This window comes from Phyllobates terribilis, unplaced genomic scaffold (genome assembly GCF_046119375.1).
Source record: "Phyllobates terribilis strain yellow unplaced genomic scaffold, ASM4611937v1 Scaffold_7__3_contigs__length_470593459, whole genome shotgun sequence".
Taxonomy (NCBI): Eukaryota; Metazoa; Chordata; class Amphibia; order Anura; family Dendrobatidae; genus Phyllobates; species Phyllobates terribilis.
In genome coordinates this window covers 301,808,966-301,953,144 of record NW_027362767.1, presented here as the reverse complement: position 1 = coordinate 301,953,144, position 144,179 = coordinate 301,808,966, and the positions used below count along the sequence as shown (strand labels likewise).

At 46.0% G+C, this 144,179-nt stretch overlaps 2 protein-coding genes across 3 annotated transcripts; one reads left to right on the top strand and one right to left on the bottom strand.

Annotated features, from left to right (window-relative positions):
• The first annotated feature begins 47,427 nt into the window (after positions 1–47,427).
• Positions 47,428–66,581, top strand: ZBTB33 (zinc finger and BTB domain containing 33). 2 transcript variants are annotated; one of them, XM_073641081.1, is made up of 2 exons: positions 47,428–47,771; positions 59,659–66,581. In XM_073641081.1, the coding sequence occupies exon 2, from the start codon at positions 59,661–59,663 to the stop codon at positions 61,623–61,625; it is 1,965 nt and encodes a 654-aa protein (XP_073497182.1). In that variant the 5' UTR covers positions 47,428–47,771; positions 59,659–59,660; the 3' UTR covers positions 61,626–66,581. The 2 variants fall into 2 exon arrangements, with proteins under 2 accessions (XP_073497182.1, XP_073497181.1); XM_073641080.1 differs by lacking the exon at positions 47,428–47,771 and adding an exon at positions 47,819–48,311.
• A 4,149-nt stretch (positions 66,582–70,730) lies between these two features.
• Positions 70,731–138,852, bottom strand: TMEM255A (transmembrane protein 255A). The gene is made up of 9 exons (XM_073641079.1): positions 138,557–138,852; positions 91,782–91,924; positions 88,837–88,899; positions 85,879–85,968; positions 85,350–85,427; positions 85,167–85,255; positions 77,563–77,722; positions 77,117–77,260; positions 70,731–75,194 (listed from the first exon to the last, which is right to left on the bottom strand). The coding sequence occupies exons 1-9, from the start codon at positions 138,606–138,608 to the stop codon at positions 75,033–75,035; spliced, it is 981 nt and encodes a 326-aa protein (XP_073497180.1). The 5' UTR covers positions 138,609–138,852; the 3' UTR covers positions 70,731–75,032.
• Positions 138,853–144,179: the final 5,327 nt, after the last annotated feature.

The following is a 144,179-nucleotide window of genomic DNA, read 5'->3' as shown; positions in this document are numbered from 1 at the left end:
GGATTAGAGGGAAACACTGGGTGGCAATGGATTTTAGTGGAGATTAAAGGGAAACATTGGGTATCAGGGGCTCTAGGTGGGAATTACGGGAAGATGCTGGGTGGCAGGGGATTTGGGTATTAGTGGGAGACAATGTGTTGCAGTTGATCTTTGTGGGTATTAGAAGGAAACACCAGGTGGCATGGGATTTAAGTGGAGATTAAAGGGAAATGTAGCACCCCGAGGGCTCGGTTGCTACAGAGGTATTGCATCTCACCTAGAGGTGTGATATCTCACTTCCAGGTAAGGATGGAGTGTGGATCAGTACCCCGACAGCTGCATGCACTACACCACATTTCCGGGGGGCAGGGCGACCGATATGCCCCTAAGTTGGGCACGACAGTCCCTGTCCCTGGCTGGAGTGGGGGGAGGGAACACCTAGGAAGGGGGAACCCTGTAGTGCAGGAGCAGAGAGGAAGCAGTTGCTGGATGCACAGAGAGAGAGATATAAAAGGTGGGAGCCATCTTAGAGCAGTGGCCAGTCAGAGGAGGAAAAGAGCAGGAGCAGGGCTCTGTGGAGCTCTGCTCCAGGAGGCGGGCCTAGCCTGAGAGGCCCAAGACAGAGAGAAGACAGGTAGCAGGGCTGCTGCATGGGCTCTGCTCCACAGGCAGGCTCTGTCAGGAGGACTGGGCCTGAAGGAAGAGGGAAGAAGGAAGGGGAGCGGAGGAGGATCCAGGAACACAGAGGAAAAAAGGGATCCCAGGGGTGTGGACCGGCTGGTAGCCACCATACGCCCGTATCTACCTGCGTAGAGGGGTCAGGCCAAGGGGGGAGACCGGTCCCCGAAACTAGTGGAGGCGGGGAACTACCTTCAGCTAGAAACCGGAGGCTGCGACATTTCAAGTGGCGCAGCCCCTCGCTACACCCGCTAGGAAGGCACCATATAGGGTCCAGGGAAACGGAATGCACGTTTGCCCGCCAAGGCCCGAGGCAGCTGGACAGAAGCGTGGTTACTGGTGGGGTACGACAGGCCAGAGGAAGGACACATAAAGGGGGTCCTGTGAAACACTCCGGAGATACCTGGGAGTCGGCCGAGCCCCTCACCTGGTGAGCACAGTGCGACATGGGCAGCCGTTACCTGCAGAAGTGGTCTGGATAATAAGAACTGTGAGTAAAGACCATGGACTGCATCACTGACTCTGTGTTGTCACTGCTACTCCTGAACCATCACCCCCATCCTCCGCATACACTGCCCTGAGGTTACACTCCTCCCGTGGGGAGCTGTACTACACTCTGTTGCACCCACAACACCAGCCTCAGCGGTCCGCCCTGCAGCGGCGGTTCATCCTGACCGCAATCCACGGGTGGCGTAGTCGGACATTTAAAATACAACAAACAGACTGCCATTCGGTTTGTCCACCCTGAGCCACGGACCAGGTCACCGCCACGCAAGGACTACAATCCCCAGCATCTACAAAAAGGTCCGGTTCCGGGTTCCCCACGCGGCCCAGGGGGCGCGTCAGAAACATTGGGTAGCAGGGGCTCTTGATAGAAATTTTGGGAAGATGCTGGCTGGGTGGCAGAATATCTTGGCGGGCTTTAGAGAAAGATGCTGGGTGGCAGGGAAATTGGTGGGATTATAGGGACACAATATGTCACAGGTGATCTTTGTGGGTATTCGAAGGAAACACTGGGTGGCAGGGGCTCTTGCTGGGAATCACGGGAAGATGCTGGCTGGCAGGGGATCTTGGTGAGGATAAGAGATGGAGGATGGGTAGTAGGAGATCTTGGTGAAGATAACAGGTAGACACCACTGTGTGACAGGGGCTCTTGGTGGGAATTAGAAGGAGACACTGGGAGGCAGGGGCTCTTGGTGTGGATTAGAAGGTGCTTTTGAGTGTGAGAGGGGGTAACTGAAAAACTGATTTCACTGAAGTATCTACTTGTGCAGAGCAGAGGGAGGATCTTCTAGAGCTCCATGACCTCCCTTTAAACTTACTAAGCAAACAAAAATCTGACCTGTGCAGCAGTTTAGTCCTGCAGATGAGTCCATTAATATTGGCAGATGAATAATCTCACTACAGATCCCTGCTTCTGTGTTATAACATATAATGCCTCATATACTGTGGGTGTCTGGCCACTTTCTTTTCACAACATAATTTTTCATAAGGCAACCAACTCCATAGGTGGTATGGCAGTGATTGTACCACAGCAACTTGACCCGGTGGGAAATGGTTGACACACAAGCTAACAACTAGGAGCATACACATGGTGCACAGAATGGAGAGAGGTTAGCATTATGGGGGGGACAGTGTTCAAATATAGAGCGTTTAAGGGAAAACAGTGGAGCGGGGACAACCATGGTATAGGCAGTTGTTCATAATGGTAGACGGTGTGGCAGTCATAGTCAGCGTGGGACTGGAGTACATTGGGCCCACCGGAGAAAATCATTCTTGGGGCCCACTATGTAGCTACATAGAAATAAATACAAGACCACCAATTATGGATCACGTCAGTGGAAAAGGTGCAACACAATAATATCTGCACAATATCTGTGTGGACATTACTGCTGTTAATTTGCTGTGGGATTTCCATTGTAGAAATTAAGCAGCAAATACATTGTGAATGTACCCTCTAATAGTGGTGGGGCCCTAAATCATCGATGTATGACATTGGAGTGATATTAAAAGAGCTTTCCCTCACATCACCCATACACTTTTTATGGAAATCTCTCTGCCACATTTAAGGCCATAACTTTTTATGAAGGGCCTCACTTTGTTAGTAGTGTGTAAAAAAATTTTTTTAATCAGACAGGGGTGATACATGGAGAGGGGTCGCAGTGAGGGGTGATACAGGGAGAGGGGGCTCAGTGAGGGGTGATACAGGGAGAGGGAGCTCAGTGAGGGGTGATACAGGGAGAGGGGGTCAGTGAGGGGTGGCACAGGGAGAGGGGGTTCAGTGTGAAGTGATACAGGGAGAGGGGGCTCAGTGAGGGGTGATACAGGGAGAGGGGGCTCAGTGAGGGGTGATACAGTGAGAGGGGGCTCAGTGAGGGGTAATACAGGGAAAGGGGGCTCAGTGAGGGGTGATACAGGGAGAGGGGGTCAGTGAGGGGTGATACAGGGAGACGGGGCTCAGTGAGGGGTGATAAAGGGAGAGGAGGCTCAGTGAGGGGTGATAAAGGGAGAGGAGGCTCAGTGAGGGGTGATACAGGGAGAGGGGGTGCAGTGAGGGGTGATACGGGGAAAGGGGGCGCAGTGAGGGATGATACAAGGAGAGGGGGTGCAGTGAGGGGTGATATAGGGAGAGGGGGCACAGTGAGGGGTGATACAGGAAGAGGCGGCTCAGTGAGGGGTGATACAAAGAGAGGGATGAGGGAATAAGGCCCTCATTCATCCCTAAGTAAATTAGCCCCCTCCCACTCTATCACCCCTGACTAAAGGCCCCCTATTGCACTTACTATTAGGCTCTCAGTGGGGCCTCCTTCAATCATTGCAGCTGTATCAGGGAGTCGTCTATCTCCCTCTGCTGCTGACACTGTGGGGGAGGTGAGCAGGCACTGTGTGAATCACAGGCTGTGATGTACAGCCGGGGAGGACACAAACAAAGCTAACACTGATTAGCTGCGCTGCAGCCAATCAGTGTTTGTCTTATCAAGAGCTGCACTGCTCTCTCTGCTTGTTCAAGGCAAGGAAGCGGTGACATAAGAAGCTATAAGGGTGCATCAACAGTCTGTTACTTACTACGAGCAGTCTGCAACAGGGGAGTGTGTTCTCAGTGTTCAGTGATGCGTTCTGTGCTCTTCTCTCCAGCCCGGGTTGTGTAACTCTGGAAAGAGCTGCGAGGAGTAATGACGTCCTGCTGGCGGCTCCTCCCAGAGTACTGTCATTAAGGCAGACAGTATGGAGGCCATATACCATAGGAAGCTTATTTAGTGTGCACTATGGACAGATATTCTTATCCAGAGGACATTTTAATAACAGTCTTATTTTTAAGGGCACCATGTTGAGATGTGCTGCAGAAGACCAGAGAAGAGGGAAGTATACAGAGACGAGCTGTGGATGTGAAAAGTCATCAAGGAGTCTGGACAAGATGGAGACAAAAAAAAGAGAACATCCTTGTTGTGTCTCATCAGTAATGTGGTTCCTGTATGGTCCGCAGTTTGAAGATGGCTGTTAACAACAACTCCCACTATCTCCTTACCATTGTTAAGGACATACTAGGAGTTGTATGTTCATGCAATACAAATGTTTCTGGGGCTGACTTGACATTACAAATTATTGTTTTACTAAGCTTGGTTCTTGTATTCAAATACTTATGGTGCTTTTGGTTATGTATTTGACGCGCCCAGGGGATGGGGACGACTCAGCGCCCTGGCCTTGCTGTTAGTTTTGGGGGGATGTCACGGTGGCCGGCTCCCGGGCCCGTACCCTGGGGTCACTCTTAAAAAGGGAAAAATGGGGGAAAGGTGTATGGAAAAAGGGGAAATTGTTCATGACGCCACCTGTGGTGTCTGGTGAGGATCACCAGCGCTGCGACAGTCCTCTGAGGCCGGTGTTCAGGCAGCTTAGTTGGTACAGGAGGAGCGGGGCCTCAGGGCAGCGTAGGAGAAGGGATGCAGGACAGAGGGGACCCAGCCGGGTCAGAGGAAGAATAGGCACACTCACAACAGTTCACTTCAGTACCTTTACTGGTGGTGTTTCAGGCACGATCCAGGGCACTGTAGGGTGAAAGGTGCATATCAGGACTCTCCCCAGTGAGCGGGTGTGGAGCCTCCTGTTTCTTGCCTTTTTCTGATAAGTTTATGACCTGCCTGGAGCTAGGCCTAACTTGTTCTCTGTCTTGCACCTGCTGACCTGGTGGTAGGGCCTTCTGTTGGAGATCACACTCCCCGGTCTCTTGGGCCTCCGTGACTCCTGACCCTGGTATAACAGTCAGCTTTTGGTGTTTCTGGGACATATAGTTCGCCAGGGGTTCCGGTTGTTTCTGCTGGTGGTAGAGATCCCTGCAGACACGGACCCGGTTTCTGGTATATGGTCTTGGGGTGAGCTGGCTAAGCTCCTCTGCCCACTATGTAGCTCGCTTACTCCACTTGCCTTCAGCCGCACTCGGGGCCCTCGCTAGGCTTCACACTGGCAGTAGGCCTCACTACTCTTCACCGCTCTTACGGCGTCGGCACATCTTAGGCTCACTTACTGAGCTCTCTGAGTCTGTACTGGCCTGTCAACCTCTCTGGCTGCAGCAGACTGTAGACTGACTGCCTAGCTCCACCTTCCCTTTTTATATCCCTATCCGGGCTCCCTCTGCTGGTCTGAGGTGGAAGGTGGAGGTGTGTGAATGTTACAAGGGCTTCTTGTGGAGGAATCCGTCCATGCACCCCTCTGGGATCTGTGGCACCAATGCACAGCAGGGCGCCACATTCCCCCCTAGCAAAGCTCAGTACTCCCGGACAGAAGTACTTTTTATAACAACAATAGCAATAACTCTTCTCTTTATGCGAGGCACTTTGTTTAAACGTTACATATAAAACATTATAAATAATAAATAGATATGTACAATTCAATAAGCAACCTGTAGTGCCGGCGTCCCTGCCCTCTGCTAGGCAGGGACGCTGCTCCCCTCACCGCTCTGCTCCGTGCCCGGCATCTTCCCCCCGCTCTGCTGTCAGCGCGCGCTCCGTCCCGGCGTCCTCCTCCTGCTCTGCTCTCAGCGCGCGCTCCTTCCCGGCCCCTGTGCTTAGGGCGCGCGCGCTCCCCTCCTCTTAAAGGGGCCGCGCGCGCCGCCTTAAAGAGTCCCCGGCCAATGGCCGGAGGACTTCATCATATATAAGGCACCTCCTCCAAAATGGAGGTGCCCGAGCAATGTTGTTTGCACCTGTGTCTCACCTGTGCTTCAGCCCTCAGGTCCCGTTGCCAGTTTCCTGCCAGTTTCCTGCCAGTTTCCTGCTAGTTACCTGCCAGTTACCTGCCTGATTCCTGCCTGAATACTTGTTACCTGTCTGCCAGTCTGAGGTCCGACGGTCTGCCTTACTACTCCTGTCAGTCTGTCTAAAGGACCAGCCTGCCCGCTCACCTGGGAGCGCATATCAGCTACCTGCCTGCTTGCCTGAGGTCCGACGGTCTGCCTTACTACTCCGGTCAGTCTGTCTATGGACCAGCTTGCCCGCTCACCTGGGAGCGCTTCTCCGTTATCTGCCTGCTTGCCAGCCCGGAGGCTCCGTTGTCACGTGCTGTGACCACCAGCTATCTCAGAGACTCTTGCCCGCTCACCTGGGAGCGCATCTCCGTTACCTGCCTGCTTGCCAGCCCGGAGGTCCCGTTGTCACGTGCGGTGACCACCAGCTATCTCAGAGACTCTTGCCCGCTCACCTGGGAGCGCATCTCCGTTACCTGCCTGCTTGCCAGCCCGGAGGTCCCGTTGTCACGTGCGGTGACCACCAGCTATTCCAGAGACTCTTGCCCGCTCACCTGGGAGCGCTTCTGCGTTACCTACCTGCCTGCCAGCCCAGAGGTTCCGCCGTCACGTGCCGTGACCACCTGCTATTCCAGAGACTCTCGCTTGCTCACCTGGGAGCACACATCTACCATCTGCCTGCTAGCCTACCCGGAGGCTCTGCCATCACAGGTCGTACCTACCCCTTACCCAGAGACTGCCCTGATCACTTGCCGTAACTCCCTGTCCGTTCACCCAGAGACTGCCACCCGCTCCCTTACAAGGGCCGCCCCCTTGTATAGTAGCTCAGAGGTTCCGCCTCCCGGACCCGTTACAGTCCGCCTCCCGGACCCGTTACACAACCCCAGAATTCAAATCTCTTCCGGTGAGGTTCCCCGACAGGATGTCCATCTCACAGGTTAGAGTACTTGGTAGCTTGAGGGACCTGTCCAAAGCAAACCCTCCATGTAGGCCCTGGGGTGGCTGCAGGGCATGGTGATCCTGAGTTGGACCTCCGTTTGTGCCACACCAGACAGGTTTTTCTTCTGAGGTCACCTAAAGAGGCACTCCAGGGAGTGCAATTATTTACAAGAAGCAGTTTTTGGGCTGTACATTGTCCTCAGCCACAAAGTTCTTTATGTACCCTTACGGGTAACTAGAGATAACAAGCGAAGTGTCCATATCACTTAGATTGTCCATTATTAGGCAAAACACAAGTTAATAAATACATACATGAAAATACACAATATAATACCCCAGGGGCAACTATTTACACTGTCAGAGTTTCCTTCTTTACTCTCTGTATCTGACAGGGGTCTGACCTCGTGTGCTATGTGTCGACCTACGTGGTACTGGGATGCGTGAGGCACTAGTATTTGCATTACCTCCCATTCTGTCAGTTCTAAGTGTTTCGGGAACTGCAGGGTTGCCTTAACCACTCTACGGGACTGGCAAGTATACCATTGGCTGGGCCTTCTTGCTCCGCTCCAACCGGGGATCCTTCTTCCGGGGATTCTTCTTGAGCAGGCTCTTCTGAAGCACTTACAGGCTCTACTTGCTGTGGAGGGTCTTCTGGCTGTTGAAAGAAGTGGATCACAGGTATTATTACTGCTCCTCCTAGTTGAGGCCAATCTGCTGGGAAATCTCCTAAGTAAGTATGGAGTACTGCTTCTTTAGGCTCCTCCGGTACGATGAGAGGCACTTCTTCTTGGGGCTTTAGAAGGTCTGGACACAACTTCAGATGGTCTCTAGATACCGTTGCAATCGTTATTCCTCCGTCTTTGCTAATCAAACAGGTCTTCTTGTTATCAAATCTTGAATTTAACACAGTGTAGGGTTCTCTCTCCCACTGGTCATCAAGTTTGTGGTTTCTCCTTTTCCTCTTTAACACCACTTCTCCTGGTGTGAAGGGTTCTGTGGGCGCACTTTTATTGTAGTGGGCTGCCAGCTTGTCCCTTACCCGAGTAAGACTGTCTTCGACACAGGCCTGTACTCTTCTGTACTGCTCCTGTCTGGTCGTGTCCCAGTCCTCAGTGGACATATCTGCTTCTGGTTCTACTACACCAAGCTCCAGGTCCATGGGCAACTTCCCAGGTCTTGCTCGCATGAGATATGCTGGAGTACAATTGGTGGAACTCACAGGTATGTGGTTTTACAGATCTACCAGGTCAGGTAGTAGGTCTGGCCACTGATTTCTCTCCTCTAGTGGTAAGGTCTTCAGCAGGTCGATGACGATGTTATTCATCTTTTCACAGAGACCGTTGGTTTGGGGGTGGTACAGTTTAGTCCGGATCTTTTTACACCCGTACAGATGGCAGAACTCCTTAAACAATTCGGCTTCAAAGGCTGAGCTTTGATCTGTCAGCACCTGCTCCGGGTATCCATGGGGCCTGCAGAAGTATGCCTGAAACATCTTCGCCGCAGTTTCTGCCATCAGATCCTTGACGGGGGCGACCACCAGGAAGCGGGAGTAGTGATCCACCATGGTCAGGGCATAGGAATATCCTGACCTGCTGGGTGACAGCTTGACATGATCCAGGGCCACGATCTCCAAGGGACGAGTCGTCTTGATGGGTTGCAGGGATGCCTTCTGGCTGCTGTAGTCTTTTCTTCTGAGGCTACAGGGTCCACAATTTCGGCACCACCTCTCAATGGAACTGCGCATTCCTACCCAGTAAAACCGACACTTCAGCAGGGTTTCTAGCTTCTTCCAGCCAAAGTGCCCCGCCTGATCGTGGTAGGCTTCCAACACCATCTGGATGTCTGTCTTGGGCACCACTATCTGCCATGCCATCTCATGGGTTTTGGGGTTGACGTACCTCCGGCACAGCTTCTCTCTATAGATGAACAGCCGGCTCTTCTCATTCCACAGCTGCTTGGCTTGTAGAGACGCGTCCTTCTCCAGGGAGGAACCTTCCTGGGTTATCAGTTCTTTGATACGGCTGACAACCGGGTTGCTGTCCTGGGTCTCCTTCCAGCTGTGGTGAGGCACGGGGTTTAACATCTTACCGCGATGCCTCCTGGAGGCTCGTTGCTCGTGGACCATTCCATTCCGATGAAAGGCAGGTAGTTCAATCTCCTCCAGGTCATCCACTTCTTCTTCAGTGTCCGACTGGTGAGGCATCCTGGACAGGGCATCGGCGTTGGCGTTCTTGCGGCCCGCCCGGTACTTAATAGTGAATTGGTAGTTTGACAGCTGAGCCATCCATCGTTGTTCCATGGCTCCTAGCTTGGCTGTTTCCAGATGAGTCAAGGGGTTGTTATCAGTGAAGGCAGTGAACTTACTGGAGGCTATGTAGTGCTTGAACCGCTCGGTGATGGCCAAGACCAGGGCCAGGAACTGCAACTTGAAGCTGCTATTGTTCTCTGGGTTCCTCTCGGTCGGGCGGAGCTTCCTGCTTGCATAGGCGATCACCTTTTCTACGCCATTCTGCTTCTGACTCAGTACAGCTCCTAATCCTTCGTTGCTGGCATCAGTGTACAGCAGGAATGGTTGGCTGTAGTCAGGGTAGGCTAGGATCTCTTCGCCAGTCAGGATCTCCTTCATCACCTTAAAGGATTCAGCTTGCTCCTTACCCCACTGGAACGGGGGATTTCTGCCTCTGGGGGACTTTCCTACCAGGAGGTCTTGCAGAGGCGCCGCTTTCTTGGTATAGTCCTTCACAAACCTCCGGTTATACCCGACTAGTCCCAGGAACTGACGTACCTCCTTGAGGCTCTTCGGCTCCGGCCATTTCTGGATGGCAATGACCTTCTCCGGGTCTGGTGCTACTCCCTCTGGACTAACGATGCGCCCCAGGTACTGTACCTTTTGCTTGAGCAGGTGGCACTTTGAGGGCTTCAGCTTCATCCCATACCGGGACAGCAACTCAAATACCTCCGCCAGGTGCTTCAAGTGGTCCTCATACGTTTTGGAGTACACTATCACGTCGTCCAGGTATAGTAGTACAGTCTCGAAGTTGCAGTGTCCCAGGCAGCACTCCATCAATCTCTGGAACGTTCCAGGGGCATTGCAGAGTCCAAACGGCATACTATTGAACTCGCAGACTCCCATCGGGGTGATCGTCTTCTCCCGATCCTCCTCAGCAACAGCTACTTGCCAGTACCCACTAGTGAGGTCAAGGGTGGAGAAGTAATTTGCAGACTTTAAGGCAGCCAGGGATTCCTCTATACGTGGTAAAGGGTATGCATCTTTATGTGTAATGCGATTTACTTGTCTGTAATCTATACACATTCTCATGCTTCCGTCCTTTTTCCTGACTAGAACTAGGGGAGCTGCCCAGGGACTACAACTATCCCTTACTACCCCTGCCTTCTTCATGTCGTGCAACATCTCCTTCGGCTTCTGGTAGTGTGCTGGTGGTATAGGCCTGTAACGTTCTTTGATGGGTGGATGGTCACCTGTGGGGATATGGCGTTGAACCCCCTTAATCCTCCCAAAGTCAAGTGGGTGTTTACTGAATACCTGCTCGTATTCCTGAACACCCTGCTTCTGATGGGCAGGAGTGGTGTCTGTCCCAACATGGAGCTGTTGACACCAATCCTCCACCTGGGTTGCCGGGTCATTATCCTCCACTTCGTCTGGTGAGGTTAAGGACTCCGCCGTGTGTATGGAGTTGTTATTTACTGTGTACAGTTTGGCAACAGTGGCGTAGCGTGGTAATCTAACCTCGTCCTCCCCATAGTTTAGGAGGCGTACGGGCACCCTCCCATTGCGTACATCCACTACCCCTCGGGCAGTCAAGAGTGTAGGCCTATGTTCCGAGCTAAGGGGCTCTACTACCGCCTGGTAGCTCCGTCCTTTGAGACCTATTGCTGCTCTACACCAAATCAGCATTTCACTCATCGGGGGAATCACAATGGGTATCGGGTCTGTCACCCGTACATTACCAATTTCACCGCCGGTTAACTTTACCTGTTGCTGGTACATAAGGGCTTGGATCTCTTTCTGGAGCGCCCTCCTCTGCCCTGGTCTGGCAGTGTCAGCTATCTGTTGGAGCAAGAACAACACTTCTCCCAAATAGTTACTAACAATATTACTGCCAAGTACCATATACAAGACTCTATCATCAGGATTAGTCTCTACTACAATTAGTCCCTGGTCCTTCAGTTCCACTCTTCCCACCTTTACTGCCACATCCTTAACCCCGACTAGGTTAAGGGGGAGGCCGTTTGAGGCATACACGGAAAGATTTGGATCTGGTGGGTGAAGTTCGTCTAGGGACCAGAACCGTTTGTAGAGGACATCAGGCATGATGGTTACCTGAGATCCTGTGTCCAGCAGAGCGGGTGTCGCAATGCCGTCCAGCACGATGGACAGGAAAGGTCTTCCTCCCACGAACCTGCGGTACCAGTTTGATGGGCCTGAGGGGTCTACTCCTGGGTGTCGGCCCTCGGCCCCAGGGTTTGCTCGTTTAAAGGACAGCTCTGGACGGCGTGACCTGTCTTGTGGCAGCGGTGGCAGATAGGGTCCCTCGGTGTGTGGCGTTGGTCGCTGGTCCTCCCAGGGGGTGGCGTTGTCCTCCTCTTCCTTCTCATTCAGGGGACATCCTCAGGGCTGTCGGCTAGCAGGATCCTCCCTTCCTCCTCGGGCTCCGTCCGCAGCTGCAGGGCACTCAGTACAATGGTCAGGGTTTTGCTCAACTGACGCACTTCAGAGCGCAGGCTGTCCAGTTCACTAGGGGACGTTGCTTGCACCTTGGCTTCAGCAGCCACCAGGGAAAAGGTGGACGCCGCAGGCACTGGGGTGGCCCCACCCTGGTAACATTGGATAGCAGTTGTTTCCAGGGGCTGCAGTCCTTTTATAGCCATGTCCTTAAGGGTGTCAAAGGTAGCATCTGGATGATCCAGGGACCACCAACGCACAGTCCTGCTCTCCTCTTGAGACCTCAGTCCCCGGATAAACTGTTCCTTCAGCATTTTATTTTCATTATCGATGCTGGTTGGACTAACCTGTTTCAGAGCTCGCAGGGCCCCTTGTAAACGCCAGGCATAGTCCCGAACACTGTCCTCCGGTTGCTGAGAGCAGTTGTAGAACCTCATTCGGAGGTCTGTCTCAGTACGATTCTCAAAGACAGTCTGTAACTTTTTAAAGATTGCGGACACTGACTCCTGGTCTGCGGCCGACCAGGTTTCTACTTCTCGCTCCGCAGCACCAGTCAATTGTCCCAATACAACAGTGGCTCTTTGCTTGCCTGTCATAGAGTACATGTCCAGCATACCGCATATTTTCCTTTTGAATCCAGACAGGGTATCTGGTTTGCCGTTGTACTGGGGGAGCCACTTCGCTCCAGGGATGTAGGTAGGGCCATGGGTATGACAGGGGTTACAAGCCCTGCTGGTGGAGCGGCTGCTTCGACCTGCTCGGCGCCGAGCGCGGGTTGAACATCAGAGCGGTTAACCGGTACTCCGGTGTTGTGCTGTTCTTCGGACATTCTGGCGCCCCCCTAGCGAATCGTGGCCTACCTTCTTTTCTTTTCTTCCGGTAGGCCGCAGCTCCGCAGATGACAGTCTTCTTCAGGACCTTGCGTCGCTTGCATCCTACGTCAGAGCGCTCACCGGGGCTCCTTCCAGGACCTGGCACTTGCTGGTTTGACATCGAGGCGTGGGGCGTGTCCGGGGCTTCGCGCACTTTAGTAGGTACGCCTCTCAGTTTTCCGCGGTTACGCCCTTCTTCCCGCTCGGCGGCACAACAATGGCGGCAATCTTCGCCACAGTTAAATACACAGTTCTGATTAAAGGCGCACAGTAGCCGGTGGCAACGGGCACAACACTCCGTCGTTGCAGCGGGCACGGAATCCTGTTTGTGACGCCAGAAAAGAGATGACGCGCCCAGGGGATGGGGACGACTCGGCGCCCGGGCCTTGCTGTTAGTTTTGGGGGGATGTCATGGTGGCCGGCTCCCGGGCCTGTACCCTGGGGTCATTCTTAAAAAGGGAAAAATGGGGGAAAGGTGTATGGAAAAAGGGGAAATTGTTCGTGACGCCACCTGTGGTGTCTGGTGAGGATCACCAGCGCTGCGACAGTCCTCTGAGGCCAGTGTTCAGGCAGCTTAGTTGGTACAGCTCCCCACAGGTAGCGTAGGAGAAGGGATGCAGGACAGAGGGGACCCAGCCGGGTCAGAGGAAGAATAGGCACACTCACAACAGTTCACTTCAGTACCTTTACTGGTGGTGTTTCAGGCACGATCCAGGGCACTGTAGGGTGAAGGGTGAATATCAGGACTCTCCCCAGTGAGCGGGTGTGGGGCCTCCTGTTTCTTGCCTTTTCCTGATAAGTTTATGACCTGCCTGGAGCTAGGCCTAACTTGTTCTCTGTCTTGCACCTGCTGACCTGGTGGTAGGGCCTTCTGTTGGAGATCACACTCCCTGGTCTCTTGGGCCTCTGTGACTCCTGACCCTGGTATAACAGTCAGCTTTTGGTGTTCCTGGGACATATAGTTCGCCAGGGGTTCCGGTTGTTTCTGCTGGTCGTAGAGATCCCTGCAGACATAAACCCGGTGTCCGGTATATGGTCTTGGGGTGAGCTGGCTATGCTCCTCTGCCCCCCTATGTAGCTCGCTTACTCCACTTGCCTTCAGCCGCGCTCGGAGTCCTCGCTAGGCTTCACACTGGCAGTAGGCCTCGCTACTCTTCACCGCTCTTACGGCGTCGGCATGCCTTAGGCTCACTTACTGAGCTCTCTGAGTCTGTACTGGCCTGTCAACCTCTCTGGCTGCAGCAGACTGTAGACTGACTGCCTAGCTCCACCTTCCCTTTTTATATCCCTATCCGGGCTCCCTCTGCTGGTCTGAGGTGGAAGGTGGAGGTGTGTGAATGTTAGGATGGCCTCTTATGGAGGAATCCGTCCATGCACCCCTCTGGGATCTGTGGCACCAATGCACAGCAGGGCGCCACATATTCATCACCAGAGCCACAATCAGTACATGAATACATCACCATAACCACCATCAGTACATGAATACAGCACCAGAACCACCATCAGTAGAAGAACACGGCACCAGAACCACCATCAGCTTTGTTGCAAGCTGTATTTGTCGCATGACAGACTCAAAAACCATAAGATATATCACTATTTATAATTGGGTCTGTTTAGTTTCTGTTAGGCTATCTATCAAACACTGGAGACCTTAACTGAAACCAAACGACCTCCATTATAGTTAAGCTATATTAGTTTCCATGACTGTCCTTGGGTCTGACATTTAAAATATAGGATGTCTGGGATGAATATTGTTATTTGTCCCTAGTATTGTCTAAATGGTCCTCAAACAAAGGATGATTATATATCTAACTTTGAAATTGCACTCCCTGTTAAGTCTCACCCTTAAAAAATGCCACTTTTTTACTTTTGCTGGTATTTTTTGGTGAAAAAATAACAATACTTGTGAAAGTGGTCATCAGAATTTGTTACCTGACCCATTAGAGGTTGGGGGGAGGGTGTTAGAGGTAGTGTTACCTTAGTATCTTACCCATGCCTTTACTTGGTGGGGAGTCGCCATTGGCTTCATCTGCCTAGGTCATTAAAATATTTTGTCCCGGCCCTGATTGGGAGACTTCCCAAAGTTCCTGGGGACATTTGAACTTCCCATGATAGTTTTCCCAATTGGCCGACACCAAGCTATGTATGTCCCCTGCCTACTAGAAAGCAGTGGCAACCGGCTTAATCAAGACCACCAAGGCATAGTAAAGGAACATCAGCAGCAGCCACCTATAAATCATTGCCCTGACAAATAGGCAAACTAGGCTTTGTTGGTTTGAGATGTTTCTGACATGATGCTCATTATTACTTTCACAGATTATTACCTAAGTTAAAGATCTTTGAGTGTTTTATAAAACAGTCAGATAGACTTCTGGTTCCGGTGCTGGCTGCAGATGAGTGAGGTGTGAAAGCCCTGGCAGATTTCGCCCCCTCAGGAAAGCAAATAACGGGCAGAAACACCAGGAAGAGGAGCAGAGAGCAGAGGAAAGCATTCCTACAAGTTGATGGACCATAGTAACTCAAGAGAAAACAAGGAGTATTACAGACTCAAAAAATAAAATCTAAATTTTATTGAAGTAGAATTAAAAGTTATGTTGTACAAAAAAACACGCAAAATACAAAAAGACTGGAGACAGTGCATGGCCACAAAATATCCATATTTTTAGTATAATATGAGGCTGTCAGACATGTAAGTTGCCATCAGTCTGAATGTAGGTTACAGAAAAAGGGGGGGGAAACATGGATACCATATCCAAATGGACGCCTGGGAAAAAATTACAATGTATACAGATCCCCTCAAAATTGTATATCACATAGGTACCCAGATGTCCTAACTAGTACACGGCAGGCACCATGCTCCCTCAGATATTAGGCAAATAGCCATATTGGAGATTTAAGGGTCCTGCCAGCTATGTTACACATATCCCCCATGATGAAGCGGTGAACACAACACAGCGAAACGCGCATAGGGGTCTTTGGGGAGGATTCTTCTTCTGCTGCTGGCCACCTTTTCCTTTTTGAGTTCTGTTTATTTTCCTTTCGATATGGCTATTTGCCTAATATCTGAGGGAGCATGTTGCCTGCCGTGTACTAGTTAGGACATCTGGGTACCTATGTGATATACAATTTTGAGGGGATCTGTATACATTGTAATTTTTTCCCAGGCGTCCATTTGGATATGGTATCCATGTTTCCCCCCCTCTTTTCTGTAACCTACATTCAGACTGATGGCAACTTACATGTCTGACAGCCTCATATTATACTAAAAATATGGATATTTTGTGGCCATGCACTATGTCACTTTATATGTCTCCTGTCTTTTTGTATTTTGTGTGCTTTTTTGTACAACATAACTTTTAATTCTACTTCAATAAAATTTAGATTTTATTTTTTTAGTCTGTAATACTCCTTGTTTTCTCTTGAGTTACTATGATTGCATATGGAGTTTGACTATGGGTTCGCTAGGGGTAACTTTGCCTCTTGGTTTCCCTATTATATATAATTTGCCAGATCTGGGGTTATATTCATTAAGTTGATGGACCAGTACGCCCTCTGCAGCTGTAGTAAAATCCCGGCAGGTAGCGTGTCACGCTGAGCACAGGGAGAACCTAAGATGGCCGCCGCTGAAGATCTTCAGTGTGCCTCACAGCAGTTGGCAGGTGATCCTGGGAGGGAAGAGGTGCCTGCAAATGCTGCACAGGAGGAGAGAGTGCTGAAAGGAGAAGCTAGACAGCATGGAAGAGAGGCACAGGAAGCTGGCATAACAGATCCCAGCAATGTGCCTATAAAGAACTGGCACAGGAAGTAGCCAGAAATCTTGCCCGATATAACTGCTTCCCTAGCAAACATAGTGCAACAAGACGAGTCTTAAAGAGGACATTTTGAGGCATTAAATAAGAATTGAAGAAGCAGAATGCAGACTAAGGAAGCTGGAAGAAAAAATGAACAGTCAAATGGTCATAAATGGTTGCACATCCAGTTGGAAGAATGTCTCAAGTGGGGTACCACAAGGCTCTGACCTGGGCCCTGTGTTGTTCAACATCTTTATCAACGATTTAGATGAAGGAATTGAGGGTAAATTGATTATATTTGCTGATGACACAAAGCTAAGAGGGATAGCTAATACTAGAGAAGAGAGAGGATTCAAAAAGATCTAAACAAACTGGAACTGTGGGCAGCAACTAACAGAATAGCTCACAGACTGAACATGAGTCAACAGTGTGTTGCAGCAGAAGCCAATTCTGGGTTGCATTAACAGAAGCATACAGTCTAGATCACATGAAGTAATTATCCCCCTGTCCAGTTTTGGGCACCACATCTTAAAAAAGACATGAAGAAACTGGAGCAAGTTCAGAGAAGAGCGACCAAATGGTCTGCAAACAATGTCCTATGAGGAACAGTTAGAGGATGACACAAAGCTAAGAGGGATAGCTAATACTAGAGAAGAGAGAGGATTCAAAAAGATCTAAACAAACTGGAACTGTGGGCAGCAACTAACAGAATAGCTCACAAACTGAACATGAGTCAACAGTGTGTTGCAGCAGAAGCCAATTCTGGGTTGCATTAACAGAAGCATACAGTCTAGATCACATGAAGTAATTATCCCCCTGTCCAGTTTTGGGCACCACATCTTAAAAAAGACATGAAGAAACTGGAGCAAGTTCAGAGAAGAGCGACCAAATGGTCTGCAAACAATGTCCTATGAGGAACAGTTAGAGGATTTGGGAAGGTTTAGCTTGCAACATAATGGATAATCTATTATTTGACAGAGCAGGCACCCAAAATACTGTTTATCCACATTATAAACAGATCTAAAAATGTATCTGTGGGAATAAGGATATGACACAAATATTTAGAGCTTGGGCGAGGCAAATAGAGGGAGAGGAAGTTAGGGAAAAAATATGGGCATTGGAAATATCGTATAACATTCCCTACCATTCCTTTTCCATTTTTGGAAGGGAAGTGGAGATATACAACAGAAAAGAAAGGGAGCATTAACTCCATTGTTCCATTCAGCTTGACTAATAGCAAAAAGAAGCATATCAAAGCTTTGGTTAAGTGAATCCATTCCAAATCGGAAAGTTATAATAAGTCAAATAAAAGATTTGCTTAATTTAGAATGGTTGGAAGCAGAGCGTAGCAAAGAGAAGAGTAACTCACTTATGTTAAAATAGAAATGCTTTTTACTTAAACACTATACAAATGAAGAGCTTCATAGAATTATGAAACCATTCGAACAGACTAGTTAATACATAATGGAGGACATATGGGGAACATTGGGAAAATTGAAAATAATTGACCACAATGTGGATGAAAAAGGTGGGAGGGACACAGGATAAGAAATATTATAAGCTTTGGACATCAAATCAATATTCGTTACCAGCTGAGGGGTAAAGTAGGGATAATAAAAGAAAAGATAGAAAGGCGCACAAAAATATAAAGGTATTTCCTGCATGTCTGAGAAGGGGGAGTGTAGTTGGAAGTTGAATTATTATGTACTTGGTAATACAGTGACGAAGAAAAAGGTAACAATGTTTTGAACTTTAGACCTTCAGGCTCCATATCTCACCATCCACCACCGCTTTGAACGTGAGACTACCATCATTTTATAGACAATCATTTTATAGACAATCATCTTGGCTATCTCATACATAAATTTGACTTAAAAATATTTAGCATATGATTAATTATTATTATTATGCAGATTCTTGCCATGTCACTGCATTATTACTGTTTTGTTCCTAAATATCCAAATTTACATTTTTATTATTTTGTTAGTATTTATTACATCAACCTTTGGCTTTCAACACTGCCTTCTGAGCATGCTCTCGAACAGATTCAAACATGTCTCAACTGACATCTGATCCCAGGTCTCTTTTACATGTTCCCAAAGTTGCCGCATACTGTTCGACTCATTTGGGTATGTATACAGTTTTTTTTCAACTCTACCCGCAAGTGTTCAATTCGTTGGAGGTCTGGGGACTGCGGGGGCCAATCCAGCACCTCTACTTCATTGTCATTGAACCATTTCTTCGCCAATCTCGACATATGCTCTGGGTCGTTGTCCTGTTGGAACACTATGCGGTCCTTATCATACCCATAGTACTCAAGTGTACAAAGTAATTTGTCTTACACACCCTCGCAGAAATCTCAAACACCTTGACCTACACTCACTCTCTGAATCCCTTCTCCCTTTTACAGACATAAGTTCCTTACACGATGCAGACGTTCCTGCTGCTTTATAACACAACAACAGCTGCAGCTCTCAATTCGGTCGCCCCTCTCACACAAACCAAAGCTTACACAATCAATAGGCAACCCTGGCACACCAACCTGACTAAAGAACTGCGACAGGCCTCCAGGGTTGCTAAGCAGAGATGGAAAAGGTCCCGCTCCAACCAGCACTTCATCGCATTCAAACAATACCTCACTATTTTCAAGTCCACACTCACTGCAGCAAAACAAACATACTTCTTATATCTCATATCCTCCCTGTCTCACAACCCCAAACAGCTATTCAACACTTTCAATTCTCTCCTCCGTTCCCCAGCACCTCCTCCCTCTCCTCTCATCTCAGCGGAAGACTTTACCTCATTCTTCAAGCAGAAGACTGACAGCATCAGACAAAGCTTTTGCCTTAAGTCCCCACAGCCCCTCCTCATATCTATCCAACCTTCCTTCAAAACCAGCTTCTCCACCATTACAGAAGATCAAGTTTCCTCTATACTCTCCAAATCACACCTCACCACCTGTTAACTCGACCCAATCCTGTCTTACCTAATCCCTAACCTTACCACAGTCTTCATCCCAACCCTAACCCACCTCTTCAACCTGTCACTAACAACTGGCTTCTTCCCCTCATGTTTCAAACATGCCTCAATCACACCCATCCTCAAAAAGCCCTCCCTCGACCCATTCCTCTGTCTAGCTATCACTCCATATCACTCCTCCCCTATGCCTCAAAACTACTGGAACAACACATCCACCTTGAACTGTCCTCCCACCTCTCCTCCTGCTCCCTCTTCGACCGCTTACAATCAGGCTTCCGTCCGCACCACTCCACTGAAACTGCCCTGACTAAAGTCACAAATGACCTACTAACTGCCAAATCCAAGCGCCACTATTCTGTCCTCTTCCACCTGGACCTGTCATCTGCCTTTGACACAGTGGACCATTCCCTCTTACTGCAGACTCTCTCTTCTCTTGGCATCACAGACTTGGCCCTATATTGTAGCTCTTCATACCTAATAGACCGGACATTCAGCGTCTCCCACTCACACACCACCTCATCTCGCCCCCTATCTGTCAGTGTCCCCCATGGTTCAGTCCTAGGGCCCCTGCTCTTCTCCATATACACCTTTGGCCTGGGACAGCTCATAGAGTCTCATGGCTTTCAGTATCACCTCTATGCTGATGACACACAGATCTACCTCTCTGGACCCGATATCTCCTCCTTACTAACCAGAATCCCACAATGTCTGTCTGCTATTTCATCCTTCTTCTCTGCCAGATTTCTAAAGCTTAACATGGATAAAACTGAATTCATCCTCTTTCTCCCACCTCACTCAACTCCCCCATCTGACCTATCCATCAAAGTTAATGACTGCCCACTCTCCCCAGTAACACAAGTTTGCTACCTCGGTGTAACCCTGGACTCTGATCTCTCCTTCAAACCACAAATCCAAGCCCTCTCCAGTTCCTGCTGACTCCAACTCAGAAATATTTCCCACATCCGCACATTCCTCAGCAAACACTCTGCAAAAACACTAGTGCATGCCCTCATCATCTCCCACCTTGACTACTGCAACCTCCTGCTCTGTGGCCTCCCTCCTAACACTCTCGCACCCCTCCAATCTATCCTAAACTCTGCTGCCCGACTAATCCACCTGTCCCCCCCGCTCTCCCTGGCCTCCCCCCTCTGTCAATCCCTTTACTGGCTCCCCATTACCCAGAGACTCAAGTTCAAGACGCCAACCTTGGCATACAAAGCTATCCACAACCTGTCTCCTCCATACATCTGTGAGCCAGTCTCCCAGTACTTACCTGCGCGCAACCTCTGATCCTCACAAGATCTCCTTCTCAACTCCCCTCTTATCTCCCCCTCCCACAATCGTATACAAGATTTCTCCCGTGCACCCACCCTACTCTGGAACTCTGTACCCCAACATATCAGACTCTCGCCTACCGTGGAAACCTTCAAAAGAAACCTGAAAATCCACCTCTTCTGACAAGCCTACAACCTGCAGTAACCACTGCTCCACCATACCGCTGCACAACCAGTTCTACCCCCACCTACTGTATCCTCACCCCTCCCTTGTAGATTGTGAGCCCTCGCGGGCAGGGTCCTCTCTCCTCCTGTACCAGTCGCTGGCTCGTTTTGTTCAAGATTATTGTAAGTGTATTTGCTACTTATACCCCTTTTTCACATGTAAAGCGCCATGGAATAAATGGCGCTGTAATAATAATATTAGGATACTCACATATAGCTCAGCATTGAGACCACCATTAATCCTGGTCAAGTATCTAATGCCTTTGGTTGTGAAACAACCCCATATCATCAGATTTCCTTCACCAAAGGAAGCTAATCTCCCTGGACGTGGACGGCAGAGAAAAATTGATGAAAGGTTGCAACGCAGGATAGTCCAGATGGTGGATAAGCAGCCTCAATCAAGTTGCAAAAAAACTCAAGCTGTCCTGCAGGCTCAGGGTGCATCAGTGTCAGTGCCAACTATTGGTCAACATTTAAATGAAATGAAACGTTATGACAGGAGACCCAGGAAGATCCCACTGCTGACACAGAGACATAAAAAAGCTAGACTGCAGTTTGCCAAAATGTACGTGAGTAAGCCAAAATCCTTCTGGGAAAGCGTCTTGTGGACAGATGAGACCAAGATAGGGCTTTTTTGTAAAGCACATCATTCTACTGTTCACCAAAAATGTAATGAGGCCTACAAAGAAAAGAACACAGTATCTAAAGTCAATTATTGTGGAGGTTCACAGATGTTTTGGGGTTGTTTTACTGCCTCTGGCACTGGGTGCCTTGACTGTGTGCAAGGGATTATGAAATCTGAAGATTACCAAAGGATTTTCGGTCGCAATGTAGTGCCCAGTGTTAGAAAGCTGGGTTTGCGTCCTAGGTCATGGTTCTTCCAGTAGGACAATGACCCCAAACATACTTCAAGAAGCAAGCAGAAATGGATGGATGTGCCTTTTCCGGCACAAAAAGATATAACAGAGCCAATCTCAAAATAACAAGTCCATATATCGCACAGCCTCAGCCGTTTAAATGAAGTGCTTTTCCTGCACTTCAGCAGGTCTGAGCAGCCCATGCAAGGCCTGCTCACCTTGCAAAACACACACAGACAGACTGAGACATTCGCAGCTGTCTTAAATCAGGCCTTTCAAGACCTGGGCCCATTAAACGCCTCTCAGCACTACTTGTGCTTGAGCCTGCTTTTCCGAGTCCTACATCACCAAGGCTTTGCACCTTGGGGACTGTAAGGCAGCGCTAGTCATCATATTGGGGGATACTCGCTGCACCGGGTCAATTAAAGCACACATGCAATGTCTTTCCGGTTTTTCACAATGCAGCAGTTTATTATTTATCATAAACCGCTTATCACACATATAATGTCCACGAGCCTTTCCAGTGGCAGCTATGCCCACTTGGCTCCAGTTACAGCCTTCAGCAAAGTAACTATAACAATGGCCATATAACGTACCACTTTTACCTTTTGCCGGGTCTTAACGGTTTCGTTCGGCCACCACTGCGGCTTTTAGGCTTTCCAGGTGGGGATCTCCAGCCCTCGTACCTTCGAAGGCTACTGGTATGTCTTCACACTTAACATCCAGCCTCTGCCTTTCAGGACTCTTGTCTTTCACGCCTCTGCCCTCCAAGGCCACTGGCATCGCTTATACCTAAGGATCCAGCCTCGAACCTTTCAGGCTTCACCAGGCTTCACACTAACAGTGTCCCACACGGGAACAGGCCTCACGCCTTACACACCCTGTCTAAAGACTACAGGGGTTTATATATCCTGTAGTATACACACACAGGACCTGTGCTGATGTCACAGTCATGTGATAAGACATTCTGTGTGCACAGGACCTGTGCTATGTCACAGTCATGTGACCAGTCACCTGAGGGGGGGAGTTACATGGTCGGCCAAAACACACCCTGGACCATTTCAGTGATGCCAAGCAAGCCACTGCATTACATATCCCCCCCACCTGTGCAAACTTGTGGGGTTGAACACATAATATACACAATTACCTCATAACCCACAGTTCACACCGAGACCATGTACCTTACAATTGCGCTGTTCAGCGCCTGGAACATTAGTCAACGACATTAGCCCATTCCTTAGGGACCTACCATTTGTCATTGTCACTGACTTCGTCAAGTCACATTTCCGGGTCGTAACTTTGTCAGACCTCCCCCGCTCCCAGCGGTCAGTCGTAATCTTGTCAAACCTCCCCCGCTCCCAGCAGTCAGTCGTAACCTTGTCAGACTTCCCCCGCTTCCAGCGGTCAATACAGCAGTGTGACTCACATGCCCTGGTATCTAAGGTCCGCTTTGACTCCGTACTGTCCAGTCCTCTATTGGGTCGTTTGTATAGGCCACTCAGACCTGAGTTACTGGAGGTCTCACTACCTCTAAACCCACGCCCACTACTCTCTGGACATCTTGAAAGGTCCCTAACTTTGGCTGTAGCTGTTCTGTTATTTAGGGGGCCCTTTCTCTGTCTGGTTTCACAATTTCTAGACGGCTGCCATCTGCTGCTGCTCACATGATGCTGTCTATCCACTCGCAGTCTAGCGAGATTCAACTGTTCTACCTCTCGCAGGTAGATCACTCGGTACTCCATCAGCATGCATATATATGCAAGACTTTCTTCCGTTCCTACAGCGGAGAATGACACCATGCCGTCTTCATCTGGTATCCAGTCCTGTCGATCACATGGACTGCTTACTCTCATCACACCAGACTTCTTTACCATCATCTGCATGGCTCGGCCATTTCTCCCAATGAGCTTTCTCACCAGAACATGAGGCACCCGGATGACCTCTTCCCGCAGACTGTGGGCTTTTTTCATAAGCTCCAGTTGTCTAATCGCTTGTTCCGTCTTCAACCGGAGAAACCGCTTTGTGCGAATACATCGCCAGTGTATGTCACTTAGGATCGCCACCCTCTTCACTGTGACTTCGGTCGTGGACAGGACCACCAGCTGTTTAGCTTCGGAGGTCGAGTACACCTTACAGGCTCCCACGGCCTTCTTAAACTCTTCATGCACGGACTCACTGGTGCATTCTTCTCTCAAATCCTCGGGTACATCTATGAGGCACTTGTACTGAGAGATTTGTGTCTCACCAGTGGTCTCCAAACGATCAACCAGCTCAGGTTTCAGGGACAACTGACTTTCAGCTTCTTCACCCTGTATGCTTCCCCTGAGCTGACTCACAGCTACAACTCCAAGAATTTTCATCTTGACCACTTCCATCTCATATTTATCTTATGTTAACACTCTTAGCTCTCCTCAGGTCCACCTACTTATGGTATAAGGGAGTGAGTGCAACTTGTTTGCCCTTTTCCTTCTCCAAGGAGGCCTCGTTCACTGAGTGATACTTTGCCAGGTGACTTTTGAGCTTGAAAACTTCTTCCTCTAGCTCAGTGACTCGCCTCTCAGCAGCCCATCTCTGAAGCTCTTCCTGCTTCAGCAGCTCCTTTAACAGTAGAGTTCTCTCAGATCTCTCTGTCTCCAATGCGCCCACTCGGCTCTCAACAGCCAGTCTCTCAAGCTTCTCTTGCTTCAAATGGGCTTGTAGCGACTCCTTGAGCTCCTTGATCTCGGCTCCTACATCCGCCGAATCACTCGAGCTCGTATTATCCGAGGAGGCATCTGTTTCATACCTCCCATCTCCAGTGACCAACTCCTGGCCCTGGTCTGTGGCTTCTCCGATAGACTCCTCCATCTTTTTCCGCTCAGCTTCCATCTTGCTGATTCTTTCCTTAAGGCACGACTCTGCCCTTTGGAGATTATCACAGAACGTCTGCAGCTCCTTCACCTGAGCTTCCAGACCTAGGGTCTTTCTGCGGAGATCACCATTTTCATCACGGGTGCCCTGCAGAGTGGTCTCAACCACTTGGCGCATGTGCTCTGCATCAGTTTTATCATCCTCTAGTTTTTCCTTAACCTCGAGGAGATCCTCATAGTCTCTCTTGATTTTTTGCAGTTCCCCACTGTGTTCACCATATTCCTTCTTGGATTCACACAGCTCCCGGTTGAACTGTTCGTGCAGTCGTTATAGGTTTTGTTCACGCCCAGAAACTTCATCCTGCAGCGCCTTTTTGAGGGCAGACAGCTCTAACTGTACCAGGGAGAAGAGATCTTTCACCTCGCATAACTCATCTTCACACTCCGCTTTGTCAATCTCTAATTGAAAAACCTCCTCCTTGATTTTGTGGCGGTCCTCCTCTATTTCGTAGAACGCTTCCTTCCATTGGTTAACCTCCTCATCGCTTCCCTCCAGGTCTCGCTGCCAGTTCCTCACAACCTGGTATATTTTCTGCTGTTCAGACTCCAGGTTCAGCTGGTCTGAGGACTCGTTCCCCAGGTTTTCCCTTAGTTGCTGCACGTCGCTCTGATACTGCTGCCTGATAGGCTCCAGCTCTTGGTCAGGACTGGCCGCCTCCTCTTTCAGGGCTGTCAGATCCTTCTGACTCAGTACTGTACCGGAGGTTGCTATTGGCAACGTCACCTCCTCTTCTGCTTCTAAAGGAGGATCCACACTTGGAATAAAGGCACATAACATTGCATTTTCTTTATTTCCGCTTTCAGCCAAGACTACAGGAGCAACCTTTTTGTGGCCCTTGAGCCGTCGACGACGAGAGTGGGACTCTATCCCCTCGTCTAGCCCCTCCTGACTGACCTCTCTTTCTACTTTCATAGTGTCACCGTCAGCTACGGGGTCTGTGTCACTCCCCATGGTTTTGTGGACTAACAGGTCACCTCCCACTTTGCGTCAACCCCTTCTACTGGAGCTACCCCGTTATCAACGGTCAAATCGTCATTTTTAGGCGGTACCAACCCACAATCAGTAACAAATTTTGGTTTTCTATACTCCACGCTCTTGTGAAAATCCGCCCCCTTTTGAGACTCCGCCCCCTTTTGGACACCCACACCTGTAGGGGAATTTTTACAAAAAAAATCAGCAATAGTCTTAGGACTCAGTTCACAACATCTCTTCCCACCTCCTCGGGCACTCTGGGACATTACTGGCGGCCCCGGAGAGTTCACAGAGTGGTCCACTGCCGCCACTCTATACGGTGCCCACAGCTCCTGCGGTTCCTGCACCATGTCCAGTAGAAGTTTCCCAAATACCTGCTGCGGTGCCAACCGCCACTTTAATCGCTCAATAGCTTCATTTACTTTTGCTGCTCCGTTCACAGCTATCGCGGTACACTATTCACACTAGACACTTCACCGCTTTCCCCGGAAAAATTTTCATGGCCCCGCCGAGCCACAGCAAGCCAGATTTGAGTGCGAGGACAATTTTCATAACCCCGCCGAGTTACAGCAAACCAGGTTTGAGTGCGAGGACAATTTTCATAACCCCACTGAGTTACAGCAAGATGCTTTAATTTTCGTGACCCCGCCGAGTCACAGCAAGATGCTTGTATCCACACTCGTCGTCCTGTGCCGTTGCCGCTAGCAACCGGGCTGCAGTTGCCCCTAGCAACCGGGCTGCAGTTGCTCGCATTCTCCAACCATATGTAAGGCAGCGCTAGTCATCATATTGGGGGATACTCGCTGCACCGGGTCAATTAAAGCACACATGCAATGTCTTTCCGGTTTTTCACAATGCAGCAGTTTATTATTTATCATAAACCGCTTATCACACATATAATGTCCACGAGCCTTTCCAGTGGCAGCTATGCCCACTTGGCTCCAGTTACAGCCTTCAGCAAAGTAACTATAACAATGTCCATATAATGTACCGCTTTTACCTTTTTCCGGGTCTTAACGGTTTCGTTCGGCCACCGCTGTGGCTTTTAGGCTTCCAAGGTGGGGGTCTCCAGCCCTCGTACCTTCGAGGTATGTCTTCACACTTAACATCCAGCCTCTGCCTTTCAGGACTCTTGTCTTTCAAGCCTCTGCCCTCCAAGGCCACTGGCATCGCTTATACCTAAGGATCCAGCCTCGACCTTTCAGGCTTCACCAGGCTTCACACTAACGGTGTCCCACACGGGAACAGGCCTCACGCCTTACACACCCTGTCTAAAGACTACCAGGGTTTATATATCCTGTAGTATACACACACAGGACCTGTGCTGATGTCACAGTCATGTGATCAGACATTCTGTGTGCACAGGACCTGTGCTATGTCACAGTCATGTGACCAGTCACCTGAGGGGGGGAGGTACATGGTCGGCCAAAACACACCCTGGACCATTACAGTAATGCCAAGCAAGCCGCTGCATTACAGGACACACACCTCCCATCCACGACCTGTCAGGCTGCAATCTTACAAACCACCCCTCCCATCTGCCCAAAGCCGGGGGGCTTGGCACCTTCTGCCAACATACAATAGACCCTTGACAAGGCATCAGCATTCGTATGTTGTTTTCCAGGCCTATGCTCCACCTGGAAACTAAAATATTGTAGGGCTAGGAACCACCTAGTTACCCGGCAAACATGGGGCTCATTGAGTACCTCATGCTCTATGACCTGAGTGAGTCCTGGCAACTCCAAAAACAGGTCTTTATTTCGCTGTAGCAACTCTTTGCACTGTTACTTTTGGGCACGTGACAGCGATCCTGCTACCTTGATCTCTTTCACAACGGTATCAACCTCAGCCACTAAACACGGAGCTTCCACGGGCTCCCTATCTCGCCAAGGCTTAATCAAGTTGACGTGGTACACCTGGTAGGGCTTCCTTCTCCCTGGCTGGTTGACTTTATAGTTGACTTCGCCAACCTTTTCAACTATTTCGTAGGGGCCCTGCCACTTTGCCAGGAATTTGCTCTCCACTGTAGGTACCAGCACCAGTACCCGATCCCCAAGGTTGAAGTGTCTCACTCTACCCAATCTATTGTACACCCTAGATTGTGCCTCTTGTACTTTGAGGAGGTGCTTTTTCACGATGGGTTACCCTGGCAATTCTCTCTTGCATTTGGCCACGTGTTCGATTACACTCCGGTAGGGTGTAGACTCCGCCTCCCAGGTCTCCTTTGCCACATCCAGGAGTCCTCGTGAGTGTCGGCCATACAACAGTTCAAAAGGGGAGAATCCAGTAGAGGACTGTGGTACCTCTCTGATGGAGAAAAGAAGGTAAGGCAGTAGGCAGTCCTAGTCTCGGCCGTCCTTCTCTACGACCTTCTTTAACATGGCCTTTAAAGTTTTGTTGGACATTTCCACCAAGCCATCCGTTTGTGGATGGCAGACTGAGGTCCGTAGTTGTATGATTTGCAGAGTTTTGCACAACTTTCTCATCACCTTTGACATAAATGGAGTCCCTTGATCTGTTAGGATCTCCTTAGGTAACCCTGTCCCAGAAAAAATATGTACCAACTCCCAGGCTATACACTTGGAGGAGTTACGTAGCGGCACAGTCTCCAGATACCATGTCGCATAGTCGAGTACCACTAGGATATACTGATGCCCTCTGGCGGACTTGTCCAGGGGCCTCACCAAATCTATGGCTATGCGATCAAACGGCACCTCAATGATAGGTAATGGCACTAATGGGCTCCGAAGGTGCGTCACCAAGGAGGTCAGCTGGCAGGTGGGACAGGACCTACAATAATTCACAATTTCTAGATGACAACTGGGCAAATAGAACCTCTGGATTCGTTCCTGTGTTTTTTCTGCCCCCAGATGACCACCTAACACATGTGCATGGGTCATGTCTAATACCTTACGCCTGTATGTCCCCGGCATCAGTAACTGCTCAACGAGCTCCGATCTCACCTATGCAAGTCCCCATTGACAGCAAAGTACGGGTATCTGGTGTCACCCCCCTGGTTCTTGAGCAACACCGTTAAGTATAGACACATTATCAAATGCCCCTCTAAGAGCTAAATCCCTGAGTTGGGCAGTTCCAAAGTTTCCCTCGGACACCTCCAGCTCAGGGATCTTGGGGTCAGGGGATGCCATCCCATCCTCATCGCCCACAAACACACACATGGGAAACTCGTCGGTTACGGCCTGCAGCGAGGTTTCTTCAGGGGTGTTCTGGCTGTTGTCTGAGCAACCAGGTGTCACCACTTTCCCCTACATGTTCCAAAATAATGCACAGTCCCGTCCGATTATCGGGTGCAACAAGTCTTTAACGACTCACACTTCCTGAGCTGTGGTGCCACAGTCCGCATTTACATCCACCTCGGCGACAGGATAGTTTTTAGTGTCCCCATGGATACACCGGACACCCATCACCTTCCCAGGAACCAGCCGATGAGGGAGTGTGGCCCTTATCAGGGTCACCAAACTTTCTGAGTCCAACAGTCCAGCCACTTGCACCCCGTTTACAGACACTGACCATGTTGAGGAACCGCGCTACAGGCGGGGTAGGCAAAATAGGAGCAATGCCGGCCTATGTTGCAGTCCATCGGTACAGAGTTCAAAGGACACCGGGCGGCTATATGGCCAGGGGCATGACAGCTCCAAGAGAGGATGCAATTGGACTGATTACCCAGCTGTGATTCAGCGGCCTCCTGGGACTTCGGACGCCCACCCAGTGAGGATTTAGTCCCCTTCTTTTGGTAGTAATCCCCCCTTTGGGAACCCCAGAAAGGTGACCTAACCCCTGCTTGACCACCCAGAGAACCCTCTATCGCCCAGTATCTCTCCACTAGGCCCACAAGGTCAACTGCATTTTGGGGATCTCCCTGGGCAACCCAGGACTGAATCGGCTTCGGCAGAGCGTGGATAAACTGATCCATGACAACTCTCTCGACCATCTGGGCTAGGGAACAAATCTCTGGCTACAGCCACCTCTGGACCAGGTGCAGAAAGTCAAACATTTGTGACCGGGGAGGTTTGTCCCTGTGGAAGTCCCAGAAGTGGACTCGTTGTGCCCTGACTGCCAGGGTTATGCCCATCCGCGCCAGTATCTCAGTCTTAAGTTTACTATACTCCTTAGCGCCTTCTGTGGTTCCCCGGTCAGATATGGCGCTAGAACCTCCACCCACTGCTCTGGTGGTAGTCTCTCACAGTCCGCCACCCTCTCAAACATGGCCAGGAACGCCTCTACGTCATCCCCCGAAGTCATCTTTTGCAACGCCCCCCTCACGGTTTTCCTCACCTGGGTCTCGTTGCTTCAGCTTGGAGGTGGGGAGGTGGCCCTGCCACGGATCACCGCGGCTAGGAGCTCCATCTGCTGCTTGTGCTGCTGCTGTTGCCACTGCTGCTGCTGCTGTTGATGCTGCTGATGTGCCTGCTGCTGCTGTTGATGCTGCTGGAGATTAGCCTGCACCAGTTGCATTTTCAGCTCCTCCATGCTGCCGGACGACCTTTGCTGGCTGGCAGCCTTCACCTAGGACATATACAGTTTTCTGTAGCAGTCACATTGCCCCTTGGGATTGGCTTCTAGCACCAATTTTAGGGTTTTGTACTCACTTGGCTGCAGTTGAGGTATGCATACGAAGCGTTTTCATCAGAGAATGCAAGCTGGTTTATTTTGACAGCATAAACCGCTCATTAAGCAAACAAAAAACAGCCTTTTCCGGCACAAAAAGATATAACAGAACCAAACTCAAAACAAAGTCCACATATCGCACTGCCTCAGCCGTTAAATGAAGTGCTTTTCCTGCACTTCAGCAGGTCTGAGCAGCCCATGCAAGGCCTGCTCACCTTGCAAAACACACACAAACAGACTGAGACAGGCGCAGCTGTCTTAAATCAGGTCTTTTAAGACCTGGACTGGAGGTAAGTGAGCAGCTGATCCCCCCCAGCTCTTTCAGCTGCTCGTAAAACTCGGCCCTATAATCCGGGCCCATTAAACGCCTCTCAGCACTATGTGTTTTTGCCTGTTTTTCTGAGTACTACATCACCAAGGCTTGGCACCTGGGGGACACATACCTCCCGTCCACGACCTGTCTGGCTGCAACCTTACACCACCAAGAGATGAACCATAAGCTCCAATTCTCTAGGTACTCTAATTTTAAGAGGGAGGGTCACTCCACTCAAGTGGCTAAATACCCATAGTCTCTCAAATATATTCCTACTACTTTCACCTTAAGTATACTGGCATTATAGGAAAATATTCTACAGGCCAAAGAGCAGCCAGCCTCAATTTATATTGCCATCTTACAAACCCTTTCCAGGCTTAAAACACCACTCCTTAGTTATAACTGTTATGCACACGCCCGGGCTGAGCGGCGTGTGCGTGTGATTGTAGTGATTCCACTGGACCATGAACCGGAGAGTGCCTGGAGGGGCGTGACTAAGTATCTGGCCGATCCGACCAAGATGGCACGACGGCATACGACGCCAGTGCACCAGGGAGAAACCGGGCAGAGGGACCAGGTGCTACTCCAGGTCAAACTCCGGACACGGGGGTTGACCCACACAGGGATTACTGGATCAGGCTGGTTAGGCTGGCGCACAGACTGGAGGGTATAGGCAGGCACGACTGGTATGCAGGCAGGCGGGTAAAGGCAAGCGCAGCTAGAGTGCAGACAGGGAGGCACTAGCAGGTAGGAACACAGGCGGGATAGGACCCAGTACACACTGGGACTCAGGAACAATACAGGTAGAGGGGTACAGGCAAGCACAGCTAGAGTGCAGACAGGGAGGCACTAGCAGGTAGGAACACAGGCGGGATAGGACCCAGTACACACTGGGACTCAGGAACAGGCAGGTTAGGCTGGCACAGACTGGTGGATATAAGCAAACACGGCAGGTATGCAGATGGGTGGATACAGGCGAGTATGCAGGCAGGGAGGTACTGGCCGAAAGGACGGGCTGGAGCACAGAAACGTTAAGACCCAGTACAGACTGGGTCACAGAACCGCAGATGCGGTAGACAACCACAGCAGAGAGGGAACGCCCGAAGCGGTGGGCAAGAACAGAGCAGGACGGGGCTGCAGGAGCAGCGAGCACAAGCAGGGCAGGACAGGACTGCCGGAGCAGCGGGCAGAAGCAGGGCAGGACAGGACTGCCGGAGCAGCGGGCAGAAGCAGGGCAGGACAGGACTGCCGGAGCAGCGGGCAGAAGCAGGGCAGGACAGGACTGCCGGAGCAGCGGGCAGAAGCAGGGCAGGCCAGGACTGCCAGAGCAGCGGGCAGAAGCAGGGCAGGACAGGACTGCCGGAGCAGCGGGCAGAAGCAGGGCAGGACAGGACTGCCGGAGCAGCGGGCAGAAGCAGGGCAGGACAGGACTGCCGGAGCAGCGGGCAGAAGCAGGGCAGGACAGGACTGCCGGAGCAGTGGGCAGAAGCAGGGCAGGACAGGACTGCCGGAGCAGTGAGCAAGGAGTCAGAGCAGGCTAGAACCGCCGGAGCGGTAAGCAAAGGAGTCAGAGCAGACTAGAACCGCCGGAGCGGTGAGCAAAGGAGTCAGAGCAGGCTAGAACCGCCGGAGCGGTGAGCAAAAGGAGTCAGAGCAGGCTAGAACCGCCGGAGCGGTGAGCAAAGGAGTCAGAGCAGGCTAGGCTGAGTAGGGGGGACAGGGCTCTGTTCACACGAAACAGACAGGAAGGGAAAGGCAGAGCCAGACACCCACAGGGTACTTCCAGTGAAGTAGCGAGTGGACCACAAACTCACAAACGGGAGTACAGAGACAACAAGCAGGAGTTAGGTACGAGTTCAGACTCTGCAGAAAAAGGAAGGGAACGGACATAGAGGCAAAACAGGTAAAGGATAGGAGAGAGTTCAGACTGGAACTGAGTGTACGGAGGAGACCGACACTGCAGCGGAATACAGGAGCGGGTCTGGGAATACGGCCCCCAGAGAGGCAGGACGAACAGGCAAGGAGCGTGTTCAGACAGGACAGACAAGATACAGGAGCGGGTCTAGGTAATCAGCCCCTAGAAGGCGAGAGGAACAGGCTAGGAGCGTGTTCAGACAGGTCAGACAAGATACAGGAACAGGTCTAGGTAATCGGCCCCTAGAAGGCAGGAGGAACAGGCTAGGAGCGTGTTCAGACAGGCCTGGAAATACAGCCTCCAGGATAGGCAGACAAGAGAACACAGAACGGGACCTGGCACCTTCAGAGTGCAAGCACACACTGAAAGAAACACTATGCTCAGGCAGGGATAGATGGGCGCAGCTGAGCTATATACCAGGTGACAGACAGCAATAGGCTGAGGACGCACAAGGGGTGTGACCCACAGCAGGTACAAAAAGCAGGAAGTGATCGGGCGCCGCCCTTAAGCAGCAGAAACAGACACAAACAGACAGCATGGAGGGAAGCCAGAGAGACATTCTGGACAGGAGATCAAGTGCGCGCTCTTGCACAGTGGGAGATGGACCACTATGCAAGGACGCCGCCAGGTATGTTACAGTACCCCCCCCCTTACGCCCCCTCTTCTTCAGGCCTGCCAGAATCTTCCGCAGGGAATTCGAGGGCCAATTCTTCACTTCGAAGAGATCACTTCCCCTGTCCACCGGAAAAACTGATTTCATCTGGTTAGCTAGGATGCTACCTCCCATCCAGCCACCCTTAGCAACAGACGAAACGGGTGGAGTACCAGGAACAGCACACAAGGAAGTCTCTCTCCACATATTTTCAGGTGGCACCCCAGAGGGTACAGGAGACAACTGGAAGTCCTCCACCGGGTTGGAGGGGGACAGAGACTTGGGGGTAATCTCTGCTTCGAGGTACATCTTGTCAAGCTCACAGGAAGAAATAGACGGGTTATCAGGTACATAATGAGGAAAAGTCACTGTCTCTTTGTTTTCTGGTGGTACCCCGGAGGATTCAGGAAACAACTGGAGGTCCTCCGCCGGGTCAGAAGAGTGCAGAGGCTCAGAGAAAACATCTGCTTCAGAGTACACTAGGTCGGACTCACTGGACGAAGCAGGCGAGGTATCGGGTACCGAGTATAGGAAAGTCTCTGTCCATTCTCCACCAGGTGGCACCCCGAAGGGTTCTGGAGACAACTGGCGGTCCTCCGCCTGGTCAGAGGGGTGTAGAGACTCACGGGTAACCTCTGCTTCAGAGTACACTAGGTCGGACTCACTGGACGAAGCAAGCGAGGTATCAGATCCAGGATATAGGAAAGTCTCTGTCCATTTACCACCAGGTGGCACCCCGAAGGGTTCTGGAGACAACTGGAGGTCCTCCGCCTGGTCAGAGGAGTGTAGAGACTCGGGAGTAACCACTGCTTCAGAGTACACTAGGTTGGACTCACTGGACGAAGCGAGCGAGGTATCAGGTACAGAGTATAGGAGAGTCTCTGTCCTTTCGCTACCAGGTAGCACCCCGAAGGGTTCAGGAGACAACTGGAGGTCCTCCGCCTGGTCGGAGGGGTGTAGAGACTCGGGGGTAACTACCACTTTGGGGTACCCATTGTCAGGCTCACAGGACGAAGCGGACAAAGTATCGAGTACCGGGTGTAGAGAATTCTCTCTCCATTTGTCATCGAGTGGCATCCCGGAGGATTCAGGAGGCAACAGGGGGTCCTCCGCCAGGTAGTAGAGGTGCACAGACTCTGAGGTAACCACAGCTTTGGAGCATCCTTGGACATGCACACCGGTTAAAGTGGGTGAAGCATCTGATGCCGGGTGCAGGAAGTTCTCCTGTGTGGAGTCTGGATGGGCAGAAGTCTCTTCGGCCAGGAGAACTGGTGCACTACCCACGCACATTACCCGTTGGGGCTTCTCCGGGATACAGGGAGATGAAGCTTCAGTAGGGACTTCAAGGTTGGGGTCAGGAGGTCTCAGGGAGGACAGACCCTGGCGTGACGGCTTGCCTCTACGTCTAGCACGTCTGGACTGCCTCTTGAGGTTGGGAGAAGTATTCCGGAAAGCGTAGTCACCCTGTGAGGATTCTGGGTGGGCAGTAGTCTCATTGGGCTGGAGGACTATTGCGCTACCCACACACATTACCCATTGGGGCTGCTCCGGGATATTGGGAAGTGAAGCTTCAGCAGGAGCCTCCGGGTTAGGATCATCGAAGACCATTAGAAAGGCCACCAGGAAGGCCATTAAGTCCAGGAGGATCGGATCCTGTGTTTCATATAGGGGGTTGATCCATTCCAAGGCATCACCCGCCAGGTAAGACATAATGAATGCCACCTTAACCCGATCGGTGGGAAAACATAGAGGGTAGAACTTGAAGTGTAGCATGCATTGCTCCACAAATGCACGACTTTGTCTAGGATCCCCATAATAACGTAGCGGATCCGCGGGAACGAGAGCAGATAGATCCATCTGGACGGGTGCGTAATTCGCCTGGAACTCAGCTAAAGGAAAAAAAAAATATTTATTTATTTATTTTAATGCATGTATTCGCTGGAAAACTTCTCAGAGAGCGAAGGCCGTGGGGCTCAACGGGAACCATGGCCTGAGCATGCTGTTGCTGTTATGCACACGCCCGGGCTGAGCGGCGTGTGCGTGTGATTGTAGTGATTCCACTGGACCATGAACCGGAGAGTGCCTGGAGGGGCGTGACTAAGTATCTGGCCGATCCGACCAAGATGGCACGACGGCATACGACGCCAGTGCACCAGGGAGAAACCGGGCAGAGGGACCAGGTGCTACTCCAGGTCAAACTCCGGACACGGGGGTTGACCCACACAGGGATTACTGGATCAGGCTGGTTAGGCTGGCGCACAGACTGGAGGGTATAGGCAGGCACGACTGGTATGCAGGCAGGCGGGTAAAGGCAAGCGCAGCTAGAGTGCAGACAGGGAGGCACTAGCAGGTAGGAACACAGGCGGGATAGGACCCAGTACACACTGGGACTCAGGAACAATACAGGTAGAGGGGTACAGGCAAGCACAGCTAGAGTGCAGACAGGGAGGCACTAGCAGGTAGGAACACAGGCGGGATAGGACCCAGTACACACTGGGACTCAGGAACAGGCAGGTTAGGCTGGCACAGACTGGTGGATATAAGCAAACACGGCAGGTATGCAGATGGGTGGATACAGGCGAGTATGCAGGCAGGGAGGTACTGGCCGAAAGGACGGGCTGGAGCACAGAAAGGTTAAGACCCAGTACAGACTGGGTCACAGAACCGCAGATGCGGTAGACAACCACAGCAGAGAGGGAACGCCCAAAGCGGTGGGCAAGAACAGAGCAGGACGGGGCTGCAGGAGCAGCGAGCACAAGCAGGGCAGGACAGGACTGCCGGAGCAGCGGGCAGAAGCAGGGCAGGACAGGACTGCCGGAGCAGCGGGCAGAAGCAGGGCAGGACAGGACTGCCGGAGCAGCGGGCAGAAGCAGGGCAGGACAGGACTGCCGGAGCAGCGGGCAGAAGCAGGGCAGGACAGGACTGCCAGAGCAGCGGGCAGAAGCAGGGCAGGACAGGACTGCCGGAGCAGCGGGCAGAAGCAGGGCAGGACAGGACTGCCGGAGCAGCGGGCAGAAGCAGGGCAGGACAGGACTGCCGGAGCAGCGGGCAGAAGCAGGGCAGGACAGGACTGCCGGAGCAGTGGGCAGAAGCAGGGCAGGACAGGACTGCCGGAGCAGTGAGCAAGGAGTCAGAGCAGGCTAGAACCGCCGGAGCGGTAAGCAAAGGAGTCAGAGCAGACTAGAACCGCCGGAGCGGTGAGCAAAGGAGTCAGAGCAGGCTAGAACCGCCGGAGCGGTGAGCAAAAGGAGTCAGAGCAGGCTAGAACCGCCGGAGCGGTGAGCAAAGGAGTCAGAGCAGGCTAGGCTGAGTAGGGGGGACAGGGCTCTGTTCACACGAAACAGACAGGAAGGGAAAGGCAGAGCCAGACACCCACAGGGTACTTCCAGTGAAGTAGCGAGTGGACCACAAACTCACAAACGGGAGTACAGAGACAACAAGCAGGAGTTAGGTACGAGTTCAGACTCTGCAGAAAAAGGAAGGGAACGGACATAGAGGCAAAACAGGTAAAGGATAGGAGAGAGTTCAGACTGGAACTGAGTGTACGGAGGAGACCGACACTGCAGCGGAATACAGGAGCGGGTCTGGGAATACGGCCCCCAGAGAGGCAGGACGAACAGGCAAGGAGCGTGTTCAGACAGGACAGACAAGATACAGGAGCGGGTCTAGGTAATCAGCCCCTAGAAGGCGAGAGGAACAGGCTAGGAGCGTGTTCAGACAGGTCAGACAAGATACAGGAACAGGTCTAGGTAATCGGCCCCTAGAAGGCAGGAGGAACAGGCTAGGAGCGTGTTCAGACAGGCCTGGAAATACAGCCTCCAGGATAGGCAGACAAGAGAACACAGAACGGGACCTGGCACCTTCAGAGTGCAAGCACACACTGAAAGAAACACTATGCTCAGGCAGGGATAGATGGGCGCAGCTGAGCTATATACCAGGTGACAGACAGCAATAGGCTGAGGACGCACAAGGGGTGTGACCCACAGCAGGTACAAAAAGCAGGAAGTGATCGGGCGCCGCCCTTAAGCAGCAGAAACAGACACAAACAGACAGCATGGAGGGAAGCCAGAGAGACATTCTGGACAGGAGATCAAGTGCGCGCTCTTGCACAGTGGGAGATGGACCACTATGCAAGGACGCCGCCAGGTATGTTACAATAACCTTCGACAGAGTTTAAGTGTCACACAACCCAACACAGTTTGATATCCCACATGTCTGACATCCAAGCCCACACGGTCTCAGCAGCTCCTGATCTATGTAACAGCTCAAGTTCCGTACTCACACATACAGTGGCTTGCAAAAGTATTCATCCCCATTGGCATTTTTCGTGTTTTGCTACCTCAGAACCTGGAATTTCACTTTTTTTTTTTGAGGGTTTGCATTAGTTCATGTAAAGACCATGCATACAACAGTGAACATTTGGTTTTCTTTTTATTGTGAAGCAAACAACTAATAGAACAAAATAACTGAAAACTTCAGTGTGCATAACTATTCACCCTCCTAAAGTCAGTACTTCGTAGAGCCTCCTTTTATGCAAATTACAGCTGCAAGTCGCTTTGGATAAGTTTCTATGAGCTTTCCACATCTTACCAGTGGGATTTTTGCCCATTCATCAAGGCAAAACTGCTCGAGCTCCTTCAAGTTAGATAGTTTCCTCTGTTGAACGTCAATCTTCAAGTCTGACCACAGATTCTCAATTGGATTAAGTTCTGGGTTTTGACTAAGCCACTCCAAAACATTTACACGATTCCCCTTAAACACCTCAAGTGTTGCTTTAACAGTATACTTTGGGTCATTGTCTTGTTGGAGGTGAACCTCCGTCCCAATTTCAAATCACTGACAGACTGAAACAGGTTTTGCTCAAGAATATGTCACGGGTGTGTTGCCACGAAGATCGTCACGAGTACACAGCCTGACTTCTCGCAGCTGACTTGTTGGTGCTTTGTGTTTTTTCGGCAGTGAAGGAGTTAATTCTCTCTCTCTCTGGGCTAGCTGAGGTCCAGCCTCGCCCAGCTGCAATCAATGCTTCTTTAGTGAGACTCCTTCATATTCCTGCAGGTCTGTTTGGGAGGTGTCGGTGAAAGCTTTTCATTCAGACTTACAGAGCGGATCGTGGTGTTTGGAGTTGCTGAGATAAGTGTATTTGGAAGTGTTTTTTCCCTTTCCTCGCTTTATCATTTATCTCCTTTCCCGTTGGTGTTCCCTCTGTTGTAGTTGTGTAGAAGTTGTATGCAAGGTGGTTTTGGTTTTTCCCTTGTACTGTCTCGTTCGTCTAAATACTGTGTGTGGGCATATTATTTCTGGTTCCCAATTGTTGTGATCGGGGTCCTTCTCAGGACTAGATTACTGAGGTGCAGGGATCCTCAGGAGGTAGGGGTTACGCTGGCGGCCTGGACCTCTGTACCTTTAACAGTACCTCCAGGTTGAGGGATTAGTCAGGGCCCCAGCTTAGGGTCAGCTTAGGCCCCCTACCTCCAGTATTCTGTGACAGTGTGACATTTTCACCGACCAACTTAGTTTTTCTCCAGCTACCATGGATCCAGTAGCCGGTCTAGCTCGGCAGTTGCAGAGTTTGTCCATGGGGCTGGCGGACGTTAGGTCCAAGGTTTTGCATCCTCTGGAGCAAGCCGGACCAGAACCTAAAGTAGTTCTCCCTGACAGGTTCACTGGGGGGCGGGACAAGTTTTTTGTTTTCCGGGAGGCATGCAAATTGTACTTTCGGCTGCGGCCTCGGTTATCGGGCAGCGAAGAACAAAGGGTGGGAATTGTCATCTCGCTCCTACAAGGGGACCCACAATCTTGGGCGTTCTCTCTTCCCCCAAGCTCCCCGGTTCTCCAGTCAGTGGATAGGTTTTTCGCTGCTCTGGGACTCGTATATGATGACCCAGATCGGATCTCCCTTGCTGAGTCTAAGTTACGTAGGATTCAGCAGGGAGATCGTCCGGCAGAGGAATTCTGTTCGGAGTTCCGTAGGTGGGCCACGGACACCCAGTGGAATGACCCGGCTCTTAGGAGCCAGTTTTGTCATGGTTTATCCGACAAATTACAGGATGTGTTGGCACAGTATGACTCTCCCGCGTCACTGGAAGCCGCTATGGCCCTTGCCATTCGCGTTGACAGACGGCTTCGGGAGAGGTGCGGGATAACTCTACCCCCTGTAATGTCTCCACCTCCTACAAGGTCCCCTCATATGGTGGTTCCCCTGGTCAGTCCGGAGGAGCCTATGCAATTAGGAGGGACATCATTTCGGGGAAGGGGACCGGTGGAGCGCCATAAGACAGGAAGGTGTTTCCTCTGCGGGAAAAAGGGACATTTTATTGGGGGGTGTCCATCCCGTCCCTTGCAGAGTAAAGAGTCGTCGAAAAAACTGTTGATCCCAGGTTGTGTGGTGGACGGCAATCTGGGAGTAGGTATTTCGTCCCTAGGTTCGTCTCAGTTTCTCGTACCGGCGGAGGTGGTGGTGGGTGCGAGAACTGAGAGGATATCTGTTCTTCTGGATAGTGGGGCCGGGGCTAATCTGGTTGATGCTCGGTTTGCCCGGGTTCAAGGTATGCGATTCAGTGAGTTGGCTAAACCCATCCCCATATTCTCGATCGATGCCAGGCCTCTCGGTCAGGGAAGTTTTTTGCAAGCTGTGCATGGCGTAAAACTTCAAGTGGGGGCAATACATAAAGAACTGTTGTCTTGCTACGTGTTGGAGGGTCTTCCCACTCCTATAGTGTTGGGCCTTCCTTGGTTAGCTAAGCATAACCCGGTTATTAATTGGCAAACCAGAGAGATAAGCCAATGGAGTAAATTCTGTAATAAAAACTGCATGAACACGGTCATCGGTGCGGTTACTCCTTGGGTCTTACCTCCATTTCTGGCGGACTTTGAGGATGTATTCTCGGAGAATGGGTGTCAGGAACTACCTCCTCATCGCGAGTATGACTGTTCTGTAAAACTGCTCCCTGAGGCCAAGTTACCTAAAGCTAGGTTGTATAACCTTTCTGGTCCTGAGAGGCAGGCCATGAAGGATTATATTTCTGAAAGTCTGGCTAAGGGGCATATTAGACCTTCATCTTCACCGGTGGCCGCGGGGTTCTTCTTTGTTAAGAAGAAAGATGGAGGCCTACGCCCTTGCCTGGATTTCCGTGAACTTAATCGGATTACGGTCCGAGATCCGTATCCGCTCCCACTTATTCCCGATCTCTTTAATCAGATCGTGGGCGCCAAATGGTTCTCTAAGTTGGATCTCAGGGGGGCGTACAATCTGATTAGGATGAAGGAGGGGGATGAGTGGAAGACGGCTTTTAACACTCCGGAGGGGCATTATGAGAACCTTGTCATGCCATTCGGTCTGACTAATGCCCCGGCGGTGTTTCAACACTTTGTTAATGATATTTTTCGCCACCTGGTGGGACAGTTTGTTGTCATATATCTGGATGATATCTTAATTTACTCGCCGGATCTGGTGTCTCATCAGGAGCACGTTAGACAGGTGTTACAGATCTTGCGGGATAATAAACTGTATGCCAAGTGGGAAAAGTGTGTGTTCGCCGTGCAGGAACTCCAGTTTTTAGGCTTCCTGGTTTCAGCGTCCGGTTTTCGTATGGACCCTGGGAAAGTGCGGGCAGTTCTTGAGTGGGATCGGCCGGAGAATCTTAAGGCACTACAACGTTTCCTGGGGTTTGCTAACTATTACCGGAAGTTCATTCGTAATTTCTCGTCCATGGTTAAGCCTCTCACAGACATGACTAAAAAGGGGACGGATTTTTCTAGGTGGTCTGACAAGGCTTGTCAAGCATTCTCCTCCTTGAAAAAATGTTTTGCCTCGGCACCCATACTCATTCAACCTGATGCGTCTCAGCCATTCTTTGTAGAGGTAGACGCTTCCGAGGTAGGGGTGGGAGCAGTATTGTCACAGGGTTCGTCCCCTGGTAAGTGGCATCCGTGCGCCTTTTTCTCTAAAAAATTGTCGTCCGCTGAGAGGAATTACGATGTCGGCAATAGGGAACTCTTGGCCATTAAGTTAGCTTTTGAGGAGTGGCGCCATTTTTTGGAGGGGGCAGTTCATCCGGTCACCGTCATCACCGATCACAAGAACCTGCTATATCTGGAGTCCGCTAAACGTCTGAATCCCAGACAAGCTAGGTGGTCATTGTTTTTTACCAGGTTTAATTTCGTCGTTACATATCGTCCTGGGTCTAAAAATGTAAAGGCGGATGCCTTATCTCGTAGTTTCCCTGGGGCCGGGAATACGGACGACCCGATTCCTATTCTTCAGGAGGGGGTGGTGGTTTCGGCAGTATGCTCTGAGCTGGAGGAGGAGATATTGGAGGCTCAGGGGGACGCCCCTGTTGGACCTCCGGGGAGACTGTTCGTTCCAGATCAGTTGCGACAAAAGGTGATCGAGGCACACCATAACTCAGTTTTTGCAGGACACCCGGGGAGTAAAGCAACTGTGGATCTCCTCTCGCGTCGGTTTTGGTGGCCTAACTTACATAAAGAGGTGGTAACTTTTGTCGCGTCCTGTGGGGTTTGTGCGCGCTCTAAGACCTCACATACCCGTCCGTCTGGGGCCCTTTTACCTTTGAAGATCCCGGAGCGTCCTTGGACTCATCTGTCTATGGACTTTATTACGGACCTCCCTCCGTCTTCGGGTAAAACGGTCATACTCGTTGTAGTGGACAGGTTCAGCAAGATGGCACATTTTATCGCTCTTCCGGCTCTCCCTAATGCTAAAACTCTTGCGCAGGTGTTCATTGGGGAGATTGTGAGGCTTCACGGGGTACCCTCCGAGGTGGTGTCTGATCGGGGGTCTCAGTTTGTGTCCAAGTTCTGGAAGGCGTTTTGTGCACGGCGGGGGATGCATTTGTCATTCTCGTCGGCTTTTCATCCTCAGACCAATGGTCAGACGGAACGTATGAACCAGAGCTTGGAGACATATCTTCGGTGTTTTGTGTCAGAGAACCAGGAGGACTGGGCTTCTTTCCTACCTCTGGCAGAGTTTTCTCTCAATATGGTTTTCACCCCCAGTTTTGTACTTTCAGTAGGGGGGGCTCTTCGGGGGTTCCGGAGGAGGAACGATTTTCCTCATCTCTCGCTTCAGTATGGAGAGGGGTGCTGAAGAATCTGAATACTATGGGGAACCGATACAAACGTATGGCTGATAGGAGGAGAGTGTCTGGTCCGGACCTAAGTGTGAACGATCAGGTATGGTTGTCTACCAGGAATATTAAACTTAAGGTTCCCTCCTGGAAACTGGGTCCCAGGTTCATCGGGCCGTACAGAATCAGTTCTATTATTAATCCGGTGGCATTCCGTCTTGACCTCCCCCCTACGTTTAAAATTCACAACGTGTTTCACAGATCATTGCTTAAGAGGTATGTGGCGCCGGTGGTACCGTCACTTTTACCTCCCCCTCCTGTGGTTGTCAATGGTAACTTGGAGTTCCAGGTATCGAGGGTCATTGATTCACGCTTTAATCGCCGGTCCCTTCAGTACTTGGTTCATTGGAAGGGGTATGGTCCTGAGGAGAGGATGTGGGTTCCTGCGTCGGATATTAACGCAGACCGATTAGTTCGGGCCTTCCACACGACTCACCCGAATAAACCTGGCCCTGAGGGTCCGGAGGCCCCTCGTAGAAGGGGGGGTACTGTCACGGGTGTGTTGCCACGAAGATCGTCACGAGTACACAGCCTGACTTCTCGCAGCTGACTTGTTGGTGCTTTGTGTTTTTTCGGCAGTGAAGGAGTTAATTCTCTCTCTCTCTGGGCTAGCTGAGGTCCAGCCTCGCCCAGCTGCAATCAATGCTTCTTTAGTGAGACTCCTTCATATTCCTGCAGGTCTGTTTGGGAGGTGTCGGTGAAAGCTTTTCATTCAGACTTACAGAGCGGATCGTGGTGTTTGGAGTTGCTGAGATAAGTGTATTTGGAAGTGTTTTTTCCCTTTCCTCGCTTTATCATTTATCTCCTTTCCCGTTGGTGTTCCCTCTGTTGTAGTTGTGTAGAAGTTGTATGCAAGGTGGTTTTGGTTTTTCCCTTGTACTGTCTCGTTCGTCTAAATACTGTGTGTGGGCATATTATTTCTGGTTCCCAATTGTTGTGATCGGGGTCCTTCTCAGGACTAGATTACTGAGGTGCAGGGATCCTCAGGAGGTAGGGGTTACGCTGGCGGCCTGGACCTCTGTACCTTTAACAGTACCTCCAGGTTGAGGGATTAGTCAGGGCCCCAGCTTAGGGTCAGCTTAGGCCCCCTACCTCCAGTATTCTGTGACAGTGTGACAGAATATCACTGTATTTCGCACCATCCATTTTCCACTCAACTCGAACCATTTTCCCAGTCACTGTTCCCGAAAAACATCCCCACAGTGAAACATGGTGGCGGCAGCATCATGCTGTAGGGATGGTGTTCTTGGGGTGATGAGCAGTGTTCATTTGGCGCCAAAGATAGCATTTACCTTGGTGACCAAAATAATTCAATGTTGGTCTCATCTGACCACAGCACCTTCCTCTATACATTTGGAGAGTCTCCAACATGTCTTCTGGCAAACTCAAAATGAGCCTTATAATTTTTGTAAGTAAAAGCTTTTTCTGCCCACTCTTCCATAAAGGCCACCTCTATGGAGTGTACAGCTTATTGTGGTCGCATTGACACTCCAGTCTTGGGAACTCTGCAGCTTATTCAGGGTTACCTTTGGTCTCTGTGCTGCCTCTCTGATTAATGCCCTCCTTGCCTGGGCTGAGAGTTTGGGTGGGCGGTCCTCTCTTGGCAGGTTTGTTGTGGTACCATGTTCTTTCCATTTGATGATAATGGATTTGATGGTGCTCCGGGGATCACCAGAGATTGGGTTTTTTTGTTTTTTTTTATAACCCAAACCTGACTTGTGCTTCTCAACAACTGTGTCCCTGACTTATTTGGAGATCTCCTTGGTCTTCATGGTGGTTGTTACGCACACGCCCAGCAGACTGGGGTGAGCGTGATTAGTGATCCCACTGTACCATGAACCGAGGAGTGCCTGGAGGGGCGTAACTAAGTATCAACCCGATCCGACCAAGGTCACATGCTGGCTCAGTCGACTCCGTGAACCAGGGAGGAACCGAGCAGAGGGACCAGGTGCTACTCCAGGTCAGACCCCGGTCACAGCTGTTGACCCACACTGGGGAATGCAGGAACAGGCAGGTTAAACTGGCATATTGACTGGTGGGTACTGGCAGGCACGGCTGGCATGCAGACAGGTGGGCACTGGCAGGCACGGCTGGCATGCAGACAGGTGGGCACAGGGAGGCACGGCTGACATGCAGACAGGCGGGTACTGGCAAGTAGGAACGTAGGCAGGATAGGGACCAGTACAGACTGGGATACAGAAACAGAGCCGCAGGTGCGGTAGACAAGCAGAGCAGAGCAAAACCCGCAGATGCAGTGAACAAGCAAATCAGAGCAAAACCACAGATGCGGTGAACAAGCAAAGCAAAGCAAAACCGCAGATGCGGTGAACTAGCAAAGCAGGGCAAAACCGCAGATGCGGTGAACTAGCAAAGCAAAGTAAAACCCGCAGATGCGGTGAACAAGCAGAGCAGAGCAAAACCTGCAGATGCGGTGAACAAGCAAAGCAGAGCAAAACCGCAGATGCGGTGAACTAGCAAAGCAGAGCAAAACAGCAGATGCGGTGAACAAGCAAAGCAGAGCAAAACCGCAGATACGGTGAACAAGCAAAGCAGAGCAAAACCGCAGATGCGGTGAACAAGCAAAGCAGAGCAAAACCCGCAGATGCGGTAGACAGGACAGGGCTCTGTTCACATGGAACAGACTGGAAAACACAAGAAGATAGCTGGAAGACAGGAGTTAGATACAGAGGGAGGGAAACAGAACGAGCAGAACCAGATACACACAAGGTACTTACAATGAAGTAGCGAGTGGACACAAGACTCACAAACAGAAGTACAGAGACAATGAGTTGGAGTTAGGTGCAGGTTCAGATACTGCAGGAAAGAGGGAAGATATAGACATAGAGACAAACAAGTAACGTACTAGGACACTGTTCAGCCAGGATCCGAACCAGGAACAAGATACAGGAACGAGCCTGGGAACTCAGCCCCCAGGGTGGCAGAAACTGACTAGAAGTCACAGGTACAGGTAGAGGCCCTGGGTACTCAGCCCCCAGGGTGGCGGACAGACTAGAGTCAGGACAAGACCTGGCAAAACACAGTTGCACAGAACAGACTGTAAGAAAGTGTTGCTCAGGCACCTCCTACTGGGTGGAGGGGGTTTAAGTATCCAGTGACTCACAGCAATAGGCTGGGGACGCATTAGGACTGCGCACACTGTAGCTTTAAGAATCAGAAAGCAACAGCGCCGACGCCCTAAGCCAGCAGACAAGAGACATACAAACAGCAGGTACTGGAGCAAAAGTGTGCAGCCTGACCTGAAAGGTAAGACTGCGGTCTTGCATGGTGGGAGATGGTAAGCCATGCAAGCACGCCGCCAGGGATGTTACAGTGGTGTTCGGTTAGTGGAGCCTTTGGCTTAATGGTGTTGCCGCCTCTATGGCCTTTCAGCAAAGGTAAAGTGTATATACTGACAGACATGTGACACTTACATTGTGAACATGTGGACTTCTTTTCACTATGCATGTGACTTATGAAGGTAATTGCTTGCACCAGAAATTTTTAAAGGCTTCATTGCAAACGGGATGAATACATATGCATATGCCAATTTTTAGCTATTTGATCCCATAAATGTAATTTATGCCTACATTTTTCTCACTTCACTTCACCAATTAAAACTATTTAGTGCTAATGCATCACACACAAATCAGATTACAAACATATTTAAACACAGGTTGTAATGTAACAGAATAGGTAAAAAGCCAAGGAGGGTGAATACTTTCGCAAGCCACTGTAAACTCCCCTTAAAGGGGTTGTCTAGGCTTGCATAAAAGGCTGCAATCTTTAAAAAAAAACATAAAAAAAGTAAGAGTAATATACTTTATTGCAAAATTTAACTACACATTCAAGAGAACCTGTCAGCACAATTATGTAAAGTATAGACATGGCTGAAATGGTGCTGTAACACTGATTACACTGATACCTTTGGTGAAGAAATCCACTCTGTGGTTCTTGTTTAATCACCATTTGAAGTTTTCTTCCAATGATTTTTCGGTGCACAGGGGCCGGACTGTGGGTAGGGTCTTCTCCTCCTGCTCCGGCCCCTCCGCTGGCTCCGATGTTTCAATGACAGGTGATTTTTCACTGACCCGCCTCTGTTTTGAAACTTCATGCCACCACCATCACTGGCGTGGGCGGCACATGCGCAGTTTGATTTCACAGCTGGTCTCCTAGTCTTCAATAACATGGCGCCGGGGGTGGCGTGTGCGCAGATCAAGATCTTGCCTCAATAAAGAAATCACTGAGCTGAGATCTCGATCTGCATATGTGCCGCCTCCATTTTATTGAAGACCAGGAGACCAGCCGTGAAATCCTCCGTCAGTGAGAAATCATAGTTTCAACTTATAGCAAATGATGCTGAAGAGCTATTTGTAGATCTGAAGCCTCCGTCACTCCAGCTCTATTCCCCGCCCAGCGCCACCTCCTCCTGTGTGACTGACTGCTTCTTTGCCTGATGTCAACAGCATAGAGGCTGTTAGTCAAGCAGGAGAAGGCGGAGCTGGGTGGGGATAGAGCTGGAGTGACAGAGGCTTCAGATCTACCATAGCTCTTCAGCCTCATTTACATATCAAGTCAAAGTCTGATTTCTCAGTAATGGAGGAACGGACTGGCCATGTAAAGATATTGCTGTACTTGTCTTTGAAAGAGCTACATGCACATATAAATAATTTGGGGGGTGAAATCCTGCTGACAGATTCCTTATAAAAATATTTTGCTAAGGTGTGAAGGCGAGGGCCAAAGGCCTTTCCACCCGCGAGAAGACGACAGTATTGAGGGCAGGTCTTTAAATTAAAAGTACCAAGAAAGTGTTTAATAAGTAAAAAAAAGTGCTAAAATACAAATATAAGAAGAAAAAAACTAAAAAGTGAAAAACAAATGATAAAATATATACAAGAAAGTGATAAGCCAATGGCAGAACTGCATCCTCTCAACCGTATGCGAAGAGGATGGAATGCTGCTATCCTCTCCCACCACAAGAGGGCGCTCCCTGCACACAATCACCCCGCTCTCATCCCTATACATGTGACCAGCTCCCCCTAGTGGCGGAGCAGCAACCTCTGTTCTGGAGACGCTGAGGTGTATATGGCGCCTGCAGCTGGTCCTATGAGGACCGCGCACCCTGAGGGAAATTCTGTATAAGTCCGGTGTTATGCACACAGTACCGGTGCACAGCGCACAAAGCCCCGCGAGATGTGGAGCAGAACCCTGGACAGCTCGCATGTGAATGCGCAGCGCGGGCATGGCTGCGGAAGAATCCCACAGGTGCCGGCTCCGTCCCTTCAGCAGAGCTGTCAGTGGGGTGATATGCCCGCGACTGAGCACCGGGGGGCGCTGGTGTGTGCTTTGTGTAGAACAAAGAGGCAGGCTTTCTTATTCTGCGTAGTAACATGGCGCTACAGATACGTCAGTGCAGAGCGGCTGCTGTGCGCACTGGCAGGCTCAGTAAAGCTCCGTCACCCCACCATAAGAACCGGCCGAATGTATTGGTGTAAGAAACCGCCAGGAAAAGAAGAAATGGAAATCTCGCGAGATGTTCCATTGACGGAAATTGACGACATTTTCCGAGCGCTTCGCTCCTGCGTTCGGGCGGTGGGGTCGCCGCGGGTGCCCTCTGCTGGTCAGCGCTTGGTATTGCCGCGGTGCTCGGTGGCTGCGGGAGGAGCCTGTTCATTCGTTGTCTGCGGAAGCCGAGGCACCGGGTGGCCCGGGGACACCAGGTAACCATTGAGCAGGGGGCGGCCGGGGCGGCTCCTCCAGGGGGCTCCAGCGCCGGGGCAGGCAGAGGAGCGCGCTCTATGGAGCGGGGGCGACAACGTGCCGCCATGAAGCTCGGGCCTAGCAGCGCCAGCAGTAGCAGCAGTGCCGGGCGCCGTCCTTTGTGAGGCCGCTGCCGCCATGTTGTCGGGCTGGTGCGGGGCCCGGGCTGTACTCGGGGCGGTGCTGGGCAGCCCGGTGCTGGCGGCAGTGAGGCCTTCTAGGCCGGCGCCTTGTCTGGGCGTGTAGGCCGCTAGTGCCGGCAGCATGGAGGCCGGCACCGGGGAGGAGATCGGCCGACTGTCTGCTGCGATCTCCTAGGAAGTGAGCGATAGCCGTGCAGCACATGGAGGGGAGCGGCCCACACACAGGCCTGTGCAGCGAGGCCAGCCCCCTCCTGACGGCTCCCCAGCCTGTGACCCCAGTGATGAATGGCCATGTCAGCAGGCCGCTCTGCCTGGTCCCCCCCCTGGGAGATGGACGCTCTGATTCACCCCTGACAGGTAATAGGGCCGAACAAGTCTCTGGATTGTAGAGGGAAAGGCGGCTATCCCTGCACTGTCTCCAGGAGGAGGGGGCGGCAGCATGGAGAATCGTGCACAATGCCGGGGTGACGGCCGGACCCCGCCGAGAAATCACGTCTGTATTGTCACCACAGCCGCATGTGCTGCTGCATGTCCTCATGGTCGACACAGCCCTCCCCGCCTAATGGGGGACGGAGACACCGTGCTCCTATACTATGTTACCAGGGGGAGGGGGCCGTGGTTGAAAGATCATGCGTGAGCCCAATAAAGGGTTAAAGCCGCTTCCCCGTTAACATCTGTCATCAGGATACACGGGAGTGTTACTGATAAAATCCAAGGTGGACAAAGCCCTGCAGGTGGAAATTGGGCGTCCTCATCTATCAGGTTCTGTATACATAGCGGTAGGTGACCATATACTAATGATTAGGGGGTCAGGGTGTCGCCTGGCGCTGCAGGGCAACTTCAGGACTATCTCATCGTGAAGGAACCGATGCACCAAAAAGTCCCAGCACTTCCTCCGTAAAGGCGTTTCCACTACCCTGATACTAGTGATCTAGTCTAAGCTCAGTATAGGGCGCGGAGCTGGTTGAATCTCCAATCTGATATTGAAGCCCTCTCCTAATTATCAGCTGACGGCAACTTCAGCAGCAGCCAGATGTAAACAGTGAGGACAGCACGGCGCCATCACTTCTTAGTGGTCGCTCTCCAGTACTGCACATCAGCTCCTAGTCAATGGAGAACAGGTTGTCCGTATTGGGGGAGTGGACCCTTTTACACCCCACTCCAGTGAATCTTGTTGTTTGGTAGAAATCGTGTGTAAGTGTGATTATGATGGTAACATGTTCTTGTCTCTTCCCGTTTTTAGTGACGCTCAGGTCTGTGGACGTGCATTAGGGAGAGATGAAGCACTACCAGCTCCTCAGCTTCACGCTCTATTCCCTGGCTAGTGCCACCATCCTCTGACAGGTCAGTGGCCATGTGCTAGAGCAAACAACCTGTCAATCAAGCAGAATGGTGACACTCGGTATGGAATACAGCATCGGGCTGAGGAGCTGGAGATGCATCGTCATAATGGACTTTCAGACCGATAGATTATGTCATGACACCATTTTGCACTTCAGCAGCATCACTTTGGGGTCAACTGGCTTATCCGCAAAAAGGCAACACCGTCTTATTGACGATTCTGGGGGTAGAAGTTTGACCGGTTCCCTTCAAGATATAATTTGTGCTGCAGCGCCCAGATCCTCTTCGCTGTATGGTTAGCTCATTGGATACATTTCCGTGAGCTCCAATGTTTTCTACCGTCCCTCGCCCCCACACTTCTCACCCTTCTATCTGTAACGGGGGTAACTCTTACATCCCCTTCTGTATGGAGCGTTGTTTTCCCTGCCATGTCTATCCGGTGCATAAAGATTGGTAAGGATAACATCACAAGTTATCCGTTCTGTGCCTCTGTAACTTTTCACCTCCATAAGCTGCAGTGATAATGATTTCTACATGCCTCCTCAGTCTATTACTCTGAATAGGTGGTCTATACGTAGCGTAAAATGTTCTAGCCAAGACTTAGCAGGACCCTTAGCCCCTCAGATGCGGCAGTCAGTGTAGACCACCGCATCTAAGTGGCTTTATAGTCAAAAGTCAGTTTCAAATAGAAAAAGGTGTAGCTCCCCCACACAGCAAAGCATGTATGTAGTCTGAAAGCTGTCTGACACCTGCTCACCTAACAACAAATAGGACATTGATATCCAACAGTGTCAACTGTTGTCTTAGAGCAAAATGTATCCATGGTGATCAGCCCCTGGCCCCCTCCTCCTTGGCCTATGTCTGGCTGTAAGACAACTGGCTGCAGCAGGAGCCTCCTCTCTGCTCTGTCTGCAGTAGTAAACATTAAACCCCAAACACTCCCCAACTGAAAATGCTTTCCGCAGAACTTGTCAGTTATTTGTGCTGCCTAAGGTTAGTACAGCCTGAATCTGATGATAGGTTCCCACAGGGCTGTGGAGTCGGTAAGCCGAACCTCTGACCTGACTAACGACTCCGAGCTCACAGCACTGGTCACTACTGAGCGTGTACATAAAGTGCAGCACAGATTCATCTGAACTAAAAGCCCAGAACCTTAGATCAGGAACAGAACAGACATTTATAGGACATTTCATAACTGAAAAACCGCGACCAGTGAGTATGTTACTGCACTTACTACACATCATTGCTACCAAAGGGAGAAGAAGATAGAAATTACAGGAGTGCTCCTTTAAATAAAATCTGTACTGCTGGCTTTGTAAGGTCTAAGACCAAATTGCATTACCATGTCAATGATTTTTCATTTGGAAGAGGCTGATGGACAGATCTGGCCACATTCTCCTCCATCAACCGCTATTTTGTGGACAGTCAGGAAAGCTGTGCAGTCTGTATGTTCCTAGAAATGTTAGTTTCCAGATAATCACCCGAAGAAAGAGTACAACGCTTGTTTGTTGGGTGGGATAACTTAAGCTTGCTTAAAAATCATTGTTCTTGGCAGCACATCATCCTGGGTAAACAAGATATGCTGCCGAGAACAAGTCTATGGACATAGTAATCCTGATAACTACCATTCTGTATGGATGACTGTCTAAACACTGAACGGCTTTTATATAGCTGGTTGGCAGTCATATAATGGCTGGAGTCAGCAGTGAAAAATTTCAGGGTTGTGGAGTTGGTAAGCCAAACCTCCGACTCCTCAATTTCCCTAACTCCACGCCTCATAAGCACTGCCTCACTACTGAGCGTGTACATAAAGCGCAGCACAGATTCATCTCAGCTAAAAGCAGAGATCCTTAGATCAGGAACAGAACAGACATTTATAGGACATTTCATAACTTTCCCAAATTCTTATGAAAACATTTACAGCACATCCTTCATTGTACTCCTGAACCCAAGTTATTATATATTGTAGGAGTCAGTCCATTTTATATGGACTCCTCTGACTCCACAAACCTGGGTTCCTTCCATATTACAGAAGCCTGACTAAGCCGGAAGGAGAAATGCGCGTCGAGGCGCTTCCTTGGATGTCCCACCCGTCATAGAGCACGCCAACATGTCTTCAGGTATAGCTTTGCACACATAATGCTTTGTCTATTCATCAGGCATATATATACGATTGCGTATTATCTACATGCACAATTCTGCTTAATGTCTACCTATTCCTGAGTGAGCAAATGCTCTTTGCTGCTCGTGCAACTACCATAGTGATTAGGGTCTTAGATCCAATGTGCTCTCATGGTCTCCATCTGTGCAACTTTTCTTGAATAATTTTAGCAATTTACTCTCTCGCCTTTTATGGATACTCCGTTTATATGTATCTTTAATAAAATTTGTTGCATATATAATGAAACTGTTCTCGCAGTTCTTTTCTGATTGGAGTAATTTGATGTTGTTTTATTCAACTTTAATAACTATTAAGAACCCCTAGAGATTATTAGCACATTATTACTTTTTCTGGTTCTTTTTGTATTGAATATATATTCTAAAATCAAAGGACTCTGTCAACTTCTTTTGGTTTAAGGCATAAAATCGGGCAGGGCCCCATTGTTTTGTGTCGCCTTAATAGGTTCTTTATATTGCAGAAGCAGTATACCTAGGTAAGTGTACCCATCTACTAGCCTACCGTACAGCCGCACGTATACAGTGGTGGCCAAAAGTATTGGCACCCCTGCAATTCAGTCAGATAATACTCAGTTTCTTCCTGAAAATGATTGCAATCACAAATTCTTTGGTATTATTCTCTTCATTTAATTTGTCTTCAATGAAAAAAACCCAAAAAGAATTTTCCTAAAATCAAATTGGATATAATTCCACACCAAACCTAAAAAAGGGGGTGGACAAAAGTATTGGCACCATTTGAAAAATCATGTGATGCTTCTCTAATTCGTGTAATTAACAGCACCTGTAACTTACCTGCGGCACCTAATAGGTGTTAGCAATAACTAAATCACACTTCCAGCCAGTTAACATGGATTAAAGTTGACTCCACCTCTGTCCTGTGTCCTTGTGTGTACCACATTGAGCATGGAGAAAAGAAAGAAGACCAAAGAACTGTCTGAGGACTTGAGAAACCAAATTGTGAGGAAGCATGAGCAATCTCAAGGCTACAAGTCCATCTCCAAAGACCTGAATGTTCCTGTGTCTTCCGTGCGCAGTGTCATCAAGAAGTGTAAAGCCCATGGCACTGTGGCTAACCTCCCTAGATGTGGACGGAAAAGAAAAATTGAGAGATTTCAACGCAAGATTGTGCGGATGGTGGATAAAGAACCTCGACTAACATCCAAACAAGTTCAAGCTGCCCTGCTGTCCGAGGGTACAACAGTGTCAACCCGTACTATCCGTCGGCGTCTGAATGAAAAGGGACTGTATGGTAGGATACCCAGGAAGACCCCACTTCTTACCCCGAGACATAAAAAAGCCAGGCTGTAGTTTGCCAAAACTTACCTGAGAAAGCCTAAAATGTTTTGGAAGACTGTTCTCTGGTCAGATGAGACAAAAGTAGAGCTTTTTGGGAAAAAGCATCAACATAGAGTGTACAGGAAAAAAAAGAGGCATTCAAAGAAAAGAACACGGTCCCTACAGTCAAACATGGCGGAGGTTCCCTGATGTTTTGGGGTTGCTTTGCTGCCTCTGGCACTGGACTGCTTGACCGTGTGCATGGCATTATGAAGTCTGAAGACTACCAACAAATTTTGCAGCATAATGTAGGGCCCAGTGTGAGAAAGCTGGGTCTCCCTCAGAGGTCATGGGTCTTCCAGCAGGACAATGACCCAAAACACACTTCCAAAAGCACTATAAAATGGTTTGAGAGAAAGCACTGGAGACTTCTAAGGTGGCCAGCAATGAGTCCAGACCTGAATCCCATAGAACACCTGTGGAGAGATCTCAAAATGGCAGTTTGGAGAAGGCACCCTTCAAATATCAGGGATCTGGAGCAGTTTGCCAAAGAAGAATGGTCTACAATTCCAGCAGAGCATTGTAAGAAACTCATTGATGGTTACTGGAAGCGGTTGATCAGTTATTTTGGCTAAAGGTTGTGCAACCAAGTATTAGGCTGAGGGTGCCAATACTTTTGTCTGGCCCATTTTTGGAGTTTTGTGTGAAATGATCAATGATTTGATTTTTGCTTCATTCTCTTTTGTGTTTGGTCCTTGCAAGCAAATTAAATGAAGAGAATAATACCAAAGAATTTGTGATTGCAATCATTTTCAGGAAGAAACTGAGTATCATCTGACAGAATTGCAGGGGTGCCAATACTTTTGGCCAGCACTGTAACTGCCCAACAGAAAAGCATCCCTTATTGCCCACAACTACGAGTTACAGTGCAGCTGTGGCAACAAGGCCAGGTCTTCTGTTGGAGAGTTTTGATAAACGTGCCCTTACATGTGCGGCTGTATGTTTGCATAGTAGATGGGTACACCTCTATCATATGGCTGTAGCCTATTGTCAGATTCATGCTGCTTTAACAAGCAGCATCAGCTACGCACAGGCTCCTCTGCCAGCTCAGCTTGATTGACATGTCACTCCCCATACTTTAAATAGGGAGAGACTTGTTATTCAAACCGGACAGGGAGAAGCCAGAGGGTGCTACTTGATGACCAGTCCTAACATTTCCCTATTTCTTTGACTGCCGCAAGGTTTGCAAGTGTTCAGATCACCTGTCCGTGCTTTATGATGCAAGGGGTTGGAGTAGATTAAATCCAATGACTGGTTTGTTTCAAAGGGAACCTGTCATGTCCTCAAACGTTCTAAAGCTGTGTGGTCTCCTCCACTGAGAATCCGGCTGCCGGGAGCAAATGAGCAGTATTCCCCCCTGGCAGCCTCGGGCTTTGTCGTACAGGAGCGGCTGCTGTAACCACGCCCTGACACTGGCAGCCAGCTCCGCAGGGCATCAGTGCAGTTGATTTTCCCCTGGCAGCGGGGCTTTCTGTGCAGCGGCCACACGTCTTTAGAATACTAAACTGCAGATTAACCCTATATCTGCGGGCTAACAGCATTTAGGGACATGAAAGGTTCCCTTTAAGCTTTCTCTCAGAAAATGTTAGAGGGACCATATGTAGATTATGGAACATAGACTTCTGGGGGAGGGGGAGACTTATTACAGATCTGTGATTGTGTATATGATTGCTAGTATCTTAGGGAATTGTGAGCATATTGTAAAGGATATGGAGCTTTTCTCTTTGCCCGGTGTTGTCAGAGGTAAAGTCATAGGGCCATGGGGTCATGATCAGAAAATGTCATGAAGTGGTTTAGACAAACATGGCTGCTGTTGGCCTTGTCTTCCTGCCTCCCCGAAGTATAATGTCATGCCGTCACGTACGTTGCTACGAGACCTGCTACCACTGATGGTAGAGTCTCATTTCTGCTTATTCTCTCTGTTGATTTGGACGTAAAAATCTGTCCTCCCAACAAAATAACCTGCTGTATTTATGACTGGAGGCATCTGCAGAAAGAAAGCGAGATCTCAAGTTCAGCAGGCAGAATAATACCGGAGGTGGAGATGGCTCCGAGAGCAGCTCCAACACATCAGAAGTGAGGGGGAGGTAGACACTGTGACAAGGTTTCTGTAAACCTGCGCATGCTCAGGGCCTGTAACCTGAACCCAGCGACAAAGGGAAAGATCTGAGTGTAGCCATAGATCATGGGTTTGCATGGTGTCAGTCTGTGGCTTCTAATGCTTTCTTGTGATACCAGGCCAAGGCTTGAGTTATACAGTACAAAGCATTAGTGGGACCTCATCCTAAATTTGTTAGTTTGAGATAGTTTAGAGAACCCAGTCAGAGAGAGAGGTTGTTACATTATATAAAGATAGAAATATAATTTATTTTCTTCTGACCCTTCTCTTTGTATGGATGCTGGTTACTCGTAGTCTAATGACTTTATATCCAGGTGACGAGGAAACTGAGGTAGAGCCATTGTGTGACTTGTCATATTGGGCAACCTGTCACCTGCACCCGTGTCGAATATATGAGAAATACTGTCATGTACACTTATTGTTAAGAGTTATCCACCCCATTTAATTATTTTTTTTTTTTATACCATTGGAGGCTTTATGTAACGAAAGTAGTAATCCTTCCCAGCCCTTGCTGCTCTCCTGCTTCCATGATCTCCTCCCCTGAGTCTTTATTCACCTGATTCCAGTAATGACATGCCGACAGACACCTCTGCAGGGGTCACAGGTCAGCAAGCCACATCATTAGTGTCAGAACAAGATCAGCCATGGATTTAGAGGGGATCAGTGCAGTTTTACCTTATGTAAGTCCCCACAGGACAGAATTTCTAAAGGACTTGTGCCAGTATAACCCCCCGTTCATTACAGTACAGACAAGTGGAGAAAATTTTACATGTGTCATCCATATGCTGCAGACCTTTTCTGCTGGAAATTGACTTGCATTGCAGATTTAAATTTTTATTAAAATTAGCTGTGAATCTGCATGGGATTTTTTTTAAGCCCATGTAACTTATCTTAAATTCAGGAAAGTGGACCCCAAACATTCTAAAATAGCAAAAATCAGGTAAATGCCCTCCTTGCATCCAGCACCTGTCCACTGCTCAGGACTTGATTGATATTTTGGCTGCAGAGGGACATCACATAGCGCAAATCATGGCTGTAGCCAATCACAGAGCTTAGCAGTTCATGCCATGTACCTCAGCACAGTTTTCACCAGGGCTGTGGAGTCGGTATAAAATGGCCCGACTCCTAAAATAATAAATTGGGTAGTACAATGCAGGATGTGCTGTAAATGTTCTCATAAGAATTTGGGAAAGTTATGAAATGTCCTATAAATGTCTGTTCTGTTCCTGATCTAAGGATCTCTGTTTTCAGTTGAGATGAATCTGTGCTGCACTTTATGTACACGCTCAGTAGTGAGGCAGTGCTGTGGAGTCGGAGTCTGGGAAATTGAGGAGTCAGAGGTTTGGCTTACCGACTCCACAGCCCTGAAATTTTTCACTGGCTGACTGCGGCCATTACATGACTGCCAATCGGCTACATGTAAGCCGTTCAGTGTTTAGACAGGCCATCCGCACTTCCATCCACAAAGCATGTTAGCTATCAGGATTGCTATGCCCATAGACTCGTTGTTCTCTGCAGCACATCTTGTTTACCCAGGATGATGTGCTGCCAAGAACTATTATTTTTAAGCACGCTTAAGCCATCTCGCCCATCAAGCAAGCGTTGTACTCTGTCTAATCAAGGAGAAATCACCTGAAGAAAAACTGACTGCGCAGCTTTCCTGACCACAAAATAGCTTCTGATGGAGGAGAATGTGGCCAGACCTGTCCATCAGCCTCTTCCAAATGAAAAATCCTTCACGTGGGAACACCATTTGGTATCGAACACCTTACAAAGCCAGCAGTACAGATTTTCTTTAAAGAAGCACTCCTGTAATGTCTATTTACTTCTCCTTTTGGTAGCAATGACTTGTAGTAAGTGCAGTAACATACTCACCGGTGGCTGTTTCCAGCGCCGCTCTGGTCCACTCCAGCTTCACGAGGCCACATTTGTAACCTGCCGGATCAGTGTCTGCGGTTCATTTTTCTCTTGCCTCGTTCGGAGTCTCCTAGTCTTGCATTGAGAAAAATTTAAACAGTGACCGTGCAATTTAGGAGGTCACAAATGTTGTCACTTGTCATCGCAGAAGATCGCTCCAGGTGAATATATTACTGCGTTTATTACGTATACACTACTCACAAAAAGTTAGGGATATCAGGCTTTCAGGTGAAACTTATGGAAATCGTAAAAAGTTGACGCTACAGTAATATTTTATCATGAAAGTAGGGCATTTAAATAGAAGCAATCAATGGTGATTTCCACATCTCAAAAAGTTTATTTAAACAAAAGCCAACAACAGTGGCGGGTTCTCCCCCCCCCCCCCCCCCCCCCAAAAAAAAAATAAGTTCAATGTCTCAGTAGCTTGTCATGTGGCCTTGAGCATCAATTACAGCTTGACAACAGCGCCTCATGCTGTTCACAAGTGCAGTTATTATCTGCTATGGCATCCCACTCTTCTTGAAGGGGGGCCCTCAGGTTATTGAGGTTCTGGGGTACAGAGTTACGAGCCTCTGCACGGCGACTCAGGTGATCTCATAGGTTTTCTATGGGATTCATGTCTGGAGAAAGTGCAGGCCACTCCATGTGAGTTACCCCAGTCTCCAGCTGCCGTTCCCTAATGATGTAACCTCGATGAGCTGGAGCATTGTCACCCATGAGGATGAAATTAGGCCTGTGTTGTTAATGCAGAGGCGCAATGACTGGATTAATGATGTTATTCATGTAGTAGGGGCTTGTCACAAAGTGTAGGGTAGTTCTGTGTTGACTAGACACACCTGCCCACACTGTAGCACCACCACCACCAAAGGCTCGTCTGTTGACAACAGTGGCTGATGCATAGCGCTCTCCTTGGCGTCTCCAACATCGTTGGTGGCCATCATTTCTGCTCAGCGTGAATCGACTTTCATCAGTGAACTGCACTGAGGCCCACTAGTCCCTCGGCCCATGTAAATGCTCTCTGGCCCATGCAAGATGATGATGCCTGGTGGTGTGGTCAGGTACCCTTGAAAGTCGTCTAGCACGCAGACCACGCTGATGGAAACTGTTGAATGGTCTGACGTGACATTTGGGTGCCTCTCACCCCCCCTTAAATGTGCCTGGAGTTGTGTGGCATTCATCATCCAGTTCCGAAGGGCATTGTTCACAATGAAGCGGTCATCAGTGTGGGATGTGGCCAAAGGACGTCCACTTCTGCCTTTCAGTGACTCTTCCAGCCTCTCTGTATCTCTGTTGCACCCTGCTGATGACTCTGTGACACGCTAAGCTCATTGACCACTTCCGTCTGAGAACATCCTGCTTGAAGCTTCGCAAAGGCGAGGTAATATTTGATCAACTGTTAGGTGTCGTCTTGGTCTCATGTCAAAATGTGAACAGCAGGATGTGGAGGACTGTTTAATACCAATTCTAATTGAACCCCCTAAATTTATTGTCTGATTTGTGGATTAAACATGTTTTGTGAATTTTGCCATAAAGCTCCTTGTTAGAGAGCAGCCTTTGAGCAAAAAGAAACATTGAGCAGTTGGACGTGTGCATTCAACAGTTTAGAGACGGTCACATTAAGTTCACCTGAAAAGATTAGAGTGCATTTTAGGTGCATCCTGAAATTTCACCCAAAAGGCAAATATCCCTTACTTTGTGAGTAGTGTAATTGCCATTGAAAGGAGAAATTTACCAGAGTGTTCTTTTTGAATTTCTACCATATTAAAGAAAAACACAGAAGGGGTTACTGCAGTATAGAAACGTTTCACTAGAGGGCACAATTTTCTATATTAGACAAGAAATAATACATGCTGAAGGAAATTTGTCAAATGCTGCTTGTAGTTTTTGCAACTTTTGTGGCATTCAGCCCACAAGAGCATGCACTGGAGCTTAGTAATTAGTGGGGTTACACACCCACTTTTTATCATAGGACATTTAATAAAAATGTGTTGTTTTTTTAAAGGGAACCTGTCATGTAAAAAAAGAATATGCTATTAACCTGCAGATATTGGGTTAATTTACTGGATAATGGCGTTCTGAAGCTGCAGACCCCTATGACTGGAAAGCCCAAGGCTGCCAGGAAGAATAAAGCTCATTCTGCTTCAGAATGCTATTAACCTGCAGATTAAGTGCTGGGGTCCAGGGTTCAAATCCCACCAAGGACAACATCTGCAAGGAGTTTGTATGTTCTCCCCGTGTTTGTGTGGGTTTCTTACAGGTTCTCTGGTTTCCTCCCACACTCCAAAGACATACTGATAGGGAATCTAGATTGCGAGCCCCAATGGGGACAGTGCCCATAATGTCTGTAAAGCGCTGCTGAATTAATGACGCCATATAAGTGGGGAAAATAAACAAATACGTACAGTGTATTTTTACTTGACAGGTTCACTTAAAGAAAAATGTAAAACACATAAATAATGCCCCTCCGTTGCATGTACGTCTTGCCTAGAATTAAGCGAGGACGCTGACAGCTCTAAATACCCCATTACATTTCATGCCCCTCTAATCGCTATTGGGGTGAAATAAATATTTCTCTACTTGTACAACTTCTGTAACTACAAAAATAAGTTACTGTACTACTTTCCATTACAAAATCACATTTGTTTAGGATAATATGGAGGATTCCCAATGATGATGCTTGCGTGCATGTGTTCCCATATTCTTTATGTACTGTAAGAGTAGTAGGATGGTAATTCATAGGTGATATTGTATATTGGCGTGTGAGCAGATCAATAAAATGTCCCATTACTGACACATTTTTGTATTTGCTTACAGACATGGAGGGAAAAAAGTTGATTACGGCAACAGACACCCAGTACTCTGGCAGCTTATTGCAAGCTTTAAATGACCAGCGGCTGCAGGGCTTATATTGTGACGTCACAGTAATCGTTGAAGACCGCAAATTCAGAGCTCACAAGAATATACTTTCTGCCTGCAGCACTTATTTCCACCAGTTGTTCATTGTCGCTGGACCAGTAGTGGAATTGAATTTTATCAGAGCTGAAATTTTTGCAGAAATTCTTAACTATATTTACAGCGCTAAAATTGTTCGTGTGAAGTGCGACATGTTGGAGGAACTGATCAAATCAGGAAAATTACTGGGAGTTCCTTTTATAGCGGAGCTTGGAATACCTTTATCACAAGTGAAGAGCATGGCTGCTGGAGATAAGGATGGTTCTACTGAGGCCCAGTCTAATTCTGATCCAAAATCACAAGAGTCTGAAAAAAACAGCCCTTCTAGTAAAGTGGGTGGCTCGAGGATGCCAATCATCGGTGATTCATTCTCCTTATCCTCCAGTGATGAACCTGATATGGAAACAAATCTAATTGAGGATGAGTCTGATGACGATGATGTGATCTTTTGTTCAGAGACTATGCCAGATAAACCAGTGACGTCAGAGAAAAAAGAATCTCTGCAAACCCCAACTCTTGCTTCTAATGGCCAAGTCTCTGATACAAAAATTGTTGCACCATATGGTCAATCTCCGCAGCCGAACCAGGACACTAAACCTCAGACCCAACCCCCTTCCAATATAAACCCATCTACTCCAAATCCTCCTCCAAATGGTTCTGCTGTCCCTCCTGCTCAACAACCTGTACTGGTTACGGTGCCTCTTCCAGACAAGACCTCCCAAAATGCCTCTTCTTCTGGTACAGATAAGAAGCAAGCGACCCCTGACACCACTCAAAATTTGCCAAAACTACAGCCAATTGGTATTATTAAGCCTAAAACAGAACTAATACTGGATGGCAACGGCATTTCATCGTGTCCTGTGTCTTCAGCGGTGTCTTTGGAACAGCCCACAATTACACACAAAAATGTTTCTTTCGATGGAGTTCAAAAAAAGCAAGTGGTCACCTTCAGCCCAGGATCATCTTCAAAACCGGGAGAATTTAAAATTAAGATTGCCGATGTTGTTTCCGGAACCAGTAAGGATTCATCAGAGCCTCGACGCATAATGGACGGAAAAAAAATAATTACATTGGACACGGCCTCCGAGATCGAGGGATTGTCAACAGGGTGCAAAGTTTATGCAAATATTGGGGAGGATACATATGACATCGTAATCCCCATCAAGGAAGATCCTGAAGACGGGTTGCCCAAGCTGGAGGATGACGATGGCTTTCCAGATCGTAAACGTATGAAAATAAAACATGAAGATCACTACGAGCTCATCGTCGACGGAAGAGTCTACTATATCTGCATTGTGTGCAAAAGATCGTACGTTTGTCTGACAAGTTTACGGAGACATTTTAACGTTCACTCTTGGGAAAAGAAATATCCTTGTCGCTATTGTGAGAGAGTCTTCCCTCTTGCAGAATATCGTACAAAACACGAAATTCACCATACAGGAGAGAGAAGATATCAGTGCTTGACTTGTGGTAGTTCATTTATTAATTACCAAGTCATGGCTTCACACATTCGATCTGTGCACAGTATGGACCCTGCTGGAGACTCAAAGCTTTACCGCCTAAACCCATGCAAGACATTACAGATTAGACAGTATGCGTACATAGCGGAAAGTTCCAATTCTGTCCCCGTTATCAGTGATGGCGGAATCGTGTATGACATTGACCCAGACAAATCTGAACCAGCGTCTGCAGAGAACCACTCTAGCGAGGGGCCAAAACCTGTAAACTGGGACGATATCTTCCTTCAGCAGTCCAACCAGAACATGTTTAAACCAACTACTTCAGAAGGCAATACTGAGTTTGAGTTTGTTATACCAGAATCCTATTAATCACATTAACATTCAGTGTAATGAGGACAAAGGAGTACATGGATCTAACAGGTGAACTGCTATCAGGATTTTTTTTTCTATCTTAAATACACCATTTTAATATAGCTTACAAAACAGCCTAGTTTTAGTCTTTCTTATAAGTTGCATCCAGTATGTGAGGGCATCTTCTCTGCAATCTCCTATGCGGCCAATGATACAAGATTTACAGAGACTATTAGTATACCTTGGTATTCGCAATCATTGTATAGCAAATGGTTAGGCACAGAACTTTTGAATAAAAAGCAAAAATAAAGATGTATGTATTACGTTTCACTGACGTTCCAGTGTGAGACAGTTCCCGCTGCCGAATACTTTAGGCATGTTTGCACTTTAAAATGGAGAAATTTATTTGGCAAAGTTTAGACAGGGTAAACTAACTCAGTCGTCTGACAGATAAAGGGAAAACTAAGATCTTCCACTCCTCAACTGCTGAACTGGAAGTGAAACCTGCACAGTAGACGTCATACCTTCTATAAAAGCAGTGCACTGAGAACAAAAAAAGCATTTGATCGCTTTAAAAACTTGTTTTATGAAGTGTTCTCACTTGCACATTAAAGGGGTTTTCTAGAATCACAGTATTGATGGACTATTGTGGTCCAGCTGTTGGCAACTTTTGTTCATCAGCTGTTTAAAGAGCCCGCAGTGTTGGAAAGTCCTCTGTGTATTTATATCCAGCGTGCCCGTGCTAGGTATTGCAATGTTATTCTATATCCTAAGGATAGACCTTTTTGAAGGGAACCTGTCAAAACAATCCCTTATCCAAACTGTTCATATAGTGATGTTGGTCATAATGCCATCCACACCTTTACTGATGCAATCTGCTGCTCCCAGACTGAAAAATCACTGCTTTAATTCATATACAAATGAGGCTTAAAGGGGTATGCCCATCTCCAAGATCCTATCCCAATAAGTAGTAGGTATAATAATATTAGCAAATACCTACAATTAGAAATGTAGTATAGTTCTTCTGATTCGTTGTCTTACCTCATTTGCAGGACTTTAGGTATCCATGGTTATGACCACTAGCAACTATCTAACTCTCACTATATCAGTGGTCGTAACCATGGATACCTAAGGTCCTGCAATGCCTGCGCATGAGGAAAGAGACATGGTGAATCTGAAGAACTATATTAATTGGAGGTATTTACTAATATTATTATTGTTATTACACCTACTACTTATTGGGATATGATTTTGGAGATGGGAATACCCCTTTAAGTTCTCTGGGTGTGATCAAAATTCTTAACAAGCCTCTACCTCCCTGACTGTATGCCACCCATCCCTCCATCTTCACCATCCTTCTCGTGACTGACAGCCCACCGGCTTGACCAAATCTAGGACTATGGGGCTGGGCATGCAATAGAGCCAGAGACTTGAAAAGTGCTTTGACACACCAAGAGCTCTTAAGCCTCTTTTGCATATGAAATAAAACCGCTTTTTCATTCGGAAAGCAACAGATTGCATCAGTAGATGTGTGGATGATATTATCTTTCAGAGAACAATATGAACATCTTTGGGGATAAATTCTTCTGAGAAATGATTCCCTCTAATGTTGTGATTCTAGTAAATCCTTTTAAAGGGAACCTGTCAGGCGATTCCTGCTGCCCAGACCACACTGCGTGAATCTGAGTCTGGCTGCATTATTGCATCCGAGTATTGCAGAGAAAATATACTTTGACTGGGGTCTGTGTGTCTTGGATTACTAGTCAAAGTCTGGTCCCCAGCAGACCGGTCAGTCATCTGGATTGGGGCCGGGGAGTAGTTGCCAGTCTCAGACTAATCATACAAGGTGCTTAGGCCGGCAGGCTTTTCAAAGTAAGTCTTCTTTGAATCACCGCGACATTTCAGAGTAACAATAATGCTGCCAGACTGTGACTATCACTCACCATGGTTCGGACAGCTTGAATCAGCTGACAGTTTTCCTTTGAGCTTTAAAGACCTGCTGATATCACGGTTTCATTTTTTTAAGTTACAATAATGGTTTTGTCTTTATTTTTTAAATGTGTCTGAAAAAATAAACCCCCAACATGTATTCTTGTATCACATTTATTGTAAGGAGGGATAAATTGTGTTTTTTGTGGATTAGGTGGTACATTAAGATACCATGCCTAACAGCTTACATTTGTAAGAAAAAAACAATGTAACCAACATGCAAGAATTATTATTCATGTATCTGCAGTAGCATCAAGGTTATAAAGGATGTATTGGTGTAGAAAAGAACAGAACTTTCTACTTGGGCTAGGGCTACATGACTGCAGTTAAATTAGCCGAAATTGTGTCTTCACTCACAACGGCCCAGAGACATAGTGGTACGGTCACCAGATTCCACAATACACACTGCATTAAAGGGGTTGTCCTCTTTCACATAATGTTCAGCCCCCTGGGTTCACTGGCGAGTTACTGCCGGTGGTCTGAGTGACTGGCATTGGCAGCGGCACTAATGTCACGTCAACAGCACAGTCGCTGAGCTCAGTGATTAGCTGCACTTTTGATGTGACATCAGGGGCAGAGACTGGACATGACGCAGGTGAGTAGAGCACTTTTTTATTTTTTTTAACTCATTTTTGTAAAGAGTTCTTAGACCTGATGAGGTGCTGTGTTTACTTTGAAAATCCCTGTCACAAATTGTGTATAATCCCTTATAGAGGTTTCACAACTAGCCTGATTGACTACTCAGTGTCCCTCCTCCATGCTGAGATCTCACACTGCTCAGTACAAGCTGCCAGTCAGGCTGGGTAGGAGGAGACTGAATACACTTACTCATCTGCTATTTAATGCTATGGCTGGATTGATAAAAAGCTCATCTTAATATTGGGGGTTAAACAGTCATTCTGAGAGTTTCAAAGTAAATACACCAGCCTTATCAGGTTGAAGAGCAATTTGTATTGTAAAATCTGGTGTCCTGATACAACACATCTGCTATTTGTCCACATTGCCAAATGTAGCAGTAATAAAATGGTATGAGTGGTTATTCATTTTACCCATGAAAGTTTTTGAACATTTTCTTTTTTTTCACCTATTTCCCTCCAGTTGTATTGCTCACACACTATTAATTCACATGCAATTTCCGAAGACCTAAGTCGCATCATTTCACCCAGGCAAAAAAGGCACGGGACAGATTAGATCACATTTCCTGGGTATTTCAGCAGACTTGCTAGGCTGTTATGGGGATGCCTTCTCACAGTGGAGCTGTTCGAGCGTAGATATTTTTCCCACTGGATTTTACAGATATAAATTATTTTTCTACATTTGATTTTCTATTTAGTGTAGACCTTGCATCACCTTTACACATCATTTCCTTTAGTCTAGGCCTGTTGTTCTTCTCGCTGTGGGCGAGCCATTTTTTCAGAAGCAGTTGCGCACTGATTGACTGGCTTGTGTAAATGACCTGAACAGGATCCTGGGCTTATTGTAGTTAGCATAGTGCCGGTAGGCAAATTACTATGGCCTTTTTTATGATGAAGATTTGGTTAAACTAGTGATACTTGTTTTTTTATGCGTGATGATACCATTGTGGTTGCTGAACATTGTACAAAGACTAGGTGCAGGTATCTGTATATATAAGCTAAGACGTGGGATAACAGCTGTATAAATGCCTTTTAATAGAGGACTGAGGAGAGGTAGCCCAAGTAGTATGACGGAGAAATGGGTTAAAGCTAACACTTACAATCACAGGGTTGTGATTTTCACAGATTTTTTCCTTCTAGTATGTGCATTTGTTTAATAGGAGATACTCATGAATCTCTGGACCTTTAGTCCTTCATACTAATACGTTCTGTCATGGACGATCTCCTACGTCTTTTATATGTAAAAAATTAACCCTGAATTTGCTGTGGCAGGTGAGCGTAAACTTACTGTAGAGAATTGCAAATTGTTAGATGGCCAACTCTAAACCAAGTGCTGGGCATGCTGGTATCAGTAGTCTCACATCAGCCGAAGCACCAATGAGAACTTGAACTAGGTTTCAATGGCTCCTCCCACTGTTCAGTGTAACAAGCTGTAGTCTCGGGTGCCCTTTTGGCGGACTGCAAGCTTCTATGACACGTACACCCAATAATGGGTTGTCCCAACCACATGCATGTACGGCATACGGATTGGTTAAAAAGTGAAATGATGAGTAATTAAAATTTTAAGTGCTTTTTACATGGAAATGTTAATTTTTTAAAGGGAAAAAAAAATAGTTTAAGCTTTAAAAGCAGTAAATAAGATTGCAAGTTTTATCAGTGGTCCTGAGTAGCATGAGACCAGGAGAAGAGGCTTGAAAACTGACATGTCCTATTTGGTGCTTGTGTAACAAATCTTGGTCTGGGTTGTATGGAAGGGTTTCAATGAAGCAAATACTATGAATATTAAGAAATATTTAACTTGTGAGTTCCTGGAGAAACCGCATGCTACTAAATTATGCAACCCATTCTTTCAGTATTTATTTAGACCGTTGCACTGTCTAAAGATGCTAAACTGCAAGCAAGAAAAGCCGCTACAAGTCCGTTAATCTCGGCACAGTTGCAACTGTCTCTTGTATATTGAGGTTACAGTTCTAAAGTTGAAGCCTTTACTTCCTCGGCCCTGGCACATATATTGCTTTTCAGATAGCATTCCAGTCTCGTATGTACAGAAAGAAAACGGTGTCAACATAACAAGCTGTTAGCGTATTCTGTTGTCACTGCCCATCATGGAATGCATATGTTTGTCTCTTAAGAAATTGGGTTGTATGTCCTTTATTCTTCAATGATCTTATTCCAAAATCATTTTTTGTACCAGTCTTGTGTATATATTATTACTTGTACAGCTTTTCCTTAACTTTTTGTTTTGTTTTGTTTTTTTTAAAATTCTTGTGCTACTTTTCACTAACCGATACTTGAGCCTTTAGACTTTAGAGCTTTCTATGGCAAACAAATAAACATTTTTTCAATCTGACTCTTGTAACATGATTTCATTGGAGCCGGTTATAAAGCACATGTTCATGATGTAAATCTGAGTTAAAGGGGTTGTCCACTACTGACAACCCTTTCTTAATCAATCTCCCACTCCCCACCCTCCCCAAGTAAAGTAATGCCTATACTCACCATTCCAGCAGTGTCTACACTGGCTCTACCAGGGCTTGCGTGACATTGTCACGCAATCCCTGCTGCCAATTAGCGGCTGCTTGTTTGTCCCTTTCATCGGAAATCCAGAGGAATTGAGAGCTGCGACCGCTCCCTCACCTCCTCCTGATGTGACAGTCTCATAACTGTTTGATATCAGCGCCCACACTTCGGCTACTTCTTGGCAACAGAATTCATTGGGCTTAAATAACACATTCTCTCGAGTAATTTGGGATAAATTAGTATCTTGCATAAAAGTACAAAAATAATCTTGTATAAGCCTTTTCATTATCTCGCATATGGACTGCTGACTCACAAAGGTTCTATACTGCATTAGGTAATGCAGACAAAAATGCACATAAGTGGTCCAAATGTTCTCCAGCACCAGAGGAAATCGGTGAAAACTCAGCTTTTAACCATATAGGATAAAAAAAAAAATCTCAAAATTTGCATATTTAAAAAAAAAAAACAATCATGGCTATGATTAAAGGGGTATTCCCATCTCCTAGATCCTATCCCAATATGTAGTAGGTGTAATAATATTAGAAATGTAGTATAGTATTTTTGATTCGCTATCTCTCTTTCCTCATGTTGCAGGCATTGCAGGACCTTAGGTATCCATGGTTATGACCACTAGCAACTAGCTAACTGTGACTTTATCAGTGGATGTAACCATGGATACCTAAGGTCCTGTATTGCCTGCACACGAGGAAAGAGACATAGTGAATCAGAAAAACTATACTACATTTCTAATTGGAGATATTTGCTAATATTATGTTTACACCTACTACATATTGGGATGGGATTTAGGAGATGGGAGTACCCCTTTAAGTGTTTTTTTTTTTAACCTGAAACCCTATAGTGGTTGCTGCCAGTGGCTGATACTGCAATTTCTAGACTAGTAGGAAAAGCAGCCACTCTCATTTTGCCACTGGCTGTATGTGATTTGAAGGGGTTGTCCAGTATTTTTACATAGATGACCCATCTTTCCATAGGTAATCGATATCAGATTGCTGAGTGCAGCACGCCCACCAATCGGCCGTTCCCTCAAGGCCAGCCAGATGTGATCAGCTGCAGAGCACAGCTGCGTCAGCTTTATAATGGCTGCAATGGGTTACTGCAGATTTACCCCTATTCTTTTCAATAGGGGCAATATGTCTCTTGTATATTGAGGTTACAGTTCTAAAGTTGAAGTCTTTACTTCCTCAGCCCTGGCACATATATTGCGGCATCTGGCATGCGGCATCTATATAGCTGACGGAGCTGTAATAATAATAATTTTATTTCTATAGCCCAACACTTTACAATTAAACGGAGACATGTACAAAGACATTATAAAGTAACACATAGTTCATCAGTTACAGGAGGAGTGAGGGCCCTGCTTTTAGTCTTACACTCTATAAGGAAATAGGGGGGGCACAATAGGTAGAACATGCTGTTATGTGCGATCCAGCCATCATAATAAATAGGGGTTTTCATATAAAGCTCCAGGATCTAAGTACAGTTATTGGGTACATGGAAAATATGGAGATAGATTATGATTAACATTTAGAAGGCAGGAACATAGAGTTGGATTAGTGAAGTGAGGTGACAGGCCTGTCTAAAGAGATGTGGTTTTTATCCCTTTCGCAACCCTGGCATTTTCCGTTTTTGCTTTTTGCTCCCCTTGTTCTCAGAGCCGTAGCGTTTTTATTTTTTGGTCAATATGGCCGTGTGAGGGCTTATTTTTTGCGGGTCGAGTTGTACTTTTCAACGCCATTACTAGTTTTACCATATCGTGTAGGGGGAAAAAATTCCAAGTGCGGTGAAATTGCAAAAAAAAGTGCAATACCACAGATGTTTTTGTTTTTTTTTTTACCACGTTCACTGAATGCTAAAAGCGACCTGCCATTATTATTCTCCAGGTCATTCGTAGACACCAAACATGTACAGGTTCTTTTTTTATTTAAGTGGTGAAAAAAAATTCCAAAGTTTGGTAAAAAAAAAAATGGCGCCATTTTCCAAACCCGTAGCGTCTCCATTTTTTAGGCTTACTTTTTGCGCACCGAGATGAAGTTTTTATTGATACCATTTTGGGGTAGATCCGATGTTTTGATCGCCTGTTACTGCATTTTATTGCCCTGTTGCCGCAACCAAAAAATGTAATTCTGGCGTTTAGAATTTTTTTCTCGTTACGCCGTTTACCGATCAGATGAATTATTTTTTTGTATTGATTGGGCGATTCTGAACGCGGCGATACCAAATATGTGTATGTGGGTTTTTTTTATTTTATTTTGAATGGGGCGAAAGGGGGGTGATTTAAACTTTTATATTTTTTTTAATATTTTTAAAAACTTTTTTTTTTTTTGTTTTTGCTTGCTTCTATAGTCTCCATAGGAGACTAGAAGCAGCAGTTGTCTGATCTCCTCTACTACATACAGGTGATCAGTAGATCACCTGTATGTAGCAGAAATGGTCCTGTGCTATGAGCACCAACCACTAGGTGGCGCTCATAGTGACCAGCTCATGACAACCACTGGAGTCTGCTGCAGACCCAGGGTTATCATGCCCACCCATCGGTGACCCGCGATCACGTGACGGGGTCACTGACGCGCTTCCAGTGCAGCGCTGTTAAATGCTGCTGTCAGAGATTAACAGCGGCATTTAACATGTTAACAGCTGCGGGTGAATCGCGATCCACCCGCGGCTGTTGCGGGCACATGTCAGCTGTTATAATCAGCTGACATGTGCCCGGTTCAGTGCGGGCTCAGCGCCGGAGCCCTCACTGAACCCGGGGTATTACAGCCTGTGCGTACTAATACGGCACAGGCTGTAAAGGGGTTAAAGCACGCTTAAAAACATTGGGCTAGGTATTAGTCGGATCATCGGGTAGTGCATTCCAGAACACTGGCGCAGCATGAGAGAAGTCTTGGAGACGGAGGTGCAAGGTTCACATTATGGAGGATGTTAGTCTTAGATCAGTTGCAGAACGGAGAGCACAGGTAGGGTGATGATCTCTAGGCAGATTCTCATGCAGATCAGGGTGCGGCCTATAGTCCTTAACAGCTTATTTACATATAAGAAATACCTGGATTTCTCTGGAATACGACATCAGATATCAAGGTATCCTTTTACTCAGCTTCCTATGACCTACATGCTCATATAGACAGCTCAGGAGGGTTGATCCTACTGACAGATTCCCTTTAACAAAGTACAAAATTGTTGATTGGCCATTCGTAAATGTTCTGCTATATCTTTGATGGGTTTGTCTTGGTTTGTTTGTTATTTTTTAAGCCGTTAATATTGAGTAATAATGGGAATTTTGACATGTATAGAAATATTTTTTTTATTATATTTTATGTTCTATCACTCTAAGACGGTGTAGCAGGAGTTGAAACCTTGGCGTACTGACTCCACAGCCTACTACTAGGCTAACCGTAGTCCAGACCATGAAACCATTTATCAGTTAAATGATCACTTACTTTTGAGCCTGAAGAAATGGAGATCTATGTACAAATGTGTGTAGGTTAATGCAATATTTTTTTTTTTTAAGACCACCTTAAACTGAAAGTCAACATATCAATTACATCCAGATTGTTTTATTTCAAATCCATTGTACTCGTGTACAGAAGCTAAATTCCGAAAATTCTGCCATTGCCCTAATACTTCTGGACCCCACGTGTATATTTATCATGTGAAATATAAATTACCTTACGCTTCATTCTGATGGAGAAATCTGTGCAGGTGTAACCCAACCCAGGAGGGAAGCTGCAGGACAGCACATCCTCCTTGGCCCATACACTGGCATGCTAATGCTATCATAGTAGATACAGTAGATGAGTAGTCACTATAAGCCTAACATGATACGCTTTTAGAGACCACTTGAAGAGGAAGAAAAGCCCCTGAAAGAAGAAAATCAGGTAAGAGCATAATCACACCATCACTTGCCAGGTATAATGTAAATACCCAAATTTCTCTTTTGACTGGAGTCTAGCTTAAAATATTAGTCATATTAATTTTTATTTCATTAATCAATAGTACAAATGAAAATAAGCAACTTTGTAATAGATCTCATCAGAGAAACCTGCTGCTTTGCTCGATTCAGGAGAAAATTCACACTCAATACAGGGGTAAAAGCTGTTTTCAATGAATACAGATGTTCACATTCCTGAGAGAGATGATAGTTGGTGCTTTTAACATTTTATGGGAAGGGGAAGAGCTAGCGGCAGACCCAGACATTCTGCTGCAAGTTCTCCTGAAACGATAGTTACACTTCTCTATAGAACTTTATGGGCACCAACTGTCATCTCCTATCTCAGTTATCTGTCTTCACTAAATAGAGATTTTACCCGTGAATTGAGAATAAATGATCAATCCAGTAGGAAAAGGAGTAGGAACTCCAATGGCGATAGGACGTTCAAGCTGAGCTGCCTGTATAGAATCACCCAAACTACAAAGATTTTTGCACTAAACCTTTTTTGTGATGTATAAAACTAAGCATTTTTACGTGCCAAAATGCATAGTTTTATACATCGCAAAGATTTAGTGCAAAATTCTTTATCCCTTGGATCATTCTATACAGGCAGCTCAGCCGGAACGTCCTATCGCATTTGTGATCCTTCTTAATACTCGCACAGACAAGGTGGATCCTTCTATCCCTGCAGGATCGGCAGCAGCTGGATTTGCCATCATTTTCTATAGGTGTTGTGTTCTCCACACAACACTCTAAGTGAGCGCCCAATTTATGAGCGCTTTTCTTTCCTATTAACATCCACACGGTAAAAAATAAGCACATTTATCTAAGCTATATTACAAAGTTTTGTAAACGTCTTATTTTCATGTAAACTATTGATTTATGAAAAGGAAAAAAAAAAAGATGGCTACTCTTTAAAGGTTTGGCTATAAAATTAAAAGGTAGCATTAAAGGGGTTTTCCCACTAAATGCACTTATCTATTTAGTGGGGATAGCCCTTTAAGGTGGGGCTTAACACTAGAACCACTAACATAATTTTTGAGAACCGATAGAATTCCTTTTTATGGAACCGAAAAAAATATATATATTTTGTGGATTGCAATATATACACTGCTCAAAAAAATAAAGGAAACACTCAAATAACACATCCTAGATCTGAATGAATGAAATATTCTCATTGAATACTTTGTTCTGTACAAAGTTGAATGTGCTGACAACAAAATCACACAAAAATCATCAATGGAAATCAAATTTATTAACCAATGGAGGCCTGGAATTGGAGTCACCCCCACAATTAAAGTGGAAAAACACACTACAGGCTGATCCAACTTTGATGTAATGTCCTTAAAACAAGTCAAAATGAGGCTCAGTATTGTGTGTGGCCTCCACGTGCCTGTATGACCTCCCTACAATGCCTGGGCATGCTCCTGATGAGGTTGCGGATGGTCTCCTGTGGGATCTCCTCCAGACCTGGACTAAAGCATCCACCAACTCCTGGACAGTCTGTGGTGCAATGTGACGTTGGTGGACGGAGTGAGACATGATGTCCCAGATGTGCTCAATCGGATTCAGGTCTGGGGAACGGGCAGGCCAGTCCATAGCTTCAATGCCTTCATCTTGCAGGGCCTGCTGACACACTCCACCCACATGAGGTCTGGCATTGTCCTGCATTAGGAGGAACCCAGGGCCAACCGCACCAGCATATGGTCTCACAAGGGGTCTGAGGATCTCATCTTGGTACCTAATGGCAGTCAGGCTACCTCTGGCGAGCACATGGAGGGCTGTGCGGCCCTCCAAAGAAATGCCACCCCACACCATTACTGACCCACTGCCAAACCGGTCATGCTGAAGGATGTTGCAGGCAGAAGATCGCTCTCCACGGCGTCTCCAGACTCGGTCACGTCTGTTACATGTGCTCAGTGTGAACCTGCTTTCATCTGTGAAGAGCACAGGGCACCAGTGGCGACTTTGCCAATCCTGGTGTTCTGTGGCAAATGCCAAGCGTCCTGCACGGTGTTGGGCTGTGAGCACAACCCCCATCTGTGGACATCGAGCCCTCATACCACCCTCATGTTGTAGGTTTCTAACCGTTTGTGCAGACTCATGCACATTTGTGGCCTGCTGGAGGTCATTTTGCAGGGCTCTGGCAGTGCTCCTCCTGTTCCTCCTTGCACAAAGGTGGAGGTAGTAGTCGTGCTGCTGGGTTGTTGCCCTCCTACGGCCCCCTCCACATCTCCTGGTGCACTGGCCAGTCTCCTGGTAGCACCTCCAGCCTCCGGACACTACGCTGACAGACACAGCAAACCTTCTTGCCACAGCTTGCATTGATGTGCCATCCTGGATGAGCTGCACTACCTGAGCAACTTCTGTGGGTTGTAGAGTCCGTCTCATGCTACCACGAGTGTGAAAGCACAACCAACATTCAAAAGTGACCAAAACATCAGCCAGAAAGCATTGGTACTGAGATGTGGTGTGTGGTCCCCACCTGCAGAACCACTCCTTTATTGAGTGTGTCTTGATAATTGCCAATAATTTCCATCTATTGTCTATTCCATTTGCACAACAGCATGTGAAATTGATTGTCAATCAGTGTTGCTTCCTAAGTGGACAGTTTGATTTCACAGAAGTTTGATTTATTTTGAGTTATATTCTGTTGTTTAAGTGTTCCCTTTATTTTTTGAGCAGTGTATTATAAAGAGAACAAACTATAGATAAAAGTCACAGTACTTGGAGGAAAATAGTAAAAAACTGAATAAAATTTTGAAGAAAAAAATAAAGGCAAGGGGTCATTATGACCCCTTCCGCAGTTCTACTGTTTTAAATCTTAAAAGAATAATTAAACTTTTATAGATTTTTTTTAATAAATCAAATAGTAAAAGCAAAGATAAGAAACTTTGTAATATATCTTATTAGAGTGAATTCAATCTGGCTTCACAATCTTGACACAACATCTTATTCAGAAGTTACCTGAAAATGTAGTTACACTTTAACCATTTTCCCCAGATATTGTGCTCGTTACTCGAGTTTGCCTAGGGTGCTTGAGTGACATGTTCGAGTCCCCTAGGCCGAATGTTTCGCGGCTGTTGGACAGCCACAAAACATGGGGGGATTGCCATTGTATGTCAGGCAATCCCGCATGTCTTGTGGCTGTCTAACAGCCGCAAAACGTGAGCGGGTGGACTCGAACATCCGGGATACTGGTTGCATACGTGAGCACCCTAGGCAAACTCTATTAACAAGCACTAATTAAGTTAGTTAATCATTAACTCTAAAAATGTGCTGAAATTTCTCTTCACTTAGTGATCAGGTTACATCTATTGCCAGTATAAGTCAATGGACATGGGTGACACAGAGAAGCTGCTTCAGCTATGGACAGAAGTGACAGAAAGCTGTTTTTAAAGAAAAAAAAAAAGAGAATTAGAACATTTTTTTTTAATCCTGGAAGATCACATAGATGTAGAACCTTATGCACTTGTATTTTACGTACGTGAGGGGTAGGTCCACTATAATCTAAATGCGTAACGTCAGACTTCATTTGCTTGCACGTGATTTTACACGGACTTTGTCCATTCGTACTGTGTCAGAATAATACCATATCGCCGGTAACCATGGTATTGCTGCACATCAGACTTTATTTTATGTTACATAGTGAGATCTTCACAAACTTATAATATAATTAAGAGGCACCAATGTTGCATGATAAAACGAGACTTTGCCAGTTTTCCTCCCTCTCCCTGGATTGCGATGTAAACAGTATCTCTTCCATGGAAGTTTACATTAACTGCTGTTTTGCTGAGAAAATACTCCTAAACTGTCTCATCTACACTTGATCCACTTGTGTTGAGCACTAAAGCTTAGACAATCTCATCTCTCCACAATGTCTTTTGCTTTGCCGGTGCTTTCACTAAAAAGGAGAAAGCGTGAGCCAAAGGCAAGTTGCGTCGGTGAGGTTGCCCAGGCATCATATTGTCACACAGCGGCCATGGAAAAACTGTGAATCACTGCACATAGCAAAGAAAGTATACACCTGCACAAAAAAAGATGAAACACAAAAGCTAGTGCAACAATGAAATCAATGCACCATTAAATTATCTTTTCCATTTTCGGCACATCAATGTAAAGCTGACAATGTGCATTTCCATTTGGCAGAAGTTGAAAAGTCAGTGTTGCGCTTGGGCATCTTGCACACATATGTACACCTCGAATTTACACAGTCATCCATTCCACACAGAAATCGTAAATTTATTCCATAAATATATAAAACTTCATATTGTTTGGCGGACTTTTGGCCTACATTGTGTAGGAGGAGGTTGAGATCTCTGCCGATAGCGATCATGGTGTGTACGGTGGAGGCTTCTCATCTGGTGGGAAATAAGGTGGAGAGTAGCGAGGTGGCGCACTGGATGGCCACATGAAACTGGGACCAGACTGTGAGGTTGAGTTTGGATCGTCTGATAAGCCAGAGGGTGTAGAAGCTGGAAAGACATTGGAATGCTGCAGAACAAATGCATTATAGTTACTGGACAGAAAAATAAAATTACTTAGTGCACTTATACTTAGCACTTAGACAATCATGTGCAGTACATTTGTGAGGCCTTCTAAGCTCAAGCAGTTCTAAAGACTTCTATAATTTATTTATTTTTATTATTATTTTTGCAAAAAGCGCATGAATCATTGTAAAAATAAGAGAAAGTATGGACTTATTGAACTTTTTTAATTCTTAATATTAAAGTTCAGCACAAGCTTTTGTGGCTTCGGAAAATAATAATTCTCTTTCATAATCTAGTTTTAACTAGGAGGAAATAGGATAAGAAAAAATAAAGAGAAAGAAAAAGGGAAAGTGGGGTTTAAAGGGTAGGTAGGAAAAATAATACTTCAGACACATACAACCATGTATCCCAAAGGATAAAGAATAGAATCCAAGTGCTGCAGAATTCTATTTTCTAATTCACTAACCATAGGAAGTTGGTGTCATTTGTCTGTCTTGTTACAATTATATTGGAGCGCTGATCCGGTCCTGGGCATTTATCTACAGCTCTTTCCAATTGTGCCCTGTTCATATAGATTGTAGTTACACCCTTCTAACACTACGGAAAATATCTAGGCCTACCCCCCAGATTTAAGCTGAAGTGGCAGCGGTCACATCCTGGTGGTAAATTAATGGGAAAGACCAGATCCCCCCATTCTTAAAATTCCATAATAGGGACCTATAACTATCAGACATTTAAGGTTTAATGACAAAGCTGGAAGTCATGGCCAGGTGCTAATTGTCGCTCAATAACATTTTCGTTAGGTTGATCTTGCGGATTCCATCCCCCGTTTTATCTCCGGCAGGGATAGAGCGAGTGGGATGTCGGGTTACTATAGCTGCCGGGGGCCTAATAATAGCTGTCACCTCAGTACACCTAATAGGCACTGCCAGAGACCGGGACTAACAAATACCTGGACAACATTATCAATCGTAATACACTGCAATACAAAGGTAGTGCAGTGTATTATGTAAGTGATCAGGATCAGTGTCGCGTTTTGAGGCCCTATGTCCTCATTTTATTTGCTTTTCTACTTTCCACTGTATAATGGTTCAAGAAACAATTTGAAATATAAAAAGCTTTAAAAAAAAATAGGTAAGAACCCAGAAGTAGCAATAAAAAGGAAAACTCATCCTGCAAAGAACGCAAATGTCTTAGAAAAAATATAAGTGTAATAGAGACACAAAAATGTAGTTTTCTGATTTTTTTTACAAGCCGATTTAAGTAAACGGTAATAAATAGCAATAATAAAAGTATTTTTCCAAAACATAGCTTTGTGTGAAGAAGGCTGATGCTTCATACATATTATTGGTAGAATGGGACATCACCTGTGCTGACCTCTACAGCAAAAAGGCCGTAGTCCTGTTAACCGATCTCATACATGATTCCAACCAGACAATGTGTGAGAAGCAGAACCGCAACACGTCACAATTCAAATAAATGGGATGGTGTTCTTCAGGAAAACGGTGACTTATGAAGACAAAAGTCAAAGGAACGCCCAAGATTAACAATATATCATTATTTTATTCTTCCAGGAATGGCACCAAACCAGCCTTTAAATTCTGTCTGGTGTTGCTGTTCTGCTCCATTGACGCAAATGTGTCTGAACTCCAAAGTCACAACCAACCTGTGGACGAGACTTGTGCTGTTTTTGGAAGAAAACAGCCATGTTTTTCTTGTCAGCAACCCCTTCATGTGTGTCTGGACTTATATTATTTGCCAAATATATGGCGACATGAAGACGTCATGTATGCAGCATTCGAAAGGCAAATGAATAACTTGCTTTATCACATGATTTAGCACACATCTTTGCTTAAAAATATTCTTAAAACATGACATTTCAATTCTGCCCACTAATAAATAAAAAAAAACCTTCTATTTCCATACCTGTAAGTCGTAGGCAGTGTAAGGTGGCAGGTGTGGAGTGCTGTGATAGTAGGTATTGTAGGACGGCACCGGTGGTCTCGTGTTGTACTGTACAGTAGGACGTGGGGTCTCCACAATGCAACTAATGGCAGGAATAGTAGGATTCTGTTAAGATAAACATGTAATACGTTTATACTAAAAAAAGTACAGGTATCTCTGTTCTTGTGAAAATAAAATACTAATTACTTCTTCCAGGAAGCTACACAAACTCAAGTCGTCACTTGCATTAATTTGTACTCTTCAGTTTTACACAAAAATCGAATAATTTGTATGGACCATATGTTATAGATTCTTGTAAAAATAACAACATATTTCCACCATAGATGAAATCATACCAGAAACCACTGCTTTCCACTTGTGAAATGACTATAAGCAAAAATACAAGAAAAATGGAAATAATTTCTTACCATATCTTTGAATCCTCCAAGTATTGCAGCGGTTATAATCCCCAGGAACAGGCCCACAATGTTCAGTATAGTTACCGACCAAAGTAAGTGGTACAGATGTATAACATCTTGGCAGCTTTTAACATCAATATATTCATAGTACAGACCTGAAATTCCAGCCCTACAAATGTAAGGAAACAGGATTGTAATTACAGTTATATGAAAAAGTTTGGGCACCCCTATTAATCTTAAGCTTAATGTTTTATAAAAATTGGTGTTTTTGCAACAGCTATTTCAGTTTGATATATGTAATAACTGTTGGACACAGTAATGTTTCTGCCTTGAAATGAGGTTTATTGTACTAACAGAAAATGTGCAATCTGCATTCAAACAAAATTTGACAGGTGCATAAGTATGGGCACCTCACCAGAAAAGTGACATTAATATTTAGTAGATCCTCCTTTTGCAAAAATAACAGCCTCTAGTCGCTTCCTGTAGCTTTTAATGATTTCCTGGATCCTGGATGAAGGTATTTTTGACCATTCCTCTTTACAAAACAATTCTAGTTCAGTTAAGTTTGATGGTCGCAGAGCATGGACCGCCCTCTTCAGATGATCCCACAGATGTTCAATGATATTCAGGTCTGGGGACTGGGATGGCCATTCCAGAACATTGTAATTGTTCCTCTGCATGAATGCCTGAGTAGATTTGGAGCGGTGTTTTGGATCATTGTCTTGCTGAAAGATCCATCCCCTGCGTAACTTCAACTTTGTCACTGATTCTTGAACATTATTGTCAAGAATCTGCTGATACTGAGTGGAATCCATGCGTCCCTCAACTTTAACAAGATTCCCGGTGCCGGCATTGGCCACACAGCCCCAAAGCATGATGGAACCTCCACCAAATTTTACTGTGGGTAGCAAGTGTTTTTCTTGGAATGCTGTGTTTTTTTGCCGCCATGCATAACACCTTTTTGTATGACCAAACAACTCAATCTTGGTTTCATCAGTCCACAGGACCTTCTTCCAAAAAGAAATTGGCTTCTCCAAATGTGCTTTTGCATACCTCAGCCGACTCTGTTTGTGGCGTGCTTGCAGAAACGGCTTCTTTCGCATCACTCTCCCATACAGCTTCTCCTTGTGCAAAGTGTGTTGTATAGTTGACCGATGCACAGTGACACCATCTGCAGCAAGTTGCTGCAGCAGCTCTCTGGAGGTGGTCTGAGGATTGTCCTTGACTGATCTCACCATTCTTCTTCTCTGCCTTTCTGATGTGTTTCTTGGCCTGCCACTTCTGCCCTTAACAAGAACTGTCCCTGTGTTCTTCCATTTCCTTACTATGTTCCTCACAGTGGAAACTGACAGGTTAAATCTCTGAGACAGCTTTTTTGTATCCTTTCCCTGAACAACTATGTTGAATAATCTTTGTTTTCAGATCATTTGACAGTTGTTTTGAGGAGCCCATGATGCCACTCTTCAGAGGAGATTCAAACAGGAGAACAACTTGCAAGTGGCCACTTTAAGTAGCTTTTCTCATGATTGCATACACCTGGCTATGAAGTTCAAAGCTCAATGAGGTTACAAAACCTAAAAAAGTGCTTTAGTAAGTCAGTAAAAAGTAGGTAGGAGTATTTAAAACAAGAAAATGATAAGGGTGCCCATACTTATGCACCTGTCAAATTTTGTTTGAATGCAGATTGCACATTTTCTGTTAGTACAATAAACCTCATTTCAAGGCAGAAACATTACTGTGTCCAACAGTTATTACATATATCAAACTGAAATAGCTGTTGCAAAAACACCAACTTTTATAAAACATTAAGCTTAAGATTAATAGGGGTGCCCAAACTTTTTCATATAACTGTATCTGGTTCTAGAATTATTTTCAAGCTATGACAGGGGGTCAAGTTATTTGTTTGGGTTTTTAATTACCATGTTAAAGGATGGAAAGGCCCTTCTTTCCCCTGTATGTTGCTGCCTGCTTATGATTGGTCAGCATCATACAGGGAGAAGAAGTACACGCCCCCCAGTAAAAAACAATCTGATATCATCCACTACGACTTAATGAAAATTAACTCATTAGGTGCCAAATACTTTGATTGCTAATAATAAAATGATAATATGTTTTATTCTGTTCTACAGCCACTATTACATCATATGTCCAGTTGAACATGAAAAGTGAAAGATCCTCTTTAAAAGGAATCTGTCACCACTTTGGAGTTATCAGACCTCTACTATGAGAATACAGGGTATAGAAAAGTAAATCTATACATACCTGTATGGCCTATAGTAGAGGTTTGATTGCAGAGAAAAGCGCTTTAATCAATTCTACTTTGCACAGGCTTGGCGTCCGGGGGACGCCAAGCAATCCCCGCCTATGTGCTTATTATTCCCCCAAATCCCCGCCTATATGCTTAATTATCATATTCCCCCTCTCACCTGCACGTCACAGGGCCCTGTGACGTGCACTGTGCTCCCTGACTTCCCGGGCATTCTCACTTACAGTGCGCTTTGCTTCATCCCGGCCCCGTCTGCCTATGCACTGCGCTGCAGTTTTCTATTGCGCAGGCGCCGGGAAGTGACAGTGACTCCCCAGTGCCTGCGCAATAGAAACCTGCGGCGCAGTGCATAGGCTGACGGGGCCGGGATGAAGCAAAGCGCACTCTAAGTGAGCGGTGCTTTGCGCATGCCCGGGAAGTCAGGGAGCACAGGGCACGTACACAGTGCAGGGGAGGGGGGGGGGATATGTGCCTGTGAAAAATGGGGTTTATAAAAACAGATTTCTCTGCAATCCAACCTCTACTATGGGCCATACAGGTATGTATAGATTTACTTTTCTATACCCTGTATGGTCAGAGTAGAGGTCTGATATCTCCAAAGTGGTGACAGATTCCCTTTAAATTGGCCAATTTACTCGCTTAGTGGAGCTACATTCTGCAGCATTAACCAACTACTTTTCACTACCCAGTTTTTGAAGCCAAGCCAGCGTTGGTTAATGAGGATAGAGAACAAGAGAATCCGATCTGTTGGAACCACGCAGATAGAGCAGCCAAACAATGGATAAGATTGGTCCAATATTAGACCCAGGACTGGCAATCTGGCTAACATTTAGGCCCGGTACAGGGGCTGATCATAGAGAGCCGATCACTCACTAACAATGCATCTCCATAATTTTATCAACTATAATCACGTTATTTTGTGTTTTTTGTGTTTCCCCTATAAATCTGGATTTCTTCTAATGCTATATGATTTTCTGAGTTTTCTTCTTAGGCTCTTTTCACATCTGCATTGGATACTTCATTCCAAGCCTCAGTAACAAATCAGCCTAAAAAACTGTATTTGCATGGTGCGCTATTTTGACTGGTAAAATGTCATTATAGTTAATGGGGTCCGCCTGGTGCCACTGGTGTTTCACATGCAGTTGGTTCAACACTAATGTTACTTTCATACAGGCGCATCTCACTAAATTAGAATATTATCAAAAGGTTAATTTATTTCAGTTCTTCAATACAAAAAGTGAAACTCATATATTCTATAGTCATTACAAACAGAGTGATCTAATTCAAGTGTTTATTTCTGTTAATGTTGATGATTATGGCTTACAGCCAATGAAAACACAAAAGTCATTATTGAAGTCATAGTGAATTAAAATAATTAACATTAACAGTAACACCTGCAAAGGCTTCCTGAACATTTAAAAATGTCCCTTAGTCTGTTTCAGTAGGCTCCACAATCATGGGAAAGACTGCTGACTAGACAGATGTCCAGAAGGCAGTCATTGACACACGCCACAAGGTCCCAGAGTCTGGAGGAAGAGTGGAGAGGCCACAATCCAAGCTGCTTGAGGTCTAGTGTGAAGTTCCCACAGTCAGATAGGCCAACATTTCAGATTTTAAAAACATTTTTCAAGCTGGTGTTATAAAGTATTCTAATTTACTGAGATAATGACTTTTGTGTTTTCATTGGCTGTAAGCCATAATCATCAACATTAACAGAAATAATCACTTGAAATAGATCACTCTGCTTGTAATGACTCTATATAATATATGAGTTTCACTTTTTGTATTGAAGAACTGAAATAAATTAAGTTTTTGATGATATTCTAATTTAGTGAGATGCACCTGCATTTCTGTTCCTATAGATAACAGAAATATGGGGAAAAATGTACAGAGCAAAAATTGTGAATTCTGTGTTTTGCATCCAATACTGTAATACTGTAGTACGCATGAGGTGTGATGTCATTAAAGGTGTCATCAGGGCAAACTATGTCCGGCTTATAGAGGAGGACCCTGCATTCGTGGACTTGTGCAATCCACCCACTACATGGACATACAGTTGGGAAAATAAGTATTTGATACACTGCCGATTTTGTAAGTTTTCCCACCTACAAAGAATGGAGAGGTCTGTCATTTTTATCGTAGGTACACTTCAACTGTGAGAGACAAAATCTAAAAAAAATCCAGAAAACCACATTGTATTATTTTTACATAATCAATTTGTATTTTATTGCATGAAATAAGTATTTGATCACCTACCAACCAGCAAGAATTCTGGCTCTCACAGACCTGTTAGTTTTTCTTTAAGAAGCCCTCCTACTCTGCACTCATTACCTGTATTAATTGCACCTGTTTGAACTAGTTACCTGTATAAAAGACACCTGTCCACACAATCAATCACAATCCAACCTCTCCACCATGGCCAAGACCAAAGAGCTGTCTATGGACACCAGGGACAAAATTGTAGACCTGCACAAGGCTGGGATGGGCTACAGAACAATAGGCAAGCAGCTTGTTGAGAAGACAACAACTGTTGGCGTAATTATTAGAAAATGGAAGAAACACAAGATGACTGTCAATCTTCCTCGGTCTGGGGCTCCGTGCAATATTTCGCCTTATTGGGTAAGTATGGTTCTGAAAAAGGTCAGGAATTGGCCCACAACTACAGAGGAGGATTTTACTCAATGACCTGAAGAGAGCTAGGACCACAGTCTAAACATTACCATTAGTAACACACTACGCTGTCATGGATTCAAATCCTGCAGGGTACACAAAGTCCCCTGCTCACGCCAGCACATGTCCAGGCCCATTTGAAGTTCGCCAATGACCATCTCGATGATCCAGAGGAGGCATGGGAGAAGGTCATGTGGTCAGATGAGACCAAAATAGAACTTTTTGGTATCAACTCCATTCACTGTGTATGGAGGAAGAAGGATGAGTACAATCCCAAGAACACTGTCCCAACCGTGAAGCGTGGTGGGGGAAACATCATACTTTGGGAATGCTTTTCTGGGGATAGGACGACTGCACCATATTGAAGGGAGGATGAATCGGGTCATGTATTGCGGCCAACCTCCTTCCCTCATTAAGAGCACCGAAGATGGGTCGTGGCTGGGTCTTCCAGCATGACAATGACCTGAAACACACAGCCAGGGCAACTAAGGAGCAGCTCCGTAAGAAGCATTTCAAGGTCCTGGAGTGGCCTAGCCAGTCTCCAGACCTGAACCCAATAGAAAATCTCTGAAGGCAGCGGACACTCAATGTTGCCCAGCGACAGCCCCAAATCCTGAAAGATCTGGAGAAGATCTGTATGGAGGAGTGGGCCAAAATCTCTGCTGCAGTGTGTGCAAACTTGGTCAAGAACTACAGGAAACGTCTGACCTCTGTAATTGCAAACAAAGGTTTCTTTACCAAATATTAAGTTGTTTTTCTAATGTATCAAATACTTATTTCATGCAATAAAATGCAAAGTAATTATGTAAAACTCATACAATGTGATTTTCTGGATTTTGTCTCTCACAGTTGAAGTGTACCTACTGTACATCCATGTGCATTGGCCATTAACAGGCGTATCTTCCTCAGTGATATCAGCTGCTTGCATGGATATTGGGAAGCCGCTCTCAGATGCATGGCCCATTCAGACATCTGTCTTTCACAGGCATGTTCTATCCATGTTTTTCGTAAAATGAAGACGTACACATTATAGTTTACAGTTCAGATGTCTGAGTTTTTTTGATGCCTAAGTGTCTGCAAAAAAATGGAGATGTCTGTTTTTGATCCACGATATGGATTAAATTTGCCCATTCAAATCGATGGGTCCTGGAAAAAAAAAAGGACAGCAGACATATGCCATCTTAGTTGCATCTATCCTAGTGATGTCTGTTTTTCACTGACTGTTTAATCGGAGAAGCAAGATAATCTTCTCTCCAGGTTTTTGGAATATATGTTAAACTAATGATATTTTAATGGTAAAATCAACCGCAACTAAACCCTGATGAAAATCCAATGGAAATCTCATGAAAATCAGTCTGTTTTTTCTCATGTGCAAGAAAAAAATTATATCTGAACGAAGCCTTAGTCAGTTGCCTTTCTGCAGAAAAGTGAACCATTGCTGAATAAATGATGAGCGGCCTGCATCTCTTCATGAATCAGAAGCGTCTGACCGCAGCACATTGTGAAAATTCCGCCCAAAACTTCAGGATTCATTCCGATGTCAGATTTTTTTTGTACAGGTTCTATCCGTGGTTTTCACAAATAATTAGGTACGTGTCGGAGATTCGCAACAAGTCAATTTCTCTTGTCGGTACACTGAGTTTTATGTGTGAGTTTCCCCATAGAATTGCACTAGATGTGGAAAATCTGCAGGTAAAAGACGCCAATCCGTTTTTAGTGCATTTCCACTGTGAAAAAGCATTAAAAAGGCACGTAATCCACACATGACTGCATCAATAAGGTTTTGATAAATCAGTGTTCTCAAATTTAAAACTTTTCCCCTCTCTAGGGAATAGGGAATAACTTTCCAATCGCTGGGGATCCGACTGCTGTGGCCCCCACCAATCCCAAGAAACGGGCCTCTGAAATGCTCTGGCTGAATGGAGTGGAGGTCCTGAGATAAAATGTCATTGCTGCTGATATGACAGGGACTAAGGAACTGTTGGTTAGAGAGCAGAGGGCATCTGAATAGCGAGTTAGTATTAAGTTTTTAATTTATCACACATTTGACGATTTTGTAAAACCCCCTTCAACCTTTTCATTGTGCGACAGTCACACTGTTGCCAAATGCATGCCCACCCACCCACCCACCCAATATATTTTCAGATAATATACACTAGGCACATTGGGGCTCACAATCTAGATTCCCTATCAGTATGTTTTTTTGGAGTGTGGGAGGAAACCGGAGAACCCGGGGGAAACCCACGCAAACACGGGGAGAACATACAAACTCCTTGCAGATGTTCTCCTTGGTGGGATTAGAACGCAGGACCCCAGCGCACATAGGTCATCCAGTGCACTTTGGCGGCCATTGTTCTCAACAACAGAGGTTCTATTTACCCAGGATGATGCGCAGTGGATGAAGTCATTTTAGTAAACCAAAAGATCATTTCACCCGACGAACAAGTGGTTTGGTCGTTTGTTGGGTGATTGGCAGCCTAACGAGACTGCTCCTAATCCTAGGGCTACATGTTGACTTTGGCCATATTATGATGCTATATTGCAACAGGATATAATTGAATGTGATAACTCTGCTACCTGCAAGTTGCCACGACTGTGACACGCAAGTCGCCAGTGTTAGGTTAGTGCTGCCATGTGGCCCTGAATTTGAGCAACAAGTCTTGCTGTTCTTACTCACCTTCCACAGTTATACAGCTCACAACAATAGCATGTGTTGCTCTTAATCTTCAAAGAGCACGAGCCCCGTGTCGGCATCTGGCAAGTAACCTGGACAAGACATGTATATATAACACAGTGAAGCTTATTTGTCAGTAATTCCTGCAGATATGGCACAGTATGTAATGAAGATAGATAATCTTACTTCCACAGTGTCTGTAGCTGGATCATCTCCAGTGGAGGTAAAGTATCGACATCTGCCTGCATAGATTGGTCTGAGATCCTTTAAAGGTATAATCATTGTTAATTCATATCATGTCTTGACGACTAATTCTATCTTCTCATGTCCCAATATACATTGCGCTGGTGCAAGATTTAGTGACAATAACAATGAATAGTAAATTATGAAAAATCATCTGATCATCATCAACTGATCAATTATATAACTCATTTAAGTAGAGCAAAAAGGTGAAATTAGCCTCTGCTGTTCGATGTAAGCCGGCACAGACATGCATATAACTTGCCATAAACATTAGGGCCTTCCACCTAGTACTATTCATTCATGTAGGAAGGTCTCTTTATATTAATTCAGGGGTATCCTTAGCATGTCAAAAGACATGGCTCCTAAATTATAAGGATGAACTTTCCCTTTAATTATTCGCAGTTAATAAGCTAAAAATTCATCATTAAACCACACAAATTTAATGGAGGAACATCATTTAAGAGGAACCTACCAGATGCCTTGCAGCAAACACACCGTCTACGATTGCACAGCAGAAAGCCGCAATCACCCCAAAACTGATGAAAACTATCGATGCAACAAGCTGAAAATACAAGATAAAAGGTGAGAATAGACAAGTGTGCAAGATATAGGCAGGCAAAAGTGAACTGACTTTTCTTAAATGGGAACCTGTCAGAAATTTTAACCCCCACTAACCATTAATACAATGATGTACCCCTTGAAGAGATAAGCTGGTCGATCCTTATATGACCACAAAGCACTGCTCCAGCAGCAAGAAATCACATTTTGAAGTTGTGTCTGTAAGTGCACCGGGGCATGGCGATGCACTTACAGCTTCTCATCCTCACGTTATATTTTCTACCTCCCATGGCTGATTGACAGGTGAGTGGACATGTACCAGAGCTCTAACCTGTCATTCAGCCAGGGAAGGTAGAGTTTGTAGTACAATATTGCTCGATAAAGAGGTCTTATTTTATCATTGGTTCTATGCACTAAGTGCAAATTGTGCGAACAAGAGGCACAACACCACTACTGACAGCCCATGACATCATGGACCTCTGAACTTCCTGCTGCAGCTTCTTGGAGATAACCCCATTCTTGAGCTGCGTTTTCCTCTTGGGAAATGAACACTTTGGCATCATGACCTTTGTCAGGAATATAAATTGGGCTCATGAATCTAGAATTTATACACAGAAATTATTTAAAGAGATTGTCCAGTGAAATAAATTATCACCTATCCATTAGATAGGTAATAATTTCTATATCGGTGGGGGTCCGACTACTGGGATCAGCACAATCAGGCACTATTATCCCAGTAAGAATGGAGTGGCAGTGCTCAAGCTCGACAGCCGCTCCATTCATCCCCCATAGGATGCCCAGAAAAAGCTAAAGACAGTGCTCAATAGCCCCATAGGGTATGAATGGTGCAGTGGTCAGATCCCCACCGATTTATAAGCAATCACCTATTCTATTCATGCGTATTCACTTATCTTCACTGGACAACCCATTTAAACTTGGAGAAAGGTAAATGTGAAGAAATTTAATAAAAAAAAAACACATTGGCATGGTGTGCATAAAATTATAGCCGTCATGAGTAATGAGCCCCTGCTTGTTATAAAAGCATGAATAAATGAACATTTTATGAAATGTATATAATAAATACTTGCATTTTACAAATACTGCATTGGCCCTGGCAGCACCTGCCATTTCATTTCTATCATACATGTTGAAAAGAGCGACCATAAGACAAAAACCCAAAATGGGTCGAATCATCTTTATTTGGTCAGTCGCTTTATGTACTGAAATTTCGCACTTGACTATGCTCTACTGTACTTGCTTCATAATAAAAATCCAAAAGTCAAAAGGAATCTTGAGTGCGCAGTGGATACTTCTTTCATGATATTTTTGGATAATACCCCACTTTACCAGCACCTCCTATCATATTTGAGTGCAAACCAATTATTTCTGGTAAACTACACAGGATAATACTGTGTGGATGTTGTGGAGGATCATACTGTGTGGTGACAGGCATCATACTGTGTGGTGACAGGCATCATACTGTGTGGTGACAGGTATCATACTGTGTGGGGACATTATACTCTATAGGGAGAATGTGATGGGATCATACTGTGTGGGCAATTATGGGGGACTGTGTGGTGAACTTTGAGGGCATCATACTGTGTGGGGGGCTGTGGGGACAATATACTGTGTAGGGGGACTGTAATGGGATCATACTGTGTGGGTAATTGTGGGGAACTATGTGGTGAACCTTGGGGGTATCATACTGTGTGGGGGGCTGTGTGGACATTATACTGTGTAGGGGGACTGTGATGGGATCATACTGTGTGGGTAATTGTGGGGAACATTGGGGGTATCATAATGTGTGGGGACATTATACTGTGTAGGGGACTGTGATGAGATGATACAGTGTGGGTAATTGTGGGGGACTGGATGGTGAACTTTGGAGGCATCATACTGTGTGGGGGGCTGTGGGGACATTATACTGTGTAGGGGGACTGTGATGGGATCATACTGTGTGGGTAATTGTAGAGGACTGTGTGGTGAACTTTGGGGGCATCATGCTGCGTGGGGAGCTGTGGGGACATTATACTGTGTAGGGGACTGTGATGGGATCATACTGTGTGGGTAATTGTGGGGGACTGGGTGGTGAACTTTGGAGGCATCATACTGTGTGGGGGCTGTGGGGACATTATACTGTGTAGGAAGACTGTGATGGGATCATACTGTGTGGGTAATTGTGGGGGACTGTGTGGTGAACTTTGGGGGCATCATACTGTGTGGGGACATTATACTGTGTAGGGGGACTGTGATGGGATCATACTGTGTGGGTAATTGTGGGGAACATTGGGGGTATCATAATGTATGGGGACATTATACTGTGTAGGGGACTGCTATGGGATCATACTGTGTGGGTAATTGTGGGGGACCGTGTGGTGAACTTTGGAGGCATCATACTGTGTGGGGGCTGTGGGGACATTATACTGTGTAGGGAGACTGTGATGGGATCATACTGTGTGGGTAATTGTGGGGGACTGTGTGGTGAACTTTGGAGGCATCATACTGTGTGGGGGCTGTGGGGACATTATACTGTGTAGGGAGACTGTGATGGGATCATACTGTGTGGGTAATTGTGGGGGACTGTGTGGTGAACTTTGGGGGCATCATAGTGTGTGGGGGGCTGTGGGGACATTATACTGTGTAGGGGGACTGTGATGGGATCATACTGTGTGGGTAATTGTGGGGGACTGTGTGGTGAACTTTGGAGGCATCATACTGTGTGGGGGCATCATACTGTGTGGGGGCGTCATACTGTGTAGTGAGGTGGGAGCTGTTATTCAAGCTATAAGAAGAGCTGAATAACAGGAGCTATTAAAGTTACAATTTCATTCATTTATCTGTGCTTTATGTCTTACAATATATTTACACTTACCATCTGTCTTTTATTCTCAATTAAATTGGATCCAATTATTCCTAGTATGGATCCAAATCCAAGCTGAAGGAGAAAAAGAAAGAAAAAAGACAAGGTTGTCTTATATGTTCAACTGGTTAATTTTTCAGTATCCAAGATATACCTGTAGTTGTGGCCAAAAGTTTTGAGACTACCACAAATTTTAGTTTTCATAGGCACTGATTTGACAAAAATAGGTTGGGATTAGTCAGGGCAGAAGTCTTGAAAATAAGGGTCAACTCTGTAAATATTGAGTCTCTACATAAACTTGATGATTTTTCCATAAAAGTGTAAAAACTTATGAAATGCTGATAATTGTGCTTCACTAACCATAGAAACATCTGACTAAAAGATCTAAACACAGTGAAGCAGCAAATTTGGTGAAAATCAAAATATCTGTCAGACTTAAAAGTTTTGGCCATGACTGTATCATTTAATTTCTAGAATATTGGACAGAAATGTTCTCCTTCATGTACAGTTATTTTATACTATGTAGCACTATGCATATTGATATTAGTTACTGGCTTCTCTGGATATTATGGCTTTGCAGGACAATACCCCTCCAATGAGAGGTAAACACATTTGATAGCAAACAAAACCCAAGACAGAAACAAAATGAACATATACCCTGCTGTAAGTAAATACGTAAAAGCAATAGTGCGTCTAAATAACATGGGGTACTTAATAAATACTATTTTTGATTTAAAAAAAAAAGCTTAAAAGCCATCCCACCAGCGTGAAGGTGTACCCAAATTGGCATGGTCCTAACCTCTAATATTAAAACCTTAACATGTGTCAAAGTGACGTTAATGTGAATAAGGGCCGAGCAGAATCGGGTCCTGAATGGATACCCAGCAGTGCAAGTAAGGGTTTGGCCCGCTTTGCCCTTATTCACCTTGACTTCACTTTGACACATGGTAAGGTTTTAATACTAGAGGTTAGGACCATCCCAATTTGGGTACACCTTGACGCTGATGGGATGGCTTCTATGCTTTATTTTTAATCAAAAAAGTGTTTACTAAGTACCCTATGTTATTTTTATGCACTATTGCTTTTACTTATTTACTTATAGCAGGGTATACAGTGGGTACGGAAAGTATTCAGACCCCTTTGAATTTTTCACTCTTTGTTTCATTGCAGCCATTTGGTAAATTCTAAAAAGTTAATTTTTTTTCTCATTAATGTACACTGGGCACCAAATCTTGACTGGAAAAAAAACAATTTCAGAAATTTTTGCAAATTTATTAAAAAAGAAAAACTGAAATATCACATGGTCATAAGTATTCAGACCCTTTGCTCAGTATTGAGTAGAAGCACCCTTTTGAGCTAGTACAGCCATGAGTCTTCTTGGGAATGATGCAACAAGTTTTTCACACCTGGATTTGGGGATCCTCTGTCATTCTTCCTTGCAGATCCTCTCCAGTTCCGTCAGGTTGGATGGTGAACGTTGGTGGACAGCCATTTTCAGGTCTCTCCAGAGATGCTCAATTGGGTTTAGGTCAAGGCCCTGGCTGGGCCAGTCAAAAATGGTCACAGAGTTGTTCTGAAACCACTCCTTTGTTATTTTAGCTGTGTGCTTAGGGTCATTGTCTTGTTGGAAGGTGAACCTTCGACCAAGTCTGAGGTCCAGAGCACCCTGGAAGAGGTTTTCATCCAGGATATCTCTGTACTTGGCCGCATTCATGTTTCCTTCAATTGTAACCAGTTGTCCTGTCCCTGCAGCTGAAAAACACCCCATAGCATGATGCTGCCACCACCATGTTTCACTGTTGTGATTGTATTGGGCAGGTGATGAGCACTGCCTGGTTTTCTCCACACATACCACTTAGAATTATCACCAAAAAGTTTAATCTTTGTCTCATCAGACCAGAGAATCTTATTTCTCATAGTCTGGGAGTCCTTCATGTGTTTTTGAGCAAACTCCATGCGGGCTTTCATATGTCTTGCACTGAGGAGAGGCTTCTGTCGAGCCAGTCTGCCATAAAGGCCCGACTGGTGGAGGGCTGCAGTGATAGTTGACTTTGTGGAACTTTCTCCCATCTCCCTACTGCATCTCTGGAGCTCAGCCACAGTGATCTTGGGGTTCTTCTTTACCTCTCTCACCAAGGTTCGTCTCCCACGATTGCTCAGTTTGGCTGGACGGCCAGGTCTAGGAAGACTTCTGGTGGCCCCAAACTTCTTCCATTTAAGGATTATGGAGGCCACTGTGCTCTTAGGAACCTTGAGTAATGCAGAAATTCTTTTGTAACCTTGGCCAGATCTGTGCCTTGTCACAATTCTGTCTCTGAGCTCCTTGGGCAGTTCCTTTGAGCTCATGATTCTCATTTGGTCTGACATGTACTGTGAGCTGTGAGGTCTTATATAGACAGGTGTGTGCCTTTCCAAATCAAGTCCTATCAGTTTAATTAAACCCAGCTGGACTCCAATGAAGGAGTAGAACCATCTCAAGAAGGATCACAAGGAAATGGACAGCATGTGACTTAAATATGAGTGTCTGAGCAAAGGGTCTGAATACTTATGACCATGTGATATTTCAGTTCTTTTTTAATAAATTTGCAAAAATTTCTATATTTCTGGGGAGTTTTTCAGTCAAAAAGTGAAAAATTTAAAGGGGTCTGAATAGTGTCCGCACCCACTGTATGCTCATATTGTTTCTGTCTTGTGTTGTGTCTGTTTGGTGGCCACTGTGAACATGCTCCTATTTTGGCATGCATGCCAACTTATACTCCAGTTCGTTTTTTTTCAGTTACATTTGCTAACAAGTTTTCTTTCTTTAGAAATGTAAATTACAACAAACTGATGGATCTAATAAACAGGACATTGTACACAGGGGCTCCCGGTACATAACAATTTAGACTTTTCAAACGTTATTAGAAAGGTTCTGTATGATTACCATTATACAATCATTAGAAGTCATTTACACTTACTATTACACCCGGATAGTAGCCGCCCACGGTGACATTTTCACTTCTGGTGGTTGCAGCCAGACCCACAGTTAAAATTAATATGGATACCAGGAAAAGTGTCACAGTAACAAATATGGAATTTCGTCTTCTTCTATTAAAAGATCCTGCAGTAAAAAAAGATATCTAATATGATTGAGATGTACTTTTTTTGTCCAAGATAGTTTACTAGGTGTCCTAGGTCTAGTAAAAAATATTCTTTGAGACTAAAGATGATTTGAAAAGTAATTTAAAGGAAATGTCTTATTAGAAAATGACCTATTGTTTAGATCACATATATGATAATGGGGACCTTTCACCAATTTTACCAGATTAAACTGGCTACATCAAAGAATAGTGGCTGCAGAGCTGAATAAAACATTGCTTTATTTTTAAAATGTTTCATCTCCCATTAGATTAGAATTTATGCTAAGTACACGGGGCGTTAGCAGAGATTCTTCACTGGGGGCGTGTACTTTTTCCCCTGCATAACAATGACCAATCATAAGCAGGAGTGAAAATAGGAACACGCCCCCGAGAAGTGTAGAGCAGGCTTTCTCCTGTGAGACATGAAGTAACAGACAGCCCTGCTCTCCTGCATGATCTCTGCAGCTACGGTGTACAGTAGAGCTGAGCTGTGTGTTACTACAAATACCTTTAGCAGCTTTCATCCCACAGCAGTCAGCCTGGAGGGAGGTAAAGCAGAGCTATGAGTCATTAAAATCTTAACAGCTTTTATCTCATGGCAGTCAGTGTGGGAGGAGGAGTACAGCAGAGCTATGTGTCATTACAAACACCTCTTTTCAGCTTCCATTACAGGACACTGTCAGTTCTGCTCTACTCCTCCCATGCTGACTGCCCTGAAATGAAAGCAGCTAGTGGTGTTTGTAACGAGACATAGCTCTACTCTACACAGTAAGTACAGAGATCAAGGAGGAGATGAGGGTTGTGTATCATTACATGTCTCACACAGAAAAAGCCTGTTCTAAACTGTTCTGGGGGCATTTTCCTTTTCCCCCTGTATGACACCTCCTGATTATGATTGGTCAAGTCATGCAAGGGAAAACTACATGCGTCCAGAGAAGAATCATTGGTAATGCCCTCTTGAGCTTATCATAAATTATAGCCTAATCTTTACAAGCCAATATCTCCACAACTGAGAAGAGAAATTCAAAAATAAAAACTCTGTTTTACTCGGCTCTGCATTCACTGTCCATGATGTGGTCAGTTTAATATGATCAAATGAGTGAAAGGTCCTCTATAAATGTATTTTTTTTAAACATAAAACATTTTGCATTAGTTTTTTGTATGTTTAACACCACTATCTATATAAGAAAAAAAAAAACTATTGAAATTATCACAGTGGCTACAATGCCTAATATTAGACTCCTCTTCTTTACAGGGACATTAGCACCAATAGACGGACCCAAACCCTATGTGTTTGTACAGAAGTATAAAATTATATATGCTCTAATTTGGAAATAGGTCATGTATGAAATGGGGATAAAGTGAGCTGTGATATCACCTATTGCAAATGGTGGCTTGTGTGTTATTACCTCTGTATCGAGGTGTTACCATTTATTTTAATTTTGTCTCTGATGATAATGAGACTGCTGAAAAGCCAAGTTTGCCAATTGCAAGATTTCATCATATCTAGTTATATGGAAAATGAATTTAAACAAAATTTGGAAACATTATATATTTTGTTTAAAAACCTGATTTAAACAATAGGTCATTTTCCAGTTACACATTTCCTTTAAGATCATATTAGCTCCCAGTAGGAGAAGGAGCGTTATTGATGTCTAGTGATTTCCATGTCTCTATAAGGGGAATTTACATTTACATATTATACTGCTGATAAGAATTTTCATGTAAAAAATAATAATGGAATAATGGAGGTGTTAAAGTTTACGGCTCACAGTTTCCTATAGCAAAGGGGAAGAACAGTGAATGCAGCTCTGGAGTATATTATAAGCTGTATAGGCTTAAAATCAGTACAGAAAAAATAGAGAAACATGACTACAAAGTTACTCAACTTTACTATAGATTTTGGGTGTATTTAATCGTTCAATAAAACTGCAAATGAAATAAGAGCGATGCTTTATATCTTCAAAGTGTATAACATCTGGCACAAGCAGAATTATCTGCATTTACCTAATTACCAGATCATCAGAATATTTCTGCAAAGCAAACCATTTAGACGTGTCCTGATTAATATCAATTTACCATCACTATGAAGTACAAATTGTCCGAGATCAGCAAAATACACAACAGATGCCATGACGTTATAGGATGCCCAATAGCCAGGATTAGGGCAGAACGGTTGCACAGCACGAAATACGTACAATTCGTCTGCGACTCCAAAGTGAAAATTACAAACAGCAACCTCAAGATGCAAAGTGGATTAATTTGGGATTGTTCATTATCCCAATGTCAAGTCAAAAATTGTAGCAAAGGCAACAGCATCCTTATTCAAAGAAAAATTATTATTTAGGCCAATGTCTTCTGCTTAATATCAGGTAACATTTCGCCCTCCCCCCCCCCATCCGCAAAAAAAGTAACAACTATTTTAGGATGTGATTTGCATGTGGGTTCTGTGCGATTTAAACTTTGAAGCACCCAATGGACACAAAAAATTGCAGATATGTGGCACGTAAAATACATTAAATTGTATCAAGCAAAGATCGATTCGCACCAAAAATCCAGCAAATATAGATTTTTTTATGCTAATGCATCAAGGTCGTACCATGCTGTGTATAGTAACCGTTCTCTCAAACATACTGGAGCCAATTAATTAAGACTGGCATAGCGGGTGCTTGTACTATGCCAGTCTTGCTGGAGTATGATGCCCCGAATTCATTAAGAGGCGAACTCCACTTTCAAACGAACTCCCAGTTTCAAAGTGGCAAGCTCCTCCATGCACAGCCTCAGAAATGCTACTCAAGTCTAAAACTGGAGTAGCATTTCTGGAAGACGAAACAACGCTACTTTTATTGAATTGGACAGGTGGGTGTGGCCACTCTCTGTCCTGCCTCCTCCCAAACTCCGCCCATTCCTGTGGACCGGATTTAAACTGACGTGAAGACACCAAAAGTCGCAACATTTTTGCGCAACTCCACTTGCAGAAAAATTTTGCGACTTTCTGAAGCTTTTACACCAGTTTTCTGTCATAAAATCTTTGATGAATACGCCCCATGTCCCCCTATCCAAATCTTAAACATGGTGATTAAAAAAAAAAAAAAAACACGTTATCTTTATGTGTAAAAATTGCCATAAAAATAATAATTTAGGTTTTTTTGTTGCTGCAGATTTTTTAATGAATAAGCAATTTGTGCCTAGCTCTCCATAAGACCTCGGGTACATTTGACAACCTGTTGCTATTTTTGGTTGTCTTGCCCCACTGCACTCTACAACCCCTCCAAAAAAAAAAATCAATTAAAATTTACATGGACCCAAAATGGTACCAATAAAAACGAAAGCTTATTCTGCAACAAATAAGTCCTCACACACCACATTCAACAGAAAAAAAAGTTATGGCCCCTAAAGTTTGGCAACAAATTTTGTTTTTAAAGTGCTTAAATTGGATTAATATCACCATGTCCATAACATCCTGAACTTCACTTTATTTATCTCCGCCTTGTGCGGAAACAGCAGTTTATAGCCACATACAGGGTAATGGCCAAAAAGAGGCCCGGGCTCTATCTGGGGCTCCCGTGCTGTTGCTGTGACACATGACCCCGGAGCCCAATCAGCGCTGGCGTCACTGGCCCCGCCTCCTGTCGAATTGAACATGAAGAGGACGTCAGATCAGCTGCAGCCCAGACTTCCTCTCTATGTTCAATTTGTCCAAAGGTGGAGACAGTGACGCCAGCGCTGATTGGACACCGGTGTCATGTGTCACAACAACCACACGGGGGCCCCAGGGAGAGCGACTGCAGACACCGCTGGAATGGCGTCGACTCGGGAGGTGAGCATGGGGGATGACAAGGAGTTGTCCAAGTTCTTTAATTTTACACTTATTTTCTTTCAATTTTGGTTGATATATTTTGTCAACACCTTTAGCTATTGACATTTTCAGAAATATTTTGATAAGTAGAAGCATTGCCAGGTTATTATCACATAAAGTGACACATCAGATTTGCAAAATGGGGCTGCATCTTAAAATCTCAAATAGGACACATCAGGGAGGTTAAGTTATAGAATGCAGAAGAAATTAAAAAAAAGGTAGTAACATACAGGCCACATTCACACTGCTGTATATTGGTCAATTGTAAGAAAAAAACAAGAGTAGGTCCTACACAAATTAAAACAATATTAGAGGGATTTGTATAATAAAAGGAAAAAAGTTTTAAGTCTCACCATGTTATTCGATATTAGAACTGTTCACAATATTGCGTTGCCGCACCACAAAAGCAGCATGGGTGTGCAATAATTGCATATGCAGAAATTCTAACAAATACAAGTAAATATACAATAGTCCTATGTTTAAACCCTCATTATATAGATATTATTATTATGCGACAAAATATTAAAGCTAATATATGAACATAGTATCAGTCCTAAAATTCATTCCCCGCGGCTGTTTGGTGTTCAACTCAATTATCCAAAAGACTTCTCTGAGCAACAACTTTTTCCTCCAGTTATCACCCCTATCAGGTTAATTGACCATCTCGACTCCAAAAAAAGTGAGATCTTTGATGTTCCCTCCATGTACTTCTGAAAAAAGTTTGGAAACCCCTAAGTGTGTTCTGTTTTTATTATTTATATTTTGTAAGTGTTCTGAAATCCTTTTTTTTAGTTTACGAATCGTGCAACTTATGTATTTATTATTGCATGTTTTATTTTCACAGATTCCAACCCGTTCAGTAAAAATATATTATGGTATGGAAGGTATGTGGATGACATATTCATTGTTTGGAAAGAAGATGTGTCCACGATCCCTAGTTTTGTACAGTATATTAATACCAATGATATTAACTTCTCTTTTACTTTCTCTGAATCAAATAAAAAATAGATTTTTTTGGACCTTACATTGGAAGGCAGTTCATAATTGGGGAATATAATTTGTAAAGCCTATCGCAAAACTGTCAGTGGTAACACCACGTTACGTGCTGACAGTAGTCACCCCATTCATACGATCAATTCTATCCCCCTTGGGGAATTTGTTAGAGCTAAAAAGATATGCTCTGACAGTGAAGCATTCCAGAGGGAAAGCACCGTCAAAGAAAGGGTGAGGAAAAGGGGTTATAAAGAGCATAACATCCATAACATGGCTGATAGACAGGCTGGTATATTGAAATACAAGCACTGGGATCTGAGAACTAATAAGAGTGTTAGGAAACAAACTTGCGTTGCACAGGCACCTCCATGTTGGAGGTCACTTTGGCCTGGGACACTTTTAGAGGGGCCATGCGCCATCCTAGAGGCGGGGAGCGCGCGCACCCTAAGAACAGTGCCCGGGGATCTGTGCGCTGTGCACGTACCCCGGGCAGCATCACAGAGAGAGGAGGAAGGAGGAGTGGGACACTCCAGCTGGCGGCTGGGGCGGCGGGAGAGTCAGCGTCTCTGCCGAGGGAGAGGCGCCGACTTTCTCAAGGCCTCCGGCCGAAGTGTCCCGCTACTCCTTCCTCCGTGATGCTGCCTGGGGTACACGCACGGTGCGCAGATCCCTGGGCACTGTGCTTAGGGCGTGCACGCACTCCCCGCCTTTTCAATGGGCTGCGCGCGCCATTCTAAAGTGTCCCCGGCCAAAGGCCAGTGGACACTGACTATTTAGTGCATTTCTTCCAACATGAAGGTGCCTGTGCAATGTTGTAAGTTTGTTTCCTCTTGTTAGTTCTCAGGTCCCAGTGCTTGTATTTCCATATACCTGCCTGTTTATCAGCCATCCCCGCCCGCCTGTCTATCTGGCGTGTCTGCTTGCCTATCAGCCGTGCCACCCTGCCCATCTATCAGCCATGTCACTCGGCCTATCAGCCATGCCCGCCTGCCTGTCTATCAGCCGGGCATGGAGGGAACATGTTTCTATTGTGGCGGTCCCGAACACCTGATCCGAATTCAGGGCCTAGGGTCTGTTGGAGAGGCTAACTTGAGCAAGAATCACTCCTCTCCATCGTTGACTTTGACAGTATCTGTTTCCTGCGGCAACAGTCGTTTTGTCAAATCAGCCTACCTATACTAGTGTTCCACAAGTAATTTCATCCAGCAGGCTATTGTCGAGCAGTATAAGATTCCGATCCATCTGCAGGAACCCTTGGTGGTTTCATCGGTGGATGGAAAGCCCCTATCTGGGACCTTCGGGTTCAGATGCTACACTCTGAGAAGATTCCCCTCCACATGCTGCCTGGCCTGTCATACCCTCTGATACTGGGTTTAGCTTGGCTGCGGAGAAACAAGTCTGTGTTGGACTGGAGATCTGGAGAAGTACTTCATTGGGGTCAGGGATGCTACGAAACCTGTTTGGTCCCATTCGTCCACTTTGTCCTCCGGCTTCCCTATCAAACCTCCCAGGCTTGCCGGTACCGTATTGGGCGTACGCCGACATCTTTAACAGGAGGGAGGCTGAGATTCTACCACCTCATAGGCTGTATGACAGTCCTATTGATCTCCTTCCAGGCGCATCACCTCCAAGAGGTCAAATCTACCCCCTGTCTCAGGCCGAGACCCGAGCCATATCCGAGTATATCAAGGAGAATATTGCTAGGAGATTGATCCAGAAATCCTCCTTCCCGGCTGGACTGGGATTCTTATTTGTAAAGAAGAAGGACGGTTCGCTTCGTCCCTTTATCGACTATAGGGGACTAAATCAGATAACAATAAAAAATAAATATCCTCTGCCTCTCATCTCCGAGCTGTTCGAGCGCCTCAAGGATTCCAGGGTCTTCACGAAACTCGACCTTCGGGCGGTGTACAATCTGAGTCGTATTCACCAGGGAGAGACTGGTCTGAAAGTGGATCCTGAAAAAGTGTCTGCAGTCCTGAAGTGGCCCCATCCAATCGGTCTCAAAGCCATCCAGCGCTTTCCCGGATTCACAAATTACTACCGTCAGTTCATTCCCCACTTCTCTTATTGGGCCACTCCTATCATTGCCCTGACCCGCAAGGGGATCAACCCCAAGATATGGACGCCTGAATCTGAAAGCGCTTTCATATCATTAAAGAAAGAATTCACCTTTGCTCCTGTGCTGCATCGCATGGACAATAATAAGCAGTTCTTTATGGAGGTGGATGCTTCTTACCCAGAAGTCCTCATCAGGTTGGATGGTGACTTGCAGTTTCTTTTCTAAAATCTTTTCTGCCAAAGAACGCAATTACTCCATTGGTGATCGGGAACTGCTTGCTATAAAAATGGCGCTGGAGGAGTGGCGTTTTTTGTTGGAAGGGGCTACAGATCCGATGGTTATCTACACGGGTCACAAGAATATTGCCTATCTACAATCTGCACAACAACTTAACCCTCGACATGCTCAGTGGTCATTATTCTTTGCACTCCAACTTTGCTCTCCATTTCAAATCATCAAGGCAGACTCCCTTTCCAGATTCTTCCTGTCTTCCAATCAAAGGGAGGAACCTCAACATATTATTGAGCCTTCCAAGATGATTACAGTTGCCCTGTTGGATTTGTTTAGTCTTCCCTCCGGTAAGACATATATGCCTGAGTCAGATAGGAAGCGGGTTCTTTTCTGGGGGCACTAGTCTAAACTGGCAGGGCATGACAGACAGAAGAAGATGCTTCTCATTTCCCGACACTATTGGTGGCCGACCCTGCACAAAGATGTCACGGAATTCGTCTCTGCCTGCCCTTCGTGTGCTATCGTTTACTTCAATTACCCATGCCATCGGCTCCCTGGCAACATATTGTCATGGATTTTATCACGAATAGGCCTGTGTCAGATGGGCGTACTGTCATCTGGGTGGTTGTGGATTGTTTCTTCAAGATGGCTCTTTTCATCCCACTCCCTGGTCTTCCATCTGCGCAATTATTCTCAGAAAAGTTTATCCAGCATATTTTTCGCCTCCAAGGTCTATTGCTCCACATTGTCTCGGATAGAGGAGTCCAGTTTACTTCCCCGTTCTAGAGGGCCACCTGCAAGCTACTGAATGTTTCCTTGGATTTCTCATTGGCTTACCATCCTCAGTCCAATGGCCAAGTGGAGCGGGTCAATCAGATCCTGACTAATTTCCTTCAGCACTTCGTCAATGCTCACCACAGAAATTGGTCCAAACTCCTACCTTCAGCCGAATTCTCTTAAAATAACCATGTGAGTGAATCTTCGGTCAAATGTCCATTCTTTGTGTTCTACGGTCAACATCCTCATATCCTTTTCCCGGTGTCGACCACCTCCGATATTCCTGCAGCTGATTCCCTCGTCAAGAGGTTTTCTGAAGTCTGGAGAGACACCAAGTCTTCCTTATTAAAGTCCTCTGAGCGGATGAAAAGACATGCAGACTGAATGCTTGGACTCGCCTTTATTCCGTCCCGGGGATAAGGTCTGGCTGTCATCCAAGTATGTCCATCTCAAGGTACCATTGTATAAACTGGGTCCTCGCTTTATCGGTCCCTTCGAGATGTTGAAACAAATTAATCCGGTAGCCTACAAGTTCAAACTCCCAGCCTCCTTATGAATCCCCAATTCCTTTCATGTGTCTCTTCTCAAACCTGTCATCCTCAGTCCTTTCTTCAAAGACCCTGGTACCATTCCCGCTCCAGTCTGTCTCTCAGTCGTGCCCACCTGCCTGTCTATCAGCCATGCCCGCCTGCCTATCAGCCATGCCAGTCAGCCTGCCTATCAGACGTGTCACTCAGCCTATCTGCAGTGCAAGCCTGCCTGTCCATCAGCGGTGCCCGCCTGCCTGTCCATCAGCTGTGCCTGTCTGCCTGTCTCCTGTGCCTTGAGGGTCTGCTGTCACATACCCGAGGTGTCAGTCCCGGAGTAGCACCTAGTCCACCTTCCTCGTCCCTCCTCGGATCATGAAGTCGGCAAGCCGCCGTACATCCAAGGTCGGATTTGGCAAGGTCCCTAGTCACACCTCTCCGGCCTCTCCTCGGACCATGGCACAGTGGTTCCATCACCCAGTCCGTAACACATAGCTTTTAAATAAAGTGGAAAATATTCCACAACAGGATTTGTTATATGGTAATAAGAATGATAAGAATATGAATGCATCTAAAAGAAGGTCCACATGTAGAATCAACATGACGGTTTTTAGTACTTCGTACAATTTACAATACAATGAAATCAAAAAGATTATTAATAAATATATACCTGTTGTTTTTCAAGACCCAGTCCTTAATGAAATTTTGTCAGAAGGATACAACTGCGTTGCCAGAAGGGGTAAATCCCTTGGCAACATCCTCTCTCCTAGTCTGTACACCTCGAACCGCAAACCAACAAGACCAGGCTTTCAATGAAAGGCTTCTTTGAATGTGTGGGCGCAAAATGTAATATGTGCCATTAGGCGCATAAAACACATAAAATTAATGACACACAAAGCATCAATTCATTTATTAATTGTAACACCAAGTATGTGTATTGTATGCAATGTAAAACATGCAATATTAAATATATAAGTTGTACAATTCATAAACTAAAAAAAGGATTTCAGAACACTTAGAAAATATAAATAATAAAAACAGAACCCACTCAGGGGTTTACAAACATTTTTTAGAAGTACATGGAGGGAACATCAAAGATCTTACTTTTTTTTGGGAATCGAGAGGGTCAATTATCCTGATAGGGTGATAACTGGAGGAAAAAGTTGTTGCTCACAGAAGCCTTTTGGATAATGATACTATGTTCATATATTAGCTTTAATAGTTTGGTGCACAATAATAATATCTATATAATGAGGGTTTAAACATAGGAATATTGTATATTTACTTGTATTTGTTAGAATTTATGCATATGCAATTATTGCACACCCGTGTAGCTTTTGCCGTTTCGTGATTGGTTAGTGCTAGTTTTAAATTTCATGTCATGTGGTTTCATGCTATACTCAGTGGTCAATGGCAGTTGCATCTACCATCGTGAATTTTTATCTTTTATGTTTCGAAATAAAGATTTGAACATTTTATTCAATTGCCGACACTTGGAATTTTCTCTTAGAGGGATTTGTACCCCATTTTTTAATTTGCACTGGCTCCTGGTTTTGATTTACAAGTGCTGCTATATGTTTGAACATTGCACCATATTGCTGGCCATGGCCACAGACTTAAACCTTTATTTTCCTGTAATGATTATTAGAAATGGGAGACTAATTAATGCTCCACTTCGGGGAATCTATCATTGAGCTGTTGATGCGTGGGATAAGTGCACAATCATGTCATTCTGATATTTTCAGCTGTCTGGATGCTTCCTGACCCTGCCGCCTAGAACATGTATTAGGTTGCAGCAGGTGTTTGAGGCTTCAGTCTTCGGATGGAGCACAGTTTGCTACTACAACACAGGCAAACAGCCTACATTTGCATATATGTGATGATCAGGTTAAACTTGTCTTGTGGGTATGAGTAAATTTGTTAAATATTTACATCTGAAAACGATCATTGATTGCCCATAATGTATTAGCGTCTGGCAAGAAGACAGACAGCGAGTTACCTACAGTTATAGCACAGCAGCGCCGTGATTTATTGCATCAGTAAAATACAAGCTCAATATCAATATTTGCTAATGCTACTTCATAATTTTCTCCTTTTGCACCTCTGATGTTCCCGCTTCTGTCTGATTCCTCCCTCCATCCATCCATGTCCATAATGCAGCGCTGCATACTGGGAAACATGGGGTCCAACCAGAGAGAAGAGGTGGCCACAGACAGAAAAGGTGGCCACAAAGAAGAGGTGTCCACGGGGAGAAGAGGAGACCACAGAGAGAAGAGGTGGCCACAGAAGAGGCCACAGAGAGAAGAGGAGACCAGAGAGAGAAGAGGTGGCCACCGAGACAAGAGGTGGCCACAGAGTCAAGAAGTGGCCATAGAGAAGAGGTGGCCACAGAGAGAAGAGGTGGCCACAGAGAAGAGGTTTCACGCAAGGTGTGGGAAAGACTTGCAACACAAAGGGATGAGGGAAAGGGAACCCAAACTCTAGGGAAAGGGGGGGAGTGGAGACCTCCTAGGTTGATCTAGCGTCACCCTGTGTCCCCTAACATCTCTGTATTGGCTCTTCACCAATCGCCGCACGCGTACCTCGCCCTGTCTTTCCCTGGCGTTTGGCTCAGGCTAGGGAAGGGAGGAGATGAGCACTAGTCGATCTCCACTAAACACTATAGACAACAAAGAAGGACAAACATGGGGAAATTGCTTAGCTTTAGATGACTCCAGACAAATGCACACACGTCCTCAAGCTCCAGAGAGGTAGGAGTACAGCTCTTGCAAAGCCTTCACAAGGAATAATGAATATTGCCGCCACCTCCCTCTGAAACACAGCAGGTAATTATACACCCAGGCCAGGGAGTTAATTAGCCAGAGGGACGTAGCTACTGGGTCCTAGAGACAGCCTCTAAAAAGATGTCGGTAATGCCAAACGTAGAGATCTCCTGCAACCAACTGCAGGCAAATGTCTGTCACTTCTGAAACACCCGTGACAGTACCCCTTCCTCTACGTGTGGCCTCCAGACACTCAGGACCGGTTTCTCAGGATAAGAGGTGTGGAATGAGTGAACCAATCTGGGAGCATTCACCTCTGACGCTGAAACCAACATCCTCTCCTCGGGACCATAGACTTTCCAGTGCACCAAGTATTGTAGAGAACGACGTTGGAGACAAGAATCTACAATTCTCTAAATCTGGTACTCCATATTACCATCAACTATTACTGGGGGCGGTGGTAAAGGCGAAGGCTCAAGAGGTTCCACATAGTTTTTGAGTAAGGACCTGTGGAACACGTTGTGGACCTTAAGGGCCTGAGGAAGTTCAAGACGAAACGCTGCTGGGTTAATGACTGCGGTTATTTTATAGGGACCAATAAACTTAGGTCCCAGCTTCCAAGAAGGAACTTTCAATCTGATATTCCTGGTAGACAACCACATCAAGTTATTCACATTCAGGTCCAGACCTGGCAAGCGTTTTCTGTCAGCCATACGTTTATACCCATCTCCCATGATCTTTAAATTACTGAGAACCTCATGACATACCGAGGAGAGCGACAAAGCAAACCGTTCCTCCTCAGGAACTCCTGAAGATCCTCCCCCACTAAAGGTACCAAACTGTGGGTGATAACCGTATGCACCGAAGAATGGTGACCTGCCAGTGGATTCTTGACGATGATTATTAATGAAAAATTCTGCCAGCGGTAAGTAAGTTGCCCAATCCTCCTGATTTTCGGAGACGAAAAACCTGAGGTAGGTCTCCAAGTTCTGATTGACACGCTCAGTCAGACCATTTGACTGAGGGTGGAAGGCAGAGGAAATGGACAGCTGCACCCCAGTCGAGAACAGAATGCCTTCAAAACTTTGAAACAAACTGGGTCCCCCGATCTGACACATAGGAGGGAACCCCGTGAAGCTTCACAATCTCATTTATGAACACGTGAGCAAGTGTCTTAGCCTTGGGAAGTGCAGGCAATGCAACGAAGTGAACCATTTCACTGAACCTATCTACTAACACCAAAACCACAGTTTTGCCTGCAGAAACCGGTAGGTTAGTAATAAAATCCATGGACAAGTGTGTCCATGGCCTACTAGGAATAGGTAGCGGATGAAGAGTACCAGACGGACCTGTATTCCAAACCTTAGAACGTGAGCAAATACAAGCAGCTACGTGTTCAATCACATCCCGATGCAACCCCAGCCACCAAAAACGACGATAGAGGGATAGAGGAGGTCCGCGGTTGCCTTACCACCTGGATGCCCAGCAAGCACAGAGTTATGATGTTCCTTAATTACTTTGCTGTGCAGATCAGATGCTAAAAATAACCTTCCTGAATGGCAGGAGGTAGGGGTGCACCCCTGAGCCTCCAACACCTCACCCTGCAGTTCAGAAAACAGTGCCGAAATGACTACCCCTTTCTGTAATATCGGGGCAGGGTTCTCATGGTCACCACCACCAGGGAAGCTCCGGGACAAAGCATCAGCCTTGACATTTTTGACTCCTGGACGAAAAGTGACAACAAACCTAGTAAAAAACAAGGACCATATGGCTTGCCTAGGGTTGACATGTATAATATGTATACATGTGGATTTGCTGCGTTTCAATGAAAATCAATAGGAGCAAAATCGCGCCGGAATCACGCTGCGGCTGGTAGCCGGGTCGGGAGAGGAGACTGCTACTCCTCTCATCCGACCGCTGCTCTGACTAATAACAGCGAGAGCAGCGTGGAAGGGAGGAGCAGCAGTCTGCTCTTCCCAGCCCACGTGCCCGCAGTAGTTAAAAAAAGAATAAAAAAGTAAAAATTTTAAAAAAACCTTAACACTCATCTGTCCGGCGGCATCCGATGTCCTCCTGGTCCCCGGCGGCGATCATCTCTCACCTGCGGTGACATCACTGATCACCTGATGGTCACGCGAACATCAGCTGATCGGTGACGTTAGCGATCACCTGATGGTCACGTGACCATCAGGTGATCGATGACGTCAGCGGTCAGCTGATGGTCGCGTGACCATCAGGTGATCAGTGCTGGCAGCAATCAGCTGATGGTCACGTGACCATCAGCTGATTGCTGACGCCGGTAAACAGCTGATCGGTCTCATGACCAATCAGCTGATGCTCACCATGGGGAGATTCATAAGAATGTTCCCACGGTCTCTAGCTCACCGGGGCTCATCAGCTGATCTTCAGCTGATGAACCCCAGTGACCCCCTGCAGCACTGTATACTGACAGGCGGTGATTTTACACCCCTGTCAATATACAGTGCAGTATTCCACAGCAGTGGTTTCTGATGTCACAGCTGTAGAATTGACCCGGATCATTGTGGGACACTTGGCAATACGTGGACTGCGTCGTTGACGGCGGACAGGTGAGGAATATTGTTGTTTATTTTTTTACGTTTTTTCAGGAGATTGAGGGCTTCGCAGAGGCGTGTAATAAAAAAAATTGTAGAACAGTGTGTGTTTTATTTCATTAAAATGCTTTATTCTGGTCGTGTCTTTTATTGAAGAAGCGGAGACCATTTTACCACGTGGTTAGTAATGGGGGCATCTTATAGACGCCCTCCATTACTAACCTGGGCTTCACGTCAGCCGCCAATACAAGGCTAACGTGAACCCCAACCCCATTACTCCACTGCCACTGCTACAGGGCAGTAGGAAGAGCAAGGCTAAGCGCCAGATTTGGCGCATCTTATCTTATCTTATTGTCCTGAAAGCCGCATGTCAGTGTCCATGGGTGATTCACAGCCTCTGATGCACGCATAGTGGACATGGGATTTCTAGAGATCTCATCCACTATGTTGTAACATCTGGACGCTGCAGGTTTGACGCTGTATAAACACACAGCGTCAAACCGGCAGCGGCTCCTGACTGTGGCCACGTACCCAAGCTCACCCGCAGCATTTCAATTTCTGTAGCGGACACGCCAGTCTCTGCTGCAAATTTTGACCGATTGAAGTGTCATTATATGCGGTGGATTCACATGTACCGACGACAAAAGTGCGGCATTAAAACACCGCATTTTGGACGCAACATAAATACACTGTGTCCAAAGAGCTGCTGAGTGCTGATTGGGGGGGGCGTAGAGGCTAAATTTATTTAGCTCCAACAATCATTCATTGATGCTTCAAAAAACGCTTAAAAAAACGCATGTAAAAACACTTCAAAAACGCATGCATTTTTTTTCTACCAGGAAGAGGCAAAAACGCTCAGGAAATTTCTCAATTCCTGAACATGTGCACATACCCTAAAGCCTTAACAAGGAATAATGAATAATCACCAGCACCTCCCTCTGAAACACAGCAGGTATTTTTACACCCAAGCCAGGCAGTTAATTAGCCAGAGGGAGGTAGCCGCTGGGTCTTAGAGACAGCCTCTAAGAAGATGTCTGTAATGCCAAACGTAGAGATGTCCTGCAACCAACTGCAGGGCGACTGTCTGTCACTTCTGACACACCCATGACAAGAGGAGGCCACAGAGAACAGGAGGCCACAGTGAAGAGGAGGCCACAGAGAAGAGGAGGCCACAAAGAAGAGGAGACCACAGAGAGAAGAGGTGGCCACAGAGAGAAGAGGTGGACACAGAAGAGGCCACAGAGAGAAGAGGAGATCACAGAGAGAAGAGGTGGCAACAGAGAGAAGAGGTGACCACAGAGAGAAGAGGTGTTCACAGAGAAGAGGAAGCCACAGAGAAGAAGAAGCCATAAAGAGAAGAGGTGGCCACAGAGAGAAAAGGTGGCCACAGAGAGAAGAGGTGGCCAAAGAGAAGAGGTGGTTACAGAGGAGCAGTAGACTAACCTATATTTGCTTTAATATAACATCTAAAAAATATATTTTTGCATTTTCATTTTTCCCTCTCTTTCTTCCAAGAGTTATAACTTTTTTTTTTAGGAAAAAAAAAAAGAATTCAGAAGTTGTGAAAAAAAATTAACGTAATTTTCTGAGACCCATCACGTTTTTATTTTTCCGTCGATTGCGCTGTGTATAGGCTTGTTTTTTATACGACGAGCTCTCGGTTTTAATATTATTTTGGGGGTAAATATGATTTTTTGATCACTTCTCATTGTATTTTTTTAGGGAAGAGTAGGGCTAAAAAAATCATAATTCTGGTGTTATTCGATTTTTCTTCTTTGCACTGTGTACTGTATTGATTAATTAATTTCATATTTTCATAGACCAGACTTTTAAAATAAACTTGTCTGGTACAGGATTCTGTCAGCAGGTTTTTGATATGTAAACTGATAGTAGCATGATCTTAGAACAGAGACCCTGATTCCAGTGATGTATCACTTAGTTTACGGGGTGCAGCAGTTGTGATAGAATCCCTGTTTTCTCCGCTGCAGATTAGGCGGAGCTCTGAATGTTGAGCTGTGTACAACCCGCTCACACCACTCATTGGCAGCTTTTTGTGTACACTGTATATTGACAGAAAGCTGCTAATCAGTGCTTGGGGTTGTGGCTGGACTAGAAGGCACAATACACCTAGTCCTAAAGTGATGATCTCCTGCTGATAAAACTGATTTTATTGAAACAAAATGACACAGCCTAGTAAGTGATACATCACTGGAATCAGGGTCTCTATCCCCTACATCATGGTGCTCTCATATTACATAGCAAATACCTTCTAACACATTGTAGAAAAACTCACAGATTTTGGCGGGGCCAGAAGATTATTTGTAGGAGACCTCCCGATGTCTTCACCGACAAATGATGATGGCTGTACGAATGTATAGCTATAATGGGGGTATATGGGCACCATATGAAATTACTTTTACAGTGTACAAGTTAAATCTGGTTCAGAAGGCAGAGGGGCATTACAACTATATTACACAAACTGGTTCAGAAAGTTCAGGGAAGTGTTTCTATCTATTTGTATGGAGGTCACTCTCTATGACTGCCAACTTCCATACCTAGTTAGAGCATGGAGGGCAATTCAAGAAAATCTCAACTACTGTTTATGGCGTGTCCACCTCTAACGTAGTGGCCGGCAGTCGCCTCTTCAAGGCATATCCTGTGAATACGTCCGAAATCTTTGAGATTGGAAAACCCCTTTAGGGTATGTGCACACAGCAGCTCTTAGACCCCAGCTTACTCACATGGTTTTTGACGTTGTTTTCCTGAATCGTCTTCTTTGTCATCTTTTCAGTGTCTTTCCCACCAGCATTTTTTTTGTGTATATGTGTATATATATATATATATATATATATATATATATATATATATATATACACATACAGTGCAGACCAAAAGTTTGGACACACCTTCTCATTTAAAGATTTTTCTGTATTTTCATGACTATGAAAATTGTACATTCACACTGAACGCATCAAAACTATGAATTAACACATGTGGAATTATATACTTAACAAAAAAGTGTGAAACAACTGAAAATATGTCTTATATTCTAGGTTCTTCAAAGTAGCCCCCTTTTGCTTTGATGACTGCTTTGCACACTCTTGGCATTCTCTTGATGAGCTTCAAGAGGTAGTCACCGGAAATGGTTTTCACTTCACAGGTGTGCCCTGTCAGGTTTAATAAGTGGGATTTCTTGCCTTATAAACGGGGTTGGAACCATCAGTTGTGTTGTGCAGAAGTCTGGTGGATACACAGCTGATAGTCCTACTGAATAGACTGTTAGAATTTGTATTATGGCAAGAAAAAAGCAGCTAAGTAAAGAAAAACGAGTGGCCATCATTACTTTAAGAAATTAAGGTCAGTCAGTGCGAAAAATTGGGAAAACTTTGAAAGTGTCCCCAAGCGCAGTTGCAAAAAACATCAAGCACTACAAAGATACTGGCTCACATGAAGACCGCCCCAGGAAAGGAAGACCAAGAGTCACCTATGCTTCTGAGGATAAGTTTATCCGAGTCACCAGCCTCAGAAATCGCAGGTTAACAGCAGCTCAGATTAGAGACCAGGTCAATGCCACACAGAGTTCTAACAGCAGACACATCTCTACAACAACTGTTAAGAGGAGACTTTGTACAGCAGGCCTTCATGGTAAACTAGCTGCTAGGAAACCACAGCTAAGGACAGGCAACAAGCAGAAGAGACTTCTTTGGGCTAAAGAACACAAGGAATGGACATTAGACCAGTGGAAATCTGTGCTTTGGTCTGATGAGTCCAAATTTGAGATCTTTGGTTCCAACCACCGTGTCTTTGTGCGACGCAGAAAAGGTGAACAGATGGACTCTACATGCCTGGTTCCCACCGTGAAGCATGGAGGAAGAGGTGTGATGGTGTGGGGGTGCTTTGCTGGTGAGACTGTTGGGGATTTATTCAAAATTGAAGGCATATTGAACCAGCATGGCTACCACAGCATCTTGCATGCTATTCCATCCGGTTTGCGTTTAGTTGGACCATCATTTATTTTTCAACAGGACAATGACCCCAAACACACCTCCAGGCTGTGTAAGGGCTATTTGACCAAGAAGGGGAGTGATGGGGTGCTACGCCAGATGACCTGGCCTCCACAGTCACCAGACCTGAACCCAATCGAGATAGTTTGGTGTGAGCTGGACCGCAGAGTGAAGGCAAAAGGGCCAACAAGTGCTAAGCATCTCTGGGAACTCCTTCAAGATTGTTGGAAGACCATTTCCAGTGACTACCTCTTGAAGCTCATCAAGAGAATGCCAAGAGTGTGCAAAGCAGTCATCAAAGCAAAAGGTGGCTACTTTGAAGAATCTAGAATATAAGACATATTTTCAGTAGTTTCACACTTTTTTGTTAAGTATATAATTCCACATGTGTTAATTCATAGTTTTAATGCCTTCAGTGTGAATGTACAATTTTCATAGTTATGAAAATACAGAAAAATCTTTAAATGAGAAGGTGTGTCCAAACTTTTGGTCTGTACTGTATATATATATATATATATATATATATATATATATACACACAGTATATAAAATTGTAATAGCTTCCAAGCAAAAGCTGCATGAAAAATGGACCAGTCACTTCTTTTAGATGCTTCACAGCTTTCAAAGCCTGAAGCAGGCAAAAGAAGTGAAAAAAGACATAACACATGCACAGCAAGTCGTTTTGACATTGCTGTGCATATGTTCGTTATTTTTAACGCTTATTGAGCATTTTTTTCAGAGGTTTCCAGCCAGGATCGCCTAAAAAAACGATGCCGTGTGCACATATCCTTAAACATAAGATACATAAAAGTGTTTAAAAAAAACAACCCCTGGGACACGTAATACTTCTCTCTTATGACAATGGCCGTTTGTATTCACTATGAAATAGGTGCAGTTTACAGGGAGGGATTGTCTCATCAAGGCAACTTGCTTTGTTAAAGGGGTAGTCCAGGACTTTAACACTGATGGCCTATCTTTGAGATAGGTCATCAATGTCTGACCGGCGGGGATGCGACACCCTGCCAATCAGCTGTTCTTGGTGTCTACCGGCAACTGCTCAGTTATGGATCTGCACAGGTCCGTGGCCTGTTTAGTGGCAGGGTAATGCACTTCCGCCACCTATTCAAATCAATAGAGGTAGATGTGCGGTTCCCGGCGGCGGTCACTATTCCGTCAACATAGCTGTGCAGTTTCGTAACTGAGCAGTTCCGGCCGCTGCCGGCACAGGGAACGGCTGATCGGGAGCGGTGTCAGGTGTCGCACCCCCACCGATCAGACATTGATGCCCTATCCGAAAAACACCTTTAAGCCATATATATATTACAGCAGAATCACTTCAAGACCCTAGTACAGAGAACCAACATGGCTGCCATGTAATGCTACATTTACAACAAACGTCGGGCTGTCTGCAACTTTTTTTCCAGCAAAATTTTTGTCAAATCCACAGAAATTCGCTAGGGTACCCAATATACCAAAACCTATACCTAGGCCAACACCTAGACCTTAACTTCTCTTAACTACGATTACATCATTATACAGTGGGTATGATGTCATCACAACTGTTCCACCTCCTTACTGCTCCCATTTTTATGTGCTAAAGTGGCTAATGGGCCTGCTAGAGTTGGCCATGCCATTGTAATTGCTACTTTTGCAACCTGTACTTTTATGATACTTCTTGTCCATTGCTTTGTCACCAAAAGCATGTTTTGTAAAAACATACTTCACAAATTTGTTATTTGACTGAGGAAATCCTGCACATACTTTCCAGATCTGACAATTGTGATGAGGGTACGTATAATTTATGTGATTGTCTGCAAGTGCCTACCTACCTACCTGGAGGAAAAAACCCTCATCCTATTGGTAAATAGGAATATATTTATATATAATATGTACGGTATTTATTTGTACCGAATTTTACAATGTACTTGAGCTATATTTTTTTTTTTTTTTGCCGCAAGACTGACAGATAAGCCATTTTATCTGGACAACCTCTCATCCAAGGGAGAGGTCACTGTAAGAATTTATATCTTTCTCCTATTGTAATTATGACATATGGAGCAGACTAATCCCCTGGAATGAGCCGGGGCATTTCATCTACAATTTCATGCCTGATAGGTTTATTATTATCTATCCCCTCAATGACTGACAGCAATATCATCAGTACTGACGAAAGCCTCCACGAGAATGGACACAGCACAAAGACAAGCACTAAAGGATCAGACTGTCAAAAATGTCTATATTATATATGGATAAACTGCTGAATAATGGTACGCTGCTCAAGAATATGAAGGAAGCACTTGCACATCACAGTATAAGGCCTCATTCAGACATCTGTGTTGCACATACGTGTTCTATCCAAATTTTTCATGGATACAACACATACCCTTTAAAGACTATGTGCCATCCACGTGCTGTCCATGTTTACCTCTGCAAAGGATAGGAGAAGCTTCGTAATTTATTTATCCAACCATGAAAATCAGTGACAGTAAAAACTAACACTGACCAAACACTGATGAAACACGGATCCAAAACATTCACTACAACGGTACCTTGTTTTAGTGTCATACGTAAAAAACATTGACGTCTGAATGGGTCGGTCAATTAACTTCAGGAATCTCAATGTGTCCAGTTAGGAAGTAGAAGAGATTGCAAACCAACTTCACCTGCTTTGGTACAAATGAAAGTGAGAACAGGAGTACCGGATAGGCAACAGCAACACTACCACTCAAAAAGACCATGGTTCTGCAGGTGGTGGCCACAAACAAATACTCTCCCCTTATCCTTCCTGAATTATTCATCTCTAGTTATGAGTTTTGCTGGTGTTCAGGTCACTACTGATAGCATGAGGTGGTATCCATTCAGTTTGTGCCGGTAGCCCAGCTCCACTAGAATGGCACATCCGTACATACCATCTCCAGAAGGTTTGCTGTGAGGCCAAGCACAGTCTCAAGAGCATGAAGCAGATACCGGGACATTGGCCAGTATATAAGGACAGGTGGACAGGATCATACAAGATAAGCAACCCAACAGCAGGACCGGTATCTGCTCATTTGTGTGAGGAGGAAGGGGAGGAACACTGCCCAGAGCCCTACAAAATGACCTCCAATAGGCTACTTGTGTGCATCGTTCTGACCAAACTCTCAGAAAGAGACTATATGAGGGTCCGATATTCTGTAGTGGAATCTGTGCTCACACCCCAGCACCATGCAGTTCAATTTTCAATTACCACAGAACACCATAATTGTCAGGTCCGCCACTGGTATTTCGTTCTCCTCACAGATAAGAGCAGGTTCATACTGAGTACATGGGACAGACATGAAAAGGTTGGAGACGCCATGGTGAATAGTATGCCGCCTGCAACATCATCAAGCAAGACCACTTTGGCAGTGGGTCAGTGATGGTCTAGGCAGATAAATCTTTAACGGGGGCGGGGGTCGCATAAATCTTCAAATAATAGCCAACGACGCCCTGACTGCTGTTAGGTATTGGGATAAACTCCTAATGGACATAAGGCCATTAATGTGTACTAAGTACGCTATGTTACTTACACGTACTATTCTTGACTTATTTACTTACTACAGGTTGTTTGCTAATTTAGCTTTTTATCCTAAGTTTTGTCTGTTAGATGGACATAGTGTGAATGTGCACCTACACATTGCACTTACACCAACATCTGTTCTGGCTCATTTCATTGGTTTTGCTGTAGTTTTTTTGTACTTTGTACAAACAGGGGCGTGGCTCCCCTTTTTGGGCTGGGCATTTTGTCTATATAGCTTTCCATGGGCAGGTGTCTGAACAGTTGGGTCCCTGCTCTGCCCTTATTTATTTTGAGATCCGCTGCTGACACATTCACTGATGAGCAAAAGGGTAACAATGTTTTGAACTTTTGACTTTCAGGCTCCATATCTCACCATCCACTACTGCTTTGAATGTGAGACTACCATCATTTTATAGACAATCATCTTGGCTATCTCATGAATAAATTTGACTTGCAACTATTTAGCATATGATTAGTTATGCAGATTCTTGTCATGTCACTGTACTGTTATTGTTTTGCTCCTAAAAATCTAAATTTTAATTTTTATTATTTTGTCAGTATTTTGTAAATCCACCTTTGGCTTTCAACACTGCCTGAATCTTTCTGGGCATGCTCTCGATCAGATTCAAACACGTGTCAACCAAAATATGATCCCAGGTCTCTTCTACATGTTCCCAAAGGTTGGTGCATACTGGTTGACTCACTTGGGTATGTATATAGCTTTTTCTTCAACTCTACCCACAAGTGTTCAATTGGGTTGAGGTCTGGGGACTGTAGGGGCCAATCCAGCACCGCTACTGAATTGCCAATCTCAAAGTATGCTTCAGGTCGTTGTCCTGCTAGAACACTATGTCGTCCTTTTCATACCCATACTACTCAAATGTATGAAGTAACTTGTCTTGTAGGATACTCAAATATAGATCAGCATTGAGACTACCATCGATCCTGGGCAAGAATCCAACGCCTTTGGCTGTGATACAACCTCTTATCAGGCTTCCGCCACCGAACTTAACAGATCCTTCAATTTCTCGATCCGTTAGCCCCTTTCAGAGCCATTTGCACCCAACGGAGCCTAGTCTATTGACTTTTGTCCCGTTTCCAATCTTCTGCTGTCCACTTTTCGTACTTTTTTGCTAACTCGAGCTGACAGTTCTTATGAAGATATTTAAGTCGAGGCTTCTTCACCGTTTTTCAGGCCACCATTCCACACTTTTGTAACTTGCGTCGCACAGTGCTTGCATGGATGTCTGTGATCTCACTATTATGAAGTATACAAGCCACTAGGGTTGAGCGAGTATGTTCTGTCCGAGTATGCTCGGGCCGAGCTCTGAGTATTTATAGCTGCTCGGTGATAAGGTTAAATCGCTCCTGTGTGCATGATTTGCAACTGTTTGACAGTTTTATTACATGTGAGGAATGTGTAAGAAATAGACATTCCTCACATGTAATAAAACTGTCAAACAGTCACAAATCATGCACACGGGAGTGATTTAACCTTATCACCAAGCAGCTGTAAATACTCGGAGCTCGGCCCGAGCATACTCGGCAAAAGGGTTAATAGAACATACTTGCTCAACACTACAAGCCACCTCTACTACCGTGTTTATGTCGCACCAGAACTGATAGACCTTGTGATGAGCCGACTTGTTGACTCCGATATTTTACAAGGACGTCCACCTCTTGGTTTTTGAATGGATTGACAGACTTCACTTCATATTCTTCAAATTGTCATGGCAGTCACATGATGCAGTTGCCAATTTTCTTGGCTGAGAGACCGCTATCGATGAGCTGGATGATGCTGTTTCTCTTTTCTTTGGAAATCTTCTTCATGGCTGCTCCTTGATTCGAACCAGTGACCTTTCACTTGGGAATCAATCTAATAACACAGTGAGCTATTAGGGAATGTGAGAACAGGTTACAGTATACAGGAAGAAAAAGATTTTTTCACCACCAGGAGCAGAACAGTAACAATGCAGGGACATGACAAGAATCTGCATAACTAATCATATGCTAAATATTTGCAAGTCAAATTTGTATATGAGATAACAAGATGATTGTCTATAAAATGATGGTAGGCTCACGTTCGGAGCAGTAGTGGATGGTGCGATATGAAGCCTGAAAGTCAGAAGTTCAAAACATTGTTACCCTTTTGCTCGTCAGTGTAGTGAGGTGAACTACAAGAGTTAGGTACTGTCCCGATTGGGTACACCTTGTCAAGGTGGGATGGCTTTTACGCTTTTTTATCAAAGTAGTATCAACTAAATACCCTATGTTATTTATATGTACTACCAGATGGTGGCCCGATTCTAACGCATCGTGTACTCTAGAATATGTATGCGGCCGACCGGGCGCGACTAATCAGCGAAGCAGTGTTTAAATGGGTTGTGCACTACTTTAAATTAACCCCCCAATGTATCCCCCCAGGGCCCCTAATGAATTTTTTAATTACATCATGTTGTCAATACTGCTTGTGACAATATCGGTGACCACGCACCGCCAGCACGTAATTCCCCCGGCTGCAGCCGGCTCTTGCTTCCGCTTACATCACGACTATTTGCGGCTGCAGCCAGGGGTCTCCTGTTCCGCGTACCACGGTGAATGACGGGCTGTGGCCGGGGTTATCCCCCATCGTGTCACACCCAGCATCCACCGCGCGCTCTGTCAATGAATGCGCCTGCGGTGGATGCCGGGTGTGATGGGATGGGGAATAACCCCGCCCACAGCCCATCACTCACTGTGGAACGCGAAACAGGTCATCTCCCGGCAGCATCGCCGCTGACCTCCGTGCGGCAGATGAGCCGCTAACGGCCGCCATCTTGTTCTGAAATCCCGCGTCGCGTCACTAAGAGCACAGTGGCCTCCATAATCCTTAAATGGAAGAAGTTTGGGACCACCAGAAGTCTTCCTAGACCTGGTCATCCAGCCAAACTGAGCCTATCGTGGGAGAAGAGCCTTGGTGAGAAAGGTAAACAAGAACCCCAAGATCACTGTGGCTGAGCTCCAGAGATGCAGCAGGGAGATGGGAGAAAGTTCCACAAAGTGAACTATCACTGCAGCCCTCCACCAGTCGTGCCTTTATGGCAGAGTGACCCGACGGAAGCCTCTCCTCAGTGCAAGACATATGAAAGCCCTCATAGAGTTTGCTCAAAAACACATGAAGGACTCCCAGACCATGAGAAATAAGATTCTCTGGTCTGATGAGATGAAGACAGAACTTTTTGGTGAAAATTCTAAGCGGTATGTGTGGAGAAAACTAGGCACTGCTCATCACCTGCTCAATACAATCCCAACAGTGAAACATGGTGGAGGCAGCATCATCCTATGGGGGTGTTTTTTAGCTGCAGGGACAGGATGACTGGTTGCAATTGAAGGAAACAAGAATGCGGCCAAGTACAGAGATATCCTGGATGAAAACCTCTTCCAGAGTGCTCTGGAACTCCGACTTGGCCGAAGGTTCACCTTCCAATAAGACAATGACCCTAAGTACACAGCTAAATCAACAAAGGAGTGGTTTCAGAACAACTCTGTGACCATTCTTGACTGGCCCAGCTAGAACCCTGACCTAAACCCAATTGAGCATCTCTGGAGAGACATGAAAATGGCTGTCCACCAACGTTCACCATCCAACCTGACAGAACTGGAGAGGATCTGCAAGGAAGAATGGCAGAGGATCCCCAAATCCAGGTGTGAAAAACTTGTTGCATCATTCCCAAGAAGACTCTTGGCTGTACTAGCTCAAAAGGGGGCTTCTACTCAATACTGAGCAAAGGGTCTGAATACTTATGACCATGTGATATTTCAGTTTTTCTTTTTTAATAAATTTGCAAAAATTTCTACATTTCTGTTTTTTTCAGTCAAGATGGGGTGCAGAGTGTACATTAATGAGAAAAAAATGAAATTTTTAGAATTTACCAAAAGGCTGCAATGAAACAAAGAGTGAAAAATTTAAAGGGATCTGAATACTTTCCGTACTCACTGTAGATGGCTTAGGAGAGTTGATCCTACTGACAGATTCCCCTTAAACAATGAGACCCCTTGGCAGTGTAGTAAGCTGTTTACAGACCATGGCTTTTGCTGTAAAATGCAACTAAGACAATGTCAGGAAAACCCTACTAGAAAGTAAACTTTACATGGGGTTAATTAAAATCACTGAAAATGATGGCAGCTTTTTAATGACTACTATGTAACATGAGTTTAAATGCAATTGGCTAATTCTGAACACAACCACATCCCTACTAGTGATGAGCGAGCACTAAAATGCTCGGGTACGCGTTGCTCGGGTCAAGCAAACTGGAATACTCGCATGCTCGGTCCGAGTAACAAGCCCAATGTAAGTCTATGGGAAAGTCAAGCATTTTTCCGGCGCCCCCCACCCCGGCGGTCTGCAGAGGGCCGAAAAATTGGCCAAATCGATGGGAACAGTGCTCAAATGACATAGGAACAGCATGGGGAAGACCACTGGAAGCATTTCTGACTACCAGGTCACTGCTGTCAACAATATTGTCAGAGGTATTACGCCACTTTTACGGACTCACAATAAGACATACAAAAACAAATACAAAATGGATTTTCCTAGGAAATATGTTAAGGAACATCCTTTCCAGGGTAATGACTTGTATATAAGGCAAAATAAATAACCAAAAACAAAAATGCTCCTCCACACCTTGGGCTATGTTCACACGTAGCGTTTTTGATGCGTTTTTGCACTTTTGCATTGCTTTCAACTATGACAAATGCACTCACTGGCAAATGTCATTTTAACATTTTACAACCTTATCTGGCCATGTGGTATGTGCAAAATCATCAGACACATCCTGTTTCATTTATGAAGGAGGGATTGTGAAAGTCACAAACACTATTTTCACAGCCATACTATTCTTAAAGGGCCAGCAGTCGGCTATGCTTTGCTGTTCCCATTATTAAAGAGTGGGTCTCCTATACTGTTATTGCGTATGCATTGACTGCAAGGGCTGCCAAAAATTTGGACATAACCCAATATCCCGTTGAAGAGACATAGAGGAGGGTCTCAGTAAAAAAAATGTTCCCATTTTAAAGGAGTGGGTCTCCTATAGTGGTAATGCCCATGCTGTGACTGCAAGGGCTGCCAAAATTTGGGAAAAACTCCACTAACAATTTAAAGACACATAGAGCTGGGCCATAGTAACGACATGGTCCCATTAAAAAGGAGAGGGTCTGCTATCCAGTTATAGGGTATGCAGTGAGTCCAACGGCTGCCAAAATTTTTGAAAAACACCACCAACAATTTAACCCTAGAACGCATCAGGGAGGATCAGGGTAAGGAATATGCGGTCTAGACTCACGACAACTGAGACTTGATCGTGTGGAAAACAGTGTGGTGGTGGTGGCAAAGTGACTGGAAGCATTATCTTCTATCCAACCAGCAACCTTTTGACACTGCTCTGGGTTCAATAGTGGTGTACTGCAGTTCCCTAGTAATTGGGACAGGAAGGTCGAGTGACAAGATGTGGGTGTTTGTTGTGACACAATTTCAGCTTGCTCACGGCCACGTCCTCGGCCTCTGCATACACCATCACCATAATGTTCACTTCCCCGTCCCTTGTCACGCACCTTGCCCATTTTAAATGGAGGACAATATTTTCCACGTTCACGAGAAATGGCTGATTTTGGAACGCAGTTATATGTGATACGTCTGACAGAGAACCACGGTTTTAAATAGCAGGCCTGTAATTTACTAATTATATTCTACACCTAGTGTGAATAGCTTTACTGACACACTGCAACGAAATGAAATGGAAGAAATGGCTGATTTTGGAACACTGTTATAGGTGATATGTCTGACAGAGAACCACGGTTTTAAATAGCAGGCCTGTAATTTACTAATATTATTCTACACAGAGACCTAGTATGAATAGCTTGACCGACACACTGCAACGAAATGAAAATGGAAGAAATGGCTGATTTTCGAACACTGTTTTAGGTGATATGTCTGACAGAGAACCATGGTTTTAAATAGCAGGCCTGTAATTTACTAATACTATTCTTCACAGACACCTAGTGTGAATAGCTTGACCGACACACTGCAACAGAATGGAAAAGGAGGCCAATATTTTCCACATTCAGTTCAAATTTTTGGATTTTTATCGCTGAAATATGGAACAGATCTGGCTGTATTCTGCAGTGCTAACAAGCAAATGGAGCAGAAAAATGGCATACTCTGGATTGCTTTTTAAGCAAATAACCAGGATTAAGATTTAAATAAAAGCCCTGGCTCCTGATATCTGGGGCTATGTCTACAAATATCTGTAATTATTACAGCAGCAGCAGACAAGAAGTCCAATGGACCCTCTTGCGCTATATGCTCTGCAGTCTGCCACATACACTGCCTGCCTGCCTAACCCCTGCCTAGCACTGATTATATGCAGCTGGATTAGTCAGAAGCACTGTTAGATCAGATGGATATATACAGGTGCATCTTACAAAATTAGAATATCATCAAAAAGTTAATTTATTTCAGTTCTTTAACACAAAAAGTGAAACTCATACAGTACAGACCAAAAGTTTGGACACACCTTCTCATTTAAAGATTTTTCTGTATTTTCTTGACAATGGAAATTGTACATTCACACTGAAGGCATCAAAACTATGAATTAACACATGTGGAATTATATACTTAACAAAAAAGTGTGAAACTACTGAAAATATGTCTTATATTCTAGGTTCTTCAAAGTAGCCACCTTTTGCTTTGATGACTGCTTTGCACACTCTTGGCAATCTCTTGATGAATTTCAAGAGGTAGTCACCGGAAATGGTCTTCCAACAATCTTGAAGGAGTTCCCAGAGATGCTTAGCACTTGTTGGCCCTTTTGCCTTCACTCTGCGGTCCAGCTCACCCCAAACCATCTCGATTGGGTTCAGGTCTGGTGACTGTGGAGGCCAGGTCATCTGGCGTAGCACCCCATCACTCTCCTTCTTGGTCAAATAGCCCTTAAACAGCCTGGAGGTGTGTTTGGGGTCATTGTCCTGTTGAAAAATAAATGATGGTCCAACTAAACGGAAACCGGATGGAATAGCATGCCGCTGCAAGATGCTGTGGTAGCCATGCTGGTTCAGTATGCCTTCAATTTTGAATAAATCCCCAACATTATCACCAGCAAAGCACCCCCACACCATCACACCTCCTCCTCCATGCTTCACGGTGGGAACTAGGCATGTAGAGTCCATCCGTTCACCTTTTCTGCGTCACACAAAGACACGGTGGTTGGAACCAAAGATCTCAAATTTGGACTCATCAGACCAAAGCACAGATTTCCACTGGTCTAATGTCCATTCCTTGTGTTCTTTAGCCCAAACAAGTCTCTTCTGCTTGTTGCCTGTCCTTAGCAGTGGTTTCCTAGCGGCTATTTTACCATGAAGGCCTGCTGCACAAAGTCTCCCCTTAACAGTTGTTGAAGAGATGTGTCTGCTGCTAGAACTCTGTGTGGCATTGACCTGGTCTCTAATCTGAGCTGCTGTTAACCTGTGATTTCTGAGGCTGGTGACTCGGATAAACTTATCCTCAGAAGCAGAGGTGACTCTTGGTCTTCCTTTCCAGGGGCAATCCTCATGTGAGCCAGTTTCTTTGTAGCGCTTGATGGTTTTTGCAATTGCACTTGGGGACACTTTCAAAGTTTTCCCAATTTTTCGGACTGACTGACCTTCATTTCTTAAAGTAATGATGGCCACTCGTTTTTCTTTACTTAGCTGTTTTTTCTTGCCATAATACAAATTCTAACAGTCTATTCAGTAGGACTAGCAGCTGTGTATCCACCAGACTTCTGCACAACACAACTGATGGTCCCAACCCCATTTATAAAGCAAGAAATCCCACTTATTAAACCTGACAGGGCACACCTGTGAAGTGAAAATCATTTCCGGTGACGACATCTTGAAGCTCATCAAGAGAATGGCAAGAGTGTGCAAAGCAGTCATCAAAGCAAAAGGTGGCTACTTTGAAGAACCTAGAATATAAGACATATTTTCAGTTGTTTCACACTTTTTTGTTAAGTATATAATTCCACATGTGTTAATTCAGTATTCTAATTTACTGAGATAATGACTTATGTGTTTTCATTGGCTGTAAGCGATAATCATCAACATTAACTGAAATAAACACTTGAAATAGATCACTCTGTTTGTAATGACTCTATATAATATATGAGTTTCACTCTTTGTATTGAAGAATTGAAATAAATTAAGTTTTTAATGATATTCTAATTTTGTGAGATGCACCTGTATGTATGTTGCAGACTACTTAAACTAACAGGACGTTCAATGCACTATATGCACTGCAGTCTGCCACATACACTGCCTGCCTAACTCCTGCTATCACCACTGAATATATGCAGCTGGATTAGTCCTCAGAAGGACTGTTGGTGCAGATGGATATATATATATATATATATATATATATATATATATATATGTTGAGGAATACTTATACTAACTATAAACAAGTAAATCTCTCCCTAGCTTAGCAGCACCTCTCCCTACACTGTCTCATTGCGGAGTAGACTGTGAAGAGCACGGCGGCACCCGATCTTATATACACCTGATGATGCTGTACGGCCACCCAATCACTGTAATGCCACAACCAACATGGCTATGGCATTACAGTGAGTGGCAGGCAATCCCTACATGTTCATGCTTTAAAGAGAGCCAAAAATGCAAGGTGGGGACCCGAGTTCCCGCCCGAGCAACCCGGAAATACTCGCTGAGCTTGTCGAGCACCCTGATGCTCGAGCGAGCACCGAGCAGTGGCGAGCACATTCGCTCATCACTAATCCCTATACAGTATAAGAGGGTTCTCACATAATAATAATGCAACCACATTATTTTACTCTTTCTCCATGCTCTGAGAAGTTTGTTCCTATCTATATTGCTGTATTGAACAAATTCATTGCAGCAGACTGAATAACAGGAGGGAAAGAGTACAGTTCAATAGCTGATAAACACTGTGTGACAGGTCCTGTCAAGTATATAGCTGATGATACACTAAATATTATTGTCGGTCGGCGAGTATGCAATTAGATAATGCATATAATTGGCAAAGACTCCAGCACATAGTTACCGGTATATTATCCTAAAAAAAAATGTTACTGACTTTTTTGCAGCCTACAAGAATGAAAAATAAACATGAAAACATTTAGGGCAACTTTGACAATGGTGTACCTGCCATCTATCAAAAATCTAGCTACAGTGTCTATAGCATACCTATCAAACTCTGGCCCACATGGTGGTTTTATTTGGCCCACGACACCAGAACCACCACTCCTATGTGGGGCCATTATTCTACATGGAGGACTATGTGAGGCCATTATTCTGTATGGAGGTTTATGTGGGGCCATTATTCTGTATGGAAGACTATGTGGGGTCATTATTCTGTATGGAAGACTATGTGGGGCCATTATTCTGTATGTAGGACTATGTGGGGCCATTATTCTGTATGGAGGACTATGTGTGGCCATTATTCTGTATGGAGGACTATGTGGGGCCATTATTCTGTATGGAGGACTATGTGTGGCCATTATTCTGTATGGAGGACTATGTGGGGCCATTATTCTGCATGGAGGACTATGTGGGGCCATTATTCTGCATGGAGGACTATGTGGGCCCATTATACTGTATGGAGGACTATGTTGGGCCATTATTCTGTATGGAGGTTTATGTGGGGCCATTATTCTGTATGGAAGACTATGTGGGGACATTATTCTGTATAGAGGACTATGTGGGGCCATTATTCTGTATGGAGGACTATGTGGTGCCCATTATACTGTATGGAAGACTATGTGGTGCCCATTATTCTGTATGGAGAACTATGTGGGGCCCATTATTCTGTATGGAGAACTATGTGGGGCCCATTATCCTGTATGCAGGCTTATGTAGGACCCATTATTCTGTATGGAATACTATGTGGGGCCCATTATACTGTATGGAGGACTATGCTGTGCCCAAAATTCTGTATGGAGGACTATGTGGGGCCCATTATACTGTATGGAGGACTATGTGGGGCCCATTATACTGTATGGAGGACTATGTGGGGCCATTATTCTATATGGAGGACTATGTGGGGCCATTATTCTGTATGGAGGACTATGTGGGACCCATTATTCTGTATGGAGGCCTATGTAGGATCGATTATTCTCTATGGAGGACTATGTGTGGCCATTATTCTGTATGGAGGACTATGTCGGGCAATTATTCTGTATGGAGGACTATGTGGGGCCATTATTCTGTATGGAGGATTATGTGGGGCCCATTATTCTGTATGGAGGCCTATGTAGGACCCATTATTCTGTATGGAGGACTATGTGTGGCCATTATTCTGTATGGAGGACTATGTGGGGCCATTATTCTGTATGGAGGACTATGTGGGGCCATTATTCTGTATGGAGGACTATGTAGGACCCATTATTCTGTATGGAGGACTATGTGCGGCCATAATTCTGTATGGAGGACTATGTGGGGCCCATTATTCTGTATGGAGGACTATGTGTGGCCATTCTGCTGTATGGAGGACTATGTGGTGCCCATTATTCTGTATGGAGGACTATGTGGGGCCCATTATACAGTATGGAGGACTATGTGGGGCCATTATTCTGTATGGAGGACTATATGGGGCCATTATTCTGTATGGAGGACTATGTGGGACTCATTATTCTGTATGGAGGACTATGTGGTACCCATTATTCTGTATGGAGGACTATGTGGGGTTATTTTTCTGTATGGAGGACTATGAGGTGCTATCATTCTATGTGGAGGACTATGTGGTGCTATTATTCTGTATGGAGGACTATATGGGGCCATTATTCTGTATGGAGGACTATATGGGGCCATTATTCTGTATGGAGGACTATGTGGGACTCATTATTCTGTATGGAGGACTATGTGGTACCCATTATTCTGTATGGAGGACTATGTGGGGTTATTATTCTGTATGGAGGACTATGTGTGGGGCCATTATTCTGTAAGGAGGACTATGTGGGGCCATTATTCTGTATAGAGGACTATGTGGTGCTATTATTCTGTATGGAGGACTGTGTGGGGCCCATTATTCTGTATACTGGTTGGCTCAAGACTTTGTCCAAGTTTTTCAGTTTGGCCCTCTGTGTGTTTGAGTTTGACATGCCTTATCTATACAGAAGCGTATTTTTCAAGGACGGTGGCAAGCTATCCATTATGTAATGTCTGGGGGCAGCAGTGTAGTTCTTCCCCTTTCTAACAGGAAAAAGGTAATTTCTAGATCATTAAGTGGTTGATCTCCCTACAGCCTGACCTGCCATCTATCCAAACAGTCTGCATAAGACAAGTAAATATTTGAACAATAAGGGAAAAGCTATAGAACAGGGTGAAAACAGTATAGTGGATCCATGACAGGCAGCAGCCCCTGCACAAATGATCTATGGAGGTAAACAGGCTGAGGACGCATGAGGAAAGTGTAATGAGTGTTGTTTCTGCCTGGAAACCCTTTAATTACCGTACATCAGGCAGACTCATCGGAGCACCGCATTACCACCCAGAGAACCAGATACACAGCGCTGTCTGCAGCCGCCTACAGACAACATGGTTAATCCACTTTATACAGTGGAAAAATCTGTGTTATCACAGCAGAAATATCTATACACTGGAAATAACAAGGATGTAGAGTACTGTACACACTAAGGGTCAGTGGTAGTACAGCCTCCTGTGCCGGACACATACTATAATCGTGTCCCGAGTATCTGACATATATATATATATATATATATATATATATATATATATATATATATATATATATATACACATACACATATATATATATGTGCACTGCAGAAACACACATGTCCAATTAAATATATACAAAATTCAGAGCTGAAATCCGAGGAAGTAAACATGCAGATAGTATTTCCCATTGTGACCTATACTTGGCCATTACTTCTGTTAAGGTCAATGGATGCAATGGATGCACATTATAGACTGGACGATTTCCAATATATATCCCTGAATTCTGCATAAAACTCGGAATGACCGATATATTAGTGAAAGTACTGCCATTGGTGAGCCATTTAGACACTCTGCAGATGCTACCCTGTAATGGTTCTGAATTTTAGATTGAATTTAGCACAAAAATATATATTTGTAGGTCCATAGAATTTCAAAATCACTTATGCCCCAATTACTTGCTTTCTGCTTGTTTCTCCCATGTAGAATTAAAGGGAATCGGTCACCATGTTTTAGCCACCTAATCTGAGAGAAGTATAATGTAAAGACAGAGACCTTGATTCCAGCGATGTGTCACATACTGGGCTGCTTGCTGTAGTTTTGATAAAATCACTGTTTTATCAGCAGGAGATTGTCACTAGAGGACTAGTAAACCTGCTGCCAGGTAGTCTAACCACACCCCCAACCACTGATTGGCAGATTTCTGCCTATGCACAGTGTACACAGAAAGCTGCCAATCCATGGTGCGGGCGGGGTTATAAAGAGCTCAGCAGATAAAACATTGATTTCATAAAGAAATACAACGCGCAGCTCAGTAAGTGACACATCACTGAAATTGGATCTCTGCCCCTACATCATGGAGCTCTCAGGCTAGCAAAAACCTGGTGACAGATTCCCTTGACATGCTTGTATAGCTGAGCTGAATGTACATATGAGACACGATGTATTTCAAATCTGACTAGTATTTTTGGCTACAAAAATCGGAATCTGACCTTAAGCTCTTTTGCAGTATTTGCAGTATGCACTGCTGTGGATTCACACCAGAATTAGCCCTGCTACTACATTGGAAAACCTAGATCTCTACAGGATCTAGGTTTTCCGATGCATCAACAAAAGCCAGCCCAGAACATTTCCAAAGCAAGTGAAAAAGGGTTCCAAAAGAAAAAAACATTTACATGAATAGAATGCAGATTCCACATAGGTTTTGTGGTAGAATTTACACCAAAATACACATGAAAGAGCATGATGTGTTTACACCAGGGCCGGCTCCAGGTTTTCATGGGCCCCAGGCAAAAAAGTCTCAGCGGGCCCCTTTAACACATACATTCATGATGCACAGATACTGCAGAGAAATATATATACATATATAGTACAATGCCAAAGATTTCACCTCTCCTTTCCTGCTGTCACTGCTGCTCCGGACTCTTCATCGTCACCGTCTTCCTGCTCTCTGCTCTGTGACTGCTCAGCAGAGGTCGCGGTGGAAAGACGTCATCGTGCCCTCTGACCTGAGACATCACAGTCAGGAGACGCGGAAGAGACAGGACCTGTGGCGGCTCGGGGGGAGGTAAGTATTTTGCTGGGTCCCTGACCAAGCAGGGGCAGTCGCAGGTGCTGGAACCGCTCTCCTTTGCTCACGAGTCCCATAGCGTGCCGGGTTGCCCGACGTCGAGTGGGCCCCCCACCTGCTCAGGGCCCCGGCACTTGCCTGGGTGCGCCAGGTGCTGATGCCGGGACTGGTTTATACCTTAATCTCGCCAGTAATGACAGAACCAGTACCCTGTTGGGTCGCCAACTTTACTTTTTATCACAGACAGACAATATTTTAATACTAACACATTGCAAAACCATAATAGATCATTAAGATTATAAGTGATCCATGTCTGCAGCCAATAATTCTGATAGACATCAGCTGCAGTCACTGTAAACTGCACTGTATTTTCTGGACGGTTGGCAGTCCTGGTACCCTGTACACTGCCGTCATTACACCACGTCTAGAATCAATCAGGCCATTCTCCAAATGTGGTTAAGAGTTCACTTCTTCACTACACACTTATTTTCATACCTGTCACTGCAGAAAGGAGGGCTGTTGTGGACCCTACTTTCCATTAATGCAGGTGCATAAAACAGAAGGGGCGAATTTATCACCCTCTTGACGCAAGTTTTCTTGCATGCAAAAGTAGCACATTTTGTCACAAGTGGTATTAGCACAACAGGAGACTTTTTGTCGACTTCAGAACATAATTGTACAGATTTAATTTCCCAGTGCACAGACTGCTCAAAAGATGCGCCGGTATCATTAAAAGTTGTGCGCCTCTTAATAAATCTGGCACATCCAGCGGGCTATAGGTCCCAGACTGGCATGTGATACCACCAGCCTTGATAAATACTACCTGAGTCCTTTAGTGTACTGACCGTACCGAGGTGGGCAGCAGTGGGAAAATCATAGAAAGGAGCCAAATTCTTCCAGCTTGTTATGAAAACAATTCAACTAATTGGAATATAATAGGAGCGCGGCTTTTTAATGTTCTTCCAATGGGGCTTCCCCAACCAGAACATGATGCTGCCTGTGCCTCACTCTGCTTATAATACAGGCCACATTTTATAAAAACAACCTTAAGGCTGAGGCTACATGAGGAATTCGACCCGTGGCACAGGTCATACGGCCAAACATCACTATGTGCCACTGCTACACAGCAGCATAATGCTGGAGTTGCTTTGAGATCCCTACAGTACCGCAACAAGCAAGTTGCAAAGAATCCAACTTGCTGCTCTGGTCGTGGTGCATTATGTAGCAGCTGCACAGATCTTTAGCCGCCGACCTGTGTAACTGCACTTTCAGGTGACTTTTCAGAATACGCTGTTGTGTGTTACATGGGAACTAGCACCATCTCTTGCCGGTTACACACCTGTACCGGGTATCACAGGCTTCGTTTCCTTCCCCTGGGTCTGTTGTGCTCCACGTCGGGTTTTGCAAGTTGCCTTGAGTGGATCAATGACATCCTCTCCGTAGACCTATTTAAGGCCCATTTAGACACACACCTGTGTCTTGAGATTGAGATTCTAGTCCACACATGTCTAACTCTGGCCCACGGGCCAAATCTGGCCCTCAGGGTGAGTATATTTGGCCCGTGACATCAGGCGGTAATTCTGTATGGAGGATTATCGTATGTGGAGCCATTATTCTGTATGATGGACTATGTGCAGCCATTATACTGCATAGAGGATTATGTGAGCCCATTATTCTGTATAGTGGACTATGTGGAGCCATTATTCTGTATGAACGACTATGTGGAGCCATTATTCTGTATGAAGGACTATGTGGAGCCATTATACTGTATAGAGGAATATGTGAGTCCATTGATCTGTATAGAGGACTATGTGGGGCCATTATTCTGTATGGAGGACTATGTGGGGCCCATTATACTGTACGGAGGACTATGTGGAGCCATTATACTGTATAGAGGATTATGTGAGCCCATTATTCTGTATAGTGGACTATGTGGAGCCATTATTCTGTATGAACGACTATGTGGAGCCATTATTCTGTATGAAGGACTATGTGGAGCCATTATACTGTATAGAGGAATATGTGAGTCCATTGATCTGTATAGAGGACTATGTGGGGCCATTATTCTGTATGGAGGACTATGTGGGGCCCATTATACTGTACGGAGGACTATGTGGGGCCCATTATTCTGTATGGAGGACTATGTGGAGCCATTATACTGTATAGAGGATTATGTGAGCCCATTATTCTGTATAGTGGACTATGTGGAGCCATTATTCTGTATGAACGACTATGTGGAGCCATTATTCTGTATGAAGGACTATGTGGAGCCATTATACTGTATAGAGGACTATGTGAGGCCATTGATTTGTATAGAGGACTATGTGGGGCCATTATTCTGTATGGAGGACTATGTGGGGCCCATTATACTGTACGGAGGACTATGTGGGGCCCATTATTCTGTATGGAGAACTATGTGGAGCCATTATACTGCATAGAGGACTTTGTGAGGCCATTATTCTGTATGGAGGACTATGTGGGCTCATTATACTGTATAGAGGACTATGTGAGGCGATTATTCTGTATAGTGGACTATGTGGAGCCATTATTCTGTATGAACGACTATGTGGAGCCATTATACTGTATAGAGGACTATGTGAGGCCATTATTCTGTATAGAGGACTATGTGGGGCCATTATTCTGTATGGAGGACTATGTGGGGCCCATTATACTGTACGGAGGACTATGTGGGGCCCATTATTCTGTATGGAGGACTATGTGGAGCCATTATACTGTATAGAGGACTTTGTGAGGCCATTATTTGGTATAGAGGACTATGTGGGGCCATTATTCTGTATGGAGGACTATGTGGGCTCATTATACTGTATAGAGGACTATGTGAGGCCATTATTCTGTATAGAGGACTATGTGGGGCGATTATTCTGTATAGAGGACTATGTGGGGCCATTATTCTGTATGGAGGACTATGTGGTGCCCATTTTACTGTACGGAGAACTATGTGGGGCCCATTATTCTGTATGGAGGACTATGTGGAGCCATTACACTGTATAGAGGACTTTGTGAGGCTATTATTCTGTATGGAGGACTATGTGGAGCCATTACACTGTATAGAGGACTATGTGGGGCCTACTATTCTGTATGTAGGACTATGTGAGGCCATTATACTGTATGGAAGGCAATGCAGGGTCCATTATACTGTATGGAGGACTATGTGGGGCCATTATACTGTATGGAAGGCAATGCACGGCCCATTATACTGTACGGAAGACTATGTGGGGCCATCTAAAATGTAAAGTGCTGCGGAATATGTTGGCTCTATAGAAATAAAAAAAATATTATTATTAAACTGTATGGAAGGCAATACAGGGCCTATTATACTGTATGGAGGACTATGTGGGGGCCTTTATACTGTATGGAGGACTATGCGGGGCCCATTATTCTGTATGGAGGACTATGTGGGGCCCATTATACTGTATGGAGGACTATGTGGGGCCTTATTCTGTATGGAGGACTATGTAGGGCCCATTATACTGTATGGAGCACTATGTGAAGCCCATTATTCTGTATGGAGGACTATGTGGGCTCATTTTACTGTATGGAGGACTATGTGGGGCCATTATACTGTATGGAGGACTATGTGGGTCCATTATACGGTATGGAGGACTATCTGGGGCCATTATTCTGTATGGAGGACTATGTGGGCTCATTATCCTGTATGGAGGACTACGTGGGGCCATTATACTGTATGGAGGACTATGTGGGTCCATTATACGGTATGGAGGACTATCTGGGGCCATTATTCTGTATGGAGGACTATGTGGGCTCATTATCCTGTATGGAGGACTACGTGGGGCCATTATACTGTATGGAGGACTATGTGCGGCCATTATACTGTATGGAGGACTATGTGGGGCCATTATTCTGTATGGAGGACTCTTTGTGGTCATTGTACTGTATGGAGGGCTGTGTGGGGATTCCAGTTGGTGAATCATACTGTGATGGGTTCACCATTCTTTGTTGGGTGGGTTGAGAGGGAGGGGGGTACAGTAGGGTCATCATTCCATGCATGTGGAGGGTACTGTGGAGGAATTCACTGTGGGGGTGTCTTACTGTGTTTGGGGGGCATTTTTGTTGGCATCATACTCAAGGTTTTTTATGCTTTGTTATTACTTACTTAAATTAGACCACTGGGACAAATGCTTTTTACTGCTCTTACATTACATATTATACTATTGCAATATTTTATTTTAAGATTTAATGTTCTTTGTTCGTGAGACAACCCCTTTAAGTTTGTTTCCATATGAAAAGGTTCTTTGTTATATTTGATGATAAGGAAAAACTTCATCAATTGTAGACATTTTTTGATACGTATCAAGGTTGGCCCGCGACTTTGTCCAAGCTTTTAATTTTGGCCCTCTGTGTATCTGAGTTTGACATCCCTGCAGTAGTCCTATGTTTGGTGTGCGCCACCATCTGTGCTTGCATTCATCCCTGCTGGGTTCTACTTCATCTGTCCTGCTGATTCCTGTGTGTGCCAAGTCCTCGCTGCCCACGTGCCTTCCTGCATCAACACCCGGGGCCCATGTGCCCACCCGTACCTGAGGCTTAAAGGATCCTCCTCACCAGGTGGGCCTACCATTGCCTTATGACTTATACGTAGCTCTTCAATTACAGTACCTTGTGAAAGTATTTGGCCCCCTTGAACGTTTCTACCTTTTTCCACATTTCTGGCTTCAAACATAAAGATATAAAATTCTAATTTGTGGGGGAAGAATCAACAACAAGTGGGACACAATCGTGAAGTGGAACGAAATTTATTGGATATTTTAAACTTTCTTAACAAATTAAAAACTGAAAAGTGGGGCGTGCAATATTATTCGGCCCCTTTACTTTCAGTGCAACAAACTCACTCCAGAAGTTCAGTGAGGATCTCTGAAGGATCCAATGTTGTCCTAAATGACTGGTAATGATAAATAGAATCCACCTGTGTGTAATCAAGTCTCCGTATAAATGCACCTGCTCTGTGATAGTCTCAGGGTTCTGTTTCAAGTGCAGAGAGCATCATGAAGACCAAGGAACACACCAGGCAGGTCCAACATACTGTTGTGGCGAAGTTTAAAGCCGGATTTGGATACAAAAAGATTTCCCAAGTTTTAAACATCAAAAGGAGCACTGTGCAAGCGATCATATTGAAATGGAAGGAGTATCAGACCACTGCAAATCTACCAAGACCCGGCCGTCCCTCTAAACTTTCATCTCGAACAAGGAGAAGACTGATCAGAGATGCAGCCAAGAGGCCCATGATCACTCTGGATGAACTGCAGAGATCTACAGCTGAGGTGGGAGAGTCTGTCCATAAAACAACAATCAGTCATACACTGCACAAATCTGGCCTTTATGGAAGAGTGGCAAGAAGAAAGCCATTTCTCAAAGATAGCCATAAAAAGTCTTGTTTAAAGTTTACCACAAGCCACCTGGGAGACACACCAAACATGTGGAGTCAGATGAAACCAAAATCGAACTTTTTGGCCACAATGCAAAACGATATGTTTGGCGTAAAAGCAACACAGCTCATCACCCTCAAAACACCATCCTCACTGTCAAACATGGTGGTGGCAGCATCATGGTTTGGGCCTGCTTTTCTTCAGCAGGGACAGGGAAGATGGTTAAAACTGATGGGAAGATGGACGGAGCCAAATACAGGACCATTCTGGAAGAAACCTGTTGGAGTCTGCAAAAAACCTGAGACTGGGACAGAGATTTATCTTCCAACAAGACAATGATCCCAAACATAAAGCAAAATCTACAATGGAATGGTTCAAAAATAAACGTATCCAGGTGTTAGAATGGCCAAGTCAAAGTCCAGACCTGAATCCAATCGAGAATCTGTGGAAAGAGCTGAAAACTGCTGTTCACAAACGCCCTCCAGCCAACCTCAATGAGCTCGAGCTGTTTTGCAAGTAAGAATGGGCAAGAATTTCAGCCTCTCGATGTGCAAAACTGATAGAGACATACCTCAAGTGACATGCAGCTGTAATCACAGCAAAAGGTGGCGCTACAAAGCATTAACTCAAGGGGGTCGAATAATATTGCATGCCCCACTTTTCAGTTTTTAATTTTTAAAAAAAAGTTTAAAATATCCAATAAATTTCGTTCCACTTCACGGTTGTGTCTCACTTGTTGTTGATTCTTCCCAAAAAATTAGAATTTTATATCTTTATGTTTGAAGCCAGAAATGTGGAAAAAGGTAGAAAAGTTCAAGGGGGCCAAATACTTTCACAAGGCACAGTATTTTAGCTTATTTTTCCTCAGCTCTAAAAGCCTCCGCATTTTCCCTCCTTTCTCTCCGTAGACTAATATAGGCAAAGGCTGTGGTATTTTCCCTCACTAAAATCATAGACTTGACAAATTTTTGGGAATGAATGAGATGAATAAAAACAAAAGCACTCTGAGCCTCCTACTGCCTGTGTCCTCCCTGGAGCCTCTTCTTATTTGTGGACCCCTATGACATCATACATGTGTCACAATATAATGACATCACTGGACTTACTAATCAGAAGGGCTGCTGGGATGCCGCAGGTAGTAGGAGGTCCACAGTGCTCTGGACTGGCAGCCACAGACTACCAGTGTGGCTGAGAGACCAAAACTTTAGCTCAACTCTAATATTTCTCTTACAAAGTTTCTTATCTCCACTCATACTTTTGATTTACAAGAAGAAGATAAAAGTGTAGTTACTATTTCATTTACTTTCAAAATTTCTCCTGGAGTAGTGTATGGGGAGGCCAGAGGGGCAGTTGTCCTGGACGCCAAATCCTATAGTGGAGCAAAATTTTACTCTTCTTAGAGAGCCACAGGGGCACCATCCAAAGTCCGAAAAACTAGATGATGAAAGCAACCATGTGTTGATTGTTTGTCATTGGCTGCTGTGCACTGCATAGGCAGCAACTGAGATGACAAAGGCTGCGTTGTTCTCTCCCACAACTGGCAATTTTGTGATAGGTGAAACCTGCTGGAGAAACTCCAGAATGAAAAAATAACATTCATAATAAATGTTACTTTGCTCATATCCTAACCTCTGCTCCGGACACTGGCAACCCACGCTGCGCCAGTGCCTAACCACAGAAGATTATATTAGTCATATAAAGGCCATCTGAATCACTGAAGAATAGGAATCAGCCGTGGCCCCTGATGGAACCATTGAGTTTAATAAAGCAAACTCCGAGTTTGGGGTGTGTGTTTTTCGGTGGATTCAGAGACATGAGTGCACCGACAGGCGCTAACCCTCACTAACAATGGCGGGGGGCTTCATCAGTAGGACCCACTTTACAGTCTCAGACGCTCTGCATTAGACTGCAACTGTAAATTCGGTGAAGCTACAAAAAGGTGAAGACGTAATAACCATGAGCAGGTTGTGGAAAGGTTAAATAACGATCAGAGCTAAAAGTAATGCAATGCTGCTTCAGTCCCCTGGATGGCAGCTCCTCCCTGTATACATTTGTGGTATAGGAATATGATTTATTAAAACCATAAGACAATCTATTTTAAGACTAACCAGAGAAGCTCTTCAATTATGTTAAAGGGATGATGTGTTATATGCCGTAGGGCAGAGGTCCCCAACCGCCGGTCCGCGGACCAGGACCAGGCCGTTGGGGTTTTTCAGCCGGTCCGCGGCACCGCCACAGACAATCACTAAACATTGACAGTGTTCTCTGGTCTGTGGTGGCTCAGAGCACACTGTGTGGGGTGGATGCTGCCCGCTGTTCTAGACTCCCGCAGGGTAGACCTGTAGAGGACCTGTGATGACATCAAGGTACATAACTGTGATGTCACCACAGGTCCTGAAGCAGGATGAAGCAGGGGCGGAACTACCGCCCGTGCAGCCGGTTCATTGAACGGGGGCCCCGAGGGAGAGGGGGCCCCTCCAGCCTCCAGCAGGGCCGCCATCAGGGCATGACTGCCCTGACTCCAGTATGGGGCCCGGCCGGTAGGAGCCCCCTCGGAGCCCCCTCTTGTGCGTCTCTCTCCTCATGGGGCCCCCGGCCCCATGCAAAGCGCCGGGTCCAGGACATCTCATAATTCCTCTGACTTCCGGTCATGTGACGGCGCCGTCACATGACCGGAAGGCAGGAGAACCTGGTGTCAGCGATTTGGACGAGCGCCAGGATTCTGCAGGGATCGCATGGGGGTAAGTATAACAAGTTTTATTTTTTTTTAAATACAATTAACTAGGAGTGGGGGGAATGGGAGATGCACATGGGGGGAGGGGAGAGATGAGAGATGCACATGGGGGAGGGGAGAGATGAGAGATCCACATGGGGGGAGGGGAGAGATGAGAGATGCACATGGGGGGGAGGGGAGAGATGAGAGATGCACATGGGGGGAGGGGAGAGATGAGAGATGCACATGGGGCTGCAGGGGAGAGATGCACATGGGGGGAGGGGAGATATGAGAGATGCACATGGGGGGGAGGGGAGAGATGAGAGATGCACATGGGGGGAGGGGAGAGATGAGAGATGCACATGGGGGGGAGGGGAGAAATGAGAGATGCACGGGGGGTGAGAGATGCACGGGGGGAATGAGAGATGCACGGGGGGAATGAGAGATGCACGGGGGGAATGAGAGATGCACGGGGGGAATCAGAGATGCACGGGGGGAATGAGAGATGCACGGGGGGAATGAGAGATGCACGGGGGGAATGAGAGATGCACGGGGGGGATGAGAGATGCACGGGGGGGGGATGAGAGATGCACGGGGGGGGATGAGAGATGCACGGAGGGGGATGAGAGATGCACGGGGGGGATGAGAGATGCACGGGGGGGGGGATGAGAGATGCACGGGGGGTGAGCTGCACATGGGGGGGTGAGAGATGCACATGGGGGGGGGTTATGTTTACATAACTTTGTTGCCTTATGAAGGGCGGGGGGGCCCCCAAAAATTTCTTGCACTGGGGCCCACTACAGTCTGTGTCCGCCCCTGGGATGAAGTAAATGCAGCTGAACAGCAGCTGTCAGGACAGCTGCCCTGTCCTGCTGCAGGGCGTGATGGGGCCTCAGTGATGCGGCTCCTGGCACAGCACATTATGTGGGGCTCCTGGCATAGCTCCTGGCGGGGAACTGGTCTACACTATATGATAAGTATGCACTAAACTCCAAATCCCTCCATTACCCCGCCCCCATATGACCAAAGCCCCGCCCACCCCACCCCCTCCTTGCTGGGCCATGGAAAAATGATCTTGCTTCAAGCCGGTCCCTGGTGCAAAAAAGGTTGGGGACCACTGCCGTAGGGTGTATTTTACGGTCCATGTTACAGCCACAATGCCCGGCCCATCCATAGCTCTTCTGACCTGGGCTAACAGCCTCATTTATGTCTATGAGACTGGCACTAGAAAAGTTGGCGCAAACCACCCAATCACCAAGAAGTGGAGGGCTACATATATATCAACGACAAGCAAAATAGCTGAATGAAAAATTTGTGCACATCCAACCAAATAACCAAAGAAAGACAGTAAAAAAAAACAGATAAATGACCCTAACATCAAGCAGAAAAGTAAAAAATAAATGGCCTCTGAATCTCTACCATGACCTGTGGCCTCTCATTGATGTGATGCAGATCTGTTGCTTGACATGAACAACTTTTTAAAGGGGTTGTCTACTACTCGAATAACCCCATCTAAATAAGCATGTTTGCACCAGTAAAATAGCAACATCTATACTCAATGCCGGTGCTAGTGCAGGCAGCATTCCAGAGGTGTTGGCACTCGCTCACCCGGGGCTTGCATCACATTGTTATGTCAAGAGAGCCCTGTGTCCAATCAGCGCTGACTTCACTCTCCCTGTCTTCGTCCGTATCAAACATCAAGAGGAAGTGGGTGACCAGCTGCAGCTCTGACTTCCTCTTGATCTCTGATTTGTCCAAAGGAGAGTGGTCAGCACTGATTGGGCACAGGGCTCGCGTGACATAATGTGAGGCAATCCCCAGGTGAGCAAGTGCCGACACCGCTGGAACGGCACTAGCACTGGCGGCGAGTTTAGGTGTTGTTATTTTACTGGTGCAAACATGCTGATTGAGACGGGGTTGTTCGAGCAGTGGACAACTCCTTTAAGTACATTACCCAAATACAAAAAAATCCAACGTGGCAGATCAACTTTTGGTGATATCCGCAATTGGCCAGTATCTGTCATACTCATTAGTGTAAAGAAAAATTGGCAATAGTCAACAGGATAGGGTTTGGATTAGCCTTTTCGCCTGTCCAAAATGTTAGCGTACGGCAGCTTAAAGGGGTTGTCCAGTCTAAAGCAAAGCCTGCAGTCGCAATCACTGTGACTGCAGACTGCTGAATCGCACAATGCCCCAGTATGCCCCACACGGGTGGAAGGTCACATGACCACATATATGAGGGTGTAAGGTCACATGACCACATAAATGCGGGTGTAAGGTCACATGACCACATAAATGCACTATAGAAGGTCATATGACCACATATATGAGGGTGGAAGGTCACTTGACCACATATATGTGATATGGAAGGTCACATGACCACATATATGCGATATGGAAGGTCACATGACCACATATATGAGGGTGGAACGTCACATAACCACATATATGCAATATGGAATGTCACATGACCACATATATGAGGGTGGAAGGTCACATGACCATATATGCGATATGGAAGGTCACATGACCACATATATGCGGTATTGAAGGTCACATGACCACATATATGCGGTATGGAAGGTCACATGACCACATATATGCGGTATGGAAGGTCACATAATTATATATATATGTGATATGCAGTAATATCCCCACTGGCTTCCAGCAATAGAAGAGAATTTAGCGGAGCACAGGAGTGTAGATGGCTTGTGATGAAGACAAAGCAAATCACTTCCATAAGGTCACAAGACAAAGAGGGAATCGTGAAGGAACGCGTCTTGTACACTATCACGATCCGGCAGTAGCATAAAGTGACTGCAGACTTTTCTTCTGAGACCGGACAACCCCTTTATACGACTGACATCAAACATCTGGCTACTACCAATTTGCTTATAAAAATCCAAGCAAAATGCCACAAAACTTAACCTAAATGTGTGTTAATCCAGCCTAAAAGTGTCCCTGCAAATGATAAGGTCGCGACCGGCCAACAATCTGATGTGTATGTACTCTTCAGATGATATGTGTGTCATAGGAAAGAGGGATCGGACATGCTGAATTCAACATGTCTGATCAATGGTTCTCAATGTAGATATGCTGCCACCTTTTCAGTAAGTAAGACCCCCAGACACACTAAAGTAAATTTGGGCAAAGATGCATATTTAGGTGGAATCAGATGAACAATTACAGGATTTCTATGAAGCCACTTAGTGACGCTTCCAATACAGAGCAATCAATCGTAAAAAAACACAAAGCTTTTATTGTTTTGGGTATGAAAATGGAATAGAAAAATGGACAATGTGAACAAAGCCTTAATGTCATGAACGGTATCCCAGACAGCAAAGAAGTTATATAGGATATAGACCACAGAGATGTACGTGGTGGCTATAGGGATGTGCTGCATGCATAGGTGGTGGGACACGCATAGGACAGAGCGGACCCCCACACCAGGCACCACGCATTTCACCTTCATAAATGAGCTGCAGCCTGAGGGACATGTCTGACACAGATCGCACAAGGTGCAAGAAAATTGTGCAGAGATGGAAGAGACACCATGACACAAGCCAAATGTTCTGTTATTAGGGATTCATGGAAATAATATTGTGAAAAGCAGAGGAGGAAATACTAGGAGCACTGGCTGCCTATCCAGCTGGGGGGCAGCACAGTATACAGAGGTGCCCATAGGTGCCAGAGGGCACAATTACTAATCACATACAGGAGGCTCCTCAAGGAGAAGATTCAGTGCAGAAGTGACAGCCATTCCGGCACGTACAGGGTGCTGCTGACGTCACAGCCCTGCTCCCCATCCCTGCACCTACAACAACATGCATGCAATGCCCCGGGCGCCCACATCCATGGCAGTGCCAGGCTGCACTCACCCGTAGAATCTGCAGCTGGGATCTCAGAGCGCTGGGACTGCTGAGTCAGCATGCTGCAGGCGGACAGTCCCGCTACTGGTCAGCAGCAGCACAAACACGCGTCCTGGAAATGCAAACATGCACTGGGAATTGGCTGGGCACATAGCATCCATAGGGGCTAGAGGGTGACCCGCGCCTCACTGCCGCCGCCGCCTCCTCCCCGGGCATAGTCCCACACCAGCGCTGGCCATGACAGGTAGCAGCGACAGCGGAGTGGCGTAAGGAGGGCATGTGATCGGAGACGGGCGGGGCGTACTCCCTGTGTGTACATCGCCGTACGGAGGAGACACGGAGGAATTGCTGCTCTAGAGTAACAAGCGGCAGCTAATACGGAGAGGGAGATGGAGCAGCCTGATAGAGGCTGTGTCATGGGGAGATGCCAATGGGAAAGATGGGAGCAGTCTGTGATAAAATTGGTGGACATTGAGAGTAGGTGTAAGGAGGGATCATAGGAAGAAGTCTGTAAGGAGGGGGCATAGGGAGAAGTCTGTAAGGAGGGATCATAGGAAGAAGTCTGTAAGGAGGGGGCATAGGGAGAAGTCTGTAAGGAGGGATCATAGGAAGAAGTCTGTAAGGAGGGGGCATAGGGAGAAGTCTGTAAAGAGGGGGCATAGGAAGAAGTCTGTAAGGAGGGGGCATAGGGAGAAGTCTGTAAAGAGGGGGCATAGGGAGAAGTCTGTAAGAAGGGGGCATAGGGAGAAGTCTGTAAGGAGGGGGCATAGGGAGAAGTCTGTAAGGAGGAGGCATAGGGAGAAGTCTGTAAGGAGGAGGCATAGGGAGAAGTCTGTAAGGAGGGTGCATAGGGAGAAGTCTGTAAGGTGGGGGCATAGGGAGAAGTCTGTAAGGAGGGGGCATAGGGAGAAGTCTGTAAGGTGGGGGCATAGGGAGAAGTCTGTAAGGAGGGGACATAGGAAGAAGTCTGTAAGGAGGGGGCATAGGGAGAAGTCTGTAAAGAGGGGGCATAGGGAGAAGTCTGTAAGAAGGGGGCATAGGGAGAAGTCTGTAAGGAGGGGGCATAGGGAGAAGTCTGTAAGGAGGAGGCATAGGGAGAAGTCTGTAAGGAGGGTGCATAGGGAGAAGTCTGTAAGGTGGGGGCATAGGGAGAAGTCTGTAAGGAGGGGGCATAGGGAGAAGTCTGTAAGGTGGGGGCATAGGGAGAAGTCTGTAAGGAGGGGACATAGGAAGAAGTCTGTAAGGAGGGGGCATAGGGAGAAGTCTGTAAGGAGGGGGCATAGGGAGAAGTCTGTAAGGAGGGGGCATAGGGAGAAGTCTGTAAGGAGGGGGCATAGGGAGAAGTCTGTAAGGAGGGGACATAGGAAGAAGTCTGTAAGGAGGGGGCATAGAGAGAAGTCTGTAAGGAGGGGGCATAGGGAGAAGTCTGTAAGGAGGGGGCATAGGGAGAAGTCTGTAAGGTGGGGGCATAGGGAGAAGTCTGTAAGGAGGGGGCATAGGGAGAAGTCTGTAAGGAGGGGGCATAGGGAGAAGTCTGTAAGGAGGGGGCATAGGGAGAAGTCTGTAAGGAGGGGGCATAGGGAGAAGTCTGTAAGGTGGGGGCATAGGGAGAAGTCTGTAAGGAGGGGGCATATGGAGAAGTCTGTAAAGAGGGGGCATAGGGAGAAGTCTGTAAGAAGGAGGCATAGGGAGAAGTCTGTAAAGAGGGGGCATAGGGAGAAGTCTGTAAGGAGGAGGCATAGGGAGAAGTGTGTAATGAGGAGGCATAGGGAGAAGTCTGTAAGGAGGGGGCATAGGAAGAAGTCTGTAAGTAGGGGGCATAGGGAGAAGTCTGTAAAGAGGGGGCATAGGGAGAAGTCTGTAAGGAGGAGGCATAGGGAGAAGTCTGTAAGGAGGAGGCATAGGGAGAAGTCTGTAAGGAGGAGGCATAGGGAGAAGTCTGTAAAGAGGGGGCATAGGGAGAAGTCTGTAAGGAGGAGGCATAGGGAGAAGTGTGTAATGAGGAGGCATAGGGAGAAGTCTGTAAGGAGGGGGCATAGGAAGAAGTCTGTAAGTAGGGGGCATAGGGAGAAGTCTGTAAAGAGGGGGCATAGGGAGAAGTCTGTAAGGAGGAGGCATAGGGAGAAGTCTGTAAGGAGGAGGCATAGGGAGAAGTCTGTAATGAGGAGGCATAGGGAGAAGTCTGTAAGGAGGAGGCATAGGGAGAAGTCTGTAAGGAGGGGGCATAGGGAGATGTCTGTAAGGAGGGGGCAGAGGGAGAAGTCTGTAAGGAGAAGGCATAGTGAGAAGTCTGTAAGGAGGAGGCATAGGGAGAAGTTTGTAAGGAGGGGGCATAGGGAGAAGTCTGTAAGGAGGGGGCATAGGGAGAAGTCTGTAAGGAGGAGGCATAGGGAGAAGTCTGTAAGGAGGAGGCATGGGGAGAAGCCTGTAAGGAGGAGGCATGGGGAGAAGCCTGTAAGGAGGGGGCATAGGGAGAAGTCTGTAAGGAGGAGGCATAGGGAGAAGCCTGTAAGGAGGAGGCATGGGGAGAAGCCTGTAAGGAGGAGGCATGGGGAGAAGCCTGTAAGGAGGAGGCATGGGGAGAAGCCTGTAAGGAGGAGGCATAGGGAGAAGTCTGTAAGGAGGGGGCATAGGGAGAAGTCTGTAAGGAGGAGGCATAGGGAGAAGTCTGTAAGGAGGAGGCATAGGGAGAAGTCTGTAAGGAGGGGGCATAGGGAGAAGTCTGTAAGGAGGGGGCATAGGGAGTAGTCTGTAAGGAGGGGGCATAGGGAGAAGTCTGTAAGGAGGGGGCATAGGGAGAAGTCTGTAACGAGGGGGCATAGGGAGAAGTCTGTAAAGAGGGGGCATAGGGAGAAGTCTGTAAGGAGGGGGCATAGGGAGAAGTCTGTAAGGAGGAGGCATGGGGAGAAGTCTAAGGAGGGGGCATGGGGAGAAGTCTGTAAGGTGGGGGCATAGGGAGAAGTCTGTAAGGAGAGGGCATATGGAGAAGTCTGTAAAGAGGGGGCATAGGGAGAAGTCTGTAAGAAGGAGGCATAGGGAGAAGTCTGTAAAGAGGGGACATAGGGAGAAGTCTGTAAAGAGGGGGCATAGGGAGAAGTCTGTAAGGAGGAGGCATAGGGAGAAGTGTGTAATGAGGAGGCATAGGGAAAAGTGTGTAAGGAGGGGGCATAGGAAGAAGTCTGTAAGGAGGGGGCATAGGGAGAAGCCTGTAAAGAGGGGGCATAGGGAGAAGTCTGTAAGGAGGAGGCATAGGGAGAAGTCTGTAAGGAGGAGGCATAGGGAGAAGTCTGTAATGAGGAGGCATAGGGAGAAGTCTGTAAGGAGGAGGCATAGGGAGAAGTCTGTAAGGAGGGGGCATAGGGAGAAGTCTGTAAGGAGGGGGCAGAGGGAGAAGTCTGTAAGGAGGAGGCATAGTGAGAAGTCTGTAAGGAGGAGGCATAGGGAGAAGTCTGTAAGGAGGGGGCATGGGGAGAAGTCTGTAAGGAGGAGGCATGGGGAGAAGCCTGTAAGGAGGAGGCATAGGGAGAAGCCTGTAAGGAGGAGGCATAGGGAGAAGCCTGTAAGGAGGAGGCATAGGGAGAAGTCTGTAAGGAGGGGGCATAGGGAGAAGTCTGTAAGGAGGGGGCATAGGGAGAAGTCTGTAAGGAGGAGGCATAGGGAGAAGTCTGTAAGGAGGGGGCATAGGGAGAAGTCTGTAAGAAGGAGGCATAGGGAGAAGTCTGTAAGAAGGAGGCATAGGGAGAAGTCTGTAAGTAGGAGGCATAGGGAGAAGTCTGTAAAGAGGGGGCATAGGAAGAAGTCTGTAAGGAGGAGGCATAGGGAGAAGTCTGTAAGGAGGGGGCATAGGAAGAAGTCTGTAAGGAGGGGGCATAGGAAGAAGTCTGTAAGGAGGGGGCATAGGAAGAAGTCTGTAAGGAGGAGGCATAGGGAGAAGTCTGTAAGGAGGGGGCATAGGGAGAAGTCTGTAAGGAGGTGGCATAGGAAGAAGTCTGTAAGGAGGGGGCATAGGAAGAAGTCTGTAAGGAGGGGGCATAGGGAGAAGTCTGTAAGGAGGAGGCATAGGGAGAAGTCTGTAAGGAGGAGGCATAGGGAGAAGTGTGTAAGGAGGAGGCATAGGGAGAAGTCTGTAAGGAGGGGGCATAGGGAGAAGTCTGTAAGGAGGAGGCATAGGGAGAAGTCTGTAAGGAGGAGGCATAGGGAGAAGTCTGTAAGGAGGGGGCATAGGGAGAAGTCTGTAAGGAGGGGGCAGAGGAAGAAGTCTGTAAGGAGAAGGCATAGTGAGAAGTCTGTAAGGAGGAGGCATAGGGAGAAGTCTGTAAGGAGGGGGCATAGGGAGAAGTCTGTAAGGAGGAGGCATGGGGAGAAGCCTGTAAGGAGGAGGCATGGGGAGAAACCTGTAAGGAGGAGGCATAGGAAGAAGTCTGTAAGGAGGAGGCATAGGGAGAAGTCTGTAAGGAGGGGGCATAGGGAGAAGTCTGTAAAGAGGGGGCATAGGGAGAAGTCTGTAAGGAGGGGGCATAGGGAGAAGTCTGTAAAGAGGGGGCATAGGGAGAAGTCTGTAAAGAGAGGGCATAGGGAGTAGTCTGTAAAGAGGGGGCAGAGGGAGAAATCTGTAAGGAGGAGGCATAGGGAGAAGTCTGTAAGGAGGGGGCATAGGGAGAAGTCTGTAAAGAGGGGGCATAGGGAGAAGTCTGTAAAGAGGGGGCATAGGGAGAAGTCTGTAAAGAGGGGGCATAGGGAGAAGTCTGTAAGGAGGAGGCATAGGGAGAAGTCTGTAAAGAGGGGGCATAGGGAGAAGTCTAAGAAGGGGGCGTAGGGAGAAGTCTGTAAAGAGGGGGCAGAGGAAGAAGTCTGTAAGGAGGAGGCATAGAGAGAAGTCTGTAAGGAGGGGGCATAGGGAGAAGTCTGTAAAGAGGCATAGGGAGTAGTCTGTAAAGAGGGGGCATAGGGAGAAGTCTGTAAAGAGGGGGCATAGGGAGAAGTCTGTAAGGAGGAGGCATAGGGAGAAGTCTGTAAGGAGGGGGCATAGGGAGAAGTCTGTAAAGAGGGGGCATAGGGAGAAGTCTGTAAGGAGGGATCATAGGAAGAAGTCTGTAAGGACAGGGCATAGGGAGAAGTCTGTAAGGAGGGGGCATAGGGAGAAGTCTGTAAGGAGGAGGAATAGGGAGAAGTCTGTAAGGAGGAGGCATAGGGAGACGTCTGTAAAGAGGAGGCATAGGGAGAAGTCTGTAAGGAGGAGGCATAGGGAGAAGTCTGTAAGGAGGGGGCATAGGGAGAAGTCTGTAAAGAGGGGGCATAGGGAGAAGTCTGTAAGGAGGGGGCATAGGGAGAAGTCTGTAAAGAGGGGGCATAGGGAGAAGTCTGTAAAGAGTGGGCATAGGGAGTCGTCTGTAAAGAGGGGGCAGAGGGAGAAATCTGTAAGGAGGAGGCATAGGGAGAAGTCTGTAAGGAGGGGGCATAGGGAGAAGTCTGTAAAGAGGGGGCATAGGGAGAAGTCTGTAAAGAGGGGGCATAGGGAGAAGTCTGTAAGGAGGAGGCATAGGGAGAAGTCTGTAAAGAGGGGGCATAGGGAGAAGTCTAAGAAGGGGGCATAGGGAGAAGTCTGTAAAGAGGGGGCAGAGGGAGAAGTGTG

Excerpts from the sequence above, each read along its gene's own strand:
- TMEM255A (XM_073641079.1), bottom strand. The coding sequence starts at position 138,608 with ATGCTGACTCAGCAGTCCCAGCGCTCTGAGATCCCAGCTGCAGATTCT. Across the intron at positions 85,969-88,836 it reads TTGAGAATAAAAGACAGATG|CTTGTTGCATCGATAGTTTT; the intron begins GTAAGTGTAAAT and ends TTGTATTTTCAG. Across the intron at positions 77,723-85,166 it reads GAGCTGTATAACTGTGGAAG|GGCTGGAATTTCAGGTCTGT; the intron begins GTGAGTAAGAAC and ends TTACATTTGTAG.
- ZBTB33 (XM_073641080.1), top strand. The coding sequence starts at position 48,155 with ATGGAGGGGAGCGGCCCACACACAGGCCTGTGCAGCGAGGCCAGCCCC. Across the intron at positions 48,312-59,658 it reads CTCTGATTCACCCCTGACAG|ACATGGAGGGAAAAAAGTTG; the intron begins GTAATAGGGCCG and ends ATTTGCTTACAG.